Source organism: Callospermophilus lateralis, chromosome X (assembly GCF_048772815.1).
Source record: "Callospermophilus lateralis isolate mCalLat2 chromosome X, mCalLat2.hap1, whole genome shotgun sequence".
NCBI classification, from domain to species: domain Eukaryota; kingdom Metazoa; phylum Chordata; class Mammalia; order Rodentia; family Sciuridae; genus Callospermophilus; species Callospermophilus lateralis.
Genome location: NC_135325.1, coordinates 30,586,796 through 30,730,974, shown reverse-complemented (window position 1 = coordinate 30,730,974; position 144,179 = coordinate 30,586,796). Strand labels below are relative to the sequence as shown.

Sequence of the window (144,179 nt, the reverse complement as noted above, 5' to 3'; positions counted from 1 at the left end):
TTATGTATAATATGTCAAAATACATTCTACTGTCATCTAAGTAATAAGAACAAATAAAAAAAAGATTAAATAGGTATGTGATCCAACAATATACTTTCTAGATATTAAATATTGCTGGGTCATTTCTTTATGATAAATTTTTATGTTCACCCCAAAACCTTTTCATTAATGAACCTAGACTTTATTCATAATTGTTAACAACTAGAAGCAACTCAAATGTCCCACAATGAGTAAATATTTATACTAACTGAGGCACGTAAATATAATAGAACACTATTCAGTAATTAAAAAAAATACTACAATACTTGCAAAAAATCTGGAGCAATCTCAAGTGTAACATGGTGAATGGAGGAACCAAGACACAAATATTTACATAATTTATGATTCTATTTATATGACAATCTGCAAGAGACAAAAATATAGGAATGGTAAACATATTAGTAGTTGTCAAGGGCTAGGAATTGGGAGAGAGGCTGACTATGATAGGGTCCCAGGGATCTTTGGGGTCTTAGAACTCTTCTATGTTTCAATCATATAGTAGTAACTTTATGACTCTATGCATTTTTCAAAACTCACAGAACTGTACACTAAAAAATGAATTTGATGCATGTAAATTATACCTGTAAAAATGGGAAAAATATCACCAGATTCTAAGTAATGCTAAAAATTGAAAGAATACTTGAAACATTACTTCAAGTTCTTGCCTCTTGTCAAATTCACTTCATTCACACACAAGACAGCTCTGTCACATGACAGATGGTATGCCCAACATCAGAGAGATGCTGGGAAAGAAGGAAGTTTTTAGAAAATGTCTGCCTATCTTATTTGTTCACTTTAAAATGACCAGGCAAATGTAGACCAGGAGAAAGAATGCCCAGTAGAGAAAAAAATCATGAAAGATCAGACCAGTACCTGTTAAAAAGTGATGGGATATCGGGGAAGAATAGAGGTATTTTTGACTTGACAGAGGGGAGTGAAGGGAGGAGAGAGGGCATGAGGGTAGGAATGATAGCAGAACCAACTGGACATTATTACCCTGTGTGCATATATGATTACATGACCTGTGTAACTCTACATCATGTACAAACAGATGAATGAGGAGTTATACTCCATTTATGTATGATGTATCAAAATGCATTCTACTGTCATGTGTAACTCATTAGAACAAATAAAAAATATATTTTAAAAAAAGTGATGAGGAAGTAGATTAGGCATGACAAGGGAGGCTCAACATATCAGAGTCATCTGGCAAGATCCAGACTTTGGCTGCTAGGTATGTATTATGGTTTGGATATAAAGTGTTCCCAAAAAGCTCATGGGTTAGGCAATGCAGAAATGTTCAGAGGTGAAATGATTAAATCATGAGAGCTATAATCTAATCAATGGATTAATCCATTTGAATAGATCACTGGTGATAACTGTAGGCAGGTGAGATGTGACTGGAGGACACAGATCACTGGGTGGGGGTACACTCTTGAGGATTATATCTTGTCCCTGGATCCATACAGATTCTCTCTCTGCTTTCTTGGTGCCATGAGCTAAGCAGTTTTCTTCTGCCATGCCCTTCGACCATGATCTCACCTCAGGCCCAGAGTAGAGTCAGCTGACCAATGACTGAATATCTGAAATGGTGAGCCAAAATAAACTTTTCCTCCTCTTAGTTATTCTTGTCAGTTATTTTGGTCACAGCAATGAAAAGTTGACTAACACAAACTGTGTTAGTGTCAGAAAAAGATCACATAGATAGTGGAGAAGCAAGAAGATGATAGTCACAGGACTGGAAATTGTCCCTATGAAGATTGGCAGGACCTTGTTCATAACTTTCACTCCAATCACTGGTCTAGGTGAGGAGAAGGAACTCCAAGGAACAAGTTTTAAAAGACCTTTGCCTTTATTCTCATAAACAAAGAGATTTTCTTCCAGACAATGATGAAGAGCACAGTTGGCATGTGTCCCTCAAAGACAAGTTCAGGGCAGTGGGCAGAATAAACAGTTGCTGGGCAAATACTGTGTGGATTCCTTCTGTAAGCAAAAATAACCAACATGGGTTCAGCACCATAATGAAAATACAAATAACTGGGACAGAAGTGGACCTCAAATGGATCAGCAAACTTTCCTTTATTCTGCAGTGGAGTTAGTCAATCAGGCACGGGAAGAGCTCATTTTCTGGGTATGAAAATGGCTTGTGGGTTACAGAAGGAGTCTGAATTTTATAGTTTACAATGAGGGTGAATTAATCATTGGAAACTGCGGATATGCCAAATGGACAGTCAGGGAACTAGCTGTGCAGATTAAAACTTTAACTCAGGAAGGCGGTTGTAAAAAGTTTGAAACTCATTGTTACTGGGAGGAGATAGGAGCTCAGATCCTGAGGGATGAAAACTCATATTCTACCCACTGCTTTCCTACTTCCTCTGGGATTTATTGTTTCCCAATTTACTATGCATTTGTTCAGGACTAATTGGCAGTGGGTGAAGGTCAAAGTTTAGGGCCCAGCATTTCAGTATCTGCCTCCTCCCTTGAGGGCCCATTGTGGTTGGGAAGAGGTGAATGTTTGCTTTGGTGGAGATGCTAGGGATGAACCCAGGAAGGGATAAAAGTTTGCTTTCTTCCCTTGGGGCCCATTGTTACTGAGAAAGGATTTACTGGGAGAGGTTTAATGTTTGGCTAATTTCCCTTCCTCCTCCTGAGTCACACTGTCTTCCCTGGGAGCTGTCTTGTAGCAATATTATTTTTCATAACCTTTCACCTTCCATGTCCTCTGGGATGACTTTGTTATGATATTCCTTCCTCCCAAGCTGGAGAGTAATCAATATTCATATGGTTAAGACCGCTCCCTAGTCAGGGTCTCACCCTGACTTCCTTTATTTAATTTTTGGCAGTCCTGGGGAATCGAACCCAGGGCCTCGATCATGCTAGGCAAGCACTCTACCACTGAGCTATAACCTCAGCCCTCACTCTGACTTCTGAGTGAGGAGTATTTCTCATTTATCTCCCAGTAACACTAGATAATAGAATATTTTAAATATTTTGTTGTGTTCTTAGAGTAGCCTACTTCATGTGTGCACAGGAAGAATACAGGATGCTATATAAAAGACTTTAATGAAACTAAACCTGTCCACCCATCATAGCAAGTTTGGAGAATATGTGAACATCCCTTATTTGGCAGACTAAGAGGAAAATGGTCTTTAGTATAAAAATTTTTAAAGTCAAGAACTCTTAATTTTTAAAAATCCAAGAATCTGTTAGATTATATTTCAAGATTATGTTTCACAAAAGAAACATTATTTTTATTTGTTTTGTTTAATGTTAATTTTTTAACAAGAATCTCAAAATGTACAATCAGTTCTTATTGATTTTATGGAATATTACAATATAGATAATTAATAGTAACCCACAGATATTTTACTTTCTTTTTTCTTTTTCTTTTTCTTTTTTGGTACTGGGAATTGAACCCAGGGGCACCTTACCACTGAGCCATATCCCCAGCCCTTTTTTATTTTTATTATTATAGTTTTTTATTTTGAGATAGGTTCTTGCTAAGTGCTTAGGGCTTAGCCAAGTTGCTAAGGTTGGCCTCAAACTTGCAAACCTTCTACCTCAGCCTCCCAGGCTGCAGGGATTATAGCATGCACCACCATGTCTGGCTTATTTCTTAAATATTTCAACAGTTGTTGTATAATGAAATGTGCTATAGTAGGAAATATAAACTAAATTAGTAGGCATGTGTTGGTAGATTCTCTTTGTTTGCTTGATGCATTTACTTTGACATTTTTTTCAGGACAGTATAAGCCTATTTTCAAATATCTCTTTCAATGATAAAGTCCAAATTTCCTTCACATAAAGAATTTATCTCAGGCTGGGTGTGGTGGTGCATGCCTGTAATCCCAGCAACTAGGCTTGCTAAAACAGGAGGATTGCCAGTTCAAGGCCAGCCTCAGCAATTTAGCAAAACCCTATCTCAAAATAAAACACAAAAAAGGCTGGGGATGTGGTTCAGTGATTAAGTGCCTCTGGATTTAATCCCTAGTAAAAAAAAAAAAGCCATTATCTCTAGCCTCTACTTCCAGAAGGGTAGACTAGGAAAAGTCTATAAAGGCTCAAGAGAGCTAACTAGATCTACCTGCCCAGGATCTAGGGGAAGAAGGCAACCCATGAAACTGCTTTTCCCTTGGACTCTAATACTAATTCCAGTAAGTATGCTGAAGGGCAAGTGGCACTTTTCATAGCCTTGCCAAACTAAGGAACCTGTAGAGAAAATAGGGAATTTGGGGGCTTTACCCTAAAGGGCTATGTCATATAGCCAGAAATAGACTCTCCCAAGAGCTACTGAGCTATTGCTCAACCTGAAATCTCTTAATCATGGATCTTGGCTTAAGTAAATCCTAGTGTGCTAGTGCTACTTTGCATTCCAAACTGCTGGCATGCCCAGACACCATACTGAAGCAAACATAAATCTTCTATGGAGAAAGAGGACACCCATGCATCAAATTATTTCTGCAAACAATTTTACAAATATAATGTCTAACATTCAATGAAAAATAATGAGACACATAAGAAGGAAAGGTGCTATAAGTGAAAAACAAGGCAGAAATTACAGAAAATAGAAACCTGCAGACACTGGCTACAGCCCTTAGAATTATGAGATGCCAACTTTAAAATAAATAGCCTTCTTATGTCCAAGGAGATAAAAGAATTAAACATTTTGGCAGAAAACTGGCAACTCTTCAAAAGAACCAAATAAAAATTTCATAACTTGAAGATGACAATAACCAAAATTAAGAATGCAGTGGTTGGACTTAACAGTAGATTAGACAATATATAGGGAGAATCAGTGAGATTGAACACCGATCAGTAAACTAAAACCTACAGAATAATCTAGTTCATGGTGTGTTTTTAATGACACATGAGCTAATGGTTCTCACATTTTTAGAGTAAAAATAAAAGAGTATATGACAGAGACTATATTTGGTTTACAAAGTCTAAAATCTTTTACCATCTGGCACTTTGAGGAAAAAGTTTGTCTGAACCAGAAGACAAGTTAGCAGAACATGTAGTAGCATGTAAATAGAGAGGCCAAGAGGTCTGAGAAGGCAGCCCCAGCCAGGATTGTGCCCAATTTGTGAGACTGTTACTCTGGCCATCCAGCTGAGCTCTCTTAGGAGGGTCTTGACCATTCATTTTATTCATTCAGTCAGGTATTCCATACATAAGGTATTCAATACATGAATTCCTATCTCAGCATGTAAAAGCATAACTTACTTTATGGTTAGACCTGGGCTTAAATTCCTACTTAGCCTCCTTACATAGAGAAAAGAGAAATAACAATAGGACCTGGATGGCAGGTAGTCAAGAGAACCCAAAGAGATCATGCATATGTGGCACTCAGCACAGTGACTATACACAGCTAGGACTTGCTCATGTCAGGTACTACTGTTAACAAGAAGTGTGCTCAGGCTGTGTTATTTGGCCTTTTCATTGCTCTGATCAAAAATCTGATGAGAACAGTTTTGAGAAGGAAAAATTTATTTTGGCTCACGGTTTTAGGTTCATTCCATAATCAGCCAACTCCACAGCTTTGGGTCTGAGGTGAGGCAAAACATCATGCCAAAGGGCACAGAGGAGGAAAGCAGCTCAGGACATGGCAACAAGGAAGCAGAGAGAATAAGCTCTGCTCACCAGGGACAAATTATAAACCCCAAAGTCATGCCCCCAGAGACCTGCCACCTCCAGACACACCCTACCTGCCTACAGTTACCACCCAGTTAATCTGTTATCAGTGGATTCATGCACTAATTAGGTTAAAGTTCTCATAACCCAATCATTTCACCTTTAAACTTTCTTATATGGTCTCACACATGAGCTTTCAGGGGACAGCTCATATCTAAACCATAATAGTGACAATGCCCCAGGTTGGCTCTAAGTCCCAGAAGTATTTTGTGGCTATGGTGGAGATGAGGTGGAATGAAATACAGGTCAGGGATATAAAGGAGAGCAGGACCATCACAAGCCTGAGAGGTGAAGGCCCAGTACAAACTTTATATCATTCTTCTTTCCACAGATATTTGTTTACATGTTAAATATAGTTAAAAGTAAATAGCATCAGCAAAGCTTATGTGTAATGGCTAAAGACTAGAAACAACTGAAATCCCCAGCATTTGGAGAGTGGTCAAGTGGAATTAGTTATGATATGTTAGGTATAACAAATGTATTGTAAAACCATGTCAAGTATGTCAAGGCATAATTTTCAAAAAATTAAAATCAAAACTGATAAATATAGAATAAACATATATCAAAGATTTCTTTGATTTATTAGTAAGGGTATGAGAGAGCTGGTATGTCTGGTTCAAAAGTATTTAATGAACTAGATATTTATATTCATTAATAAAAAAAATGTTAGAGTAGGAGCTATGTAAGATATAAAACTGATTAATGAGTCATAGAGAAATAAAACCATAACCTTTGGGGTTATCTTTTCTACCAGACAGAAATAATCTACAAGTTAATATATAACTTCACAGTGTCTTGGCTCTAATCATATAATAAATAATCAAGTCAAACACAGATAACTTCTAGAGAATTCAATAATTCTGTTATACAACACTCCCAGTATGACATTGAGAGAACATGCCTTCCCTTTGCATTATTTCCAATGTTGTGCATGTTTTCTTAACAAATGCTACCAACAACATAAAATATGTTGCATGTCAAAGTATTGGTAAACATCCTATTAGAAAATTTATGTAATTACCAAAGGATTTAACGAAGAAGCATTTAATAAACAGATTACTTCAAAAGTGTGAATAGAGGGGCTGGGCCTATAGCTCAGTGATAGAGTGCTTGCCTAGCATGTGTGAGGCATTGGGTTCAATCCTCAGCACCACATATAAATAAAATAAGTGTATAGAAAAATACAACAGCATTATTTTTTTAAAGTGTAGGTAGGGTTAAAGAGACTCCAAAAGAGATTTTGAGTTCTTCAGAGACTAGTAATAGAGAAAAACCCATACCATCCCTAGGCCTGAAGGGACAAGAAGGGGCAGAAATGGAGCAAATGGATATCAAATTTCTCCCTCTTCTGCCCTCTAATCTTTGGTCAGTGCTTCCTATAGGTTCAACCCAACTGGATGCCAGAGGGAGAGAGGTCATTGATGTCATCCATAGAGAACAGCATCTCTGAGCATAGAGAAAAGCTAAGAGATAGGAACCCGGAGGCAAACAGAACAATCAGCACAGACAATATGGCAGGTGTTATTAGGAACTGAATTGTGTTCTACACAAAAATGTATATCCTAATGCTAGTAACATAGAATGTCACCTTATTGGGAGATAGGGTCTTTATAAAGGTAACAGATAAAATGAGTTCATTGGGGTGGACCATGACTCAATACAACTTGCATCATTATAAAAAGGGGAAATTTGGATAGAGAGATATACATGCACAGTGACAAAACAATGTGATGAGACATGAATAGGGAGATGACCATCTGCAAGTCAAGGAGACAAGCCTGGAATGGATCCCTCCTCCATCATCCCCAAAAGGAACCATCTCTACTAAATCCTTGATTTTAGACTTCCAGCCTCAGGAAAGACAACAAATTTCTTTTAGTTTAAGTTACACAGTTTGTAGCATTTTGTTCCTGTAACCCTAGCAAACTAACACAGGTATATAAAAAAATACACCAAAATACTGAGTGCTACCTCTGTGAGAGATATTATGGTTGATTTCTATTTTGCATTTCTCTTTATTTCTGAGTTTGTATACTTTCATAGCAGAACAAATGAACAACAGGTTTGTTAAAATGAACCTCAAAGTAATAGCAGGAAAAAGCCACTCTAGGGCAGCCTAAAGTGTGTATATGGTAGGGAGAGGCAAGCTCCTTGATACAATGGAGGGTCATTTGGCAGATTATTTGTATTCTAAGGGCATGTTTCTTTGCCTCAGACTGAATTACAGTCTTTCCAATCACTTCATGGTATCAGGCCTGGATTTTGTCTTCTCTCCAAAGATGCTGTCCCACTAGTAGGTCCCTTAGGGCTTGGTTCCCATCTTAACCCCCTAAAATTGAACAGGAAGTGAAAGTTTGGCACATGAGATTAATTTATTTAAGAGTGTGTTTTTGATTCTTACTAATTAGAAGAATGTAAAATAACACAAATTTGGTCCCCTCAGAAAATATTTACCACTTAGGGCGTAATAGTGCATGCCCAGGATCTCAGGAGGCTGAGGCAGGAGAATTGCAAGTTCAAAAGCCAGCCTCAGCAACTTACTAAGGCCCTAAGCAACTTAGTGAGATCCTGTCTCAAAATAAAAAAGATTAATACAAAAGGACTGGAGATGTATCTCAGTGATTAAGCACCCCTAGGTTCAATCCCTGGTAACCCCTGCAAAAAAAAAAAAAATACACACACATACACACACACACACACACACACACTCACATATATGTATTCCGACTATGTACATATAATAAAATATATATATATATTTTATTATATATATATTTTATATATATATATATATAATCTCCCAAATGAACAAACGGTATAAGGCTGTTGGGCAGTCCCAAGATGGCTATAGTTAGGCTCCCTGGCTGAGGCTTGGTGGGCTATGTTTTTAGTATGTAGTCAAGGTCACGAACACCTTTATTCAGCATATTTCTGAAGCTCATAAATATTTGCTTGTGAGCATGTGCCCATTTATGTAACTTGGAGGCCCTGTGCCTTCTTTGTCTGACCTACACATAGAAAAGGCCTATGGAAAAATTCAGGAGGCTGAGGGCTGGAGCTAGGGGCTGGCTAGCAACTATTGCTGTCTCCAAATAAATCATGTCTACTATCCCAACTGTGCTTCACGTTTTCTTTCAACTCCTGGGGCCCTGAAACTTGCTTCCTATATTGTCTGAGCCTCCATCTGAAAAAAAAGGTTTAAGGGATCTTATATAAAGTTAGGGTACTTGCTATGGCATGAATGTGTTGTCCCCAAAAGGCATGTTTTGGAAAGTTAATGCTCAGAGCAATAGTATTCAGGGATGGGCCTAATGAGAGGTGATCAGGCCATGTGGGCTCCACCCTCATGAATGTATTAGTGCCATTATTGCAGGAGTGGGTTCCTTATAAATGAATTCAGCTCCTCACTTTACTCTTCTGTCATGGGATAATGCAGAGAGAAGTTCCTTGCCAGATGCCAGCCACTCAATCTTGGATTTTCTACTCTCCAAAATTGGGAGCCAATAATAAATTTCCTTTCATTATAAATCACCCAGTCTATGGTATTGTTATAGCGGTACAAAATGGACTAAGACTGCCTGATCCACAGACTCCTGACTCACTTCTTAGAAAAATAACTGAAAACCCAACTGGGCTTTAGCCCACTCCTTTTATTTCTTAGAGTAAAATTTTTCAATCCCCTCCCCTCTTTTCATTTTTAAAAAAAATTTTTTTTTAGTTGTAGTTGGACACAATGTCTTTATTTCATTTATTTATTTTTATGTGGTGCTGAGGAGCAAACCCATGGCCTCGCCCGTGCTAGGCGAGCACTCTACCACTGAGCCACAACCCTAGCCCCACTCCCCTCTTTTTAAATTTTAATCTAAGGTATTTTTTGTCTTATTCAAATTCCAGCAGATCCTTTCAGACCATCTGTCTGTCCTCCACTGGCCTGTGTTCATTTTACTTCATTGCACTCTCTCTCTAAGACTGTGACTTCCTTAAAGGGAGAGGACATGCCTTGTCCCCACTTGTCTGACACTAGTAGATAATAACCAGATGCTTATTCTATCCTGAAATATGACTTGAGTAACCTTGGAAAATGGGGATAGGCAGGAAGATCAGAGTGTACCTCAGGAAATTGAGCAGTGACCCCCCCATTAGTAAGATAAAAGGAAATGAATTCTCCATCTTGTCAGCTAAAGGATCCCATGTGTTTCAACAAAAGGAGAAAAGAGTTGTAATGAAATACCTTTTGTTTTAGTCAAATTTTGTGCTGCTGAGACCAAAAGACCTGACAAGAACTATTAGAGAAAGAAAGGTTTATTTAGGGGCTCATGGTTTCAGAGGTTTTAGTCCATAGACAGCTGACTCCATTCTTTGGGGCCCGAGGTGAGGAAGAACATCATGGCAGAAGAGTGTGGTAAGAGGAAAGCAGCTCAGGACACTGAAACAGGAAGGAGAAGGAGAAGGAGAAGGAGAAGGAGAAGGAGAAGGAGAAGGAGAAGGAGAAGGAGGAGAGAGAGATTTCTTCTCACTAAGAACGAAATATATACTGCAAGGCATACCCCTGATAACACACCTCCTCTAGCCACACCCTACCTGCCTACTTTACCACCAGTTAATCCCTATCAGATTAATTTACTGATTAGGTGAAGACTCTAATAACTCAATCATTTCACCTCTAAACCCTCCTGCATTATAACACACATGAGATTTGGGGGGATATCTCACAGCTAAACCATAACACCTCTTGTCTATAAATAGTGCATTCTCTTATCCTTTTTTACTGCTTGAACCTGGTGTCCTCCCTTTCTTCAGCAACCAGAAGGGAAGAGGGGTTAAATAGAGGTCATTTTTTGCCACATGGTCTCTATGGTGATTATTTTTTTTTCTTTCCAGAGACTTAAGGTATTGTTTTCTTACTTCAGTGATTTTTCATTCTGTTTTTCATATTGAAGTCGTTCTGCTCTGCTTTCTTTTCCAAAGGGCTCCAGAACACTTGCCTCTTGGAGGGGGTACAAGGTGTTAGGGGCACTAAGTTCTAATAAAAAAAAAAAAAGAATCAGGGGCCAGGATTATGATTCAGTGGTAGAGTGCTTGCCTAGCATTTATGAGGCACTGGGTTTGATCCCTGGCACCACATAAAAATAAACAAGTAAAATAAAGGTATTGTATCCATCTACAACTAAAAAATGCTTTATAAAAAATCAGACTCTTATGCATATGTAAAATGAATACATGCTAAAAATTTTATCCAACTCTTTCATTAATGTGGGAACTGGAAGGAAATTAAGCCTGGTTTGCAGAGCAAAGAAGGAGCAATGTATATACAGGCAATTTCATAAAGAATGGTGGGAGGAGGGGCTGGGCAGATAGCTCAGTTGGTAGAGTGCTTGCCTCCCATGCACAAGGCCCTGGGTTCAATCCCCAGCACCACAAAATATAAATAAATAAATAAAGGAAGAATGTTAGAAAGAAATGGTTAGCTTAGATATAAAACTTTTCTACAGGAAAACAAACAATACCCCTGCAAAAAGTATGATTAAAAGTATAACTTTTATGTTTATCTTTTCTACGGGGCAGAAATTATTTGCATTGCTCCTGGAGAAAATTATTTTTCATGTAACTTCTGATTAACCTATATTGAAGTGAATGAAGAAGGTTCATTGCCCTAGATAACCCTTGAGTGAGCCCTCTTCTCCATCCAATATTGAAAGGATGTACACCTTTTTGCTTTATCTTCAAGTTTTATATAATTTTTTCTTAACCATGACTGGATGGCAGATGTATATCATCCTGAGAGGCTATAAGCTAAGACTTGTTAAAAGAAGATGCAAGGTTTGCACTAAGACTGGTTCTACCACACTTAAATCTTTAAGAACATCAGATAACCACGGAGTTCATCCAGTAGCAACTAAACGATGAAGAAAATGAAGACCCTTTAAAAAATTTAAACTCATTAATTAATGTGGGAACCAGAAGGAAATTAAGACTGGTTTGAAAAGCAAATAAGGAGTAAGGTAAAGAGGCAATTCCATAAAGGAATGTTAGGAGGAAATGGTTGGCTTAGATATAAAACTTAGTTTGACTGAACCATGGCCCTGTGAAAGAATGAGGGAATTATGATGAGTGCTAATGGAACAGAAGGATATAGTTGCATTGCAAACTTGGAGGATGTTGGAAGTTAATAAAGCATGTTTGCACACAATAATAAAATATTTTGTGTACGAGATAAAGATTTTATGGAACAAAATGAAATGAACAAATTGCTGAACTATCCAAATCAAGCAAAGTAACATTTCAAATCATTGGGAAAGCTGAAAATAGGTATAGTTTTTATATCTACTTATGCTATTTTCAAAAATCAGGTGTTTGGGAAACATCAAAGCAAGTTGTACTGTTCATTTCACATTAAAAAGCCCTTTAAGTTCTTTTGGAAGCTCTGTAATAATGAAGAATCTGTAATAAGCTCACAAAAGGCTCTTCTAATGAATTAGTCAATTTTAATGCTTTTCAGAATTCCTCATAAGAACATCGTTCTATGGTTTTTCCTGCAAAGCTTAGTTCTCTCCTCTCTTGACAACCTCTCTAAGATATTTTAGATTTCTTTTGAGAAAATTTCATTTATTAAAGACAGAGTTGTGTTAAATTAAAATCAATCAGCACAATAATTTTCTCTGCCTTAATGCATACTGGCTGCTGCAAAGATGATCATGTAGCCCAGCTTCTATTTTTTTTTTGTTATGAAAAATAGCCTGCATCATTAATGTGGTGATTTGGGCTGGGAGGTTCATTTATATCCTGCAGTTTAGGTGCCATTAAGGTGCATCATATCTTAAATCTTTTAAGACTAGAATAGTAACGAAATTATATATTTTGATTTCAAACCTCTATTACTTCTTTTCTCTTCCAATAAGCCCCTACTATCATAACCATTAGGACTTTAATAGATTTTATCTAGAAATTGACTTATTTGGCCAGCAAGATATAAATGAGCAAGAGACTTCTGCCTTTATCTATATCTATCTATCTATCTATCTATCTATCTATCCATCCTACAGTAGTTTAATGTATTTGTCCAAATGGCAATAGTCTATTTTCATCTCTTCTACAAATATTTCTCAAGCACTGAATTTGTGGCAGGCACAGTTCTAGGGATGGAGTGGTCAGCAAGAAAAATGTACTTACCACATCTAGTATAAAAAAATGGATAATAAATAAGTAAAAAAATTGAATATCCTGGGCTGGGGCTGTAGCTCAGCAGCAGAGCACTTGCCTAGCATGTTGAGACACTGGGTTCAATCCTCAGCACCACATAAAAATAAACAAATAAAATAAAGGCATTCTGTCCATCTACAACTACAAAAACATTTAAAAATTTGAATATCCTGTGTATAAAGCAATGCTTATGAATAAGTGGATAGAACATACATTTTTTCATAGATATATCTATCATATTAATACTGCCAACTGAAGAACGAGAGACAGGGATGGGCCCAAGGTTCCATCCCCAGCATTACAAAAAAAAGAAAAAGAAAAGAAAATTTTTAGACATACGCATTCTTGCTTGGGAACAAGTGATAGAAAGACCACAACTTGTGGTCTTATCTTCCAGCAACGATGTTGCTGTACAGAGGCCAAGCTTGAGGCCTGGAATAGGTTTATCTTTGTCCAAACCCAGAGTGATATGTGAACACCTTGCTCCTTAGGCTTTCTTTGCTGTGCTGTCTAATGTAGATTTATGATGTCATGAGCTTTGCCTACTCCCAATCAATACTCTACCTAGCAAGTCTACTCTCAAAATTACCTACCCCATGCCTCAAAACTCTGTTACTATCCTCTGCTCACTTCCCATTTTGAGACTCTATGAAGAATGTCAAAATGCTGTTCTTTCTCACTGCAGTGAATCAATTTAGCATTGCTCAATCTCCTTATGGTATTTATGGTGGTGGTAGTGGGCTGAATATCAGCCTCCAAAAGATATGGTTGAGTCCTGTGAATGTGACCTTATTTGGAAATATATGTATTTAAGTTAAGGATCTCAACATGAGATTATTCCAAATTTAGGGTGATCCCTGAATCTAACAACAGGTATCCTTAAAAAGAAAGGCAGAGAGAGATTAAAGATACAGAGGAAAAGCTGATAAGAAGACTCAGGCCCAGATTAGAGTAATGACTGTCCAATCCAAGGCACCCCAAGGATCATGGACAACCACAAGAAGTTAAGGGAGAGGCATGGAATATATTATCCTTGAGAGCCTCCAGAAAGAACCAACCTAGCTGATATTTTGATTCTGACTTCTGGCCTCCAGAACTGTGAGAGAATAAATGTCTATTGTTTTTAAGTCACCTGGTTGTGTTATTTTGTGACAGCAGCCCTAGGGAACTAACATAATGGTCTTCTAGGGAGTTGACAGATTCAAGTATATATTCAATAAGCATTTGCAAGAGAGACCAGAAGCTTGTGTTTGATGCATCTTTGGCATGATGAATGTGGTGATGATCATGCTGAGAAAGAAGATGAGGATGTTTGTGACTGTGAGGATAACCAAGAAACAGCCAGCTAAGCTGGCTGTAGTAGCATACACCTGTAATCCCAGTGACTTGGGAGGCTGAGGTAGGAGGTTCATGAGTTCAAAGCCAGCCTCAACAATTTAGTGAGGCCCTAAGCAACTCAGCAAGACCCTGCCACGAAATAAAATATTTTTAAAAGGGCTGGGGAAGTGACTCAGTTTTTAAGTGCCCCTGGGTCAATCAGAGTTGTGTTAAATTAAAATCAATCAGCACAATAATTTTCTCTGCCTTAATGCATACTGGCTACTGCAAAGATGATCATGTAGCCCAGCTTCTATTTTTTTATTATGAAAAATAGCCTGCATCATTAATGTGCAGTTACCAAAATTAAAAAAAAGAAAGAAAGAAAGAAAGAAAGAAAAAAGAAATAACTAGCTTTCCCTGTCATTATTATTTTTGTATGCATTTCTGCTCATTTCTTACAGGTAGCTAAGAACTTCTCATCTAAGGTAAGACAACAGCAAGGTGAACTCCAGACCAGTGCTTCTCAAATTTTAATACACAAAAGCATCTCCTGGGGATCTTGTTAAGAAGCAGATTTTGATTCAGTAGATCTTGATAATGTCTGAGATTCTGCAGGTCTAACAAGGTCCAAGATGGTACCAGTGCTGAAGATTCACAATTTAAGCCGGCCAATGGTGGCACATGGCTATAATCCCAACAGCAAGGGAGGCCAAGGCAGGAGGTTCACAAGTTCAAAGCCAGCTTTGGCAATTTAGCAAGGCCCTAAACAACTTAGTAAGACCCTGTCTCATAATAAAAATTTTTTAAAAAGGACTGGGGATGTAGTTCAATGATTAAGCATCCCTGGGTTTGATCTCTGGTACTAAACAAACAAACAAACCCACAATTTGAATGGCAAGAATCCAGATCAGGATTTTGCCAAATTTATGTGAAAAGGGCCAGGCAGTTTATATTTTAGGCTTTGAGGACATAATAGTTTCCTATTGTTGCTATAACAAATAGCTACAAACATAGTGGCTTAAAATAATAACAATTTCTAAGCTCACACTTTTTTGGTCAGAAATTAATCTCTTTAGGGCTCAGCTGGCTAGTGCATAAAAAAAAAAAAAAAAAAAGAAAAGAAAAAACTCAAGATGTTGGCAGGGCCATGTTCCTGGAGGCTCTGAGAAGAGAATCTGCTTCCAAGATAATTCAGCTTGCTGGCAGAATCCACTTAAATGTGGCTGGAAGCCCTCATTTCCTTGTTTGCTATCAGCTTCTTTCCTCTCCTTAAGGCAGCCTGTGTTCCTTGTCACATTGCCCCCTTCATCTTCAAACCAGCAACAGCATATCAAATCTTTCTCAGCCTTTGGATCTCTTTGACTTTCCCTTTTGTCATCCTGATGCTAGCTGAAGGAAGTTCTCTGCTTTTAATAGTTCATATGATTGGATTTGTTTTACATGGATAATCCAGGATACTTTTTCTATCTCAAGGTCTGTAATCTTAACTGTACCTGAAAAGTCCCTTTTGCCACCAAGCATTGTGGTGTACACCTGTAATCCCAGTGGTTTGGGAGGCTGAGGCAGGAGGATTGCTAGTTCAAAGTCGGACTCAGCAACTTAGCAAGACCCTGAGCAACTCAATGAGATCCTGTCTCTAAATAAGACCAATAAAAGGGTTGGTGATGTGGTTCCGTGGTTGAGTGTCCCTGGATAAACTCCCCAGTACCAAAAAAAAAAAAAATCCCTTTTGCCAAGTACAGTAAGGTATCACAGGTTCTGGGGATAAGGCTATGGGTGACCATTAATCTGCCTACCACTGAGGGCCACACTATCTCTGTTGCAACTATTCAGTGGGGGCCCTTGTAGTATGAAAGCAGTGCTAGAAAATATATAAACAAATGAGTGAAACTGTGTTCCAATAAAACTTTATTTATGGGCAGTGAAATTTGAATTTCACATAATTTTTACAAGTCACAAGATGATATTCTTCTTTTCATTTAAAAAAAAATAATTTAAAATGTAAAAATTATTCTTAACACTCAGGACAGTACAAAAACAGACAGTGGGCTAGATTTGGCTTCTAGGCTGCAATTTGAAGACCCTCTGTTTTAGATCTTAATCCTTTCTGTCTCCAACTACAAGTCTAAAAAGGGCATGAATGTTCTCTCCCATTTTTGTTGAATTGTGGATGCTTCTGAAATGACCAAACATTTGACCAAAACCCTTACCTATAGGAAGATTCCAGATCCTCAGGTGATATTTATAGGGAAAAGGGAAACAGAGAAATTTTCTCGGGAAACCTGTGTCTTTGTGAAAGCAAAAATCAGTTAGAAATGCAAATATACAATTCTTAAATTAGCTGCATTCTGTTGTGAGCTTTAATGACATCCTTAGGTAGGCAGGCAAAACCAATGATAGGGATAATCTGGTGTCATGTTTCAGAAGGCTAGTGGATAACCCAAAAAGATATTAGAGTTTTTTCTTTTGTTACCTCTGTACTTGGTCTACCTAAAGTATTGTTGTTTTCATTTATGCTCTTTTAAAATATTGGACCTTAGGGAAAGAACTTCTATGTTAACTAAATTGGTTATATGATTAGGTATGTAGCAAAACCCATTTGCTTGTAGGCATGAGGTACTAAAATTATTACACACCATAAAAATTACATAATAAAGTATATACCGTGGAGGATTTACAATGTATCAAAGGTGGAGTTGGAACTTAGAATAAAGATATCCCACTTTCTCAAATCTATCACCGGAAAAATCAATTTTTTTTTTGATTCATGTTATAGTCATTGAAAATCTGATAAACTGTATGTCTTTGCTCAGGTTCTCCAGAAAGGGATTCATACACAAGTGATTTATTAAGGAAGTACCCCTGGGAGAAACCACTAAGGGAACGAGAGAGGTAGGGCATGGAAAAGGCAGAAACAAACTAAGGGTGTAATTTTAAACAAAGTACCAGCTCAGCTGGATGCTGTGGAGAGTTCTGGAATGTAAATTACACCTCCAAAGTTTATTCGGAACAGAGGCAAGGAGCTAGATGTCACACTCTTGTACTAGTCAGTTATTGGCTAAAGCTACCCCCAGGGGAAGCAAACTCTCAGGGATTTCTTGCTCTCTAAGTAGGCAAAGTAGCTCTAAAGCCTATGGGCTCCATAGAGTAGGCCACTATAAGTAAAGCACACAGAAATTGGAGGGGGTGAGGGATCACAAAAAATATAAAAGAGAACCAATGGAATTTGCGTAAAGCATCAGCAGAAAAAAAAAATAGGTTGCTCTCTCTCTCTCTCTCTCCTGAAAATGTGAATGTCTTTTGATAACCTGTGACTCATGCTATCACATGTAAAAGAGAAAGACTCCTTAATTCTAGTTGCCTCTAGAATTCACAAATCCAGGTAGACAGGAAGAAAAACATATTCTTTTTAGTTTGGGTTTGTTTTACCATTTTCTTTTCATTCTGTGTATATATTTACTTATGTGAGTTGGTTATAGACAGTATTTATTTATTTATTTTTTTACTTATTTTTATGTGTTGCTGAGGATCCAAACCAGTGCCTCACACATGCTAGGTAAGTGTGCTACCACTGAGCCACAACTCCACCCCCACAGTACTTATTTTTAAATTTAGTTTTTGAATAGGTCATATATTCATATGATTCAAAAACCATAAAACACAATAGGATATGCAAGTAAAAAGCCTCTTGCTAATTCTTGTCCCCCATGTGACAAGATATTGATTGCCCTTACAACTCATCTTAGTGTATATGTGGACATACAAGAAAATGTGAAGCCAGAAGTAGTGTTATGCACCTGTTTTCTCAGCTACTCAGGAGACTGAGGCAGGAGGAGTACAAGTTTGAGGCCAGCCTGGGCAAGTTAGCAAGACCCTGTCTCAAAATAAAAAGGGCCGAGGATGTAGCTCATCGTAGGGCAGTCCTGTGCTTAATCCCCAGTACCACAAAAGCAAAACAAAACAATAATAAAACACATGTAGTTCTACCCTTTTATATCAAAGATATAATACTATAAAATCTGTCCTGCATATAAAAGCTGTTTCATTTTTTCCAGTTAATATATTTTAGAGCTCTTTCTAAGTCAGTACATAGAGAGTTCTCCTTCCTTCTTTCTAAATGTCTGCATGGTATTTCATTGGAGATATAGACATCTGGTATATATCTATATCTATCTATACATATCTATCTGTTATCTATCTATCTATCTATCTATCTATCTATCTATCTATCTATCTATATCTATATCTATATACCAGTTCCCTATGATGGACATTTACATTGTTTTTGATCTTTTGCAGTTATAAATACTGTGCATTGAGTAATCTTTTACTTATATCATTTTACACATGTGCAAGAGTATCAGTCCATTTTCTGTTGCTAGTAACACAATACCACTGTCTGGGTGAGTTATAAAGAAAAGAGGTTGTTTAGCTCATAGGTCTGGAAATTCAAGGTCAAGGGTTCCATCTGGCGATGGCCTTCTTGCTGGCAGGGACTGGCAGAGTTCTGAGGCAGCACAGAGTATCACATGGCAAGAGACATACCCAGGGTGTACATGTTATGTATGTGTCTTTCTAGTATCTCTCTCTTCTCATAAGACAACCAGTATGCACTCATGGGGCTCCACCCTTATCTAAGTCTAATCACCTCTCAAAGGCCCTACCTCTAAAAAGTAGTCAGAATAAATTTCCATCCTCTTAATACTTCACAATGTGGATTTAATTTCAATACATGAAGACTTGGTGGTGGGAACACTCAAACCGTAATTGAACCATAACAGCAAGTATATCTGCAGAATAAATTTTTTACATTTAATTGCTGATTTAAGGGTAAATGAATTTTTAAAAATTTGATAGCTATTGCTAAATTATCTTACAAAGAGGTTGTATACCAATTTGCATACCCATAGGTCAAACACAAAAAGGTCTCTTTGCAATTCTCACCAACAGAGCTTGTCATTTAAACTTTTATAGTTTTTTGTCAATCTCCTGGGTATTCAACATAGTCTTAATTTACATTTCTTTAATTTTCAGTGAAATTAGGCATCTTTTCATATTACATGTAGACTCTTAATATACTAAAAATTTTCCTATTGATTCAGAGTGATATCCTAACCTGCACTTAGAAAGCTGGAATGATCCCAGATATCTCAGACTTAGAAAGTACCTTAGAAGTCATCTAGTCCGGTTCTTGTCTTGTGCCTAAGTGACCTTCCTGACTCCCCCCAGAAAAAAGATGTACAGAGCTAGGAAGTTCACAACATTGAAGACATCTTTTTCTTGGCTCTTAAATTTAGATAGGTTTTATGTTGAACCAAAATATTCCTGTAATTACTGCATGACAGTAATTACAGTATGCTCTTGTTCTTTTGATCATGATGAATACACCATACAGAAATAATATTGGCTTGAAATATAGGTAGCATGGCGAACTTCTCTCTCCTTCAAAAAATAATTATTTGTCTGATAGAGTCCTTAAATAGCATTACATATAGTCTTTATCACCCTTAGAGAATTTAAAGTATAAATGCTATCTATGTGGTATTCCTGCTGAAAATGAATAACCCAAAGAATAACCTGGGGGAAACCTTAGCTAATACTAAATTCAAAGACATTCTACCAAATAACTGGCTTGAACTATTAAAAAATGTTGATGTCATGAAAACAAAAAAATGTTAGAGAGCTGTTCTAAATTAAAGGAGACCAAAGAGATACCTGATCAATTGCAAACTGATCTTGAATTGAATTTTGGATCAAAAGGGAGAAAGTGTCTTGAAGGTTATTATTGGGACAATTGCCAAAATTTGGATACAGATTTATATCAGATTAATAGCATTATATCAATATTAAATTCTATGATTTTAATAACTGAGCTGTGATCATGTAAGAGATTATGTTGGGTCTTAGAAGATGCATATTGAAGAGTTAACATGTAAAGGAGAATAATGTCTATAGTGTATTTTCAAATGGTTCAGAAAAAATAGAGAAAAAAAGAAAGACAATGATAACATAAATGTATGTTTCAATTTGAATGTGGTTTGTCCCCCAGGGATTCCTGTGTTGGAAGCTTGGTCCTCAGTGTGGCAATATTAGAGGTGGTGGGAGCTTTACGAGGTGGGGCCTCTGGGGAGGTGGCCAGGTCATGGAGACACTGCCTCCAGAAGGGTTTAATGCTGGTCTTGCATAATGAGCAATTATAAAATAGTAAGTCTGACCCCTGAAGCTCTTTGGCCTCCTATTTCACTATGTCATATATCCCTCTCATGTGCATTCTCACAGTGAGGCCATCCACCATGTTGTGATGCAGCCAAGGTGGGGTTAACTAGAGGCCAAACAGATAGGACAACCTGATCTTGGACTTTAAGCCTCCAAAACTATAAGCAACATAAATATGTTATCTTCATAAGCTACCCAGCATCAAGTGTTTTGTTATAACAACAAAAACCAGACATATATGTGGCAAAATGTTAATTATTGAATGTGGGTGAAGAATGTTTGGAATTTCATTCTACTATTTCTGCAACTGAGTATGTTTGAAATTATTTCAATATAAATTGAATATAAATTCTTTTGAAAGAGTGACTTAAACATAATATAATTTTAGAAGAGTGACTTAAATTTCCACCAACATGTAAGTAAGTAATCACTATGGGCACATTTACTGAAAAGGGACAGGTGGTGATAGATTAAATTCAGATTAGTTGGAAATCACATATAGTCTCTTAGAATCACTTTATATTTCTTCATAAGAGAATTGGTGAATTTGGGGATTTTGAAAACTGGCCTTTGTGATTTCTTCCTGAACATACTTATTTGGGTCATTTTAATCATTAAGATCATACTGTGCCTAAGAGTAGAGGAAAATGGTGATTGGTTCCAATCATCTGTGTTTAAAGATTTAGGTTTTTTTCCCAGATGAATTTATGAATATACTGCTGGGCAAAATCTTTTGGTCCCATGGTAAAGAGACTGTCCTTAGTTTCCAGCCCTGTCCTCTCTAACCAAGCCAATTCACACAAGAGGCAGCATAGCATTGCTGCAGTCTGGCTGGGCACAAAATAATGGAGCCGCCACGAGGCACTTGTAGTTTCAAACAGGAACTCCTTTATTGCCCGAACCCCACCAGCACTCCACGCACACTTCCCAGGAACTCTCCCAGCTCTCCACCGGGCTCCGCGCCCTCTCTCTCCCAGGACCCGCGAGAACTCAAGGGGAACTCCAAAGTGGCAGGCGCCCGAGGCAGCAGGAACCACCCTATTCCTGGAGCTGCCCTATTCCCAGAGCCACCCTATTGCCGGACAGCAAGGGTCTATATACAACTCAATACACAGCCTGTCCCAATCCAGCATCATCTAGTCACAGCAATTATAACTTAATTATCATCATCTTAATGGCTCCCTGGCGTCACCTCTTAACCACTCCTTCTGGTGCCATCCCTATTGGGCTGTGGCTCTCAGCAAGCATTTAAGGGAAGGCATTGCAGATTGAGGATTTAGAACATATTTATTTATGTACTGGAGATTGAACCTAGGGGCTCTCACCCACTAAGCCATATCCCTAGGGCCCCCCACTCTCTATATACATATATATACAGTGTCTTGCTAAGTTGCTTAGGGCCGAAGAAGTTGTTGAGGCTGGCTTTGAACTCAAACTCACAATCCTCCTGCTTCAGCCTCCTGAGCCACTGGGATTACAGCTGTGCACCACCACACCTGGCAGAACATATTTAAATTCTGGTTTCATTACTCACTAGCTATGTGACCCTGGGCAAATCACTTAAATTGTTTCTCCATCTATTCACCTGTAAAATGTCCATGATTATAATGTTGTTACTGCTGTTGGCTGGTGACGAGTCCTTGCTTCCCCAATGTTTTAGAATAACACCAGAGAAGCACACTGAGGCAAGGTCAGAGTAGAAATTAGAAGTTTATTAAACCACAGCAGAAAAGACTTCTTCCAGAGGAAGAAGGGGACCCAAGAGGTGGAATCCGTGGAAGTGCGGTTGTCTCCCCTTTTTATAGTTCTTTCAGTGATGGAATGTAGCTTGGAAGGCCCGAGGGGTGGGACACAGGTGGTCCAAAGAAGTAATCTGGGCAGGAAGGACTTCATTAACACTTCTTTGGGATGGGCTATCTCCAAATCTGTTGGGGCTGTTCATTAACATTCCTTTGGGATGGACTTTGGGCCTCAGGACTTCATTATCATTCCATGAGTTGTCTTGCTTTTCCCGGAATTCATTGTCAGCATGGCTTCCATTTTAGATTTCACTCGATATTAGACCCGATTTACCTAACTACACTGACTACCTAACTTTAAATCTGGCTTCATTCCCCCCTCTAATTTTGGGAACTCCTTACTGCTGTAAGGAAAGGGGGCGAAGATCCTTCTGGCTTCTTCAGGCTGAAAGGGGACGATGTGGGTCAAGCAGTTTGGAGTCCCCTTTTAAAATTGGGTCTATCGAGTGGTCCATGATAAAAGTCCGATTGAGAAATAATAGGCTGGAAGGCCATTTGAGTGATGGGTGGTCTATAAGAGAAACAAGAATTTATTAGTACTGGAACCATATTGATGCAGCAATAAATGCCACAGCACAGAAATATGCCAATGAGTATGATGGCAAAGACAAAGACTAACAATGTTTTCCACCAGGAAGTACCAAGAACCAGGAGCTAAGATATTGTTCCCATGACAAAGTTGCTGAGGACATGGCTTCTATCTGAGCATGTAAATCTTTAAGGATATTTGTCACATTGCCAGAATTGTCAGGGATGTAAACACAGCATTTAACTTTTAGGGTTACAGATGTCCTTCCCCTTAAGATACAGTTTAATAATTTAATGTCATCTGATCTTGCAAAATCTTTTTATTAGTATGACCTCTGTATCTAATAGAGACCTTTAATTTTGTTATTAGGGCTGGATAATCATACTAGTAAACACCAAGCCTATCTGTGTAGGTTAGAAATAAAGGCCTTAAACTAAAAACTACTCTGGCAGTTCCTTTTGATAGTTATCAGGCATTCCTACCTAAGAATCTCTTTTTCAGCCTCCAGTTTACTTATTCTTGGAAGTTACATTTAACTATTATTATTATTTAAAATGCCCAGGAATAACTGTGTTTTTGGCTTTAACTGTCTTTGCTAAGTGTTTAAGATGAAGCAGTCAAACTGACTTTTGTTTCTATGTATTGTTAACAGTCAGCTGAGTTTCCCTGGGAGTCTTGGGGAACTTTTACAGCAGCTTCTCAGTTCCGCTTAGTGCCATTTGCGCTAGGATGGGTCCAGGCCTTGCTTGACCATGTGGCTTCCCTTGGAAGCATTAGGGATGTCTCCCTTCTCTGATGACCCTCCTCTTCATAGCAAATGCACTGATGCACTGATTGGCTTTTTGTTCTCCAGTGGTCTCATTAATCTCCCTGATCGCAGGTTATGTGGCCCAGAGTTGCAAAGCTCTTTGGAGAAGTCCCTGTTCTCTGGATTCAGACTGACTCAGAGGGCAAGAGCCAAATATTGGTTTTCTTGGCCCTTTTAATTTAACTTTAATTTTAAAACTTAATCTTAAACATCCAGCAAATAAATTTCAATAGCCCTATATTAAGAGTACTGGGCTTTAATGACTATCTCTCTATCCTGTAGGTGATAACTCTCATTATCTTAAATTAACCCAAGTTGTGTTTTCTTAAAGCAGTACCTCTGCAAAACATTAACAGGCAATCTTTAGACCATTTATAAGAAAACTACAAAATAAAATTATCAAGAGTAAAAACATATTTAGTTCGCATAATAGCTACCTTGAATTTTGGCAGAGTTATACATTATAATCCCTGTTTTAGATCCTAGTAATATTGACAAAAAACAACTTTTGGACACAACTTTAAATGTACTGAAATCTGGCCTACTTGTAAGGCAGGGTTAAAATCTTAAGTACTATAGTTCTGAAACTGATCTTTGTTTTTTAAACATCATTTTACAAAGCCTACATAAATTGTTGCTCCAGTTTACATGAATATTAGCTAACACAATATAATATCACATCTAAAACATGAATTAAGGAAAAGCTGAAAGCTTTTAACCTTTTGTAGAAAAGTAGCAAAGTACTTTTGTGTTTTGCAATAAAACCTTTACACAGATTAGGCTCTCATTAACTTAAAAATAATAAAATTGTATCTTAGTATAAAAAGTAACAGAACTTTACATCTTATTGATAACAAGTCCAGTTATAGAACACAAATGATATAAATAAATCTCCAACATGTTTTTTTAAGCCTAAAATTACCATACAACTTTAGAACACCAGCTTGATATAATGCTCTTTTTTCTTACAGACTTTTATACCTGGAAGATATGAACACATTAATAGCACCACAATTACATTGATGTTTTATATTAACCAAGTTTAGCTTTTAAAGAAATAACATAGCACAGTTTCCTAAAACAGTACTTGTTTAACCAGCTGTTTAATTTCTTTAAGATTACTTGCTCAAAAACTTACACATATAACCAACTTACACAGACCTTCTTCATCACTTACTAAAAACCCTCTTATTTACTTAATCACATAGACTCTGTTATCCAGAAACACATTTTCCCCTCTATTAAATCCATACCTAGAACCTTTTAGTTTCTCTTTTCCATCTGTTAACCTCCTTTTCTGTTCACATTTTGAAATAATACTTGTAAATTTCTGAATTTAGGCAGATTATTTCATAGACATCAACATTTTATGAGTTTTTTTTATCACCTAGGAAAAACTTATAAGCTTAATTTTAAAGACATCTTTACTTTCATCTATTTACCAAATTTAAATTGAACAAATTGAACCATTTGAATCACATGAATCAAAGATATTTGGATCCATTTTTTAAAAATTTTTCATGAGTGCTCCTCATATATCTATCAATTGTCATTATCACTGCATGATATATGGACATACACACATACAGACGTAAAACACATAACACAAGTGTGCACACATACACAATAGTAAAGGCCTTGTAGCTTTTCTCAGGTGAAATCTACATTGCAATGTTTAAAAAAAGTCCACAGTTGATCAAAAATAGAACTTATCAGAAAAACATTAACTTGTCTGTAGGATCAAAATTATGAGCTCAAAAAAATACAGAATCTAAGAAAAAGCAAGAGTAAAAAGACACTTTTATTCTTTTTTTTTTCTTGGGCCTCAGATAGTCTCCTATTGAGCTCTCAGGCTTTTTCTATTGCATTTTAACTTAAATCCTGCCTGAGGTCTGGAAGGAGCAAGAAAAACTGGAATTCTGAGGAGAAGCCTCATGTCTAAGGCATTTTAACCATAAGTTAAATTTTTAGGTTTGGATGTTGGAAATTATGATACAAGTTTAAGATACAATTCTCAAAATTTTATACCTTTACATTTTCCTACACTAGAAAAACTTGCTCACACAAAACTGAAAATAGGATCTCTACCATCAGAAGAAATTTCTTTAGGATCATTAAGCCACTTTCTTTGTTCTGAAGCTCCTAAAGTAGTATTAAGTTACATTAAATCACCTGAAAAAAATTTCAAAAGAGAACCACACACTACCATGTATATCCCAAATTAAACTTTAAAAATTTCTAAGACTGCTGCTATTTAATGTCATTTCAATAAGCCAGACCAACGTCCCAATCCAACACTTTCCTTTCCTAAATCTTACACACTGAGAGGAACAGATACCAAATCTTAATTTACTATCCTTGCCCAAATTAATGCACTGGTACACCTAGTGAAATCTTCTCAGGCTACCCAGTTCAAAAATTGATGAAAAAAAATAAAACTAAATGATTGGGAGTTACTTGCCAACTTGGAAGTAGAGTTCTTTAATTTTCCATCCTAAGTATTTAAGTTTCTAGCATGAACTATCTGAAATCACAAACTAAACAATTACCTAAACCCAACTTTTAACTGTAAGATTGTGCAATGCTTCAAAAACCCATCCAGATACCAGATTATTACAATAAAAAATCATCTTTTAGACACACATTCAGCCTAGATCATCTCCAAGAATCAATCTATAATAACCTTTAAAACAGAACAGATAAGAGAAAAATCTCCCCAGGTTTCTAGCTCCCATTTAATTATGACTCCTATATCAGTGGCACCATAGATTTCCCCACAAGTGGACCAGATGTTTTCACATAGGGGCAACTATAGATGTAAAATCAAGGGTCTCAGTGTGGTGACTTTACTGCATTCAGTGTCCCCTTCTTTTTAAGTAGACAGAGATGGAGTAACCCTTACAGTGCAGGGAAGAAATGAGGAAGTTCCCCAAAGTGAAATGGTTTTGGCAGCTGCTGGGAGTCCCTCAGTCTCTCCTTTTACTTATAGGATTAGCTCCTTTGATTAGGTCCAAACTCAGGCAATCTGGCATATCTCCTAACTTTCCAGTAGTCAGTTTTTATCTGCCTTAGGTCTTGAAGGGAGAAGGGGGTGTGTACTTTGATTTGCCCAAATTTTCCTGGCATCTCCTGGAGAGGTAATACATTTGGTTTGCCTGTTGGGGCAGATGTAGAGAGGCCAGCAGATGGAGATTTTGTGGGTCCTCCTGATTTTTTCCTCAGTGAGTCCCCAAGATTTTTTCTCTTCATGGCAGGCATCATAGCTAAGTCTACTTTACACTGTTGGCATAATTTAGGATTTTCCCTTAGAGCAAAGAAAACCTGAACATACGGCACCTCACACCATTTTCCTTCCTTTTTGCAAAATTTATCAGGCTGTAAAATTGTATTAATTGCCAGGCTTCTCCATCAGAGAGTTTGTATTGAGGCCAGGCCAAGAAAATGAGGCTCTTTTGCTTGAGCGTCTGAGGGTCAAATCTATCCCAATTTTTCAATACGCAGGCTAGTGGTGCACCTGGCGTATTGGAGAGAAGCTCCCATCTGAGTGAGAAGAAAACAGGACTCAGGCACCCGTGCCGTGCTGGAGAAAACTGTTTTTATTAGGGACGTCTCCCTAAGCTTCCTAAACGGTTCAGAAAACCCGTCTTTCACCTTGCTTTGCCAAGGGTGTTTCTGGTCCCCTTTAGCAAAGTACTAGGGTCTCAGTTTGCCCTGTGCCAGAGACCCTGGGAGGATTCAGACTTAAGGGCATTACTGCTTATCCTCCCGGCCACTAAAAACCCATTGCAAAAGAGAATCATGCACTCTTTTGTTGCCTTTGCTCTGTAGACTAAAGGAATCGCCTAAGGGTTAAGGGATATCTACTGGTTGTAAGGCTTTCTATCAGAGAGATTACCGGAGGAGTTGATTCTAAAAATGCCTCTCTGGCAGCTTAAAGAGAACACAGCACATTTTAAACTTTGGGGCGGTAAAACAGACTAGTGAAAGTTACCTATGCACCTTAGGGAACCTGGGCAGATTTTACTAATTATCCCATGCCTTTCTTTCAGTCCTACAACCTGAATTGCTAACATTTCTGACCTGCAAATGAAGGGGAGCATCCAGGAGGGAATGGATGCAGGGTTGGTATTGTTGCATAGCCCACGGAAGCAAATGTGATTGGGGCTTTCCCTCAGTGCCATTCATCTACCGATCACCCTAGATACCCCTGAGGGCTGTAGGGAGGGGGCTCAAGAGAAAGGAACCTTAGGAATACGTCTGAGAGTAGCCCAGACCGGAATTCCGCAGTTGTTCCAAACTCCTTCCTCCATCTCCACGCATCCGAGGCAGATTGGGATTCGGGACACTGTGTACTCACACCAATTGCTCTCCGGGCCCAGACAGAAAAGTTGGAAGTGGCTTTGACAGAACCCAACATGCCTGTTCTGTATTGAACAGGTGATTGAGAGCTGCCTAGGCCGGGAAACCTCTCACCCGAGACTTGAAGAGTGGCAGCTGCACTAATTGCGTTTAAGTAGCCGTCGGGTGCCCACCTTACCCTCCAGAAAGAAAGAGAGAGAAAGATGCACCTCAAACAGACATGGGGTGTGTGGAGAGGCACTTACCTCGGTGTAAATGTAGAATCTCGGTCTGGGACCTCCAATATGTTACCGCTGTTGGCCGGTGACGAGTCCTTGCTTCCCCAATGTTGAAGAATAATACCAGAGAAGCACGCCGAGGCAAGGTCAGAGTAGAAATTAGAAGTTTATTAAAGGACAGTAGAAAAGACTTCTCCCGGAGGAAGAAGGGGACCCAAGAGGTGGAATCCGTGGAAGTGCGGTTGTCTCCCCTTTTTATAGTTCTTTCAGTGATGGAATGTAGCTTGGAAGGCCCAAGGGGTGGGACACAGGTGGGCCAAAGAAGTAATCTGGGCAGGAAGGACTTCATTAACACTTCTTTGGGATGGGCTATCTCCAAATCTGTTGGGGCTGTTCATTAACATTCCTTTGGGATGGACTTTGGGCCTCAGGACTTCATTATCATTCCATGAGTTGTCTTGCTTTTCCCGGAATTCATTGTCAGCATGGCTTCCATTTTAGATTTCACTCGATATTAGACCCGATTTACCTAACTACACTGACTACCTAACTTTAAATCTGGCTTCAATGTCACCCACTGTACAACTGTGAAGATTAAGTGAATAAACTTAGTATTTGACACATAGGTAGTATTAGTTAGTCCTCCCTATTGATAGGTTCTACATCTACAGCTCCAACCATATATGAATCAAAATATTTGAAGGGGAAATTCCATTTGTACTGAATATGCATAGACTTTTTTCATTTTAATTCCCACAACAATATAGTATGCAACCATTTACATAGCATTTACACTGTGTTGGGAGGTATAAGTTATCTAGGGAGGATTTGCAGTATATGGGAGGATGTACATAGGTTGTATGCCAATACTACACCATTTTTACATATGGAATCTGAGCATTGGAAAACTTTGGTATCTGCAGGGATAAATCCTTTGAGGATACAGAGGAATGGGGGTATTATGTAAGTGGTTGCTATTATTATTACTCTTAGTAATTCTTGGAACCCGCTGCTCTAAAGCAAAGTTGTAGTTACACTACCCTCAACATGGTCCTGCTGGAAGTATTTAAGTATTGGCTTATTTTGAGTCTTGCTTGCCAAAAACTCTAGCAGTGTTCATTCAGGCAACCCATGGGCCAATAAAAAGATGCTATTTGAATTTTACCAGATTACAGGAATCAACTCAATTAATAGACCTCATTGATTTCTAACTCTTAATTCATTTACACTAATATGTTCATCCTATGGACGGATAGTTCCCCTAGTTATATTCATGGTTTTAATTTTATTACAGGTTTCATTATTTTCTTAATGCCTTTCTTTGGCCCTACTTCCTTAGGCTGTATTTTTAGATTTTATAAGTTGAAAAACACAGCGTTGGATGATGCATGGCACTGAGGGCTTTCCAAAGAACTCAGAGAAGAAAAATGATGAGCCCTCATTAATCTGGATTCCATTGACTGAATTTGTGATACATAGGATAAATGTGAAGCCCTTGGTGTTATTATTGGAGAAAGGAGCTGTGCTTAAAATTTGTCAGGTTAGACTTAACATTATAGTTCTATATCTGAAATGAGGGGATGGGAAAGGATGCTAGAAAGGGCAGAAAAGTTCCAGATCTTTGAGGAAGACTTGGCCCAATTTCAAGCTTAGACATGCACACAGCAGGTAGAATTTGGAAATTAAAAAAAAAAATAAAATGTTCAGAATAAAGCAAAGTAACTAAGTTTAAAAACTAAGAATGACAGTGTTTATTACCCACTTGGCCTCACGGAGAACCAGCAGATTGGAAATTTGCAAACCAGTTCTGCCTCAGGCAGCTGGGCTTTCTTGGGCATGTTGTTTAACTTCTCAGGTCTTGTTTCCTTATCAATAAAATGGGGATAATTTTTACCCTGCAGAACTATTGAATGGACTTAGAGTAATCTGTGTAAAATCCATGGCACTGTTGGTGAGAAGCTAGAGCCTTATTCCAACAAGACTGTCACTACTCAAATTAGGTTTTGAAACTCATTTTATAAAGTACCTTTAGATTTATCCTGGAAAGAAAAGTTTCATTGCCCTAGAGTAGTATATCATTTTTGACATTAAAAAAATACTCTCCAGATTGATCTTTTGACTTATTTGTTAAACATGGGTGACTATTTCCAAATTTTTAATCACCATTAGAGAATAAGAATATATTGACATTTGGGACATTTTTAAAATCACACATCACAGTTATGGAGGCAAACATAACAATATGAGTTTCAAAAATGTTTGAACAATGATCTCATCAACATTGGCATTAAAGCAAGGCTTCATAAAGAGATTACCTGGAAAATGCTAGAACTTCTTGGAAGTGCACATTCTAATAGATTTGTTTAAAAAATACAGACATATTTTATAATCACGTTTCACTTAAAAAATAAACTCTCAGCTTATACTGGAAACATTGGATTTTCAGTTTAAAAAGATGATGTAATTTCCCTGATATCATGTTTGGTAAGAAACCAACTTTTATTTCCAAGCATAAAGAGGAACTTATAACAGCACAGTTATTTCCCTTTTATCATTTCTGCAGAAGAGAAATCAAACTTAAGATAGTTGTTAAGAAAATTCCAGAAATGCCTAGAATTAAAATATGTGACCCATGGAAAATATAGAGGAAAATACATGGCATAAAATAATAGCCACGACATGGCTATAAACTAGAGAACAAGACTGTCAGAAGGGGGAAAAAAAGCTAAAGCAAGAAGCTTTTTAAAAGTCTTACTTTGTTAGATGTTTATTTTAAAAATTTTCAGCAGTAAAACAAATAATTTGTCATAGCATATAATGTGTTTTATTAAATTTACCCAATGATATGTATAAAACACATACTGTTTCTATCATATAGGAACTTAACAGGAATATAAAAATATCCACTACTCATGAACAAAATATGCATGTATTGATATAAAAATTATACATTGGTATAAAAAGCAATTTTACACAGTACTATTTATTAAAAAAAAAAAACCCTTTTTTTAGTACTAGGGATTGAACTCAGGGGTGCTTAACCACTGAGCCACATCCCCAGTCCTTTTTATTTTCTTATTTTGAGACAAGGGTCCATTAAGTTACTTCAGAGTCTTACTAAGTTGCTGAGGCTGGATTTGAACTCACAATTCTCCTGTCTCAGCCTCCTGAGTTGCTGGGTTTATAGGAGTGCACCACCATGCCCAGCTATCCCCCAATTTTTTAAGCCCTCCATTTAGGGTCAGTGGTCCAAACTAGACTGGATTGTCCTAGTATTCAGGCCAATGTTCAGGTAGCAGATGCTCATTGAGCAATTCTACACTTGGAGTCATGCCCATAGCTCCTTTTATTAAGAGTGAATTTCTCTGTATCAGAGGATCATAATTTTATCCTAAAAGTAAGTTTTTTCAGAGGCAAATGTTTGAATTGGCTACAAATTAGGGATGGAGGAAAAGGCACCAAAATGCTGTTTATATGGCCCAATAAGGGGTTACTGTGATAGGGCCTTGGCCCCAAGTATGGCAAAAGTTTTTATGAATCCTTTTAAGATATGCCCAGCATCCCTATGCAGGTTTCCATCTCTGGATTTAGGATCTGTCCTACAAGTTCTGAGCCTAGTAAATAGAACAGTTCTGAGCAATGTAGACTATATCATAACAAATTTTGCAGAACAATGACTACCTCTTGTACATACTTCATACAATTGTACCTAATGCCCCTCAACAGGAAATTCTGTGCAGAGACATGATCATAAAGAATCAAGGGGCAAATGTATGTCCTAAAATTCCATCCACCTGACATTGGGATCAAAAGATCTCATGGAAATGAAAACTTGAACATCAAAACCTGTACCTTGCCAGATACTCACAAAAATTAAAATAAACTGGTATCATGAAACCCATTCATTGTCACCACTATTAATATCTCAATATGAACATCTAACTAGTAAAATATCCTTTACCTTCCATTAAAGGCACTAGTATCCTTACATAATGAAGATGAGGTGAAAAACCAGCCTCTACCTCAGAGCAAAGCCTGTCCAAGGAAGGGACATGACCTTTGTCCTTGGAAAAACCCACAGAGCACACCTAGGCACATTCCCACCCTGCTAAGTTGTTTATCTACAGGAGAGATCTGCAGCGCCAGGTGTCCCTGACTCAGTCAGGCTAGGCAGGGATCCATAGCAGCCCCCTAGCAGCCACCAATCAGCATGAGACAGGGAAATACCTGGGATGCCAGATGACCCTCCCAGTATTTTATGATGGTTGATAACAAGTTGGGAAACCATGTAGTTCAGCATGTACACCCCTCTTGGCTCAAACCAATCAGTTCAAATGAATACCCCTTTTGTACTGACCAATCACCCCTACCCAACTTGTTTCCGCCAGTGAATGTGCTAATCATGTTTCAGAGTTGTTATTTGATTTTCCCGCGGTGTGTGATGATTTGCTATGATGTATGTGAAGTCCCTGCCCTCTCCAAAAAATGTATAAAACTGCTGCAAACCCTGGGCTCGGGGCCTCTCAGCGTCACCAGTTGCTGTGTGTGTGCGCGGAGGACCGAGCTAGCTCGCAATAAACACCTCTTTGCTGCTTACATCCGTTTTGGGTCTCTGGTGGTCTTTGGGGGTCCCAAATTCGAGCATAACAGAGGCACAATTTTCCTTGTTTTTATCTTAATAAAAGAAAAGGATACTATGAAAGTATTACACAAAAATTAACATATTATCTCCCCACTTCCCTTAAAATTAGGGAAATAAACATTTCCTACATCAATATTACTCACAGAGTGTTGTCACAGTTTCAAAGACACAGATCAACTATAAAGCACCAATTAAAAAAACACTAAATAAATAAAAGGAAGGCCAATAGAGGAAGGGGAAGGGGGGGAGGGTAAAAGGAAGTACTGGGGCCTGAAGTGGAGCAAATTATATTCTATGTGTGTATAATTGTCTCAAAATGAACTCCACTATTATGTAAAACTATAATGCACTATTTAAAAAAGAGAGACAAAAAATGGAGGACTTTCTTATTAAAGTTATGCAAGGCCTTAATTTTGACAAAGGTTTTTGTTGGGGGCAGTTTGTGAAGGTCTGGGGCTATGACCATTTGAATGGGAAGAGTCTGGACAAACTGGGACCAAATTAAGCCCCCTTTTTCCTTTTTTTTTTTTTTTTTTTAGTTTTTGGTACTGGGGATTGAATTTAAAGGCGCTTAACCACTGAGCCACATCCCCAGCCCTATTTTGTATTTTATTTAGAGACAGGGTGTCACTCAGTTGCTTAGGGCCTGGCTGTTGCTGAGGGTGGCTTTGAATTCATGATCCTCCTCCCTCAGACTCCAGAGCCGCTGGGATTACAGGCAAGTGCCACTGCGCCCAGCTCCTGCTTTCCTCATATTACTGGTGTTGGTGCTCTAGCTCACGATCTTGCCCTCGCTCCCACTGGATTTATCCTGGATAGTGTAACAGTATCCACTACCTGGGAGTGGAAGACAGATTTACACTCAAAATACTTGGAGTCACTGCCTACGTAAGTTTAGGCATAGTTCCAAGGCACAAACACAGGGTACATGCCTACTTGCCCCCTGCGAGCCCTCTACACCATCCTCTGGGCATCTTTGTAGGAAATCTCACCCTGGGACTTCCTCCTTCCTTTAGCTTACGATTAGGTTTGGCCACCACCTGCTGCCATCAGAAGTAATATGGAGTGCCTTATTTCTCGCCCTGTGGCTTCCCATGGTGCAGGGCCTGCTGGGAAGACGTCTGCGGCCCGCACCGCTCTTCCTACACATGGAAGAGATTTTCTTGAGTTTCTTATTTATAGCTAACACTTTTTGCTTCCTGCTTGGGTTTTCTCCCTGTTGGCAAATTGTTCTCCATGGCTGTAAGGTCTGGCTGCAGAGCATTTGCAAAGCCCAAGTTCCCGTGGCCTTGCCTGATTCCTGGCTGCTGCCTGAGGATGAACTGAGCTTTGACCAGACTCCCTTCCTCAAGGCTTGATGAAGGGGGCCCTTGCTTTGGAAATCCAAGGTAAGTCTCTCCACAGGGAAAGCTGGAGGCAGCAATGGAGAAGCAGCGGGTGGAGGGACAGCCCACAGGCTGTTTTTCAGCGGCTCATTTTTCAGGGGCTGCGCATCTTTGTACTCTTGGGGCTGGAGTGCTTTGCCAGGATCCTCTTTTGGAGAGGCAGCTGAGATGGATTGCTTTCTTTAAGAGACCTCCCAGTCCTAGTGGTGGGACACGTGCATAATAATATTGGGAGGCTACCTTGGCAGGGGCAGATTTTTGCTTTTGAATTCCAAGGCAGCACTAAAGCCAGATTAACAGATAGGTAGTTAATGTAGTTAGGTAAATCAGGTCTAAGTAAGATAAAGAAAATGGAGACCATTGTTGAGAATGAGTCCAGGAAAACAGAGCACCACCTGGGGACATTGAAATGTTAATGTCCCCAAGGCCCAGAATGGGTCCTAAGGAACTGTTAATGAAACAGCTCCCAGCAAACTGGGAAGTGCTAATCAAAAGCCGCCCCAGGCCCTTCTTGCCCAGATTACTCCTCCAGCCCACCTATATCTTCTACCTTTTGGCCTTCCCACCTGCATTCTATCACTGCAAGATAAAGGGAAACAAAGGACATGAATGGGCAGACTAAAAGAAGAACTTAGGATAAAAAAGGGAAGACCTCCCCCATCCACGGCTATTGCCTTTTGGGTCCCCTTCTTCCTCTGGGAGAAGTCTTTCAATAAAGCCTTCTATTTTCCACTCAAAACAGCGGTAACAGCACCTGGCTAGCAGCTCTCTAGTGGGGGCAACCTCTTGCTCTTCAGTTGTTCTGCGTTTGATTCTTTTGAGGATTGCTTCGGTGGGGAGAATGCCCTATTGTGCAAAGAGGATATTTTGCCAGAGAGCAAACACAGTTATTTCAAATTCTTAAGGATCACACCATTGCCATTGTTAGATGTCCCCAGTGGCCCTGACACACTCGCTCCCATCCTACAGATGCCCTTATATGGGATCAGCTATCATTTGGGTCCTGGGTTTGTTGGACCTTTGAAGGGTGTGTTGTTTTCTGCATGAGGCTCAGAATGTACCATTTTCTTACTGGATGGAGAATAGGAAGCAGACCTTAGCCTGGTTGGAGATGTGTTGTGAGTGAGCTATGCCATTAACATAGATTAAAAACATTTGTGTCTTTCTACAATGTCAGGATTTATTGAATAACACGCTACACCACTTTTAGTGGAAGCAGTTCACAGAATACTTATTATTCACATGATAGTCAACAAGCCAAGCAAACACAAGTTCTTTTATTGCAATCTTAATTTCTAACATCTGTAACACTCGAGTCACACATAATAGGTCACAAAAAGACTAAGAAAGAGTTAAAGCTGGATCTGTGCCAAGAGCATAGGCGGAGATAGAGATGAATTCAGAGTTAACTGTAGGTGGTCAGATAAGGGTTTTAATGAACCAGTTCTGCAGAGTTGTCAAAGCAGAGGGCTCAAGCAGATGGAAGTTTCAGAGTGTCATCTTGGAGTGGGCTGTGCATGATTGTCACGGACAGGAGAAATCAGACTATGCTGAAGCTCGATGGGGACAGTAAATCAGAGGTTAGTCGCTGTGGTGATTTTCCTGGGCAAGGCTTCTGAAGATTGTTCATGTGACCAGGTAATGTCTTAAAGGATTCCTCCTTTTATGGGTCTTAGGTGAAGGGGTTGTATCTGGTGAGGTTGATAAGCTCCCAGGTCTGGTGTTCCTGATAATTTGGGATGCTCACATGCTCAGGTACTCCTTGATTTACTTTTATAAATTGGCACTTAGGAGTTATCCATCAATTTGTGCCTTATGGTTGTGGTGGGCAGATGGTGGTTTACTTACACAAATAAGGCTTAGAGTCAGTTTGCCTTGGTACATGTACTCAAAATGGAAAATGGAGTAACTCAGATTAGGGCACAGCCTGCTCTCCATAAGATGGTAAGGAACTTTTGGTGGCATCTAGTTCAGATCCAACACAAATGTCATTGCTATGGTCCCCTTGGCCCATTGCCCATCAGACAAAGGAAAAACATTAGGCTCTACATAGCCACAGCATGAAGTGGACTGGTGTGGTGATATGTATCATTTCCATTTTTAGATACCAAATCACACTGGTACTTAGGATTTACATATGCAATGACATCAAGGGAATTGTGGTACAGGTTGGAAGTATAACTCAGTGGAGAGAATTTGCCTAGCATACCCAAAGCTCTAGGTTCTATCCCCAGCACCACACACACACAAAATAGAATAAATCTTGGTATGGAGGGGGTTATGGTAAATTGCTCTTGAAGCCTGGTGTTCACAGTGGCCTTCTTTTTAGTTCAGCCATCTTAAGAGATCTGTAGATTTGGGGCAACCATTTGAGATAGTCAAGGTTGCCTTCAATGGGCTGTAAATGCTGGTGTTGGAATGACAATTGGATAAATACTGAACACTGGATTAGAGGAACTGGGAAGGGATCCTGAAGCCCCTTCACTCAGCTCATAAAACCCTGAGCTAGGCCAGCTGCCTGTCTTCAGTTGCTCTTCTGATGTCTTTTCTACATCCAGTGTGAGGTTACTTATTTGCATGTGGAGTTCTTACAGTTGATTCAACAAGCCAGCATCTCCTCTTCTCAGACAGTTCTTGCCAAGCTGGCTGCTGTGGCGCTGCAAGGGCTGCAAAAAGGGAAGGAAATCTGGTTCTACTGTGCAACTGGTGTCCCTTTATGCTGTACCATAAGCATTTCCTTCATGTCATTATGTGTTCGATTTTTAAAAGTTTTATTGAGATACAATTCTCATAACATACAATTTACTCATTTAAAATGTACAAGTCAATACTTTTTAGTATATTCACATTCACAATATATTTAGACTATAACCATTGCTACTGCAATTTTAGACTGTTTTCATCACTCCCAAAATAAGCCTTTCAGCAGTCACTCCCCATTCTACCCAACTCCCTCTGCCCCTCAGCCCTGGCAGCCACTAATCTACTCTCCGTCCCTGTAGATTTGCCTTTTCTGGACATTTCATATAAATGGAATCATATACTTTATTCCACATTCTACCCAACTCTCCCTGATCCTCAGTCCCTGGCAACCACTAATCTGCTTTCCAACTGTATAGAGTTACCTATTCTGGACATTTTATATAAATGGAATCATATGTTGTCTTTTATAACTGACTTCTTTTACTTAACGTGTTTTTAAGGTTTATCTCTGTATAGCATACATCAGTACTTCTTCCTTCTTATGGTTGAATAATATTCCATTGTATAGCTATATCATATCATTTTCTTTATTCATTCACCATTTGATGGACATTTGTGTGGTGTTTGCTTTCTAGCTACTGTGACTGTGAATAATTCTGTAGGAACATTCAAGTATAAGTTTTTATGTGGACATATGTTTTCATTTCTCTTAAGTATATACTTAGGATTGGAAGTGCCAGGTCATAGGGTAACACTATATTTAATATTTTAAGGAACTGCCAAATTGTTTTCCATAGCTACTGCACTATTTTACCACCAGTAATATATGAGGGTTCTGGTTTCTCCACATATGCTTAATTTTGTTTTTAAATCAAACTTTCAAGACTGCCTACTTAGTGGTCTAGACTAAGATAGAAAGAATTAGAGATATAGCAGCTGGGTGCGGTAGCACACACCTATAATCTCAGCTACTTGGGAGGTTGATGTGGGAGGAATGCAAGTTTGAGGTCAGCCTTAGCAACTTAGTGAGACTCTGTCTCAAAATATAAAAATAAAAAGGGCTGTGAATGTGGCTCAGTGGTAGAGTGTCTCTGGGTTCAACCCCCCAGTACTGAAGAGATAGAGAGAAAGAGAATGTTCAAATAGCAAATATATTCAAGTGTTTGGGGGCTGCTGACAGTGATGTGAGCCTATTGGATGAAGAGAAGTCAGGAAAAAAAAGCCAATGTAAAGTAAAATAACACTTTAAACATTATCATCATCAACAACTAAGATCTTATCACCACCTGTTCTTTTGTACTTATTGCAAAAGCAAGACCAACTGTGTGTCTCTGTACTGGGCAGCATGCATATTCATATTTAGAGACTTAAACTAAAGACAAACTAAATAATTGTAGATAATTATATTTGAGGAAGAAAATGAAAAACTATAATATTATTTCAATTTAGTGTATTATCCAACAATATTTCTATTTTTAAAAAATATTTATTTTTTAGTTGTAGTTGGACACAATACCTTTATTTTACTTATTTATTTTTATATGGTGCTGAGGATCGAACCCAGGGTCTCACACGTGTGAAGTGAGAGCTCTACCACTGAGCCACAACCCCAGCCCTCCAACTACATTTCTAACCTCATCTCTCCCATTCCCTCACTGAAAACGCTTTTATAGTCAGTTCTATGACTCTTTTGGCCCATTTACCCCTGATTCTTTGTCTTCTCCTGTCTCTGAATACACAGCCTTAACTGCTCAGATTATTCATTTTGGCATCTTGTGACATATACTGTTGTCTGTACTAATTATTTAACTTTTGATGCAAACATGTTTTGTGTTCCTTCATCACTGTCTGAATGCAGTCAGGGTAATAAACTTGTATTAAACTTTCCAATTCAACAAACACGGGGATTAGGATGTGAGAATTTCTTAAAGGCACTCAATTTATCTTTGTTGAGTGATTTAATTCTGGAGCATTACATATAAATTTCAGTGATGTCACAAGATGAGAAAGCACAAATTTTTCTTTTCAATTTCTGGACCCTGAAAATAAGTTACCCACCCCTGCCATTGCCTATTTAAAAAAATAATATACTGGCTTCAGAAATGCAATACATGCAAGTCATAAATAAATGTTGTCCATAAGCTTATATTTAATCAAACATCCATTCATCTTATTCATGACTTATTTCCCACTTGAGTGCATACCTATTTACATACACACACACACACACACACACCAAACAACCCCCCCAAAACTTGACCTGTTGTGTTGGGGATGTAGCTCAGTTGTAAAGCACTTGCCTACCATGTGTGAAGCCCTGGGTTCAGTCTCTAGCACTGCAATAAAAAACAAAATAATGGCTCGGGAAGTGCCTCAGTGGTAAAGTGCTTGCCTAGCATGTGTGAAACCCTGAGTTCAATCCTCAGCACTGCCAGAAAATAAAAAATAAAATTTGTCCTGTCAGTATTTGCCTGTGAGTATTCAAAACTTGGGCAGCAACAAACAACAGGAGTTGCTGTTTGCGCAGAAGCCGGGAGATCTATTACCGGGACTGGGAAGGTAATGATCATCCTCTCAAACCCACCGAGAGATTTTATTCACAGCTTTTTATGCTGCAGTTTATGAAATAAAATAGTACACTTTGGGCAGCATAGTATACTTTGGTTTTATATAGCATCTTTCATCCAAGGAGTTTAAAGAAATTTACAAACATTACTCATTCACCTTCATAAAGTTTTTTATTGAATTAGCAAGATAGTCTACCATACAAAAGTTAAAAGTAATAAAAAAAACCATATTTTATATAATGACTATTTAAAACATATCCAATTTTCATATTCTTGACTTACATGAAATTATTCATCTTCTCATTAGTTTTAACCTCCAGGAGCTAAGGCAACAATGAACTGCTGAAGTGTATAAATAAAAAAGAGCATTTCAGAGTTCATGTCGCATTTGTCTTCCCCCTGCCTGACTGACAGCTTTAATTCTGGAGAAGGAGAAACCTGTGATAAATTTCATACCTTTCCAGTCCTATCTGTATTTCACATTTTCTGACAACCCTCTTAAGCCTGAAACCAGGTCTGAGTTCTTGAGTGGACATCAATAGCTGACATCAGTAAAGACATATTCCTGGGGCTCTGCATAATGCTTTTGTGACCCAATTACTTTTTCTTTATCCTGATATTGCAAAACTGAAATTTGCTTAGGTAACATGTTTATATCTGTTGGGGATGGAGTAGAGAATATTTTACCAGCTGGGGTAAAATGTAATAAAGCTACTTGAGGATGCTGATTTATATGTAATTGCATTAGAGGGCCAACTCTAATTTCATTCCACTGCTAGGATTCTTAAGACATGGTATTAGGGTCCCAGTAATCTCCACTGGTATTTTCTTTAAGTGGGTACTAGCTATTCCAATGATTTTCTTAAATTAACATAAAAGACAATGCTCAAAATTAATATTAAAATAATAGCATTGTATTAGAATAGCTTGCAATAGCAATAATAAAAGGGATTGTCCCTAGGAAAGTAGAAGCCACCATGCCTTCTGCCCCAGACATTTCCCAGTCTGTCTTTTTGCTTGTGGTCTATTTTTTTTTTTTTGGAAAAATTCCTGAGTGAATGTTGGATTAAATGCTAAGTCTAGGCTTAAAATGCTAAAATTATTTTGTAATTATACATTCATGAGACTCTAGGTTCTTACAAATGCCAAGGCAAATGTCAAGATGAATGTCTTAGTTTGAGTGTCTATAACAAAGTGCCAGAGAATAGGTGGCTTAAATAACAGAAATTTATTTCTCACATTTCTGGAAGCTAGAAGTCTAAGATAAGGGGGCCAGCATGGTCAGGTTCAGAGAAAGCACTTTTCTGGGCTGCAAAATGCTGACTTCTCATTGTATCCTCAGAGCAGAAAGAGGGCAGGAAAGCACTCTGGACTTTCTTCTCTAAAGGCATTAATCCCATTTGTGGAGGCTCCACCCTCATGACCTCATCACCTCCCAAAAGCCCACCTGCTAAGACCATCACATTGTAGATTAAAATTTCAATGGATGAATTTTGGAGGGACACAAACATTCAGTCCATTGTAATGAAGATAGAGAAAAAATTGCCTTTAGCTTTATTTTTCTAGATGAATTATTTTAAAGGACCATTTAACAATGTTCAAGTCATGTAGTTGATATGTGATTTTTTTTGTCCTATTTAAAGTAGTTCCTGTTTATCCAGGTTCATTTTCTATCAGTTAGCTGTAATAAACAACTCATAAGTTTTAATTTGTGTGTCATTCTGAGTAGTGTGATGAAATCTTGCCCTATATTGTTCCATCTTGCCCAGGACATAGATCACCCTTCTGTACAGTATATCTGTGCTGCTATACCCACTTGTCAGTCAGTAGCTATTTTGTTTGCGGGAGGTACCAGGGATTGAACCTAGGGATGCTTAACCATTGAGCCACATCCCCAGCCCCTTTTATTTTTTATTTTGAGACAGGGTCTCACTGAATTGCTTATGGCCTTTGCTAAGTTACTGAGGCTAGCTTTGAACTTGCGGTCCTCCTGCCTCAGCCTCCTGAGCCACTGGGATTATAGGCAGAGCCACCATGCCAGGCAGTACCTATCTTGATTATCAAATCAATTGTGATATTGCATTGCTTGTGTTCATGTAACCCTTATTTTACTTAATAATGGCTCCTGAATGCAAGAATAATAATGCTGGCAATTAGCATGTGCCAAAGAGAAGCTGTGAAGTGCTTCCTTTAGGAGAATATGTTCTTGACTTAGCAAAAAATTACATACTGAGGTTGCTAAGGTTAAGAACAGATCTTCTAATCCATGAAGTTGTGAGGAAGGAAAAAAAGAAATATGTGCTAATTTTACTGTCAAACCTCCAAGTGAAAAAGCTACAGCCACAGTGTACATAAGTGGTTATTAGTTAAGATGGGAACGGCATTAAATTATACAGTTCAGTACTGCCCGTGGTTTCAGGCATCCACTGTGGACCTTGGAACATATTCTCTGCCAAAAACAAAATAGTTATTTTCATGAGAAACGAGACAAAAAGGTCTCACTTATCATTTGGCGTAGTATAAGTAAAAAAAGGTGGATTTGTTGGGTTTAAAATGTTTTGTTAAAGATCATTAAAAAACATGAAAAAACAGAATAACCAACACATATCCTTTATTACAAAAAGAGCATTAACATTGGCCTTGGTGACTTTATTCTTTAAAAATATAATGAAATAAAACATTCTTTAGTTAAAGCTTCATCTTCTCTACCCTACTTCCATTTGCAGATAAAACCAATATACTAAAGTTGGTATGCATCATTCTCATATGTATTTGAATCCACTGAAGATTTACTATTGTTAGATATTTGTCTACTCCTAAATTGATAGAAATGAAATTTATTTCTATTTTTTTCATGATTTCAGTATTGTAATAAACTCTTGTACATATTTACTTGGGCACATGTGGGAGAGTTTTGCCAGGGTAGATAGAAACATGTGGAATCTTGGATTGTTGAATAGGCACTCAATCAACTTCACTATATATGGTCAACTAGCTTTCCAAATTACTCACAAAGGCTATTATAGCTCCAAATCCTCACTGTCACTTAATCTTATTAGACATTATTATTATTGTGATAGTAGAGATATAACTCAGGGGTGCTCTACCAGTGCACTACCCAGTCTTTTTTATTTTTATTTTGTTATAAAATTTTTATAGTTGGTTTTATATAGACTATTTCATGGTAAAATGATATTTAAACTTACAACTTCTGGATTGTAAGAGCAGTCGATATTTGAGCATATTTTGTATTTTACTCATTTGGATTTCTTACTCTGTGAACTACCTATTCAAATATTTTGGTTATTGTTTTATTGTCATTTTTTTTTGGGGGGGGGTACTGGGGATTGAACTCAGGGACACTTGACCACTGAACACATCCCAGCTCTATTTTGTATTTTATTTAAAGACAGGGTCTCACTGAGTTGCTTAGTGCCTCGCCATTGATGAGGCTGGCTTTGAACTCGCTATCCTCCTGTCTCAGCCTCCTGAGCCACTGGGATTACAGGCATGTGCCACCATGCCCAGATGTTTTATTGTCATTTTTATTAGTACATTGTTGATCTTTGTATGTTGAGGTTACCTTTGTTAGTCATATGTGTTACAAAAATACTCGCCCAGTCTATATTTTGACTTTGTTCTTAAGCATTATCTCTTCTTTCCTGACTCTTGTTTAAAACCTTTTTTTGGGGGCTGGGGTTGTGGCTCAGCAGTAGAGCGCCTGCCTCACACGCGTGAGACTGTGGGTTCTATCCTCAGCACCACATAAAAATAAATAAACAAAATAAAGATATTGTGCCCATGTATAACAAAAAAGAATATTTAAAAAAATCTTTTTTTTTCTTGGTACTGGGGATTAAGCCCAGGGGTGCTTAACCACTGAGCCAATCCCCAGAACCCCCCTGTATTTTTTTTTTTTTTATTTTGAGAAAGGGTCTTGGTAAATTACTTAGGGCCTGACTAATTGCTGAGGCTGGTCTTGAACTTGTAGTTCTCCTGCCTCAGCTTACCAAGATGGTGGGATTATAGGAGTGTGCCACTGTGCCCAGCTAAAAAGTTTAAATGGAGAATTTCAAATGTATACCAGAGTAGAAAGAACTGCATAGTATACCCCTGTGTGTCCATCACCTAGCTTTAACAATTATTATGTCCAATCTTACTTGATTTATACCCAACCTATTCCCAGCCTTCTTCTCACTACTTGCCCCTCATTGATTCCTCCCCTTGCTTCCTGAATTATTTTGAATTAAGTTTCAGATTTCATACCATTTCATTCATAAAAATTTCAGTCTGTATATTTAAAAGAAAAATTTTTGAAAAAACATAATGTGGCTTGATTTGTCATTGTTTTTGTGTCTTTTTCATATGTAAGGTTGTTTTTTCTTCAATATGATCTAATACATCAAAACATTTCAGAATTTTACTTTTCACATTTAATCAATCAGAATTATTTCTTTTGTGATCTACCACCATTTAACGAATAGTTCATCTTTTCTAGACTTATTTATAATGTCACTTTTATAAAATAAAATATGAAAATATATATGTGCTTATTTCTGAGCTATTTTTTCCAAAGGCCTATGAATTTAGTTTGTATTAAAAATAATATTTCTGGGGGCTGGGGTTGTAGTTCAATGGTAGACCACTTGCCTCACATATGTGAGACACTGGGTGTGAGCCTCAGCACCACATAAAAAATAAATTAATAAACAAAGATGTTGTGTATCCATCTACAACTAAAATAATATTGAAAAAATAATACTTTTAATTACTGTAGTTTTATAATGGGTTTTAATACCTGAATGATAAATCTTCCTTGTCATCTTTAAGATTTCCTTAGCTGTACTTGGTCCTCTACTTTCTTTCTTTTTTTAAAAAATATTTTTATTAGTTGTTGGAGAACTTTTTTATTTTATTTATTTATTTTTATGTTCTGCTGAGGATCGAACCCAGTGCTTCACACATGCTAGGCAAGCGCTCTTTCACTGAGCCACAATCCCAGCTCCGGTCCTCTACTTTCTTAAGAGTTTTAAATTGAGGTTGTTGAGTTCCTGAAAGATCCTGGTGAAATTTTGATTGAAATTACATTGAATTTATAGTTCAATTTCAGGAGACTTTATATCTTTATGATGTTGAGAATTCACATATACAAATGTGGTATATCTTCCCATTTATTTGTCACTTTTTTATAACTTTCCATAAAATTGTATAATATTCTTTATGAATGTCTTACAAATTTTTTGTTAGATTTATATCAAAGAACCTTAGCTTTTATTGTTATTTTAAAATTTTCATTATTTTTTGATGCTGGTATAGAAGAAGGGATTGGTTTTGTCTTTGAATTTTACATCTAACAACCTTGTTGAACAATCTCATTACTTCTTTTTTTTTAAGAGAGAGAGGAGAGAGAGAGAGAGAGAGAGAGAGAGAGAGAGAGAGAGAAAGAGAGAGAGAGAGAGAATTTTTTTAATATTTATTTTTCAGTTTTCGGTGGATACAACATCCCCAGACCAATCTCATTACTTCTAATAGTTAATTCTATAGAAGAATTAACTAAAGAAAGTCCTATTTCTTAAATATTTTAATTATTTTTCTTAATTGGCAAGAATCATCGACATAATGATTTATCAAATAAAGTAGTGGTAGTGGGGATTCTTGTGCTTAAGTTGAGAGGAAATATTTATAACATTTCATTTAACAGTCAAGGTTCAGGTAGAGAAGTGGAACATCTAGAAGATAGATATTTGTTATGCATTTGTTATAGGGATTTGACTTTATACAATTGTACAAACTGATTAACCAGTTTCTGTAAGGCTTCATGCTGAAACTTGTCCACATGGAAGACAGTGGGGGAACATGGATAGAAAGTGAGGGAGATCAAGGACAAGATTGAACCCAGTAGTACAAGCTGGAGCCAAGGACAGACTGAAAATTGTGTTAGTTCTTGTTGCCTCTGACCTGGATGGCCAGGACTCTGTTATAGTCTTTAACACACATACCTTGATCAGGTGTCAAGAAAGCCCACCAGGTAAAGAATCACTACTAGCTGAGGTGCTTCCTGAGGACAAAGAGAATACAGACTAAGTAGTGAAAGAAGATAGTTATGAATACCAACTATGACCCTGTGACCAGTTGTAGAAATGAGGATACCCATAGATATGACTATTTCTTTCTTATTTTAATGTGAATAAGTTTATAAACATGAGCTGAATATTTTAGTTTTCTTTCTTTCTTGGTCTTAACTACTAGGAACGCAGATCCACCTCACCCAGCCCAATAACTATAATGACCCTTATTATTGGTATAATTGTGGTCTTTTTTTTCTCAATTATTTCCCCCATTATTGTTAACCAATGCATATATTTTGGGAGGGAAGAGACTGAGGCAGGAGAATCATGAGTTCAAAACCAGCCTCAGCAATGGCGAGGTGCAACTCAGTGAGACCCTGTCTCTAAATAAAATACAAAATAGGGCTGAGGATGTAGCTTAGTGGTCGAGTGCCCCTGAGTTCAATCCCTACTACCTCGCCCATCCCCCGCCAAAAAAGAAATTAAATAAACAATGATTCTAGTAGTAACCAGCTTTTTGATATCTCATTTATTTTCCCATTTATGTAATATAGATTTTTAGTGGTACTGTGTAATTTTTTCCTTTGGAAAATATTTTACATAATAACAGTGATAACAGTGGCTGAAGGAAGTTTGTACCCTGAAAGGGCTTTATCAGTAAAGGTTCAATCAGAGAAAACACAACCACCAGGAATGAATACATGTCTATATATTGATGTGTTACAAGGATTAAACTTTAGGAAATTGTTGGAGCTAGTAAAAGAGTTTCTGTAAGGTTGTTGTCTTTACATCTGATGCTGGCAATTCAAGAGCAAAGGGCATGCAGCCAGCAAAGGAAGAAGGAAGTCAAGTAGGAGAGAGCAAGGACAAGTTGGAGACCACAAGCGAGAACTGGAACCTGTGAGGATGAACTGAAACCCATGTTAGTTCTTGTTGCCTCTGACCTTGCTGGTTCTGTTGTAGTCACTGCCTCATACCAACAAGGTAAATCAGAAGTAATAACATGTTGGAGTTACAAAATGGCTGCTGTTTCTCTTTTGCTCTCCTCATCTCACACTAGAAGCTTTCTTATAGCCCACCCTAACTGGAAGCATGGGAAGGGGCATGTAGTCAGTCTCTTTATCCATGGGTCCCCATCTGGGTTCTGTATTGGCAAATTCAACCAACTATGCATAAAAAATGTAGTTGTTCCTAGGATAGTTGCATCTGTACTGAATATATACAGGTTTTTTCCCTTGTTGTTATCCCCTAAACAATACAGTATAATAATTATTAATATAACATTTATGTTGTATTAGCAGTTATAAATAATGTAGAGATGATTTAAAGTATATAGGAGGATATGCACAGGCTATATGCAAATACTGCAGCAGTTTATATAAGAGGCTTGAGCATCTACAGGTTTTGGTATTCACAGATGGTCTTGGAACCAATCAATCCTGGATACTGAGAGACTACTGTAGTGGGAAATTCACTTCAGCTTAGGTAAGTTGACAAATTACAAACCCACCACAAATGCTTTTTTTATTTTTAGTAAACTTTATTGGGGTATGATTTATAATAAAATGGACTTACTTTAAGTGTAAAATGTGATGAGTTCAACAGTTGATACCAATCATACCAAATAACTAGTAACCAGTAGCATAATCAAGATAGTACACTTTCATCTTCCATTCAGAGTTCCTCATACCTCTTTGTAGTTAATCTCCTCCCTCTTGCCCTCAGCTCTAGGCAACCATTGGTCTGTTTTATGTCAATATAGGTTAGACTTGACTGTTCTAGAACTTTATATACATGAAATCATACAGAATATGCTTTTTTATGTCTGGCTGTTTTCACTCAGTTCAATAATTTTGAGATTCACCTATCAGTAATTCATCCTTTTTATTATTTAGTAGTATCGATGGCATAGATGTTTTCACAATTGGCTTATCCATTTCTCTGTTAATGGACATTTAGGTTGTTTCCGCTATTTGGCTATTATGGATAGAGCTGCTATATACACTCATATATGAGGCATTTTATGCACGTAGTCTTTTCTTATATATATGCTTAGAAGTGGAATTCTTGATCTGTTAAAGTATTTTGCTCATTTAAAAATTTGATTTACTTTTCTTCTTATGATTCAGTTGTAAGAGTTTTTTTTTTGTGTTGTAGAGACAAGTCCTCTTCATGTATGTATGTATATATATGTGTATATATGTATGTGTGTGTATTATGTGCACATGTGAATATATATGTATATAAATTGTATATATGAATTGTGAATATCTTCTAGTCTGTGGCTTTTTAATTTTCTCAAAGATGTGTTTCAAATAACAGTTTTACATTTTGGTGAAGTCCAATTTGTCAGTATTTTCCTTTTATGATTAATGCTTTTCATGTTTAAGGAATCTTTCCCTACCTAGATGTGGTGGCCCACACCCATAATTCCAATGACTTGGGAGATTGAGGCAGGAGGATTGCAATAACAAGGACAGTCTTGGCAACTTAATGAGACCCTGTCTCAAAATTTAAAAAATAACATCAAATAAAAAGGCTTGGCCATGTCAATTAGTGGTAGAACACTCCTGGGTTCAATCCCCAGTACTATAAAACACACACACACACATACACACACACACACACACAAATCTTACCTCAAGGTACATGATATTCTATATTCTCTTCTCTCAAGTTTTATAGTTTACCTTTTTTGATACTGAGGATTGAACCCATGGTCACTTTACCACTGAGCCATATCCCCAACCCTTTTTATTTTGAGATAGTGTTTCACTAAATTGTATAGGGCCTTGCTAGGTTGTTGAGGCTGGCCTCAAACTTACAATCTTCTTGTCTGAGCCTCCGAGTCACTGGGATTACAGGCATGTGCCACCACATCCAGCTATAGTTTAATTTTTATATTTAGACCTATCAGTTACTTAAAGTTAGTTTTTACATACATGGTGAACACTGATATCTATTTAAAGAAATATAGATACACAGTTTTTCTATTACTTTGTTACTCTTTTCAAAGAGCAATTGACCATAAATGTGTAGGTCTATTTCTGGTTTCCCTGTTCTGTTCCATTGATCTATATGTGTGTCCTTAGGCAAGTATGACACAGTCTTGATGATTAGCTTTATCATAAGTAATATAAGATGTTAAAGTCTATCCTTTTGCAAAATTATTTTGGCTATCCTTGGTTCTTTTGAATTTCCATGTACATTTAGTAATCATTTATCAGTTTCTATTAAAGAGCCTACCAAGATTTTGATTGAAATTGCATTGAATTGATGGGTAAGTTTGGTGACAGTTTAAATTTTAACAATATTGGGGAGATCCAAGATGGTGGGCCAGAGGGAGACAGCATTCTGTGTTGCTCCATGACCTGGGACTCAAGTAGTGAGAATACTGCTTCTCTTCAAGCGATATTCCTGCTCCTGCGCAAGAATTGCAGTCACTGTGCCGGTGCAGGGCTCCAGGCCCCAGCTCAGAGTAGGTCTCCCAACTACTTGCCCACACAGGACTACTGGGTGACTGAGCAGGACCATTGGCAGCAGCACCCCCGCAGAACTTTTGGCCACCCTCCTGAGCAGAAATCATGGACAGTGCTCCCATGCAGGACACCCGGCAGCTTCCCACACAGAGGAATTCCAGCCACCACTCCCGTGTGGACCTCTAGCTACCAACCTGGGGCTCCCTCGTCGCCGCCACCTTGGAACTCTGCAGCAGCACAGATAGTCCCCTACATGCAGTCACATGTCTGCACCTGAGAACGTCACATAGGCTCTGAAGTCAGCCGACAGCCACATATTGCACGCCACAGAGCTCGTCTCTGAACTCATTGTCCAACACCATTGCTCAGCTCCCCCCACCCAACTTGATATCCTACCACTGAAAGTAGGTGCCTCCATCTTGGGCCACCGTCATCACCATCTTCAGTGGGGGCAACTCCCAGTTTGGAACTCTGGCTGGCCAGGTACCTAGTTCCTAATTCCCCCCTTTCCCCAGCATCTCCCCAGCAGCCACGGGGATAATAACTCTATATCCTCACCTCCTACCTCCTCAGCGTATCATCCTACTACTCACCCCTGGTTCTTTGTCCACCATCAGAAACTGTAAACCCTTTTACAAACTTACTGAGTATATTGTAGATGATAATTGAATTCACCATTTCAGTATACTATGACCAAACTGTAAATGTCTTAATAGCAAACATTTGTTTTGGGGGGTGTATATTGTTTATATTGGGATCTGTTAATGTTGCCCTTCACCTCAAAGGAGAGGTATTGGATCCCTACAGGGGCACTGTAAACCTATAGAGTAAAAATGGTAATGCCTTGGATCCACAGTTCTATAAGGGAAGAAACAGAAGCAATATGAAGAGACAAGGGAAGAAAGTGGCCAAACAAATCAAGATACCACATTATTAGAATCTATGACTAGCACAGCAGAAGAAATTACAGAGAAGAAATTATAGAATATTTTACATAATTTAAAATATTCTGCAAATTAAAGGATGATGTAAGGGAGCAAATACAGGGCTGGGACTCAGTGGTAGTGCATTTGCCTGGCATATGTGAGGCACTGGGTTTGACTCAGCACCACATATAAATAAATAAAGGGCTATCAACAAATAAAAAAAAATAAAAAAAGCAAATATAAGCAGCAAAAGATCATTTTGACAAAGAGCCACACAAACAAATACAGGAAGCAAAAAATTACTTCAAGAAAGAGATAGAGATTCTAAAAAAAAACAAAAAACAAAGCAAAACAGAAATCCTTGAAATGAAAGAAACAATAAACTAAATTAAAAATTCAATTGAAAGCATTATCAACAGATTAGACCACCTGGAGACAGGACCTTAGACAATGAAGACAAAATATATAATCTTGAAAAGAATGTAGACCACACAATGAAAATCATAAGAAACCATCAGCAGAATATTCAAGAAATATGGACTAGCATGAAAAGACCAAATTTAAGAGTTATGGGGTAGAGGAAGGCATAGAGTTCCAAACCAAAGGAATGAGCAATCTATTCAATGAAATAATATCAGAAAATTCTCCAAACATAAAGAATGAATTCGAAAACCAAATTCAGGAAGCTTACAGGACACCAAATGTACAAAATCACAACAAATCCACACCAAGGCACATTATAATGAAAAGTCCTAACATACAGAATAAGGAGAGAATATTAAAAGCCATGAGAGAAAGGAATCAGATTACATATAGGGGAAAACCAATTAGATTATGTACAGATTTTTCAACCCAGACGCTGAAAGCTAGAAGATCCTGGAACAACATATATTAAGCTCTGAAAGAGCCAACCAAGAATCTTGTATTCACCAAAATTAAGCTTTAGATTTGATGATGAAATGAAAACCTTTCAAGATAAACAAAAGTTAAAAGAATTTACAACTCAAAAGCTTGCACTACAGAACATCCTTGGCAAAATATTCCATGAAGAGGAATTGAAAACAACAATGAAAATCAGCAAAGGCAGGCATTACACTAAAGGAAAAACCAAGTCAAGTTAAATAACAAAAATAAACAAATATGGCTGGGAATACAAATCATGTCTCAATAATAACCCCGAATGTTAATGGCTTAAATTCACCAATCAAAAGACATAGACTGGCAGACTAGATTAAAAAAAAAAGACCCTAACCCTGAATGTTAATGGTTTAAATTCACCAATCAAAAGACATAGACTGGCAGACTGGATTAAAAAAAAAAAAAGACCCAACAATATGCTGCCTCCAAGATACCCATCTCATAGGGAAATACATCCATAGACTGAAGGTGAAAGGTTGGGGAGAATCATACCACTCACATGCTTTGCAGAAGCGAACAGGGGTTTTCATTCTCATATTAAATAAAGTGGAGTTCAAGCCAAAGTTAATCAAAAGGGATAAAGAAGGATATTTCATACTGCCTAAAGGAACCATTCATCAACAAGACATAACAATAATAAATTTGTATGCCAAAACAATTTTATTTAGTTTTTCAAAAAACCAACTTTTTGTTTTGTCAATTTTTTTCAATTGTTTCTTTTATTTCTATTTCATTGATTTCAGCTCATATTTAATTATTTCTTGCCTTCTGCTTTTGCTGCTGTTTTGTTCTTCTTTTTCTAGGGCTTTGAGATGTAGCGTGAGGTCATTTATTTGTTGACTTTTTCTTTTAAGGAATGCACTCCATACAATGAATTTTCCTCTTAGTCCTGCTTTCAGAGTGTCCCAGAGATTTCAATATGTTGTGTCTATGTTCTTATTTACCTCTAAGAATTTTTAATCTCCTCCTTGATATCTTCTGTAACCCATTGTTCATTCAGTAGAATATTGTTTAGTTTCCAGGTGATGGAGAAATTTTTATTTTTTATTTTGTCATTGATTTCCAATTTCATTCCATTATAGTCTGATAAAATGAATGGTCTCTACTTTTTTGTATTTGCTAAGAGTTGCTTTGTGGCATAGTGTATGGTCTGTTTTAGAGAAGGATCCATGTGCTGCTGAGAAGAAAGTGTATCTGCTTAATGCAGGTTGAAATATTCTATATATGTCAGTTAAGTCTAAGTTATTGATTGTATTATTGAGTTCTGTAGTTTCTGTATTCAACTTTTGTTTGGAAGATCTATCCAGTGGTGAGAGAGGTGTGTTAAAGTCACCCAACATTATTGTGTTGTGGTCAATTTGACTCTTGAAATTGAGAAGAGTTCGTTTGATGAACATAGCTGCACCATGGTTTGTGGCATATGTATTTATGATTGGTGTCTTGTTGGTGTATGGTTCCCTTGAGCAATATGTAATGCTCATCTTTATCCATTTTGATTTACATTGGCTTGAACTCTACTCTATTTGATATGTGGATGGAAACCCCTGCTTGTTTCCGCACTCCATGTGAGTGGTATGATTTTTCCCAACCTTTCACCTTTAGTCTGTGTATGTCTTTTCCTATCAGATGGGTCTCTTGGAGGCAGCATATTGTTGGGTCTTTTTTTTTTTTAATCCAGTCTGCTAGCCTATGTCTTTTGATTGGTGAGTTTAAGCCATTAACATTCAGGGTTATTATTGAGACATGATTTGTATTCCCAGCCATATTTTATTTTTGATATTTAACTTGACTTGATTTTCTTCTTTGATTAGTTTTTCCTTTAGGGTACTATCTCCCTCTGCTGATTTTCATTGTTGTTTTTCATTTCCTCTTCATTGAATATTTTGCCAAGGATGTTTTGTAGTGCCAATTCTCTAGCTATAAATTCTTTTAACTTTTGTTTATCATAGAAGGTTTTTGTTTTATCTTCAAATCTAAAGGTTAATTTAACTGGATACAAGATTCTTGGTTGGCACCCATTTTCTTTCGGAGCTCGATATATATTGTTCCAGGATCTTCTAGCTTTCAGGGTCTGGATTGAAAAATCTGCACATAATATAACTGGTTTCCCCCTATATGTAATCTGATACCTTTCTCTCGTGGCTTTTAAAATTCTCTCTTTATTCTGTATGTTGAGCATTTTTATTATAATGTGCCTTGGTGTGGGTCTGTTGTGATTTTGTACATTTGGCATCCTGTAGGCTTCTTGAATTTGGATTTCCATTTCATTCTTTATGTTTGGGAAGTTTTCTGATATTATTTCATTGAATAGATTGTTCATTACGTTGGTTTGGACCTCTATGCCTTCCTTTATCCCAGTAACTCTTAAATTTGGTCTTTTTATGCTATCCCATATTTCTTGAATGTTCAGCTCATGGTTTCTTACCATTATCGCTGTGTGGTCTGTGTTCTTTTCAAGATTATTTTATCTTCATTGTCTGACATCCTATCTTCCAAGTGGTCTACTCTGTTGGTGATGCTTTAATTTCAGCTTTTAATTTGGTTTATTGTTTCTCTCATTTCAAGGATTTCTATTTGTTTTTTTTTTTTAGAACCTCTATCTCCCGGTTGAGGTGATCTTTTGTTTCTTGGATTTGTATATGTAGCTCCTTGCTGAAGTGATCTTTCACTGCTTGTATTTGTTTTCTTATATCTTCCTTGAGTTCACAGAACATTTTAACCATGTACATCCTGAACTCTTTCTCTGTCATTTTTCTGCTGTGGCTGCCAATGATTCTAATGATGTGGTGTCTTGATTTGTTTGTGGTACTTTCTTCCCTTGTCTTTTCAGATTGCTTGTGTGTCTTCCTTTCCAGCTCAGTGGGTCTGGGGTGTTATTGTTTTTACCTATGCATTTGTAGTGCTCTTGTAGGGTTCTAAGATCCCTCCTTTGAGGGGAAGGACAATGTTAACAGATCCCAATATCAACAATATATCACCTATGATCAATTTGTTGTTATTAAGACATTTACAGTTTAGTTTCAATGTACAGAAATGTTGGATTCAATTATTATCTAATATATAATCAGTATTTTCATAAAAAGGTTTACAGTTTCTGATGGTGAAAAATTAACTAGGGGTGGGGCATAGGACAGTATGCTGAGGAGGTAGGATGTGAGGGTATAGACATATATCTTAGGAAGTATGAAGAGGAAATCTAGTGAAGAGGGTGAGTAGCAAGAGAATAGAAGTAATTTAGGGTAGACAAGTACGTGGGAAGACAGTAGAGTACATAAAACAAACACACATGTATTTAGAAAAATACAGGATATTAAAATAGTAAAATTTGGAGGGGAAAGAAAAATGAAATTATAAAAAGAAGAAAAAAAGGGGCATATACAATACCTCTATATTATTTAGATGACTCAGTCCTCAAAATCCTATTTTATGCAAAGTTTTTGGTTTCACATATGTTGGGGATGTGAGGGCCAGAGGATAGAGGAGTAGAAGAGAAAGAGAAAAAAATAAATACTCAAAAGAAGAAACCAGGGGGCTGGGGATGTGGCTCAAGTGGTAGCGCACTCGCCTAGCATGTATGAGGCACTGGGTTCGATTCTCAGCACCACATAAAAATAAAATAAAGATATTGTGTCCACCTAAAAACTAAAAAATAAATATTTTTTTTTTAAAAAAGAAGAAGAAAACAGGGTTGTTGCTAGTTTTAGAGATCTGTATCTTTTCTGTTTCTCTCCTCATCTAATAGGTGGGGTAATCTGTTTTAAGCTGGTGTCTTTGCCCTCTGGATGGTGTAGGTAACCAGGATGGGAAGACTGGTCCTGGTGTAGGGCGCCTGGAAGTGGGGAGTTCCACTCGCCAGTCCCTGCAGAGAGACTGCACCTCACTCTCTTTTTGGGGCCACTCATCTGACTTGAGTGCCTAGTATTGTCTCCCTCTCTTGCTTGGAGATTTCTCAGCTCCTGGTCTCTCTGTTAGGCTCCAAACTTTAATCCCATCCCCTCTCACTTAGCAGTTCCCACCTGCAGAACCTCTCACATCCAGGCTCACACCAGGTGGGCAGTGTCCTGGTCACATTGCACAGCTGCCCAACTGGGAGCTGTTTTTGTGTTGAGTGGTCACTGTGCTGAGTTATCGCCACTGGGGGTTAGGGGGAGTCGGATACCTGGTACCTGGCCAGATGGAGATCCTATTTGAGAGCTGCCCCCACCAGATATGGAGAGAAAGGTTATCCAAGATGGAGTTGGTTTGCTTCCAGCAGTGGGGTGTCTGGTGTGGTGTGGGAGCCGGGCGATGGCCTTGTGCTGTGGGTAGGTAGTAGCTAAAGTGACCTGCTTGGGAGCCGAGCGCAGTCTGGAGTTCTGCAGAGGTACTGATAGGTGATTCTGCTAAGCCGCTTGAGAGCTGTGCATGGGCTAGATCTGCAGGCTTTGGGTTTCGGGAGCCAGGAGTCAGGAGTCCTGCTTGAATGTTGAGGCTCTGAGCCCTGCACGGGTGTCACAGTGCTGGTGATTTCTGCAGAAATCAGCTGTATAGGGGTCTTCTTACACTCTCTGAGATGCAGTATTCTGACTAGGTAAGATCTGGGTCACGGATCGATACTAGTTGCTGTCTCCCTCTGGCCCACCATCTTGGAATCCCCTGCCCCAAACAATAGAGCATCTACGTTCATCAAACAAACTCTTCTCAAGTTCAAGAGTCAAACAGACCACAACACAATAATTCTGGGTGACTTTAACACACCTCTTTCACCACTAAACAAACAACAAAAAAACCTATAGAACTCGATAATACAATCAATAACTTAGACTTAAAAGACATATAGAATATCTCATCCATCAACGAGTGCATACACTTTCTTCTCAATGTACAGCAGCACATGGATCCTTCTCTAAAATAGACCATATATTATACCACAAAGCAACTCAGCAAATATAAAAAAGGAGAGATACTACCCTGCATTCTATCAGATCATAATGGAATGAAATTAGAAATCAATGATAAAATAAAAAATAAAAGCTACTCCAACACCTGGAGACTAAATAATATGCTTCTGAATGAACAATGTGTTGCAAAAGATATCAAGGAAGAGATTAAAAAATTCTTAGAGGTGAGTGAGAACACAGATACAATGTATCAAAATCTCTGGGACACTATGAAGGCAGTACTAAGAGGAATGTTCATTGCACGGAGTTCATTCTTTAAAAGAAGAAAAAGTCAACAAATAAATGACATAACATTACATCTCAAAGCTCTAGAAAAAGAAGAAGAAATCAACACCAAAGGCAGAAGACAGGAAATAATTAAAATCGGAGCTGAAATCAATGAAACTGAAACAAAAGAAACAATTGAAAAAACAAAAAGTTGGTTCTTTGAAAAAAAAATTTGGCAAACCCTTAGCCATGCTAATGAAGAGAAGGAGAGAGAAAACTCAGATTACTAACGTACATGATGAAAAAGGAAATATCACAACAGACACTACAGAAATACAGAAGATAATTAGAAATTATTTTGAAAACATTTACTCCAATAAAATTGAAAATATTGAAGGCATTGACAAATTTCTAGGGTCATATGATTTGCCCAAATTGAATCAGGATGATATATGCAATTTAAACAGGTCAATTTCAGGCAGTGAAATAGAAGACACTATCAGAAGCCTACCAACCAAGAGAAGCCCGGGACCGGATGAATACACAGCCAAGTTAATAAATGGGATGGATTCAAACTAAAAAGCTGCTTCTCAGCAAAAGAAAATCAGTGAGGTAAATAGAGAGCCTACAACTTGGGAGCAAATTTTTACCAAACGCACATCAGATAGAGCACTAATCTCTAGGGCATACAAAGAACCCAAAAAGCTTAACACCAAAAAAACAAATAACCCAGTCAATAAATGGGCCAAGGAACTGAACAGATGCTTCTCAGAACATGATATACGATAAGTTAACAAATATATGAAAAAATGTTTATCATCTCTAGCAATTAGAGAAATGCAAATCAAAGCTACTCTAAGGTTTCGTCTCACTGCAGTCAGAATGGTAGCTATTAAGAATACAAACAGCAATAATTGTTGATGAGGATTTGGGGGAAAAAAAGCACACTTGTACATTGCTGGTGGGACTGCAATTTGGTGCAGCCAATATAGATAGCAGTATGGAGATTCCTTGGAAAATTGGGAATGGAACTACCATTTGACCCAGCTATCCCACTCCTCAGTTTATACCCAAAGGACTTAAAAACACCATATTACAAGGACAGAGCAACATCAATGTTTATTGCAGCACAATTCATAATAGCTAAACTGTGGAACCAACCTAGATCTCCTTCAGTAGATGAATGGATAAACAAAATGTGGAATATATACACAATGGAATATTACTCAGCAATAAAAGAATAAAATCATGGCATTTGCAGGTAAATGGATGGAGTTGGAGAATATAATGCTAAATGAAGTTAGCTAATCCCCCAAAACCAAATGCTGAATGTTCTCTCAGATATAAGGAGGCTGATTCATAGTGGGGTTGGGAGGGGGAGCATGGGAGGATTAGAGGAACTTTAGATAGGGCAAAGGGATGGTAAGGGAAAGGAGGGGGCAGGGGGGTAGGAAAGACAGTGGAATGAGATGGATATCATTACCCTAAGTACATGTATGAAGATACAAATGGTGTGAATATACTTTGTATACAACCAGAGATATGCAAAATTGTGCTCAGTATGTGTAATGTGAACTATAATGCATTCTTCTGTCATATATAACAAATTAGAATAAAAAAATTAATAATATTAAATGTACCAAACCAGAATCATATTGTCTCACTCCATTTATTTATATCTTCTTTAATTTCTCACAATATTTTATCATTCTCAATGTAGAAGTTTTGCATAGTATGTTTTTTTGTTTTTTGTTGCTATTTGTAAGTTATAGGTTTTAGAATTTCAATTTCCAGTTGTTTATTGACAATTGGTATGGTTTGTGTTTGTATCTCTCCAGAATTCATTTTGAAACTTAATCTCCAATGCAATAGTGTTATGATGTGGTACCTTTAAGAAGTGATTAGGTTGTAAGGACTGCATGGGATGAATGCCCTTACAAAAAGTCTTGAGAGAATCTGTTTGTCCATTTTTGCCCTTTTCACCATGTGAAGGCATAGCAGCCTGGCACCATATTTGAAGCAGAGAACCCTCAAATGGTATCAGATCTGCCAGCACCTTGATTATGGGCTTGCTAGCCTCCAGAACTGTGAGAAACAAATTTCTGTTAGTTACAAATTCCCTGGTCTAAGGTATTTTGGTTATAGCTTTCCAGATGGACTAAGACAATAGTCAGTAGTTTCTGTCATTTCCTTTTTTTAGTTTCTTTTGGATTTACCTTGCTCTTCTTTTTCTAGTTTCTTATAGATGGAAACAGATTACTGATTTAAAATTTTTTCCAAAATAAGTATTTATACCTATAGATGTTTTCTAAGTATTTCTTTAACAGAATTTCATAAATTTGATATTTTATTTTTATTTATATTCATTTGGAATCTCCTTTTATTTATTGTTTGACCCATGGGTGTATTAAAATTTATTTAATGCTCAAATATTTGGGAAATTTTTAAGTTATGTTTCTATTACTGGTTTCTGATTTTATTCCATTGGGTCAGAGGACATACTCTGTTATGATTTCAATTCATTTGAATTTATTGAGACTTTAATTTATTGGCATAGTATATCATCTGTCATGGTTACTCTTCAGTGTACTTGGAAAACAATGTGTATTGTGCAGTTGTTGGGTAGAATTTTCTATAAATGTCAATTATGCCAAGTTGGTTGCTGGCATTTAAATCTTCTATATACTTACTGATTTTTGGTCTACTTTGTCTATTAGTTACTGAGAGAGTAGTGTTGAAATCTTTAATGATAACTGTAGGTTTGTCTATTTCTTCTTCAGGTTCTCTTAGGTTGGTCTTCAGGTTCTGAAACACATGAGTATTTTGAAACTCAACTGTTTTGTGCATACATATTTAGAATTATGTCTTCTTAATAAATTGACCCTTTTATCAATATGAAAGTTCCTTCATCTATGATAACATTTTGGATGACTTTGTTTTTAGGATCTGTTTGTAGTAAACTCTCAATCTCTAAAAAGGTCTTTATTTTCTTGATTAAATGATAACCATTGGTGTTTTAGTCCATCTTGTGCTGCTTTAACAGAATTCTTGAGAATGGATTAAGTTTCCAACACATGCTTTACAAGGGACACACACATTCAAATCAAAGCAGTTGGATATTAAATTCCAATCTGAATGCTATAGTTTCTCATCCCTGTAAAGATGTTATTCCATTATCTTTTGTCCTCTAATGTTGTTCTTGCAATATCTCTTTTCAATTTCATTTTTTTAAGGTGCTCTGTGATCTCTCTTTAATGGCTTTTAAGATCTTCTGTTTAGCTTTGGGATTTTGATGTTTCTTTGCAATGAATCCAGGTTTCAGCTTATTTTTATTTTCCTTCTTGGCATAGATTTATGACTTTAATCAATACAGAAAAAATTATCAGCCATTATGTCTCACAATATTGATTTTCCATCACTCTGTTATCCCCATAATTTTTCTAGTCTCTTCCTTGGGGTGTTTCTGCTAGAGATATATTTGACTATCTCATTCTATCCTTGATTTCTCATAAGCTTTTTTTCATATACTCCATAATTCATATATTCCATCTTTTTATCTTACTGTCTTCATTTTGGATAAATTCTTCAGATATATTCTCCAGTAATTCTCTTCAGCAATGTTAAATATGATTTAAAAGTCCTCTGAGTTTAGATTTCAATATTTATATCTTTAATTTCTAGGAGATCAGTTTGGTTCCAAATCTGCTTATTATTTTTTAGATAGTGACTTGTTTTTATGAATGACAGTGCTTTCTTTATGTATATAATCATTTGAAACATATTTATTTTATCCTTTCTACTATATTGTTCTATTATATGAAGAACTTTGGGGCTATATATTTGCAGTTTGTATGCCTCCTTTTACTCATAGTAGAATCTTTTCCTAGGTTTTATGATTTAGAGTTTAAGTTCAACATCACTGGAGTTTTACCTGTGCGTTCCTGAGCATGTCAAACATGGAATGTGGTCTTCCAATGTATTTTTACATTTGTTTCTGCCAGGCATCAGAGATAGGGAAGAATTTTTATGTCGACATTTTACTTTAAGGTTTCCTGGCATGTGTAGGTGGTATGGCATAGTACAAAGTTATTCATTTTTTCAAGGGAGGCACACTATTTTTTTTTCTGCCCAGAGGCCAGGAAGAGCAAAAGACATTTTTCATTGTCAGCTTGTACCAGCAGGTGTATTTTTTCTTTTACCACCCTTCACTGATGGTTCATCCCTTCAAGGCCCTGGATTTATGTAAAACATGACAATTCCAATTCTTTGCCTTATGTAAATTAAAGGAATTCATTGCACATCTAACCCATCATTCAATAAAGAGGGAGAGAGAAAAAAATTATAGACAAAGACACAAATGTACACTAACAAATCCTTGTTGAGAAAAGAAGCAAAAGGATTTTCATCAGGGGGAGAGAGTTAAGCAAAGAAATAAGAATTTGGATGGAAGAATCATATGATCAAAAAAACTGGTAAACATGTAAGTAAAGCTATATAAGAATTTGCTGCCCCATTTTTAATGATGATTAATTAAGGGGGCATTAAAATATAATGGAACCAAGTAAAATATTGGATAATAATCTCATGTCAAATGGAGAAGATAATATCAAGTAAGATTAGAACTTAGCAGAAAGTACAATCAAAACTGACTTATGCTATCCAGGAAATTTTATTTTCCAAGTAACAAGAAATCCAGAGATAGGTGGCACTTGGGTGAATTAAGTTAGTGGCTCCTCAGTGACATTGAGGACCCTATTGTCTTAATCTTCCCCCTGGCTGCCTCTGTTATGCCATATAATGTTAGAATTGAGCCCAGTGTCTGGATGGCTTCTGTTTCTAGATCCCTCTATTCCATCCATCTGGTATTTCCATTTCTGACCTGTAAGCACTTTCTTCTGTGCATGTATATGTATTTTTTCCCATAAATTGGACTCATGCTCTATATCCCATTTCATTACCTATTTTTTTAATAAATATTCATCACTAAAATATTTAGCATGAAGTATAAGAAAATCTTTTATTTCATTTTACTACATTTTCCATTTTAAAGAATCCATTAAAAACTTTGAAACTACAAATTAATATAATTTTTTCTCATCTGTTCACTCATGTAAAAGTGAGGGGGGGAAATGCCCCGATACAGACAATGGAAGGTGAAGAGAGTAAACAAATTGGTGAGTGCTCACACAAGTAGGGACAAAATAAAATAACAAAAATCTGTTTTCACTAAAATGGTTTCAATAGTTGTTTTCTTTACTGATAAGACTAAGATTCATACATTAGTGTTCTACTGTCTTTATTTTAATATTCCTTATTATTACATTTATTATCATTTTTAGAGTTATACAGTAATATCCAGTAAGTGTGACTTTCATTTAATAACCCTGAAACACTTTGTTTTTTAGCGGGTGTTTTTCATCAAGTATTGTGATTAAAGGCCTATCTAGGAAAGATGCTAGAAATTTCCTCTGTGGACCTGAGTTTCTTGGGAAAAGCTAGCAGCTGCTGCAGCTCTCTATTCCAGAGAAGTCACTTGGGTCACCAGATACAAAGAAGGAGCCCCATCTTTCTGAGTGTATTTCTACCATGAGAAAAGTGGTTAATTTAAGTATAAATCTTGATTTCTAGTAGTCAAAGGTGGAAGCAACACAAGTATGCATGGACAAATAAATGGACAAAAAAATACACACACACACAGACACACACACAATAAAATATTATTCTGTTTTAAAAAGGGAATTTTGCCACAGGCTGCAACTTGGAAGAGCCTTGAAGGCTAATGCTAAATGAGATAAACTAGTCACAAAAAGACAAAGACTATATGATTTCACTTACATGAAATACCTAGAATACTCACATTCATAGAGATAAAGTAATGATGGTTGCTAGAAGCTGAGAGTAGGCAGAGATGGGAAGTTGTTTAATGGGTACAGAGTTTCAGTTTTGTAAGTTGAGAGAGTTCTAGAGATCTGTTGTGCCACAATGTCAATACACATTACATCACTGAACTATAAATTTAGAAATGGTTATATGGTAAATTTCATGTTATATAAATTTTATCACAAATTGTTTTAAAAGAAGGGAGAAAGATTCTGGGCTTGGTGGCACATGCCTATAATCCCAGCAGCCCAGGAAGCTGAGGCAGGAGGATTATAAGTTCAAGGCCAGCCTCAGCAACTTAGTAAGGCCCTAAGCAACTTAGCAAGACCCCGTCTCAAAATAGAAGGGCTGAGGGTGTAACTCAGTGGTGAAATACCCCTGGGTTCAATCACCAGTACCAGAAAAATTAAAGTAGAGAAAGAGAAAAATATCTTGATTTCTATTTTTAATGGACAATATGTATACATGGCACTGAAATCAGAAGGTGTAAAGGGACATACAGGGTTTCACTGTGGGCCTTTTCTGCCCCCTAGAATTTTTTCCTATTTCTTAACCATCCAGACCATCTCCCCTTGGGCATCATATGTGTCCTTCCACAAATACCCCGTGACTCATTCTTTTGAATAGCTACATTATACATATGCACCATATTTTCACCATTTCTGCTAATGATTATTTTTTTGTTTGTAACTTGACTTTTTTTAAATCTCATCTTTTAATAAAAAAATAGTATACTCCATTAGTGTTTGCTTATGCCATATATTTGACTATTTTTAATAGGCAATATATTCATAGTAGTCAAAATTCAGGAAGTACAAAAGAAGAAGCATTAAAATGTTTATTACTGCTCTCTCCCAGGTCAACACATGATCTTCTGGGCCTGTCATTTGTGTGCTTCTTCACAGATCCATCCCTGTTCTTTATTCTGCACACTACTTCAGGAAACTACATTTCCCAGGATCCTTTGCCTGGTAGCTTCTGGCTGGCTACAGGCAGTAGGGAGGACTGGCACTGATAAAAACTAGAGGATGTAAGGAGGGCAGTCAAGTTATTTCTCTCTTCTCCTTTCCTGAGTAGAGTTTCCAGAAGTCACTACAACTTCCTGGCTCCAGCTCCACCTAGTCAGTGCCACCCAGTGTTTGTCCCTCTGCCTCTGGGCAGTCCCCACCATGGTTTTACTACTACTGAATTGACCTAGCTTCTGGGGTCTGGTAACACCACCTCTTCCCTGTATCCCTTCAACCCTAAGGCTGGCAGTCATTTCTTGTTATTAATAGCTTCATAGTTACCTCATAGTCTCCTGTTTGACATCTTAACTGTATCACCTGTGCAGTCAGTTTCCTATATTAAGTTCCCTCTGAATGAAATACCCAGACTGGTTTCTCCAGGTGAATCCTGACTGACACATCACCCCTAGAGACAAGCAATGTTAACAGTTCCTTGTGTGTGTCCTTCCAGAAATATTTTGGGCACATATAAGCAAATTCTATCTGTTCTCTCCCTCTTACCCTTTTTTCCACAAATGATAAAATATTATATGTACTATTCTGCATTTTGCTGTTTTCATTTAGCAATAGTCCTAGAGTTTTTTTTCCCCCATGTAAGATTTGGAAGATTTTTCTCATTTATTCCATCACATGGATATACTGCAATTAAATAAATTGTTGGAACCTGGCCATGCCCATTTGCTCTATGGCTGCTTTCACACCAGTCTCTTATTAATAGATATTTGGTTACTTAAGATTCCCTGCTATTACAAACAACCCTGCCATGAATTATTTTGAATAACACCATATCATGCATTTTGGCTAAAATTCTAAATCAGGAATTGCTGGGTCAGTGCGTATATGTTTTGAAAACCTTTTAAACATAAAACTTCAAAAATATATTCTTGGTAGGCATGGGAGCTGAATTTCAAGGGTCCTAGGGAAACAGGATATTGAATTTCATCTTTTGGTTTTTACATATGAAGACTGGTCAAAGTAATTTCTCATGAACAACACAATTTTCTGTTATTAAATATTCTTTAAAAATCAGTTTCTTTATTTTATATTTTTTATTTGCAAAGTATAATCATACATAATGGTGGGATCCATCGTTTCATATTTGTATGTGCACGTGATGTAACAATATAATTTGGTCAATACCACCCCCCCAATTAAGTATTTTTAAAAAAATCTGTCACGTATGCAACCAAGTGAAGACAAAAAAAGTACCTTGAATTGTTCAAAAAGTTCAGGTATTAGGTTAGTTGAGTGTAAGATGTCTGCCAGGGTCTCTTGATTGTGAATTGGCACAGTGATTATCCAAATGACCAATTTTCTTATTGAATGATTGAAAAAAATCACCTTTGAGCATACAAAACCTCCTGCAACTCTCTGCCTTGGGAAGAATGTGAGGTATCATAGAGGGAGTATGCCTGTGAAGGCTGCTTGAGGACAGGTTCTGAAAATCCTAACAGAATAAATTGGTTTAATGGTAAAAGCACCACACAGATTTGCACCTTGAAGTTTTATTGCTGAAAGCTTCACATTCTCATGCTTCTTTAATGAATTGCATGGACTGACCCAAGAATCGCCTATTAACTTCCAGTTAAACTGTGAGCCCTGGGGTCAAAGTAATTTCTGAAAATAAGTACGAGAAAGAATACCATTGCTGACTGTGGTGCCTAGTGCCACAGTTGGCAAACTTTCTGTTAAGGGCTGGTCAGTACATATTTTAGGTGTTGGGGCCATGCAGTCTGCTACTCAACTCTGCTGTTAGTACAAAAGTAGCCATAGACAATGTTTAAATGAATAAGCATGACTGTAATCTAATAAAAGTTCATCTACAAAAAGGGGAAGTGGTGGTATTTTGCCAGAGTCATAGCCTCCCCACCCATGCCCTATTGTAAAATTGGAGTCCTCACAGTGCACCATCACCTCAAGCTATGGAGTACTTGGTAGCCTTTAATGCTCTGGCTCTCCTTGTCCTGAGCCAAGTTCTCTCTCCCATGGGACAGCTGTGACATCTGAAATGACTGTTCTGTCCTTAGTTCATAGGTCATTTGGATGAGAGTAAGTGCATGGGGAATGCTGATATTATGTCCTTTGATTAATTTGGGGATCTGAAGAAAATATCATTGATGTCAGAGCATTAGAAGGTAAAAGAATAAGAGCAACAAAACCAGAGCAACAAAACCAGAGCAACAAAAGAGCAACAAAACCAGACCTCTGATGTCATTAGTCCCTGAGGTGGATTGTTTGCAAAGATGATCGCCAAATAGCCCTTCCATCCTTTTATGTGCCTGCTGCAGTTTCTATTTTCCTCTAGAACATGGGCTGACCTTGGGACTTGCTTTGGCTAATAGAATATGGCAGAAGTGATTTTATTTGAACTTCAAGCCTAGGCCTTAAGAGACTTGGAGTTTTAGCTTCTGCCTGCTTGGAAGCCAGCTGGACTAGACTTCTGAATGATGAGTACCACATGTAGAGAGAGGGAGGTCAGATGGAGAACTCAGGTGTCCTGCCACTTATGATATCCAGGCTGAAGTGCCCCACATGCTTGAGGCCATCTTAAATGTTCTAGCTGCAGTCAAGCTCTCAATTCAGTATAGCCATATAACTGACCCCAGATAGTATCATGTGAAACAGATATGTGTCACCTCAACCAATTTCTAGTCCTAGTACAGGACTGTGAACAAATGATGGTTGTTTTAAGCCACTAATTTTTGGTTTATAGTAACAATATAACAATAGTTCTCTTGACCCTATGACCCAGTATCAGGGAACCCTCATTGAAGAACATTTGACCTGACACTCTCCTGACACTTGACTTGACTTTCTACCCTTCACAGCATCCATATTTAGAATTCCCTTAATCTGACTTCCAAGACTCTCCACTGCTTGACTTTTACTTACCTTTCCGCCACAGTCTCTGTCTACTACAGAAGGCTTTCCTTCTAGAAAAACAGTATGACAGAGATATTAGTAGCAGTGCTTCTAGAGACAGATTGCCTGTCATTCGCTGTGTGACCTTGGTCAAGTTGCTTAACCTGTCTGTGCTTAGTTTCTTCTTAGGAAACATAAATAATACTCTCTGCTTCATGTGTGACGGTGGTGAATATTAATTTGTTAGTACATGTAAAGACTGTACAACAGTGCCTGGGACTGTGTCATATACAATTTTGATAGCCTTTTTCTTTCTTTTCTCTTTCCTTTTCTCTCAGCCTACCACAATCTGCCTCCCACTTCTATGTGGAACCCCCTGATGCATTAGCTCTCACTTGTCTAGGTGTTCCTTCTCTATTTTCTCATCTGGGAACTAATTTTTTAAATGTTTTCATTAGTGCATTATAGTTATATATAATAATGGGATTCATTTTGACATAAGCATACATGCATAGAATATAACTTGCTCCACTTCAATCCCCAGTGCTTCCTCTTTACCTCCACTCCTCCCTCCCCCTGTTCCCTTCTTCTCTACTGGTCTTCTTCTATTATAGTTTTTAAAATTATTACTTTATAGATATACATAAAGGTAAAATTTACTGTAGCATATTCATACATATACTCCCGAGGAGTAGGGGAGAGTTCACAAGAGATGTATACCTTAACTGTGTTATTTTAGCCCTTTGTAGAGTTGTTTTCATTAGACTGTGCTTAGCATTACCTTTGGTCTATACTGCAGGACACTATAAAGAATAGCCTCATGAACTATTGACTTCTCTATAAAGATGCCATCAAAGAGATTAATTTCCTTTCAGCATCCTCTGTATAGGGAGACCTTTCTCTCATGTTTCATTAGGAACTGAAAGGAAAGTGAGAAGGTGAGAAACGGGCAAGCAAGAAATGAAGGATGGAGAGTAGGCAGAGATCCACATGAAAGTTTATCTGTCAAAGCTGGCAAATAAGGGCCATCCCTCTCTAGAGAGGAGAGAGGCCCCAAGACATTCGGGTGGTCCACTTTTGTGGGGTAGGGGTAGGGGTTGTCCTTATGGCGCTATGGGATAGGCTCAGGGGTGCTTGCGTCAGAGCTAGGTGGGTGGGGAATAGCATGGGATTGGCTGAGGTTGATGGCACCATGGGGCTTTCCAGAGCAAAGGGGTCAGGGGGTCAGTGTCCTTCTGGGATTGGATTAGGGTCACTAATGGGGGTAGGGGGAGTTCAGGTAAGAGGAAGTATAGGAAAGCAAAACTTATAAGATGGTGGTTAACATTTAAGATGGGTGCTTGAATGTTAAATCAATACCCTATACTAACAGTAATTCTTCTATTCTTGTTTTTTTTTTTAATTGTATGACCATGTGAAACATGTAACAAAACATGTTTTATTCTTTGCATTTACCTGCCAAATTTGTGGCCCTCTAGCAAGTGGGCAGATTCTTACAGGGTATTTGGGAAGCTCTAACCTAACTCTTGGCCTCATCTATATTTGTCCTACTGTCATCAAACTTAATTTTTAGCACTTGTAATCCAACTCTAATCCTTTTGTTGGACTGAAGCAAGACAAAAATGAAAAATAAATTAGTCTGCTTAAGATAATTCCAAACCAATATTGTTTAAGCATATGCGGACAATGTAATTATACATTCTGCAATTGTAGAAATCGTGTAACTTATCTGTGCTTCTTCTTAGCCTTGAGCTATTGAACAGTGGTTGAACAAGAAAAATTTTAGCGAGAACTTATTTCTCGGGCTGAGGTTGTAGCTCAATGGTAGAGCACTTGCCTAGCATGCATGAGGCACTGGGTTTGATCCTCAGCACCACATAAAAAAAAATAAACAAAACAAAGGTATTGTATCCATCTACAACTAAAAATATTTTTTTAAAAAACTTATTTCTCTTATCAAATAACATTGTGCCCATTGATCTCCCTCTTCTCTTCTCTCACTACTATTCTTCCTTACCTCAGGTAAGTGTTATTCTGCTCTCTACTTCTTTTTTTTTAATAGTTTTTAGTCATAGGTGGCCACAATACCTTTATTTTATTTTTATGTGGTATTGAGGATCAAACCCAGTACCTCGCACATGCTAAGGGAGTGCTCTACCACTGAGCCACAACCCGAGCCCATTTTTTGGTTTCTTTAGCTTATTAATTTCCAATCTTATTCATCTGTTGAAGGGCACCTATGTTGGTTCCATACCTTAGATATTGTGAATTATGCTGCTATAAATAAACATTGATGTGGCTGCATCATTGTAGTATGCTGATTTTAGATCCTTTGGATATATACCAAGGAGTGGGATAATTGAATCAAATGGTGGTTCCATTCCTAATTTTTTGAGGAATCTCCATACCAAAGCAGAGATCTTATCTAGCTGTATTCTACTGTATCCCCAGCACCTAGTTTATAGCATGTATTTTATTTGTTGAATATATTTAATATGGCATCTGTTTGTTCATGCATAAAATAATAAATTTAATGCACCCATGAGCTTTCCTAGCACACAGTAGGTGTTCAGTGAGTGTAGCTCTGGTGGTTATAGTGGATTTGATGAGAATGTGTCTTCTGAGCCTGAAAACAAGAACTAGTGGGTATCTTCTTTCACTTTTTTGCTCAAATGTTTTGTATTTTTTCGTTTAAATTTCTTTCATTTTTATTGATACATAATATTTGTACATAATTGTGAGTTACAATGTGATGTTTTGATTTATGTATACATAGGGCAGTGATCAACTTTGGGTAATTAGCATATTCATAGCATCAACTATCCCTAGATGACATGATTCTAGATTTAGAAGATTAAAAAAAAAAAACAAAAACAGGAAACACCTCCATCAGAAAACTTGTGGAGCTCATAAATGAATTCAGCAAAGTATCAGGATATAAAATTAATACCCATAAATTAATTGCATTCCTATACATCAGTGATGAATCAACTGAAAGACGAATTAGGGAAACTACCCCATTCACAATAGCCTCAAAAATAAAATATTTGTGAAGCAATCTAATAAAAGGTGAAAGATCTCTACAATGAAAACTACAGAACACTAAAGAAATGAGTTGAAGAAGACCTTAGAAGATGGAAAGGTCTTCCATGTTCTTGGACAGGCAGAATTAATATTGGCCATATTACCAAAAGCGCTATCAGATTTAATGCAATTCCTATTAAAATTCCAATGACGTTCTTCATAGAAATAGACAAAGTAGTCATTAAATTCATTTGGAAAAATAAGAGACCCAGAATAGCCAAAGCAATCCTTAGCAAGAAGAGTGAAGCAGGAGGCATCACACTACCTGATCTTAAATTATACTACAGAGTGATAGTAAAAAAAAAAAAAAAAAAAAAGATGGCATGATACTGACACCAAGACAGATATGAAGACTAATGTTACAGAAGAGAAGACACAGAGACAAACCCACATAAATACAGTTATCTCATACTAGACAATGGCACCAAAACACATTGGAGAAAAGATAGCCTCTTCAACCAATGGCACTAGGAAAACTGGAAATCCATATGTAGCAAAATGAAATTAAACCCCTCTCACCATGCACAAAACTCAAAGTGGGTCAAGGACCTAAGCATTAGAATAGAGATCTTGTGCCTAATAGAAGAAAAAATAGGCCCAAATCTACATCATGTTGGCTTAGGAACTGACTTCCTTAACAAGACTCCTAAAGTGCAAGAACTAAAATCAAGAATCAACAAATAAGATGGTATCAAACTAAAAAGCTTCTTCACAGCAAAGTAAACAATCAAGAATGTGACAAGAGAGCCTACAGAATGGGAGAAAATCTTAACCACGTGCACCTCAGATAGAATATTAATCTACAGGATATATAAAGAACTCAAAAACTTAACAACAAAAAACCAAGTAACCGAGTCAATAAGTGGGCAAAGGAATTAAATAGGCACTTCACAGAAGAAATATGATCGGTCAGCAAATATACGAAAAAATGTACAACATCTCTAGCATTTAGAGAAATGCAAATTAAAACTTCACTGAGAGTTCATCTCACTCCAGTCAGAATGGCAATTATCAAAAATACAAGTAACAATAGTGTTGGCAAGGATGTGGGGAGAAAGGTACATTCGTACATTGCTGGTGGAACTGCAAATTGGTACAACCACTCTGGAAAGCAGTATGGAGATTCCTCAGAAAAGTTGAAATGGAACCACCATTTGACCCAGCTATCCCACTCCTCGGTTTATACCCAAAGACTTAAAATCAGCATACTATAGTGATGCTGCCACATCAATGTTTATTGCATCTCAATTCACATTAACTAAACTGTGGAACCAACCTAGAGGCCCTTCAACAGATGAATGGATCAAGAAAATGTGATATATACACAATAGAATATTACTCTGCTGTAAAGAAGAATGAAATTATGGCATTTCCTGGTAAATGAATGGAACTGGAGACTATTGTGCTAAGTGAAATAAGCCATTCCCAATAAACTAAAGGCCAATTGTTCTCTCTGATATGTGGATGCTAACTCACAATAAGTGGTGGGTGAGTAGGGAAGGATAGAAGGACTTTGGATTAGACAAAGGGGAATGAAGGGAGAGGAGGTGGAATAGGAAAGATAGGAATAGGAAAGATAATAAAATGAACCAGACATTACTTTCCTATGCTCATATATGAATACATGACCAATTTAAGTCCATATCAAGTACAACCAGAAGAATGGGAAATTGTACTCTATGTATATATAATATGTCAAAATACATTCTACTGTCATATGTAAGTAAAAAGAAAAAGAAAAAACATGCAGCAGGAAAAGGGAAAAGAAAAATAACTAGTTATAATCATCTCACTCTAAATTATAATTTTCAGAAATAGAAATGTAGAAATCAGTTCTTAACTCTCTGAAAATTGTGGACATAGAAGTAATGCTGTTACTAGCATTTTAATGATTCTGTGTATGTCAGCCAGGGTCCCAGCAGGAAACAGAAGTCATACTCTAATTAAGATAATTTGAGATGGGGATGTAATCCAGTAGTAAAGTGTGTGCTTAGCATGAACAAATCCCTGGGTTCATTCCCAGCACCAATAATAATAATAATTTGAGGAGGGTTTAATAATCCTGACTGCTTACAAATGTGGGGCTGGGAGTAGGGAGGGAGACAAAAGGTAGGCTGCATTTCTGTGAGCCTCTTAATACTTGAGAGCCTTGACCACCGGTAGGTCCAGTGGGATGAGGGAGAAAGAGAAAGAACTTAAAGTGAGAGGCCTTGACAAGAACAGGATCTTCTGTAACCCAACGTAACCCTGCGAGAAGTGTTCCAGGAGAATAAATGCCAGAACTTTACTCTCCTTCCTCCCTCTGATCTTTTGGTGCTGATTATTGGCTAAACCCTGCTGGAAGCCTGAGAGCAATGGGGACTAATTCAGTCAGCCTCCTGGGTAGAAAGCAGGGGAGAAGGGTGGAGAAAGATACCTGGCATATTGCAAAAACCTTTTTCATGGGATTTCCATTTATTGCCTTTGAGGTTTTAAATGTTAATCCATAAACTACAGATTTGTCATTTTCTTGGTGGGAAGTCAATTTCATCTGATACCTTTGTATCGACCTGCCGTGATTTCCAATTTGTATAGTTAGTTAACCAACTTGTGTAGAATTTAAGAGAAGAAAAAGAAAATTGTTGTAATATCTGCTTTGGAAAGATATCATCAGGGTGCATCTGCTGCAGAAATGTTGGACTAGTCACCATCTTTTTCCTTTAATTTTTAAAAAACTGTAACCAAGACATAAGGTTTGTTATTATGTGTTTGTGTTGGCAGAAATTCAAATGTGAAAATTCTTTTCTAAGCAGTTTTTTGAACTATTTGGATATTTGCTTCATACTTTTTTGTCATCATGTCCTCAACTGATTAAACTTCATTTTAAAGAGTCTGTCTGTAGTGTGCCTTAATTTGCAGACTTGCCACGCGTCTTTGAAAGATCATGCCTATGCAACAACAAAAAGGACCTATCAATTCATTGAAATCAATTAATGGGAACAATCACCACTTATGTGACATCCTGTGGGTGAAACAGTTCTTGGGTTGACCATGATTTTATTTTTCTCACAGTGGATTTGGCACTATTGGGCTTGGCTAAGTCTCCTTATAGCCCACCCTTGAGCGCTTCTGTCTTCTTCTCCATCCCTTCTGTTATATTCCTTATACATTGTGAGTTCCAACCCTTGCCCCAAACTATATGTTCTAGAAACACAGAATCTTGGAGTTGAAAGTGCCATTAGTAGCTACCTTGTTCATTCTCCCTCCCACTGAGCATCCCCTTGTATGATATCTCTGACAGATGGCCACCCAGCCTGTGTTTGAGCATCATCTAGGAACAAGAGACCCTCTGCTTGGCAAAGCAGCTTATTCCAACATGGGCCAGCTCATGCTGCTTACCAGATCATTTTTTTCCATTGGGCTAAAACTCCAGTTTTCATACATTAGGGTGAGATAGCAAAGGGCAGTGGTTAAGATCATGGTTCTGAGACAGACTGCTTCTGTTCTTGTTCTACCTTAGCTCCTCACCATCCATGCACCCTTGCACAAGTTATTTAACCTTCTAAGCCAGTTTGTTTCTCTGTAAAATTGTGATAATAGTACAGTGGCGGCTTTGAGTTGTATCACCTTAGCCAAGTTGGGACTGAGACACCCAGAATTTTCTTCCTTGTTTGGTTCTGGGTTAGGGCTGGCCACAGAAGAAATAGGCAATAGTAAGGCAGGAAGGAGGGTTTAGGGCAGTAGTGTTTGCAGTCCCCCTACATCATCATAGATCATCTGGTTTGTATTATTCATGGGGGGCAGCAACTGGGCCTTTAGCTCCTCCAGCTCTAGCTGGCTCTTCTTCAGCATCTCCAAATCCTGGACTAACTTTGTGTGAATGTTCCATGGTGAAGAGTGCCAGCTCTTCTGCAGATCACCTGCATCTTCAAAGTTGGAGGCTTAGAGAAAGTGAGACACCAATGAAGGTTCCAGTGTGATACCAGTGTGGCAGTATGCGTTCCTATGAGAGATAGATGTAGGTTTCAGCTCCTTGCTCTTCCCTATATCTGTCTTCCCTTCACAACTGCTGGAAAGGCTGACTTCAAATCCAACACCAGAAGCATAACTATATGTGTGTGGGTGTGTGTATAAAATCAAATCCAGTTGGGGGTGTAGCTTAGTGGTATACTTAGCATGCACGAGGCTCTGGGTTCCATCTCCAGTGTGGTAAAAACAACAAAACAACTACACAACTCCCAGTATTTTGTAAGGTCTTATCCTTAGAATAAATCTCTTATATTACTCACAATAGTTCTGCTTCTCTGATCAAACTTGAATAATACTACTATATTGTGAGAAGTAAACCAAATAATGGATACAAAGCACTCAGCATAGGGTTTGGAACATAGTAGCTTCTGAGTCTGTAAATCTATATTATTCTCCAGCTTTTTGGAACTATTGACTCCATTCTCCAGGAAATTGACAGAATGCTTTTGGTTCCTTTTCCACCTACCAGTGAATCTACATATTTAAATTCATATTTTTGAAGACTTTTTATATATAGAATGATCTGTCAAGTGAAACTTCATGACAGATACTGGACTAAGTGATTTAAATACATTATCTCATTTAATCTTCACAAAAACTCTAGGAATTTTACAGATGAGGCTATTGGAGCTCATCCTATGGTGATATGTAAGAGACGTCTATTTAAGTTTGTTAAAGTCTAGGGATCCTCTTGGACAATCTATCACTAGTTGGGTTTTATTTTAATATGCAATTTCTAGGCTTACACATTTAGTTTTGCTTCAAGTGTTAAATACAGTTTATGAATATTATTAGTATGCTATTTATAAATCTTGTAATTGCTATATAAAATAAGGGCAATTACTTTCATTTGTTCTTTGATTAGTAGTCAACACAATTCAAACAGATTAAATTCACTTTCAACAATTAATCCCATTTATAAACTTCTTTAATTCCCCTTTTAAACTACACTTATAAATTTAATATATTGGAAATTTTCAAACCTTTCAAATGCTTGACAAGTCATAAGTATAATCCTGACAAACAAAATTCTACTAGTTAGTTAAATGACTTTGGCGAACATGATAAATTAAGCCTGTGATTTTGTTGAATTTTGAGTTCTCAGAAACATTTCAATATTGTTAATACACTTAGTAAATTCTGTTATACTTTTCTGTCTGAACTTATAAGTCAAAATCAATTGCTTAAGCATAATCTGACAGAGTTCCTAAAATGCTAAATTCTCTTAGGCATTACAAAGAGATGATGATGATAATGATGATGATTTTTGCAGTGCTGGGAATCCATAGACAAGCACTATACCACTGAGTTACATCTGGAGCCCCAAAAAGATTATTTTTAATTTACACAAAAGCACTATTACTATGGTTATTTACTCCATTATATTGTTATAAATTCTCCCCAGGGTTGAAAAGTAACTTACTCACATTAGGATTTACCACATCAGGTGAAGTGAGCTGAAGTCAGAAAGCAGCTTTTACCCTCAGGGTGGGTTTGCTTATTGGTCAGAGACTCAAGACCAAGATTTAAAATTTAAGAGCTTCATATTCCTGAATGATTCTTTCTCAGTCACAGAGGATGCAAGAAACCCCTCTACCTTAGGAGACCCTAAGGCACCTTTCAGGTACAGTTTTAGCCACCTGATTTGAATAACCAGTAATCTGTAAACCCACTCAGGTGTTAGCTAAACTCCCTTTACCCCTAAGTAGGTTCTGAATTCCTTAATATTCTATTTAGTTATGTATTTTCTTCTATTTTTAGCTGGCTGCAACTCATACTCATGAGCTGGTAATGATGGATTTGAACCAGAGTCTCTAGAACCCAGAGCTTGAACTGTGATATACCATTATATGCTGTTTTATGAATTCTCTTAAATTTTTGTTTTAAGTTAAACATTTCCTTCCAGCTCTCATTTTATATATTTGCAAGTGTCTCACTACAGTGATTTCCCTCCTCAGAACTTACTTCAGTTGTCAGTATTCTTCCTAAAGCACAGTGACCAGTATTGAGGTATCAGGATATTGCTAAGTGCAATAAGGTTTGCCCTTTGGTGAGTGTAAAATGAATAAGCACAACCAGGAGATTAAAAAAATGAAAAACGGTGCGGCCAATTTGGAAAGCAGTATGGAGATTTCTTGGAAAGCTCGGAATGGAACCACCATTTGATCCAGCTATTCCACTACTCGGTCTATTCCCTAAAGACCTAAAAAGAGCACACTATAGGGACACTGCTACATCCATGTTCATAGCAGCACAATTCACAATAGCAAGACTGTGGAACCAACCTAGATGCCCTTCAATAGACGAATGGATAAAAAAAATGTGGCATTTATACACAATGGAGTATTACTCTGCATTAAGAAATGACAAAATCATAGAATTTGGAGGGAAATGGATGGCATTAGAGCAGATTATGCTAAGTGAAGCTAGCCAATCCCTTAAAAACAAATGCCAAATGTCTTCTTTGATATAAGGAGAGTTACTAAGAACAGAGTAGGGAAGAAGAGCATGAGAAGAAGATTAACATTAAACAGGGATGAGAGGTGGGAGGGAAAGGGAGAGAGAAGGGAAATTGCATGTAAATGGAAGGAGACCCTCAGGGGTATACAAAATTACATACAAGAGGAAGTGAAGGGAAAGGAGGGAAAATATAAGGGGGAGAAATGAAGTACAGTAGAGGGGGTAGAGAGAGAAGAGGGGAGGGGAGGGGGGAGGGGGGATAGCGGAGGATGGGAAAGGCAGCATAATACAACAGACTCCAGAATGGCAATATGTAAATCAATGTGCAACTGATGTGATTCTGCAATCTGTATATGGGGTAAAAATGGGAGTTCATATCCCACTTGAATCAAAGTGTGAATTATGATATATCAAAAACTATGTAATGTTTTGAACAACCTACAATAAAAATTAATTAAAAAAAAAAATGAAAAACGATTTATTATTTGCAGCAAGATAATTTTCAAACAGTGAGGATAATTTTCAAAACAGTTCTTCCTGAACAAAGAAAGCTAGGGACTTTTGTTGGGAAAACATACATATTTATAGAGGAAGAAGCATCATCGCATGTAGAGGTGGGCACATTGTTGGGCATGCTCAGTTCAAGATCATCCTTCATACATAACATGTTCAAATATGGCTGGACAGAGGATGTAGCTCAGTGGTAGAACACTTGCCTGGTGTGTGCAAGGCCCTGGACTCCATCCCAGCACCAAAAGAAAAGAAGAAAAACTCCGTACCTTGGATGAAGAATTTAGCGTTATAACAAAACGATGATGTGCAAAGTTTACCTTAGGTTGCCTAGAAAAGAGTTGGATGCTTAGATTGGTTTAAACCCAGTTCCTAGGGATCCCAAACCAGGGCCTGCCACATACTAGACAAGTACTCTGCCACTGAGTTACACCCTGAGCCATGTAAATCTTTGTTCACAGCTCATGCCAATATATTTCATGTGAAATATTTTTATTTCATTCTATTATTATCATTTTGTGTGTTTCCTGGGGATCAAACCCAGGGCTTTGCAAACACTTTGCAAATACTCTGTCACTGAGGTACACCCCCAGCCCATCATATGAAATATTTTTAAAAAAATATATTTCAGTTATACATGGACACGATACCTTTATTTTGTTTACTCATTTTTATGTGGTGCTGAAGATGGAACCCGGTGCCTCACATGTGCAAGGCAAGCACTCTACCACTGAGCCATAACCTCAACCCATATGAAATATTTTCAATCTCCAGATTTCCCCAGCATATTTGATGTTTGAACTAGAGAATCCAGGTAAAGTTTAATGAAAACGTGAAACAAGTATCAGTAGGAGTGAAATTGAATTCTTAAAAAATTAATTCTTAAAAAATTAATTTCTTTTCTATTATTTGTTTTGAATATTACTTGGAATTATATTGCACATTTAATCAGCCAAATTGGCATTAAATGGCATTTGGGTAGAAGTTTCTCAGTGGGGGTAAGGGAGGGAGTTGAATTAGTGGCATGCAAGGTAAAACAGTTCTTGTGTGAAGCTCCCTCTGGAATTATAGGACTTTTACCATCCATAGCCTTTCAGATACTAAATGCCATTAGCAACCCCTAGTCACTGTGACAACCCAAGGTATTTCCATCTATTTCCATGGATACATCTATTTCCAAGTATTGTAAGTGTCCCCTAGGTGGGCCCACCTGTTGAGAAAGATTGGGCAGTATATAAACCTGATTACCATTTTTAACTCTGCCACCAGCTGTAAGACTCAATCTCCCAATGCTTGAATTTCTGTCTAGTAAAATTATGGGGAGTCCAAATACTCAAATTACAGGACCATATATAATTTATTTGACTCTGGGTAGCAGCCCACTTGAACTTTTTTACACATACATGTTTTGTGTAATTTAGTAGAGTTTTTATTTAATTGTTGGTACTCATAAACCAATAAATCACCTGCTATTACCACTGCTGTCCCTAGCTTCCTGTTAGATGGGGGTGTCACTTAAAAGTTGTTAATGAGGACTGGGGATATAGCTCAGTTGGTAGAGTGCTTGCTTTGCATGCACAAGGCACTGAGTTCGATCCTCAACACCACATAAAAAAATAAATAAAGGTTTATTTTTAAAAAGTTATTAATGAGCTGTGGTGTGTGGGAAACCATCTGTGAATTACATGAGGGTCTTCTCTTGTTATGGTAGCCAGGGAGATTTAGGTTTGGCATTGCGAACTATCTATGGCTCTTCCAGGGCAATAGATTGCCCAATACATGTGACCTTTATCTCTGATCTGCTAGAAGAGCCCTCATTACTTTGAGGGATATAAGCTCCGGAAATGGGCATAACCCGTGGGGAACTGAACAGTCCATCTTTACCCTTTTTTGGTGAAGAACATTCTATGGAAGGCGTTTGATGTTTCCGGATATAAAGCAGGTGTGGGCTCCATTTTGCCAGAGTCTAGAAGCTCCATCCATCTGATCAGCTGGCCTGTCCACCCCTACTTTTGAAACTACTTTCTGTGTCCTGTGTTTTTTTTTGTTGTTGTTCTATTTTTCCTAGCTTTTATTTCTCAGCCAGCCCATTGCACCAAGGGGAACCCCATTTCCACTTCTCATGTGGGATGCAAGCAAGAGTGTTAGGCATACCTATGATCCCTGGTACTTGAGAGGCTGAGGCAGGAGGATTACATGTTTGAGACCAATCTGTGAAATTCAGCAAGACCCTGTCTCAAAATTAAAAAAAAAAAAAAGGTGGGGGAATGTGCTAGGGATGTAGCTCAGTGGTAGAATGCTTGCCTAATATGTGCAAGGTCTTGCATTCAATTCCAATACCACACATACACATCAAAAATTATTAGTTATTAATGAAATTGAATATGGGTTATTATAGCATTATGAGTTGATTATCAGTAATTAAAAGTTCTATCATGAAATTGGGATATTATGAAAGGTGAATAACAAAAAGGAAAATAAATGTCAATGAAGCTACCACCCAAACTTGTCATTTTTCATAAGGTATCCATGGAACATCCAGACATACAAATTTTTTATTCTCATTTTTTTATTATGCTGTACTTTAAACATAGGCCTCATACCTACCAACTAGTTTGAACAATGTAACTTTTTGCCATATTTGCTTCGTTTCTATGCTATTTTGTTTTTTTTTAAAATTTTTTTATTGAATGTTTCTTTTTTTAATTTTTAAATTCTGATTTGTTATATATGACAGCAGAATGCATTATAATTTATATTACTCATATAGAGCACAGTTTTTCATATCTCTGGTAGTGCACAAGGTAAAGTCACACCATTCGTGACTTCATACCTGTGCTTAGGGTAATGATGTTTATCTCATCCCACTGTCTTTTCTACTCCCATGCCCCCTCCCTTCCCCTCCCTCCCCATTTCCCCTTTGCCCTATCTAGAGTTCATCTACTCCTCCCACCCCCCCCCCCCCCGCATCTATGCTATTTTAAAATCTGGTTATCATGATGTGTATTTCCCTCCTAAAACCAAAATACTATAGATTGGGTTTATAAACCATAGGGATTTATTTCTTTTAGTTCTGGAAGCTGGCAAGTCCAAGATCAAGGTGGCAGTTTATTCAATGAGGGTCTACTTCCTGGTCCATAGAGAGCTTTTTGTTGTGCCCTCATGTGACACCAAGGGGCCTTTTATCCCTTACAGCATGGAGTCTTCATCATCTTCATCACCTAGTCATCTTGGAAAGGCCCTACCTCCTAATACCATCACCTTGGGGTTTAGGATTTCAACATACAAATTTTGGGGGAGACATAAGCATTCAAAGCATAACATTCTTTAAATAAATAAATTTCCCTGACATATTTACAATAATACTATAAACTTAGGAAAATGAGTAACAATTCTTTACCATCATCTAATACCTGTTTCCTTTATAAGCATTCCCAATTGCTTAAAAATTGCCTTTTATAGCTGTTTTTTAGAGTAAGAATTCAAAGGTCATTCGCTTTTGTAATTATGTCTAGTCTTTTCAAACTTAGACTTTCTGTCTTAATTCATGGCATTGATTTTTGAAAGAGAATAATGAAATATTTTGTAGAATGTCTCATATTCTGACTTTACATGATTATTTCCTTGTTGCCATATTTAAAATTGTTTCTCTTCCAGAAATTCAATCTGTAAAGGAGAAGTTAGAGCTAAACACTTGATTAGATTTAGATTAAACATTCTTCAAAAATGCTTTATGTTGTATGTTTCATTTATTACATCAGGAAGTTCTTTGGGGTACTAGTGATTGAACCAAGGGACACTCTACCACTGAACAATATTATATTCCCAGCTCTTGTTTCTTGTTTTAATTAAATTATCCAGACTGGCCTCAAATTGATCCTCCTGCCTGAGCCTGGAATTACAAGTGTACACCACTGAGCCTGGTAGGAAACTCATTTTTTAATGTGTCCATTATTATACTAACTTTTATTTCACTGAATGAGGATGGTTTCTGCTTCCAGAAGGACAACTTTTGAAAAGAGTAAACTAAGAACCTTTAAATATAAAATGAACATGTGTCCTCACTTTTAATTAACTTGCTAATTAATGAGGGAATTGGTAAAATGTTATAGCTGGTTTAAAGGAAAACCCAAAGTGCAGACACAAAAACAGATTGACTGCTGAAATGAATTTGCTTAAATTGGTCAGTATCCATAGGACAATTATCAAATGCATCTCTACCAGACAATTTCTATTTCTATGAGCAAAATTCACGTGTATTTTTTAAAATATTTATTTTTTAGTTTTAGGTGGACACAATATCTTTATTTTTTATTTTTATGTGGTGTTGAGGATCTAACCCAGCGCCTCGCGCATACCAGGCGAGCACACTACCTCTTGAGCCACATCCCCAGCCAAAATTCACATCTATTATTCTCAATATTGTTACACCTTAAAGCTTTGTAATGTAGTTCAAAGACCATGAAAGGCCCAGAGACCCAATGGCATCAAATAACCTGAACAGCACCAACTTTTTTAAAAAAATTATTTTCTAGTTGTAGTTGGGAGCAATATTTTATTTTTATGTGATGCTGAAGATTGAACCCAGGGCCTCGAACGTGCTAGGTGAGTGCTCTACGCTGAGCCACAAGCCCAACCCCAAACAGCACCAACTTTTTAATTGACAAATGGTAAAAAAAAATAAAGAATCAACAAGTTAATGATGAATTAGGAGAGATAGGCATGTTGGCAGGCACCTGCAGAGTTGGGTAGCAGAAGTGGTAGGATCACTTGAGCTCAGGAGTTTAAAGGCCAGCCTGGGCAACATAGGCAGATCCCATCTTAAAAAAAAAAAAAAAAAAAAAAAAAAAAAAAAAAGGAATGCTCTTCCTTGTGTATTGAGTGTATAATTTGCTTTAATAAATCCTGGGAACTTTCAATTTAGTTAGTTTTCCTTGAGTTAGTGTCTTTTATAAGTACATCCATCTGATTTGGGGACTATAAATGTAATGACAATTGATCAGGGTCTTGAAATTATTTACCTTTATCCTACAGATTGCGATAGTACATTCTCTTTCACTGATATTAGTTCAAAATTAAAAACATTTCCTTTTGTTCACATCCAGTGTGTCTGCCCCTTCCAGCAACTCTTTAGATTCTATCCATGTTTCAAGTGCTTTTAAGTATTATAATTTAATTTAAATCAATGAAATTAAAGTTGAAACAATAAAATATGAATCACCCATCCAAAAAAAAAGAATGGAATCTTTGGTCCAAGTCAGAGTCTTGCAGTTTCCTTATATAATCTAGATCTCTCTGCTGTAAAGTTGACAGGTTCCTTCTGGTGAGTTATTTGTGAAGTAATACTTGAGACCATGGGAATATCTAGTTTTTCATGATGGAATGTTGATGTAGTAGTTTTTTTTAAGCCTCTATTGATGATTTTTGTCTGAATCAGTTCTTTTACTGAGGGTAGCTAAATGAAGATTGTTTCAGTTTTATCATATCTTCTCCATTTATTTACAAGCATTCTTAAGAAGAACTGTCCTTTACAGCCGAGATTGTTTTATTACCTTGGAAATACAATTCCTACTTAAAAGGGAAAAAAGGTACTTAGATCTGCCCATAAGCAATCAATTATCAGAATTAGGAGAATGCATAGAAATCGCCTCTATTGTTGGAAAATAAGGTTTTGTGTTGTTTATGGTCTTTGGGAGGGTATATTATTTTTTTTATTATTTCATGTGTTTTTCTTATTATTTTTTTTTGTGCTCAAGTTGTTGCAAATTTAATCAGCAGTAGCTTCTTCAATCTAGTTCCTTTGTCCTTTCAACATGTCTTAATTTTTGAGCATCTCCTCACTTACAAAAAAATGGTACAAAAAAATGTACCAGACTGAACAAGAAAAAAAGAAGACATAAAATGCTATAATTAAAGAAGGTTTGTTGCTTCAGCTCTTACAGTCATTAAAAGGTTAGTAAGGAGATACTATGAATAGCTTTATGCCAATATATGTGTTAACACAAGTGAAATGGAAAGATTCAACTTTATTGATCTTTTCAAAGAACTAGATTTGTGTTTTATTGATTCTCTCTGTTTTTCTTTTATTGATATTTCTAGTTAAATATAAAGGCATACTATTTTTTTCTTGTATATCTTTTACTGAAAATCTTGATTCCTTGTAATATTAACATAACTATTTATTGCTGGGACTATAGCTGAGTGGTAGACCATATGCTTATCATATACAAAAAACCCTGAGTTCAGTTCTCACCAAATATTATAATTATTTATTAGCCCCATATTACTATGTATATATATAAAATGGTTTTCAAATAATGATACAGATAGTATTACAGAATGAAGTTAAAAGTTTGTTTGTACTTCTTTTTGTATTAGAATATGTACCAGTAAAGTTATCCAGATTTCAGTATTATAATTTTACATGAAGTAATTATTTTCTCTGTGTAATAATATTACTTAATATAAAATAAGGTTAATTTGTTCAAATTTGTTTTCAGTTTTAAGTCTTTTAAAATATTTAAGTTAATTTTGAATGTTCATGTTTCAAAAGCCAAAGCTATATTATTTATTTTTATATTTTCCATTTTAAAATACATATTTAACCTATGCAAAGTTTACAACATTTTATTTTAGTGTTAATGTACCTAGACATAATGTATATGGTATACTATTATAGCATTAAGGATAGGGCAGGGTGTTATGTCTGGATGTGAGGTACCCCCCAAAAGTTCATGTGTGATACAATGCAAGAAGGTTTAGTGGAGAAATGATTGGGTTGTGAGAGCCTTAACCCAATCAGTGAATTAATTCCCTGATGGGATTTGCTGAGTGGTAACTGAAGGTGAGAAGGGTGTGGTTGGAAGAGGTATGTCCCTGGGAGGTGTGCCTTTGGGGTATGTATTTTGTATCTGGAAAGGAGAGCCTGTCTCTCTGCTTCCTGATCATCAGGTGGGCTGCTTCTCCCTGCCACACTCTTCTGCCATGATATTCAAGTTTACCTGGAACGCCGAGGAATGGAGCCTACTGACTGAGACCTCTGAAACTGTGACCCCCAAATAAACTTTTCCTCCTCTACAATTGTTCTTGCCAGGTCTTTTAGTCATAGCAGTGAAAAAGCTGACTAAAACACAAGGACAAACAAATACTTGTAGTTTCTTACATTTTATGTAAAGCAATACAATATGAACTGTATGTAGACTGGAAATTAGGAATGTATATTACTTAAAAATACAAATGTGAATGGATAAGTTAAAATAGAATTTTATTGTATTTTTTCCATATTTTATGGGTGCATTACAGTTGTATATAATGGTGTGATTCATTGTTAGATACTTGTGCACACACACAATATAACAATATAATTTGTTCAGTATCACTCCAGAGCATTTTATTTTTCCCTCCACTACTCCCTTTCCTTAGTTTCTTTCCTCTAATCTAGTTGTTTATCTTCAATTTTCATGAGACCCCCCCTTTTCTTTTTCTTTTTCCTCTCTAGCTTCTGTATGAGAGAAAACATATAACCCTTGACTCTATGAGTTGGGCTTATTTTGCTTAAAAATGCTCTCAAGTTCAATCCATTTTCCTGCAAATAACATAATTTCATTCTTTTTATGGGTGAACAAAACTCCATTGTGTGTATACCATATTTTCTGTATCCATTCATTCATTGATGGACACCTAGGCTGGTTCCATAGTTTGGCTATTGTAAACTGTGCTGCTATAAACATGGGTATGCATGTATCACTATAGTTTGTTGACTTTAATTTTTTAGGATAAATACTGAGGAGTGGTATAGTTGAGTCATATGGTGGTTCCATTCTTAGGAATTTGAGGAACTGCTATACTGATTTCCATAGTGGTTATACTAGTTTACAACCCACCAATAAAAGTGTTCCTTTTTATCCACATTCTCTTTAGTATTTATTATTGTTTGTAATCTTTTCATTTCTTTTTTTATTTTGGTACTGGGGATTGAACCCATGGGTTCTTAACCACTGAGCCACATCCCAGCCCTTTTTATATTTTATTTGAGACAGGGTCTCACTGATTTGCTTAGGGCCTTGCTGAGTTGCTGAGGCTAACCTTGAATTCATGATCCTCCTGCCTCAGCCTCCCAAATTGCTAGGATTACAGCCATGCATCAGCACACCCAGTTATTGTTTGCATTCTTGATGGCTGCCATTCTAACTAGAGATGAATCTCAGTGTAGTTTTAATATGCATTTCCTAAATTGCTAATGATATTGAAATTTTTTTTATATGTTTGTTGGCCATTTGTATTCCTTCATTTAAGAGGTGTTTGTTTAGTTCATTTGCCCATTTATTGGGTTTTTTCTTTTTGGTGTTGAGTTTTTTGGGTTCTTTATATATTTTAAATATTGTCAGAAGAGTAGCTGGCAAAGATTTTCTCCTATTTTGTAGGTTCTCTCCTCACATTCCTAATTGTTTACTTTGCTGTACAGAAGCTTTTGGTTTGATGCCATCCCATTTATTAACACTTGGTATTATTCCCTGAGCTTATTCTTCTACATATGGATAACCAATTTTCCCAGCACCATTTGCTAAAAAAGCTGTGTCTTTTCTACAACATGTTTCTTGCTATGTTTGATGAGGATCAGATGAGTGTATCTGTGGAGGTTTGTCTCTGTGTTTTCTATTCTATACCATTGGTCTATGTTTCTGTTCTTATGTCAGTACCATGCAATTTTTGTTACTATAGCTCTACAGTATAATTTGAAGTCAAGTATTGTGATGCTTCCAGCATTGCTTTTTGGCTTAAAATTGCTTTGGCTATTCTGGGTCTTTTATTCTCTAGAATGAAATTTAGGACTTTTTTTCTAGTTCTGTGAAAAATTTCATTGATATTTTGATGGGGATTACATTGAATCTGTATATTGCTTTTGGGAGGATGGCCAATTTAACAATATAAATTCTACCTATCCATGAACATGGAAGGTCTCTATCTTCTTGTATCTTCTTCAGTTTCTTTTACACTGTTCTAGAGTTTTCATTGTAGAGGTCTTTTACCACCTTGGTTACATTTATTCCTAGATAGTTTATTTTTGCAGCTATTGTGAATGGGACTGTTTTCCTGATTTCTTTCGTGACATATTTATTATTGGCATATAGGAAAGTTATTAATTTTTGTAGATTTTGTGAGCTGCAACTTTGCTGAATTTGTTTATTAGCTCTAGTGGTCTTTTGGTGGAGCTTTTTGAATCTTCTAGGTATAGGATCATAACATCTGCAAACAGTGATAATTTGTTTTCTTTCTTGTTTTTATCATTTTTATTTCTTTCTCTTGTCTGATTTCTCTGGCTAGAAATTCTAGTACTGTATTGAATATGAATAGTGAGAGTGTATATTCTTATCCCATTCCAGATTTTAAAGGAAATACTTTTAGTTTTTCCCCATTCACTATGATGTTGGCTTTGGTTACTTTATTATGTTGAGTAAGTTCCTCCTATCCCTAGTTTCTTCAGTATTTTTATCATGAACAAGTGCTGGATTTTGTCAAAACTTTCTCTACATTTATTGAGATGACTATGATTTTTGTTCTTAATTCGGTTTATATAGTGAGTTACATTTATTGATTTGAATATGTTAAACCATCCTTCCAGTCCTGGAATGAAACCAACTTGGTTTCATTATGTATAATCTTCTTGGTCATTATGTATAATCTTCTTAATATGTTGTTTGCTGAATTTGACTTGCTAATGTTTTATTAAATATTTTTGCATCTAAGTTCATCTGATTTGGGTCTGTAGTTTTCTTTCCTGGATGTATCCTTATCTGGTTTTTGTATAAGTGTAATCCTGGACTCATATAATGAATTTGGAAGTGTTTCATCCCTTTCTATTCCATGGAATAATTTGGGGACCATTGGTATCAGTTCTTTTTGAAAGGTCTAATTGAATTCAGCTGAGAATCCATCTGATCCTGGATTTTTCTTGTTGGAAGGCTTTTTATTACTGCTTCTGTCTCATTGCTAGTTATTGATCTGTTTAGGTTTTCTATGTCCTCTTGATTCAATTTGACAAGTTATATATTTCTAGAAATGGTTTGATTTCTTCTAGGTTTTATAATGTATTTGAGTCTAAGTTTTCAAAATAGGCTCTAATAATCCTCTGGATTTCTGTATTATCTGTGGTGATTTCTCTTTTTTCATCTCTAATTTTATTAATTTGGTTCTTCTCTCTTTTGATTAAGGGCTATACATGTTATTTATCTTTTCAAAGAACTTGTATCTTTTAATTCTTTCTATTTTTGTTGATTTTGGCTCTGATCTTAATTATTTCCTTTGTACTAGTTTTGGAATTGGTTCTTGTTTTTCAGAGAACTTGAGATACATAATTAGGTTTATTACTTGAGATTTTTCTGATTTTCTTATGTAGGCATTCATAATTATAAACTTACATTTTAGAACTGCCTTCATAGTGTCCCTGGAGTTCTTGTATGTTGTATCCCTATTCTTGTTTTAAGAATTTTTAAATTTCTCCACAACTTCTTTATTACCCATTTATTTTTCAGTCTCCATGTGTTTATATGGTTTCTATGGGGGGTGATTTTTAATTTCATTCCATTATTACAAGGAATAATATCAGTTCTTTGATTTGTTTTCTGAATTTGCTAAAAGTTACTTTGTGGTCTAAAATGTGGTCTGTTTTGGAGAAGGTTCCATGAGCTGCTAAGAAGAAAGTGTATTCAGCTGTTGGTAGATGTTATCTTTTATAGTAAAAGTCTGTTAAGTCCATTGGATTTATAATAATTTTTTAGGTCCCAAGAGCCTTTACTGAGTGCTTGCTTCAGCAGCACATATACTAAAATTGGAATGATACAGAGAAGATTAGCATGACCCCTGCACAAGGATGACAAGCAGATTTGTGAATTGTTCTATATTTTTAAACTAAAAAGCTTCTTCACAGCAAAGAAAACAATTGAGAATGTGAAGAGAGAAAAAATCTGCCACCAGCACCTCAGATAGAGCATTAGTCTACAGGATGTATAAAGAACTCAACACACTTAATGCCAAAAAACCCCCCAAAAACCCAATTAATAAATGGGCAAAGGAATGAACAGGCACTTTGCAGAAGAAGAAATACCATCAGTCAACAAATATATGAAAAAATGTTCAAAATCCTTAGCAATTAGAGAAATGCAAATTAAAACTATACTGAGATTTCATCTTACTCCAGTCAGAATGGCAATTATCAAGAATACAAGTAACAATAAATGTTGGCAAGAATGAGGGGAGGAAACTGGTGGGACTGCAAATTGGTGCAGCCAATATGGAAATCAGTACAGAGATTCCTTGGAAAACTCACCTAGGTGTCCTGGGTGGGGGGCTCCTATACCGCTGCAGCCAGGGTAGCAGAGACTCTCCCCTCCAGGTGAGAGACCCCTCCCAACTAGGTGTAGGGGGGAGTTCCTATACCACTGCAACCAGGGTATAGGGGACTCGCCCCTCCAGGTGGGAGACCCATTCCACTGGGTGTCTGGGGGGGCTCTTATACCACTGCAGCCAGGCTAGAGTGTGTCTATTTTATGTAAGTATGTGCACAAACATTTGGGGCATAATTATTTATTATTGTTATATCTTTCTATTGGATCATTCCCTTTACCAGAATGAAGTGACTTTCTTTGTCTCTTGATTAATTTCAGCTTGAAGTCTGCTTTGTTAGATATGATAGTAGCTACTCTTACTTGTTTTCAGGCTCCTTTTGCATGGGGTATTAATTTCCATCTTTTTACTTTCAGCCTGTTGTTGTTCTTCCCTATAAGTTGAGTGTCTTTCAAATAATATATGGTTGAGTCTTGTTTTTTTTATCCATTCTGCCAACCTATATCTTTTTCATTCCAAAACTATATTTTAAAAAGTATATTCAGAAGTCTCTTTTGTATCCCTGTCTTTTCCCTTTGTCTCCCACACTCAAGAGTTCACCATTTTGATAAGTTTCTGGCTTATTTTAGGGATACTGTTTGAAAGTACACACATATGTAAATACATGCATATGTGTATATGCATTCTTATTTTTTCTCCTTGCTCACACAAAATATACTACAAACACTGTTCAGGCCACAGTAGCACACGTCTATAATCCCAGCTACTCAGAAGATTGAGCTAGGAGGATCATGAATTCAAGTCTAGCCTGAGCAACATAGCAAGAACCTGTCTCGAAAGACAATTTTAAAAAAGACAGAAACAAATTTTAAACAATGTTCTATATTTTGCTCTGTAGACTTAGTGATATGTTCTAGAAATTAATCTGCATCAGTGTATGGGGACTGTAGTAGGTCTAATTTTTTCCCCCCAAAGATACATCCATCTAGTACCTGAGAATGTGGCATTATTTGGAATAAAGGTTTTTGTAGATGTAGTTAAGATAAGAATCTTGAGATGAGATCATTCTGGATTGAGGTGAGCACAAAATCTAAACAGGAGTGTCTTTATAAAAGAAAAGAGGAGGGGCTGGGGTTGTGGCTCAGTGATAGAGTGCTCACCTAGCACTTGTGAGGCACTGTGTTTGATCCTTAGCACCACATAAAAATAAATAAAATAAAGGTATTGTGTCTATCTTCAACTAAAAAAATTAAAAAGAAAAATAAAAGATATATGAGACAAAGGAAGACCATGTGAAGATAAAGGTAGAGATTAAAATGGCACAGTTACATGCTAAAGAATATCAAGGATTATACCAGATGCAAGGAGGGAAGTATAAAACAATTTCCCCTTCAAAGCCCCAAGGAGCCATCCCACTGGGCATGGTGGTGGTCTTCTGTAATCCCAGCTCTGTAGGCTAAGACAGGAGGATCACAAGTTTAAGGCCAGCCTTAGCAATTTAGCCAGGCCCCCAGCAACTTAGTGAGATCCTATCTCAAAATAAAAAATAAAAAAGGCTGGGAATGTAGCTCAGTGTTTGAGCACCTAGGTTCAATCCCTGGTACTTTTGAAAAAAAAGGAGCTATCCATTCCTGCTGATATGTTGATTTTGGACTTCTGACTTCCAGAACTCTGAGATAATAACTTTCTTCTTTTTTTAATATTTTGTTTTAATTGTAGTTGGACACAATACCTTTATTTCATTTGTATGTGGTGCTGAGGATCGAACCCAATGCCCCATGTGCTAGGTGAGCACTCTACTGCTGAGCCACAACCCCAGCCCCATAACTTTCTTTTTTCAGCCATAAAGTTGGTAGTAATTTGGTACAGCAGCCATGTAAACTAATACAGAGATTCTCATACTTTTTTTTAATGACAATATAATATCCCTTGTGGTTTATTCAGTCTATTCTCATTGATAGATATGTGGATTGCTCCCAAATTATTGTTTGTATAAATAATTCTCAGTAAATAACCTTATGTTTATTATTTCAAATCTGTTCTGATATAATTTACATTTGATTCTTAGAAGTGGAATTGCTGAATCAAAATGTAAAAGCATTTGCCTTTTTGCTAGATAATGCCAAATTCCCCTCTGTAGGGGCTGAAACATTTTGCACTCCTACCAGCAATGAATAAGTGTGCCTATGTTCCCACAGTCTCACTAACAGTGCATTTTGAAACTTGAATTTTTGCCAGATAAACAAGAAATAGTATCTCAGTGCAGTTGTGATTTGCATTTCCTTTATTATGAGTGAAGTTGAGCATTTTTTCATGTATTTTAAATTCATTGCTTTTCTTTTCTATGAACCCTCTGATCATGTTTCTTAGGTATTTTTGTGTTCTTTCCTTCTCGATTGTTAAGAACTTTTGCATGTAACTATAATTTGCATACTTTTATTTGTTATATTTCTTTTGACTATGCGGGTTTTTTTTTTTTTTTACTTATGAAATTTTCCCCTCAGTTTTTAACAAAGGATGGTTGATGTTTCCTAGCCTAAGGAGCTTTCCTTGCCTATATCCTTTTCCCAGTCTGTGTTGAGCTATATCCTACTTTGAATCATTGCTTGCCAATGTCTGACTCCTTCTTTCTATCAGCACTTCTTGATTAGAACCAGTGTAGCTGCTATAACTTCTCTCACTCCTTTTACATTTTATGTTTTAGATTGATTTCCTCAAAAAGCAGAGGCAGAGGTAGAGGGCATATATGTTGTTACTGCACTGGGCACATGAAGTAGAGAAGGACAGAGAACCAATACAATGGTGTGTTAGCAAACTGGCTGCCTCTTAGTGCAGATTGATTGCTCAGTCTGTGAGAGTGTGTCCCAAAGAAGCTCTGTCAACCCTGCTTCAGGACTTCCCTGGCTGGTGGAGGCAGGAAGAAGTTGCGGGTGGAGAGTTAGGTCAACAAAGAAAGGGGAATGGATTTATCTGTTAGCTCCTGTCTCTCGGATGGAGGTTTGACCCTCAAATATTTGCTAATTAACCAGTCCTCAAATCCAAACTCTTTTTTTTGTATTTTAATGATTCCATATATATATTTTATAAGATATATCATAATTACATTTATATTTTGTTTACATTGCAAACATTAATAGTTTTCTCAATTGGACTTGCATTGTTTACTGCTTTATAGATATGTAAAATAGGCATATTGATCTTTTTTATTGATTCTTTTTAGTTATGCATAACATTAGGATTCATTTTGACATCGTTATAAAAACATGGAATATAATTTGCTCTAATTCAGTTCCCCCGTACTTCCCCTTTCCCTCCCCACCCCTCCCCCATTCCCTTCCATCTGCCCTACTGATCTTTCTGCTATTTGCTTATAGTTTTTTAAATTAGTGTCTTGTGGATATATATGATGGTAAGATTCACTGTGTTATATTCACATATGTTCATAGGAAAGTTAGATCAGATTCATTCCACTGTTCTTCCAAACTCTTAGTAAAGTTAACTCCCAGAATAACAGTTTTCTTATAGGGCTTTGGTGAGTTTATTCAAAAAAGAGTACAAAGGACCATTCTTTCATAAGACATTGGTCCATATTTCTATTACCAGACTTTTCAACTCAGGATTTTCTCAATATGAGTAAAAGGTAAAGAAACAATCGACGCACCCCTTGTGTAGACCTATGGTTAGAGAAGATTGCTAGAGGAGGATTCAGTACTTTGCCTTCAGAGAAAGACAGGGAGCATGAGCCAAGTCTCCCTATAGATTTATCAGTAGGCCTACTTTGGGTATGGAAATTTCCACCATTAGGGTTGGTCCTTTGGGTAAGGCAGTGTTTAACTGAAATCCCCATTCAGCAATATATGATGTCATTAAAACTTCGTAGTGGATTATTTATAAATTTTCAGAGAAGGTCTCAAGGGAAATGTAAGAGATGCTTTTTGATGAAGTGAGAAGACCTTTCAAAGACACATGAGAGAGGCCAGGGATAGAAGGGTCATTACCAGGGTTCCCTGGGGCCTCACAAAGGCCCTGAAGAGAGTGATGCTGACAGAGGAAAGGGACAACAGAAAAGGAAAGGAAGATAAGTGTCTGTGTCACATTGGTTGGTCATATCTGCCTGTTCTTTCCAGAGATGACTCCAGTGTCATTTCTCTGAGAAGTTGCTATACTCCAAAATCACTATTGGGAGTAAGAACATGGTCACAGAAATCCTAGCCAGGAGTTTTATATGCTACAGCAGTGGCTAGGGCATAGTATCTAGCAAAGATGCACTTGGAGTTTGGTCCAGAAATCCTTCTGTGAATCAAAAGTGAATTACATGTGAATGGATTTGAAGTAACATATGCATAAGGTTTTTTATTCAACATTATTTGTACAAGCAAATTTGGAAGCAATCCACACGTCAGTAGGGAATTGATTGAATAAATCATTGTATAACCACACAAGGACAATAAATCTGTCCTCAGCAGTAGCTATCCCAATGACATAGATCTGTATATTCTTTTTTTTTTTTGTACCAAGGATTGAACCTAGGGGCACTCAACCACTGAGCCACATCCCCAGCCCTTTTTTATATTTTATTTTGAGACAGGATCTCACTAAGTTGCTTAGGGCCTTGCTAAGTTGCTGGTTTTGAACTTGTAATCCTTTTGCCTGAGCCTCCAGAGCCACTGGGATTATAGGCATACCTGGATTTTTTGTTGATTTTGCTTTTGTTTGAGATGGGGGTTGTTGAGAGCCACAGCCGAAGGGGCTCCAGCAAACTTTCAGACTGCCAGCTGATGATTGGCTCACAGCGGCCCCAGCAACACCTAGCTGATTGGCTCCTCTGTGGAGATGCTCATTGAGCTGTTTCCCTGCCCTTTCAGACTACCAGCTGATGATTGGCTCACAGCAGCCCCAGCAACATCTAGCAACATCTAGCTGATTGGCTCCTCTGCGGTGATGCTCATTGGGCTGTTTCCCTGCCCTTTCAGACCACGGAGCTGCTCATTGGGGGACTTTTTTGGCTCCGCCCATGCGACCCAGCCAATCGGCCTCAAGAGCAGGAGGATTGTGGGAGGTTGTTGGGTGTGTGTGGCTTGTGGGAAGCTGGTGGTGGCAGTTGGGCTCTGAGGGGTTTTTTCCTGAGGAGCTGTTTTGTTTATCTTGTGTGGTTCTAAAAATAAAGTTAGTTTCTTTTGACAAGTGGCTCCTGAATTGTGCCCAGCCAGACTGCGGCATTTGGTGGCTCGCACGGGGAGCGACTGAGGGTAAGTAAACCGCTCGCCCCTGAGGGCAGGGTGAGAGGATGGGGAGCCATTTTAAGATTCCTCTTTTGTTTTGCTTCATTTTTGTTTTAAGTTGCCTGTCCCTGGAGATGAGTGAGACGGGAGAAAAACCGCTCACTTCTGAGGAAAAACTATTTACGTCTGAGGAACAGATAGGGAGAAAGGACGGATGCACATGTAAGGAGGATAGAAAGGCTATAATGAATTTTTGTTGTTCCATTTTTATTTCATTCTGTCTCGGTTTTGTTTGGTGTTATCTTGTTGGGTTGTATTATAGTAGAAATACGGGATCAGAAATTAGTAAAAAACAAACTGAAAGAGTGTTAAGTAAATTGTTAGAGGAAGAAGGCATCCCAGTAAAATCAAGAGCAGTCAGGGCATACGTTGATACAATGCAAAAATGTAGCCCATGGCTTTTTAAGGAGGAGTTGTTAAATATATCACAATGGAACCATCATGGTGAAGATTTAAAAAGAATAGAAAAAAACAACCCAGGAACTCTGCCAGCTGGCACATTGGCATTGTGGGCATTGGTATCTGGTTTTCTTAGTCCAAAACCTTCAATTCAGACAAAGGTAGAGGAAGGAGAAGACATATTGATTCAAGTAAATGAGGAGGTCTCTCAAGTTAGTCAGAAAGAGGAAAAGATTCAAGTAAAAGAGAAGGTCTTTCGAGCTAATCAGACAGAGAAAGAAAGTTTAGAGCAGAAAAAGCCATCAGGGGGAAAGTTACAAAAGGAGACTGCTACTAAAACCTTTCTATCACCAGAGGGCTTAAGTGTCCAACCAACAGCACCACCTCTACAGGAGACTGCTACTAACACCTTTCTATCACCAGAGGACGTAAGTGTCCAACTGACAAGGCCACCTTCATATGCTGAGAGGCCCCCAACCCCCGCAGTGGATAGTTCAGATCCTGCGACAGGATCTCAAGTATTAACATGCCCTGTATTTGAGGTAGGAGGGCAGCGAATTTACCATACTTTAAATTTCAAAACAGTGAAGCAGCTAAAAGAGGCTGTAATAACCTATGGTCCTCAAGCACCCTTCACTGTAAGCTTGGTCGAATCCATTACCAACTTGAACATGACGCCAGCAGATTGGGCTAATATGTGTAAAGCTGTGCTAAATGGAGGACAATACCTGTTATGGAAGGTTGCCAATGAGGAATTTTGCAAGGAGACGGCTAGGCGAAATGCAGCAGCTGGTTATCCTCAGAGAAATCTAGATATGTTGTTAGGAAAGGGACCTTATGAGGATCAGCAGCAACAAATTGCATATGATCCTGGTGTATATTTACAAATTGCTGTAGATGCAGTTAAGGCATGGAAGACTTTACAAGGACATGGAGGTTTACAAGGTCAATTATCTAAGATAATACAAGGAACTAATGAATCTTATGCTGAATTTGTAGATAGGCTTATTCAAACAGCTACCAGAGTTTTTGGGAATACAGAACAAGCAATGCCATTAATAAAACAACTGGCTTATGACCAAGCGAATCGTTGGTGCAGAGATATCATTAGACCATGGAAACATGAAGATTTAAACACATATATTAAATTATGTAGAGACATTAATGAACAAGAGCAAGTCATGGCAGCTGCAGTAAAACAGGCTTTAGATGCCAGAGACATTAATGAACAAGGGAAAATTGTGGCAGCTGCAGTAAAACAGGCTTTAGATGCCAGAGACATTAATGAACAAGGGCAAATTGTGGCAGCTGCAGTAAAACAGGCTTTAGATTCCAGGCCAAGAACATGCTACAATTGTGAACAAACAGGACATTTTAAAAGGAATTGCCCCATAGGAGGAGGGTTTAACAAAACTAGGTATCAAAGGAGTAGAATACCGGGTATTTGCCCACGATGCCGTAGAGGGAGACATTGGGCTAATGAATGCCGTTCTCAAACCACCATAGAGGGTACTCCATTATCAAAAAATGAACAAGGACCAAGTGTTTATCCACGATATCGTGGAGAAAGGCATTGGGCTCCATTGCCAAAAAATGGACAGGGGGGCCCAATGCTCCGGGGCCCAAAACCACAAATATACGGAGCACTGGAGGAACCCAGCAAACCCATCAGGGTAGTGCCCAGGACACATTGTCCATCAGATCCCTCATCAGACAAACCAGAGGGAGCGCAGGGTTGGACATCTGCGCCTCCGCCAGATCAGTACTAACTCCAGAGATGGGAGTTCAAATCATTCCCACAGGGGTGAAAGGACCTCTTCCCAAAGGAACAGTAGGCTTATTATTGGGACGCAGCTCTTCTACTCTAAAAGGACTTATGATAAGTCCTGGGGTAATTGATCCCGATTATGAAGGTGAAATAAAAATTATAGCCAGTTCTCCAAATGGTATATCAGTAATTTCACCAGGAGATAGAATAGCACAGTTACTAATAATACCAAGCCTACATGATAAATTTTCCAGTCGTGCTACAGAAAGAGGTTCCAAGGGATTAGGCTCCACAGGTGTAGATTGGGCTATGCTGTCTTTAAATTTAGATTCTCGCCCCATGCTAAAACTAAATATTCAAGGACATGAATTTAATGGGCTACTGGATACAGGTGCAGACCTTAGCATCATCTCTCGTCAAGAATGGCCAAAACATTGGCCATTACAACAAGCCACTCAAACGCTTCGAGGCCTAGGAGTGGCGACTAATCCCCATAGAAGTGCAATGGTATTAGATTGGAAGGATCCTGAAGGATGTGAAGGAACTATACAGCCATATGTATTGGATCATCTTCCTATAAATTTATGGGGACGAGATGTCCTAGATCAATTAGGTTTGACATTAACAAATAACATCAACCAAAACGCACCCACTATTATGACTAGACAAGGTTTTAGGAAAGGAAAAAGATTAGGAAAACAAGAACAAGGTATAGCAGCACCAATACAAATAGATCAAGGAACAGACAGACATGGGTTGGATTTTCAGAAAGGGCCACTGAGACAATAAAAATTACTTGGAAATCAGAAAGACCAGTATGGGTTCCTCAGTGGCCCCTGACTAAAGAAAAGATACTAGCAGCCCATGATCTGGTCAAACAACAATTAGCAGAAGGACATATACAACCTTCTGTATCTCCCCATAATACTCCCATTTTTGTCATCAAAAAGAAATCTGGTAAATGGAGATTATTGCAAGATTTAAGAGCCATTAATAATGAGATGGTTATTATGGGACCTGCTCAATCGGGGATTCCTCAATTGTCTGCTTTGCCAAAAACTTGGTATGTTTTAGTTATAGATATTAAAGATTGTTTTTTTTCAATTCCAATTCATCCTGAGGATAGTCCACGTTTTGCATTTACTATCCCTGCACTGAATCATGAAGGTCCTGATCAGAGATATGAATGGAAAGTACTCCCTCAAGGGATGGCTAACAGCCCAACTATGTGTCAAATTTATGTTAACAAAGTAATCCAGCCACTTAGAAATCAAAATCCTGAACTACAAATATTTCACTATATGGATGATGTATTATTAGCACACAAAGCAAAAAACACATTGCTAGACTGTTATGCCACACTTACAAACTTATTAAAAAATTATAATCTAGAGATAGCAATAGATAAAGTACAATTAAATTTTCCAATTAATTATTTAGGAGTTCTATTATCCTCAACCATGGTCCGCCCACCAAAAATTCAAATACGAGTAGATCAACTCAAATCACTTAATGACTTTCAAAAGTTATTAGGAGACATAAATTGGATAAGGCCTTATCTAGGTATACCAACAGGAGAGTTGGGACCTTTATTTGATATCCTAAAAGGTCCATCAGATCCAAATTCACCCCGAATGTTAACGCCTGAAGCAAGAAAGGCATTAAAAATCATTGAAACATATATGGAAAATATGCATTTGGATAGAATTGATATAAGTTTGCCTTTATTATTTATTGTACTACCAACAAAAAATATTCCTACAGGAGTATTTTGGCAAGAAGGCCCATTATTATGGATACATTTATCTTATTCTCCTAACACTATTCTTACTAGGTATCCTGAGGCTGTAGGACAATTAATACTCAAAGGAATAAAAGCAGCAAAGGGAGTGTTTGGAATTTCTCCCAATAAAATTATTACTCCATATACTATGAATCAAATTGATGAGTTAGCTAATGAGTTAAATACTTGGGCAATAATCATGTGCAAATCTAATGTTTCATTTGATAACCACTTACCATCTAATCCTTTATTGTCTTTTTGGTCATCGCATCCTGTAATTTTTCCAAAAATGACAAGAAAAACACCTATCGGGAATGCTCCAAATATATTCACTGATGGATCAAATAATGGTACAGCAGCAATAGTTACACCTGATCAAACTTTTACATTTTTAGTACCCAAACAATCAGCTCAAAAGGTAGAGCTTAAGGCAGTATTACAGGCTTTTGTGATGTTTAAAAATTCTGTATTCAATTTATTTTCCGATAGTCAGTATATAGTTAATGCTATAGTATCCCTTGAAGATGCTGGTAGGATTTCCCCTTCCTCTACTATTTTCTTTTTGCTTTCCACTATACAAAGTCTAATCTGGGACAGAAAAGATCCATTCTTTATAGGACATATCAGGGCACATACAGGATTGCCTGGAGCCCTTAGTTTGGGCAATGATTTAGCAGATAAAACTACACATGACATACATATTTTCTCTACACTAGAAGAAGCTATAAATTTTCATAAAAAGTTCCATGTCAATGCTAATACTTTACAAAAGCGTTTTAAAATAACTAAGGAACAAGCTAGACAAATAATAAAACAATGTCAAAATTGTGTGACCTTTTTACCACAAGTTAATCTTGGAGTCAATCCTAAAGGATTGATACCTAACCATATTTGGCAGATGGACGTCACACATTTGCCAGAATTTGGAAAATTAAAATATTTGCATGTTACAGTTGATACTTCTTCTGGATTTTTGATGGGCTCCCTTCATGTCGGAGAAAAAACTAAAGATGTTATAGCTCATTGTTTACAAAATTTTGCCACTGTGGGTGTTCCAAAACAGTTTAAAACAGATAATGCCCCTGGTTATACTTCTACCTCTTTTAAACAATTTTGCTCATCATTTGGCATTACTCATATAACAGGAATCCCATACAATCCACAGGGACAAGGCATAGTTGAAAGAGCTCATCAAACTATTAAAATGTACTTATTAAAGCAAAAAGAAGGAATTGGGAAGGGGTATATATTCCCCAAAGATAAACTTAAAATAACCCTTTTTACTCTAAACTTTTTAAATTTGGATTCATCAGGGCTTAGTGCTGCGGAAAGGCATATGTGTCCAAAAAATGTATATAAGCCCAAGGTACTTTGGAAGGATATTCTAACAGGACAATGGAAAGGTCCTGACCCAGTAATTGTCTGGAGTCGGGGGTCTGTTTGTGTGTTTCCACAGGGAGAACAGCAGCCGATTTGGATTCCAGAGAGATTAACTAAGGTCCTGACCCAGTGATTGCCTGGAGTCGGGGGTCTGTTTATGTGTTTCCACAGGGAGAACAGCAGCTGATTTGGATTCCAGACAGATTAACTAAAGCGATTTCTACAGACCAAAAAGAAGATGTGATATCCAGAACTCCAGTTTGGTTATTCTTACATCTGCGACAGAACCAGAATGCTTTTTTCAATATCTATTTTATTATTGCCCTTTCCCATATTTTTTTTTTGAGCTCATACAGACCTAGGTTAATGTTTTGCTGATCAGTTCTATTTTTTGACTATAGAGTTTTTAAACATTGCAATGGAGATTTCACCTGTAAAAAGTTATAAGGCCTTTACTATTATGTTATGTGTCGTATGTATTATGTGTGCACACTTGTGTTTTGTGTTTGAATGTACGTATGTCCTTATGTCATATATGATGAGCGCTCATGAAAAAATGGATCCAAATAATTTTTTTTTATTCACGTGATTTAAATGGTTTAATTTAAATTGGGTAAACAGCTGTTGAAGATTGTTTTATAATGTGAACAAAAAAGGAGGTTAACAGATCTGTTTGTTTACTTTCACCTTTCCTTTTCATTATATTTAATAATTCTCTTAAAGACAATGTAAATTGTTAAGAAAATTGTTTTCTTTTAGTGTCTTCTGGAATGTTATATAATGTTATATAATTTTTCTTTAGCCATTATTGTCAGAATTCCTATCTTCATCTCAGTGCATGAAGACAAAGATAAAACCAATCTACAGCTTCTGCAATAGCCATCACTGAACTGCTTGCAGAACTTGCCTGGACTATGTATCACTTATATGCATTGTGAACTCACCTGTATGCATTGTGAACTATCTGTTGGTGCAGCAACTTCTGGTAGTGTTGGGGTATTTATGCTGATGGTGTCATCGGTGGTACAATTTTTCCAAAAGGAGCAGTCAGCTGGCTTGGTGTATCTTCCTCCCTTCTGTTTGTCATGATCGTTCAGCTAAAATTTGGGGGCCAACAGAGGTGAGGCAAAGAACCTCACCCCCCCGCTGGTACGAAGACCTCTACACAGGTGTGGCTGTATACTGGACTGGTAGTCAATGACGGGTAAGATCCAATTACTATGGTACCAACCTAAGACAGGAGGCTGATGCCTTGAGGTCAGCTCATCCAATAACGGGTAAGGACCATATGTACTATTGGACAACCTAAGGCAGACACGGTCCCTAAGCCACATGCTTCTTGTTTAAACAGAGAGGGGGAGATGTTGAGAGCCACAGCCGAAGGGGCTCCAGCAAACTTTCAGACTGCCAGCTGATGATTGGCTCACAGCGGCCCCAGCAACACCTAGCTGATTGGCTCCTCTGTGGAGATGCTCATTGAGCTGTTTCCCTGCCCTTTCAGACTACCAGCTGATGATTGGCTCACAGCAGCCCCAGCAACATCTAGCAACATCTAGCTGATTGGCTCCTCTGCGGTGATGCTCATTGGGCTGTTTCCCTGCCCTTTCAGACCACGGAGCTGCTCATTGGGGGACTTTTTTGGCTCCGCCCATGCGACCCAGCCAATCGGCCTCAAGAGCAGGAGGATTGTGGGAGGTTGTTGGGTGTGTGTGGCTTGTGGGAAGCTGGTGGTGGCAGTTGGGCTCTGAGGGGTTTTTTCCTGAGGAGCTGTTTTGTTTATCTTGTGTGGTTCTAAAAATAAAGTTAGTTTCTTTTGACAAGTGGCTCCTGAATTGTGCCCAGCCAGACTGCGGCAGGGGGTCTTGCTGTGTTACTGAACCTGGCCTCAGAACTCCTGGACTCAAGTGATCCTCCTGCCTCAGCCTCTACAGTAGCTAGTACTACAGGTACACCTGTTCTGCACATTCGTAAACAAATTCCTTTGGAAACATTTAATTTCTCTAAATTAGGTCAACAAGCAGGCATCCTATTTGGAGCTTTAGAAGTTTTAACCTTTTCAACACACAAATGACTGAAAACTGCACAAATGGAAAACTCCTTCTTGCTCCAGCCTCTACCTTTACTCCATAACCTTCTGGGCTTTTAACACAACCAGAAGGACCTTAGCCTTGGCATTTCAAAGGCTCAAGACAAGAGTTAATAGGAAAGATATTTCTTAGCAGTGATTATAACTTTAACATCACAATCTGATACACTGAGGAAGGAAAATCATGGGTTAGAATATAATACTCAGAAACCTGTAAGAACTGAAAACATGTAAAAATTGAGGATATTAGAAAGTTCATCTTTAGAACTTAAAAAATTTTGGTCTGTACTGTAGAGCAGCTATTTCAGGATCTGAGAGCATAATATATATATTCCCAAGACGACCTTAAAATGTCTTTAAAACAGCAGATGCATCAATTCTTAATAAAGGGTAAAGAATAAATGTTTTAAAAGGGGAGAACTACAAAAAGAATTAGAGAAATTGCTGGGGATGTGGCTCAGTGGTAGAGCACTTATGTAGCATGTGAAAGGACCTGGGTTCCATCCCTGGCACCAGAAAAGTAAACAAATAAATTAAAGAACTTCCATTTGAAAAATCCTCAAAGCAATGGCCCTCTATTTTCAGAAAAATAACTTCTTGTGCATTATAAGAAAAAGCTGATTATTGTGTACTTAAAAGAAGGCTTTACTTTGGGAAAATTATACATTTGTACAATTTGTAAGTTGTATCAAAGATAAAACCAGTTATTAAATCAAAGGACAGTAAACACTTCTCAATATTAGGACATAATTCTTATTTTTCACTACATGGAAAGGTGTTACATTCTGGATCTTAAATGTCCCCTCATGGCTGTATGTTAAAGGCTGGTACCCAGCTGATGACACTGTTGAGAAGTGGTAGAACCATTAATATTTGAGGCCTACCCCATATTTATGTAAAATTGTAATACACTAATAAAACCAAAAAATGGTTGTACCTAGTTGGGGGAAGTTGGGTCATTGGAACTGTGCCCTTGAAGGGGACATAGGGACCCTCCTTTCTTTCTCCTTGCTTCCTGGCTACCATGAGATGACCAGGTTTCTCTGCCACATGCTTCTACCATAATGTACCATTTCACCACAGTCTCAAAAGCATTGGTGCCCAGCAACCATGAACTAAAGCCTCTGAAACCATGAGACAAAATAAATTTTTCCTCTTTTAAGTTGTTTATTTCAGGTATTTTGTCATAGCAAAGCAAAGCTGACTAAAACAAAAGGAAATTATTTGCAGGTCTGACTGCTCTACTAGTCTAAATTATAATTTGATCAGGTTATAGAGCTGTTATGCTCAGAACATGAAAGTACCCATAGTCTTTCCAGGCACAGATTATACATTGTCTAGCTGTATAAAATTTCTGCTTTGTCTTGTTTTGCTTTTAGATGTTAAACTTCATGTTGGAAATTAATGGAATAAAATAGATATTTGGCATGGCCAGGACTTCATTTATTGTTTTTTTTTCATATTGTACTTGGATATGTAATTAACGTTTCTTGAGAGGTGCCCTTTTATGAACTCTTAAAAGAATAAAAACACTCCCACATATGGCTATGCTAACATATGGCCTCCCTAATGACAGTACAAACCCACTCATTTTAAATAAATTTTAGCATAAGATATGAACAAATGATACATTAGTGTTGAATGTTCCTTCATACATCCCAATGAAAAATGAAGATTTATATGTATCTGGCTGGATGGGCACTCAGAAAATGGTGCAGAAGTAAGAAAACATAATCTGACAATGATGTATGCTATTCAGAAGTTGACAAATGTTGTCATAAATTATAATCATGGAACTTTGGGATGCTATTTGGAAAGGTTTGAGATTTTTTATTAAAGAAGAATGAACATAAACACACAGGCTGGCATTCAATAATTATTAATCTCCTTTCTAAAACTCCATGTTTTGATGAAGAAAGCCCATATATGATCCTTAATACTGAGTAAATAGTTATAGTTTACTGACTCACCTGCAATTAAATATACTTTTTGTAATCTGAAGAATGGAGGTAAGAATAAGTAGTTTTCTGATTGCACCAAATTGCTGAGCACCCTCGAAAAGTGGACTTTTAGTTTTCTGAAAGCTCATCCTACTGTTATTTCAAAACAGGGGCTTTGTGCTTTCTATTTAAAAATGGAAGCATCTAGCCATCTCCCTTGACCACCCCTACCCACCTCCACACTCCAAAACACAGAGCCCATGCATAGTTCTTACTTTCCAAGGCAGAGTTTCTATAAAAGGTGGGAACCAAGGTGCAAGATCCTCAGTTCCTTTCCCTGGCACTGGAACGAAGTGATGACCCCCTAAGAAGTCCTTTAATGAGAATCTAGGAGTCAGCAATAATCCTTGAAGTCCTTTCTTGTCCCCACTCCTAGTAGTACCAGCCTCTTCTCCCAACCCTTTTCTCTACAAGGATCCTCATCACAACTGGAATATGATTTGTTGTTCCAATTCATTCCTTGCCTATTTTCCTCTTCCAACTTCTATGGAATGGGACACTCAATTCAGAGATTCCTTCTATAACAAAAAGATCATTCCTTTTTCTTAACCACTCTACAATTCTGAATAGATTTCAAAGTTGATTGTTTTATTTCCAACCTTAAGTTTGTAAACAGTCTTAATGCCTTGTATAGTAAATGTTAACACATATCTTAAGAGAGTGGAAACTCCACTGTTTTATGGACATGTTGCCTCTTCCATGACATCAGAAGCCCTAGGTCTTGTGGGAAAGTGGCTGGGTCTGATGAAGACATCTTTACTCACTTCAATCTCATGTCTACCGAGGTCCAAAGCTAACATCCTCATTGGCTGTTGGACTTTCTTCATTGTCCCCCATCTGTCATCTTTGAGGCCATCTTCTAATTTCTCAGTATTGGTTCCCACTTTTCTGCCCAGCTTAGGTTGACTTCACTGCCTAAAAGACCTTGGTACCTCCTCACATCTCTGCTGGCCCAGATCTTCCTCATTTTTCTAATGCCACATCCTCCCCAAGCTTTCATTACTTTTTCTAGGCAGAAGTAAACTCCTATCTTAGTGGGTCTTTAATATTTGGATGGTACCCATCTCATGACAAACTGTGGCCCTTACCACAGTTGTTTGCACTTATTTTATTTGTCCCCCCAAACTCACCTGAACTTAAAGTCTGTGAAGGCAGAGGTTGTGAGTTTCCTTATTAAAACAGACTGTTAAACTTGAATTCCATGTGAATAACAAATACTATTTTTAGCATAAATATGTTCCACATATTGCACTGGACATATCATACTAAATTTATTTTTTCATTGTTTAGCTGAAATTCAAGTTGAATAGTGTCATATATATTTATTTGCTAAATCTGGCAACTCTAGGCCTTAGTCATCTCTGACCTTTTGTGGTCATTATCTGTGTTTGTCTCAGGAAAGGCTGGAGTTCTTACTCCAGAACAATAAAATGAGGACCATGGAGGCCAACCTTAATGGGCTCAACGATTCTGAGTTAGTTCCACAGGCCCTGAGAGTAGGCACGCAGCCCACAAGCTCAGGATCCAGCCAAGGCTGGTACTTGGCATCAGAAATTCTATTGATAATCATAACTCTGGAGTCTGCAGTAATGTTCTGGCTACTAATCCATGTCTTTTGTTGTCTGATCCCAGTGGATTCAAGCCATAGTGTGTTTTCTTCATAGAATTTTGTTCTAAGTATAATCTTACGGTTTAAAACAAAGAGGAACTTATGCAAGATCAGGGGAAATGCATTTTTTAAACTTTATGTGTTGATTTTTGATGTTTTGATCATGAGTTCCCATTGGATTTCCCCTCTAGCTGAGAAGATGTTTTATAAATTATTTTATGGATATTCATTCTTCCCATATCTACTGCTTATGTGTGGTCAATTTCAGTGAACATTGAAAGTAAGCATGGCACACATGAATATACCTTCATAAGCTTCCTGAAGCTGCTGTTTTAGATTACCACAAACCTGATGGCTTCAACAATATAAATCTATTCTCTCACAGTTCTGGAGACTGGAAATCTGAAATCTGGCCAGGTCATGCCCTCTTGATGGGGAGTGATTCAGAGACTCTGTTCCTTGCCTCTTCCCATTTCTGGTGGCTGCATCATTGCAATGTCTGCCTTGTCTTCACATTGTCTTCATATCACCTTCTTCTGTGTATCTGCATTGTTTCCTATTAAATCTTGCTCTTGAGGACACTTGTAATGGCATGTAAACCTTACTCTGATAATCCAGGATTATTACCTAATCTCAACATCCTTAATTTAATCACATCTACAAAGATTATTTCTCCAAATTAGATAACATTTACAAATTCTAGGGATTAGCACTTGATATCTTTCAGTGACCATTAATGAATCTACTGTAATAACTTATGAATTAGTCTCTTTATCTCACAGAGCAAAAACTACTGAGAAAAGACAAGTTACAGAGACCTTTAAGATGAAAGGAGGAAAATGAGTTAGAAACGTTCACTAAGGGAAAGAGTAAAAAGAAGGAATTCTTTGTAGTCAATGGGGAGAGGCCAATATAAACTGAAAGAGCTTAAACTCCTATTAGAGTGGAACATTTCTATTTTTATACCACTGCTCACACATTCTATATCAGCAAGTTTATTAGATCTTTTTTAAAATCACAATTCAGGGTACTTAAAGATTTTAAATTATCTTATTCATTTTTATCCTATTACTGTATTTGAAAATGAATGTTGCTTTTTGAAACTTTCATATTTTGCCTTTATCCAGGGTGAGTCATTTTAGGAAGATAAATCTTTATGTCATGCTGACTAAAAAATAAGAATAAAAATGTGTTCTTTCCCCCCTTAAAAGAAGGAAATTTTTAGTACTTTTAAAGTCAGTAAAAAAAATCTTTCTTTGGTTTTGCTTTGGACACCCTCAGGTCTCAGACCAGCACTTCAGAGTTGGTTCCTGGCCCTTGGATAAGCCATATAACCCTTGAGACTTAGTGTCTTAATTCTCAGAATGAGAGGGCCTGATTTATTTATTTTTTTTATTTTGCATTGTGGTTGAAAAAAACCCACATAACCTAAAACTTACCATCTTAACCATTTCTAAGTTTACTATTCAGTAAATGTATTGCACAACTGATCTCAAGATCTTCTTTCCTCTTACCAAACTGAAACTCTATATCCATTTAAGCACCTTTCCATTTTCCCTCATCATCCTGGCAACAATCTGTTTTCTGTAAGAACTTGACTACTATAGATGTTTTCTGGAAGTGGAATCATATAGTATATGTCATTTTTTGGGGGGGGGCGGGTGTTACCGGAGATTGAACTCAGGGGCACTCGACCACTGAGCCACATCCCCAGCCCTATTTTGTATTTTATTTAGAGACAGGGTCTCACTGAGTTGCTTAGTCCCTCATTTTTGCAATACTCCTGCTTCAGCCTCCCAAGCTGCTGGGTTTACAGGCATGTGCCACTGTGCCTGGCCAGTGTATGTCTTTTTGTGTCTGGCTTATTTCACTTTACATCATGTCCTCAAGGTCATCTGTATTGTAGCATGTGCCAGAATTTCCTTCCTTTTATAAGAATGAACAGTATTCCATTGTACATATGTACTACATTTTTCTTTCTCCATTCATTTGTCAGTGGACATTTGGAATGCTTCTATCTCTTAACTATTATAAATAATGCTGCAGTGAACCTGGGTAGGTGAATACTTCTTTGAGATTCTGCTTTCAGTCCCTCAGTACCCCTGGGGAACTGGTTTCAGGACCACCACAGATACCAAAATCTGCAGAAACTCAAGTCCCTCTTATAAAAACAGAATACTGTTTGAATAGAATCTGTGTACATTCTCTCATGTACTTTAAATAATTTTTAGATTACTTGTAATATCTCATACAAGGTAAATACAATATAGAGGCAGGGGATGTAGCTCAGTGGTAGAGTGTGTGCTTAGCATGCACAAGGCCCTGGGTTCAATGCCCAGCATCAGAAAATTTTTAAAAATGCAAACGCTTTGTAAGTAGTTGCTATACTGAATTGTTTATAGAATTATAAGAAAAAAAGGTCTGCACAGATACATTTTTTTCAAATATATTCAATCCAAGGTTTGTTAAATCCCTGGATACAGAATCTGTGAATAAGGAAGGCTAACTGAATGCCTATAAATTGGATTCCTGGATCATATGGTAGTCCTATTTTAAATTTTTTGAGGAACCCCCATGCTGTTTTCCTTAGTAGCTGCAAAATTTTACATTTTCCACTGGCAACAGGATTCTAATTTCTCTACATCCTCACCAACACCTGTCATCTTTTGTTCTTTTAATAATGGCCAGGCTAACACTTGTGAGGTGATATGTCCTTATAGTTCTAAGAGGGCCTAACTTAAAATCAAATATTTTGTGGAGTTACTGAGTTATAGAAAAAATTTACCATCCTAATCATTTATTGTTTTGGGGTAGTTTTTATTTGTTTAGTTTAAGGTTTTTTGTTTGATGGTTGGTTGGTATTGGAGATGGAATCCAGGGCCTCAAGCATGTTAGGCAAGCACTCTCCCATTGCTCTAGACTGCCAGATCCCTAATCATTTTTAAGCACCCAGTACAGTAGCATAAATTGTATTCACATTGTTTTAAAACAGATCTCTAGAACATTTTCATCTAGTAAAACTGAAACTCTACACTTATTAAACAACTCCCCATTTCTCCCCCATTCTTTCTCCCCACAGACCCAGAAACTACCAATCTAGTTTTAGTTTTAAAAGAGCCTGATTTTATTTATTTATTTATTTGGTAGTGGGAATTGAACGCAGGGGTGCTTTGCCACTGAGGTATATCTCTAGTCCTTTGTTTTTGTAGTGGGGATTGAATGCAGGGGTTCTTTACCACTGAGGTATATCTCTAGTTCTTTGTATTTTTTTCTTTTGAGAAAGGTTTTACTAAGTTGCTGAAGCTCACTTTGGACTTCTGCCTTAGCCTCCTGAGTTGCTGGGATTGCAGATGGGCACCACTATGCCCAGCGAGAGCCTGGTTTCTTTAAAAGAAATTATTATTTTTTGAAAAAATTTTGAAATCTGGATTCAGTGACATGTCTGTAGTCCCAGCATTTGGGAGGTTGAAGTGGGAGGATCATTTGAGCCCAAGAGTTTGAGACCAGCCTGGGCAATATAGCAAGACCATATCTCAAACAAAACAAAACAAAATTTTGATAATGTATGCAAAAACTTAGCACAAAGTCTAGAATACAGCAAGTGCTTAATAAATGATGATTATTAATAATGTATTTGTCTTTAATGGCCCATGAATTGTGCTGGAGGCTGGAGAGTCATCAACAAAAAGACTTGAGTCTCTTGCTTTGGAGGAGCTAGGACAGATGTCTGCATAGAGTGTATTGAAACTCTGAAACCAGAAAAGAGAAATCCAAATATTTTGAAAATGAAACAAAGTAGTTACATTAAAAAATAAAATTGATTAAATTCAAAACCAATATATTTAAGGGTGAAATGTGAGCTGTTATTAAGCCAATTTAAGAAAAAAAGAAAGGTGAAAAAGACTCTTAATATACATGATTGCAAGTTAAAACAGCAGAGTTAAATGTTTACCCACATAGCAAGATTCATCCTGAATATAATGTATAGGGCAAATCAGAGGTTAATGTCTGTAGCTCAAATAACAGTTAACAAATTCATTTATTTTGTTAGATTTAAATTATTATCATTAAGGTTAATAAATTCCTGGTTCTAAGTAAAATATCTTTATCTGAAAAAGGAACTACCATACAACATAATAGCAAATTGTAATACAATAATGTACTGTAAGATAATATTTTTAAAGCTAATAATAAATAAGCAAATAGATCACTTGCTACATTCAACACATTAGTTATCTTTGAAATCTTATTTTTTTTTATTGGTTGTTCAAAACATTACAAAGCTCATGACATATCATCTTTCATACATTTGATTCAAGTGGGTTATGAACTCCCATTTTTACCCCAAATACAAGTTGCAGAATCACATCGGTTACACATCCACATTTTTACATAATGCCATATTAGTGACTGTTGTATTCTGCTACCTTTCCTATCCCCTACTATCCCCCCTCCCCTTCCCTCCCATCTTCCCTCTCTACCCCATCTGCTGTTATTCAATTCTCTCCCTTGTTTTTTTTTTTCTTTTTCTCCTTTCCCCTCACAAAGTCTTATATGTAATTTTGTGTAACAATGAGGGTCTCCTTCCATTTCCATACAGTTTCCCTTCTCGCTCCCTTTCCCTCCCACCACTCGTCTCTGTTTAATATTAGTCTTTTCCTCATGCTCTTCCTCCCTGCTCTGTTCTTAGTTGCTCTCCTTATATCAAAGAAGACATTTGGCATTTGTTTTTTAAGGATTGGCTAGCTTCACTTAGCATTATCTGCTCTAATGCCATCCATTTCCCTGCAAATTCCATGATTTTGTCCTTTTTTAGTGCTACGTAATACTCCATTGTGTATAAATGCCACATTTTTTTATCCATTCATCTATTGAAGGGCATCTAGGTTGATTCCAGAGTCTAGCTATTGTGAATTGTGCTTCTATGATCATTGATGTGGCAGTATCCCTATAGTATGCTCTTTTAAGGTCCTCAGGGAATAGTCCGAGTAGGGCGATAGCTGGGTCAAATTGTGGTTCCATTCCCAGCTTTCCCAGGAATCTCCATACTGCTTTCCATATTGGCTTCACCAATTTGCAGTCCCACCAGCAATGTACAAGTGTACCCTTTTCCCCACATCCTCGCCAGCACTTATTGTTGCTTGACTTCATAATGGCTGCCAATCTTACTGGAGTGAGATGGTATCTTAGGGTGGTTTTGATTTGCATTTCTCTGACTGCTAGAGATGGTGAGCATTTTTTCATGTACTTATTGATTGATTGTATGTCCTCCTCTGAGAAGTGTCTGTTCAGGTCCTTGACCCATTTGTTGATTGGGTTATTTGTTATCTTATTTTTTAATTTTTTGAGTTCTTTGTATATTCTGGATATTAGGGCTCTATCTGAAGTGTGAGGAGTAAAAATTTGTTCCCAGGATGTAGGTTCCCTATTTACCTCTCTTATTGTTTCTCTTGCTGAGAAAAAACTTTTTAGTTTAAGTAAGTCCCATTTGTTTATTCTTGTATTTAACTCTTGGGCTATGGGCGTCCTATTAAGGAATTTGGAGCCCGACCCCACAATATGTAGATCGGAGCCAACTTTTTCTTCTATCAAGCACAGAGTCTCTGATTTGATACTAAGCTCTTTGATCTATTTTGAGTTAACTTTTGTGCATGGCGAGAGAAAGGGGTTCAGCTTCATTTTGTTACATATGGATTTCCAGTTTTCCCAGCACCATTTGTTGAAGATGCTATCCTTCCTCCATTGCATGTTTTTAGCCCCTTTATCAAATATAAGAAAGTTGTGATTTTGTGGATTGGTCTCTGTGTCCTCTATTCTGTACCAGTACCAGTACCATGCTGTTTTTGTTACTATTGCTCTGTGTAGTACAGTTTGAAATCTGGTATCGCTATACCTCCAGATTCACACTTCCTGCTTAGAATTGCTTTTGCTGTTCTGGGTCTTTTGTTTTTCCATATGAATTTCATGATAGCTGTATCTATTTCTACAAAATGCCTTTGGGATTTTGATTGGCATTGCATTGAACCTGTAGAGAACTTTGGGTAATATCGCCATTTTGATGATGTGGGTTCTGCCTATCCATGAACAGGGTACATTTTTCCATCTTCTAAGATCTTCTTCTATCTCTCTCTTTAGTGTTCTGTAGTTTTCATTGTATAAATTTTTCACCTCTTTTGTTAGGTTGATTCCCAAGTATTTTATTTTTTTTTGAGGATATTGTGAATGGAGTGGTTGTCCTCATTTCCATTTCAGAAGTTTTGTTGCTGATATACAGGAATGCCTTTGATTTATGCGTGTTGATTTTATATCCTGCCACTTTGCTGAATTCATTTATTAGTTCTAGTAGTTTCTTTGTAGACCCTTTTGGGTCTTCTAGGTATAGGATCATGTTGTCCGCAAATAGTGATATTTTAAGTTCTTCTTTTCCAATTTTTATGCCTTTAATTTCTTTTGTCTGTCTAATTGCTCTGGCTAGTATTTCAAGGACTAAATTGAATAGAAGTGGTGGGAGAGGGCATCCCTGTCTTGTTCCAGATTTTAGAGGGAATGCCTTCAGTTTTTCTCCATTTAGAATGATGCTAGCCTGAGGCTAAGCATATATAGCTTTTACAATGTTGAGGTAAGTTCCTTTATCCCTAGTTTTTCTAGTGTTTTGAACATAAAGGGATGCTGTACTTTGTCGAATGCTTTTTCTGCATCTATCGAGACGATCATATGGTTCTTATCTTTAAGTCTATTGATGTGGTGAATAACATTTATTGATTTCCGTATATTGAACCAGCCTTGCATCCCAGGGATGAATCCTACTTGATCATGGTGCACAATTTTTTTGATATGCTTTTGTATTCGATTCGCCAGGATTTTATTGAGAATTTTTGCATCTATGTTCATTAGAGATATTGGTCTGTAGTTTTCTTTCTTTGAAGTATCTTTGTCTGGTTTCGGGATCAGGGTGATGTTGGCCTCATAGAATGAATTTGGAAGAGCTCCTTCTTTTTCTATTTCTTGAAATAGCTTGAAAAGTATTGGTTTTAATTCTTCTTGAAGGTTTTGTAAAACTCCGCTGTTTACCCATCCGGTCCAGGGCTTTTCTTGGTTGGTAGTCTTTTGATGGCTTCTTCTATTTCTTCCTTTGTTATTGGTCTGTTTAAATTGTGTGTGTCTTCCTGACTCAATCTGGGCAGATCATATGACTTAAGAAATTTATTGATATCTTCACTATCTTCTATTTTATTAGAATATAGGGTTTCAAAATACTTTCTAATTATCTTCTGTATTTCTGTAGTGTCTGTTGTGATATTGCCTTTTTCATCCTGTATGTTAGTAATTTGAGTTTTTCCTCTTCTTCTCTTTGTTAGCATGGCTAAGGGTCTGTCGATCTTATTTATTTTTTCAAAGAACCAACTTTTAGTTTTATCGATTTTTTTCAATGTTTTTTTTTGTTTCAATTCCGTTGATTTCCACTCTGATTTTAATTATTTCTTGTCTTCTGCTATATTTGCTGTTGTTTTGCTCTTCCTTTTCTAGGGTTTTGAGATGAAGTGTGAGTTCATTTATTTGTTGGTTTTTTCTTTTTTGAGGAATGAACTCCAGGAAATGAATTTCCCTCTTAAAACTGCTTTCATTGTGTCCCATAGATTCCGGAATGTTGTGTCTGTATTGTCGTTTATCTCTAAGAATTTTTTGATTTCCTCCTTTATGTCTTCTGTAACCCATTGATCATTCAGTAACATATTGTTTATTTTCCATGTGATGTAGGATTTTTCCTTCCTTCTTTTATCATTGATTTCCAGTTTCATTCCATTATGTTCAGATATGGTGCATGGTATTATCTCCACACCTTTATATTTACTTAGGGTTGCCCTATGGCATAATATATGGTCTATCTTTGAGTAAGATCCATGTGCTGCTGAGAAGAACATGTATCCACTTGATGATGGTTGATATATTCTGTATATGTCGGTTAAGTCTAGGTTATTGATTGTGTCATTGAGTTCTATAGTTTCTTTATTCAGCTTTTGTTTGGAGGATCTGTCTAATGGCGAGAGCGGTGTGTTGAAGTCACCCATAATTATTGTGTGTGGTGTATTTGACACTTGAACTTGAGGAGAGTTTGTTTTATGAACGTTGCCGCACCTTTGTTTGTTGCATACAAATTGATAATTGTTATGTCTTGTTGGTGGATGGTTCCTTTTAACAGTATATAGTGTCCTTCTTTATCCCTTTTGATTAACTTAGGTTTGAAGGTGATTTTATTCGATATGAGTATGGCCACTCCCGCTTGCTTCCGAGGGCCATGTGAATGGTATGATTTTTCCCAACCTTTCACCTTCAGCCTGTGTATGTCTTTTCCTATCATATGAGTCTCCTGAAGGCAGCATATTGTTGGATTTGTTTTTTTAATCCAGGTTACTAGCCTATGTCTCTTGATTGGTGAGTTTAGGCCATCAACATTTAAGGTTACAATTGAAATATGATTTGTACTTCCAGTCATGTTTATGTATTTATTTATTTTAGTTTGGCTAGTTTTTACTTTTTGGTTATTTTCCTCCCCCTTTACTGAGATACCTCCCGCTGTTGGTTTTGGGCACTATTTTTCAATTCCTCTTCTTGTAGTATTTTGCTCAAAATGCTTTGCAGTGCTGGTTTTCTGGCTGCGAATTCTTTTAGCTTTTTTTTATCATGAAAGATTTTAATTTCATTGTCAAATCTGAAGCTTAATTTTGTTGGATACAGTATTCTTGGTTGGAATCTATTATTTGTCAGCGTTTGAAATACATTGTTCCAGGATCTTCTCGCTTTCAAGGTCTGTGATGAAAAATCAGTCGTTAACCTAATTGGTTTACCCCTGAATGTAATCTGCCTCCTTTCTCTCATAGCTTTTAATATTCTCTCCTTGTTCTGTATGTTGGCTATCTTCATAATTATATGTCTTGGAGTTGGTCTATTACGGTTTTGAATGTTTTGGGTCCTGTAGGCTTTCAGGATTTGGCAATCCATTCCATCTTTCATCTCTGGGAAGTTTTCTAGAATTATTTCATTTAATATGTTGTCCATTCCTTTGGTTTGAATCTCTATGCCTTCTTCTATCCCGATGACTCTCAAATTTGGTTTTTTTATGACATCCCATATCTCTTGAATAGATTGCTCGTGGGATTTAAGCATCTTTTCTGTGTTGACTATATTCTTTTCAAGTTGATAAACTTTGTCTTCATTATCTGATGTTCTGACTTCTACTTGATCTAGTCTATTTGTAATATTCTCGTTTGAGTTTTTAATTTGGTTTATAGTTTCCTGCATTTCTAGAATTACCGTTTGATTTTTTTAAGATCTCTATCTCCTGGTAAAGTTCGTTCTTTGCCATTTGAATTTGTTTGTTTAATTCATTTTCAAAATATACTTTTATTGCTTGGACTTGCTGTCTCATGTCTTCTCTAATATTCCTTTCCATCTGAGTTAGGTATGCCTTGATTTCTTTCCCTGTCCATGTTTCTGATGCTTCTAGGTGCTCCTGTAGATTTAAGTTGTCCTGCATTGTTTGTACTCCTTTTTTCCCTTGTTTTTTCATGATGTTCACGTTACTTTCCAGTTCTGTTTGACTGCTGTGTTTTTGCTTTCTCCTATACATTTGTTTTGGCTTTGTATATCTCTGTGGTCTCTCCTTTGTGGTGGGAGATTATGTCTAGAGATGTTGGGCTTTATTGTACTTTAAAGCTGATTCATTCAATTTATAAAGGGCTTCCGGATTCTGTATGCATATAGTGATTTGTTGTTTTTTCTTAGGACTTTATGTTTAGGTTAGGTGCTATGAAGGTATAAGGGTTAGTATGTCTTGGCTACTTTAGAAGGTTGCTCTACTGAAGGGGGATACTAACCGTTGATTGGATCAGGGTGTTGGTAGTAGCTAGGTATTTAGGAGCCCTATAGACAGCCTCGAAACATTCACCTATTTGCATTTAAACAATTACACGTAATGGAGGACGTAATGCTTGGGATGAAAGTTGGGGGGAAGGGAAAGGAAGGTGCTCTTAAAAAGAAAGAAGGAGAGGGAGATAGATAGAATAGAGGAGAATGGAAAGAACAATAAAACTTGAAACGGGAATGAAAGAAGGAAAAGGGGAGAGAAAAAATAAAATAAAATAAAATAAGAAATAAAATTAGGTCTTAGAGATCCATTTTCTTCTCTTCCCATAGGCAGAGCTGTGCCCTCCGAGCTGAGTTTTGCCCTCTATGTGTCGACAGAAATCCCTGTAAGGCGGCTCCTGGAAGTCTCTCAATCCTGTTAGTCCAGAGCCGTTTCACTTCTCCGGCCCCTCCTCCCCTTCCTCCTGCCAGCCAGCCAGGTCCTGCTCACCGGAGGCGGTTCCCTAAGGATCTGGTTACACTTTCAGCCCCACCGCGTGCCCTATTTCCTGAACGACTGAGCACTCTCTCTGTCATTCATCTAAGCCCCAGTGCTGTGGAGCTGTGGTCTGGGAGTCAATAGTTTAATTTTTCCGGGCCCCTTTGGTGGGCACGCCCTCGGAAGCTGGCGGCTAAGACCTTGGGTGTCGCCACTGGTGGTAATGGGAGTTGGGGGTCGAGAATCCCCTCTGCTTCCCTCAGCCCCTACAATCATGACCCCACCGCTGGTGGTAGGAGGAGTTGGAGGTCAGGAGTGCCCTGTGTTTCCCTCCGCCCTTACCGTCACGCCCTCTCCCTTGGCCCTCTCCCTTGGCGGTTGGGGGAGTTGGGGGTGGGGAGTCTTCTCTGCTTCCCTCCGTCCCTACAGTCATGCCAACGTCACTGGCGGTAGGGGGATTTGGGGGTCAGGAGTCCCTTGGCCCTTAGGGTCACGCCCACGGAGAGATTTTTGAAGTTTTCCGGTTGTTTGTATCTGGTGTGGGTGGGAGTCACACACCTGCTAAAGTAGATTCCGCTGGGAAGGAATTTCATTGGCCGAACTCTGGTGACTTCCCCTCTCTGCTATGGCGGGCTCCTGGCTCTTTGCCGGAGTGTCCGAAGGGAGGGGTTGAACTGGCTTGTCTCTGGTCTGACTCAATCTCTGGTTTTAGTTCCCAGTTCACTATTTCATAAAGGCTTGGTTAGAGTCCCTTCACATCGCCTCCTGAGCCGGGCAGGCGGGGCCATTCAATGAGCCGGGTAGGCGGGGGCAGTTGCAGAGCCGGGAGGGCGGGTGGGGCCGTTTGCAGAGCCGGGCGGGTGGGGGCTGTTCGCCCGAGCGGGGCCACCGAGGGCCATTCACAGAGCCGGGCCAGTGGGGGTGGTTTGCAGAGCCAGGCAGGCAGTGGCCGTTCGAACGTTCGCTGCAACAGGCAGGCGGTGGCCGTTCGGCGGCAGCTGGCGGGACTGGACCTCTGCGCCGTGTGGCCGAGATTCACTCGTCTGGGACAAACTGTCACCTCCAATAAATTTACTAATTGCCAGCAGGTCTCCTTTCAGCAGAATTTTGCTAGAAGTTTCTCAGCAGGTAGAATCTAGGTGTATTAATGGGTCTCTCTGATCCCGTTAATGTGGAGGTACTGAAAGTGCTGCCTCCTCGCTGCCGCCATGTTCCTCCTCGCCAGCCGCCATGTTCTGAAATCTTAAAATATTGAGCCGATATTACTTTTTAAATTAGAAAACATTAATAAAGTTACTGAAAATAACAAATTCAATTCCTATGGATAAAGAGACACTATTTTTAATATAAAATGCTTATGGGAAATTTTCTTTGCAAATTAACAAATATTCTAGCAAGACTGATCAAACAACTAAATGAGTTAAAGGAAATTTGGAACAAAAAGCAATTATTACTAAACTACTAAAGAACTTTAGAAGTGATAAAATAACAATGAAGTTGTCTTAATAAAATAAAGAACATATAAAATGGGTAAGTAAAATATATATGTGTGTGTATATATACATATATGTATGTGTATGTTTGTGATCTCCAAAGTTCATTCAAGAAGAAGTAGAAAATGTGAGCAGACTACTAAGTATGAATAGAAATTTAATTGGTAACATCACCAAAGTCCCAGGTTAAGATAATTTTGTAAGTGAGTTTTGTAAAATCCCCAAGTTTCACTTATGCAAGCAGTATCAGAGAATGGAAAAAGAGAGACCTACTTCTTTGATTATATGAGGTACAAGAAAAATTATAGGCTAAACTTACATCTAATTATGCATTCCAAAATTCCTAAATAAAATAATAGCAACTTAAATGCAATCCTGAATAAAGAAGTAATATAATATGACTAGGTAGGGTTTATTCCAGGAATTCAAGGGTTGTTTAAAATCAGAAAATTCTATGAACTGAATTTATCACATTAACAGATTAGAAGAATCATATGGTCATGTTAGTAGTAAGACATGATTAAAATTCAACACTGATTCAGGTTTAAAACTTACAGCAAAGTATAGGAATATAAGGAAATGGCCTTAACTGGGAAATGGAGTCCAAAAAGACCCTAGAGCAAACTTCCAGTTTGATAGTGAAATTCAAGAAGCATTAACTTTTTAAACAAGACAGATATGCCCATTATAACCACATCTATTACAAATTGTATTAGTTGTCCTAGATAATGAAACAAGAAAGAAAAAGTAATTAGGAAGCATAGATTGCCAGGGAAGAGACATGGTCCTGTTATTTGTAGATAACATGATTTGTCTACATAGGAAATCTAAAGAAATTTAAAGGATTAATTTAGTAGGGTTGCTGAATACAAAAATCTATAAAACAAAAATAATCTTTTTTAAAAAATATTTTTAGTTGTAGATGGACACAATACCTTTATTTTATTCATTTAGTTTTTAAATTTTTTTTAGTTATAGTTGGACACAATACCTTTATTTTATTTGTTTATTTTTATGTGGAGCTGAATCTAGCCCCTTGCATGTGCTAGACGAGTGCTTTGCTGTTGAGCCGCAACCCCAGCCCCATAGTTTTTTTTTTTTTTGTTTTGTTTTTTTTAACATGGTGCTGGGGAGCAAACCCAGTCAGTGCCTCATGTGTGCTAGGCAAGCACTCTACCACTGAGCTACAACCTCGGCCCCCAAAATTATATTCATAAACTCAATAATCAGTTATAAAATACTGTTGTATAAAATATAGTATTTATAATAGCAAAAATTATAAGAAAAAATACAAAAATTATTTAAAGGAAAAACACAGTATCTCCACTTATGATATCCAAGAATTATGTAAATCCATTTTTAAAAGACAGTTGTGCTACAATTATAAACATTTTTAAAACCAGCTCTAAAAATGGGCTGTGCTTTACAACCAATGGTTTTTTACATCTTTGCCCCCAGGGTAGATGATGTGGCTGTCATTGCCTGAGTCTGGGTATGACTTTTGGTCATAATTGTTCATATTCTTGTCACTTCAATTGAGTTACATTCATTTTTGGACTGTCTGTTTAATGGCTGTTGAAAATATCTTAAAATGATAATACCATGATTTAGCACTAAAATGAAAAGAGCACAGAAACAGAGCAGCAGGCATAAAATTGATAGCAAGGAAGCAAATCCCTGTTATTAGAACAGTGACTGAAATTGCATATTTTCTTGCAAAGAATAATCATGAGCTTCATAGAGCCTAAGCCAGGAGATACCCACAGTTAGGTGAAGCTGAATTAATTTTTATACTGTGGCTAAGAAGAACATTTCGGAGATAGCAGTGGTTGGGCTGTTTTTATAATAAATGCTGTGTTACCAATGTCCTTGATGGCACAGAGGCTATTATTGTTTGGAAAAGCAGGGATATTGAAGTTTCGCAGTGATTCAAAGAAGTCAGACTCAAAATGTCAAGAAGTTTTAGGGGTATCTTAACCAATTTACTTCAATTATGTTTTCATTTATTATGGACACACAAGAAAAATATATGATAAAAGTGTGCAACTAAATAATTTTAAAGGAGTCTTCAAATAAATATAAAATAAAAAATGTGGGCTGAGGTTGTGGCTCAGTGGTACAGCGCTTGTCTCACACACGTGAGGCCCTGGGTTTGAGCCTCAGCACCACATAAATTAATAAATATTAAAAAAAGAAAGTGATAAAGTGCTATGTCACAATTTAATGGGCATCAATTTTTCTTTCATGGTAGCACATGTAGTAATGATGTGCCTTATGATTTTTGGCATCAAAGAATACATGAAATCTACAAGGGGAATGCAATTCCAAACAAAAACTAAACATAGTTTTCTTGGAATTTGACAACCAAATTCTAAACTGAGATGAAAGGTTAGAAGTTATAAGATGGAAGATATCAGGTATAACTCACAGAGGACTTTGCAGGTCAGGGGAAGGAATTTAGACTTCTTTCTCAAGTGTGGTGGGAACTGATTGATGCCTTTGAGCAAGCTAGTCCTAATCTTACTCACAATGGTAAAATCAGCCTTTCTACCACATGAAGAAATTCTGTAGAGCAGTCAAGAATCTCCTAAAGCAGAACAAGGAGGTGAGATCTGCTCTGTCATTAAGACTTACTGCAGAACTACAATGAAATAAACCACTGTGTAATAGTTCACAGATTATCTAATAGATTGAGAGAATATAATGAAAAATTCAGAAACAGACCCAGACAATTATGGAAATTTGATATGTAGCAGACATGGCATTATAAATCAACAGGGAAAGGCGGCCTCATACTAGAGCAACTGAGGCAAAAGGAGAAACAATTTGATCCTTAAATTAAAACGGATTCCAGGTGAATTGAAAGGTTAAGTATGAGAAGAAAACTTATTAAACTTTTGAAAGAAAATATCAGGTTTCTTCAGCAAGACATAAAAAATAAAAATCACCAAATAAATGATCAATAAATTTGATTGAATTAAAAAATTTAAAAGGGGTGGAGGTGTAACTGGTATAGTACATGTTCAGCATGTCCAAGGCCCTGAGTTCAATCCCTGACACCAAAAAATACCCAATAATAATTAAAAATTCAGATCTATACAAAATAGAAACCATAAGCAAAATGGAAAAAACAAGTCAGAGACTAAGAAAAATATATTCACAATCTATATAATTGACTGAAGATTTTTACACAGATACATAAAGACTTCCTATAAACCCCATGGGCAAAAAACCAAAAAGGGGTAATAGGCCTTTCACAGATGAGGAAACCTGGATGACCAGTAAACATGTGAAAGGATATGAAAAGATGCTCAATATGTAAAATAAAATATCATTTTCATACCCCATATGGTTGACAAAAGTCGACCAATGCAACAATACCAAGTACAATTATGATAAAATGGGAATTATTCACTGCTAGTAAAAATGTAAATGAATATGGTCAGTTTGGCAATTTCTAGTGAAGTTGAATAAGTACATCTCTTTGACCTCATACATTTCTTTCATCAATAGAACACCAAAGAAGTTTTCATTCATACACAGGAAATGTGGAAAAGGACATACATATTTTTTTCTTTTTCTTTTATTTTTTGGGGCAGTGGTGGCAGTAATGATAGTAATAGCTAAACATCTTTAACTTTAACTATAGCAAGTCTACCCAACTCTAAAGTGAACAGCTTTGCTTCACCATACCCTACCACCATGTTGTATAGCAGTAGGGTCAACTGATCATGAACTGAAATCTCCAAAACTGTGAACCAAATTAAGGCTTTTCTCTTTATAAGTGGATAATGTCAGGTATTTGACACAGTAACAACAACAAAAAAACTAACAACCTTCAATATTGTGTTTAATATTAAATATTATATTTAATACTAGAACTTTACTTTTACACTTCTATTTCTCCTGTCAGGACTTTGTGCTATCATTGTCATAAATTTTATCTTGTAAACCCCATAGCATATTGTTTTTATTTTTGCCTTAAACAGTCAATTATCTTTCAAGGGTATATAAGTAATAATTTTAAAGTCTTTCATATTTACCACTGTGATAGGCAGAGTCTTAAAAGTGGAAGAGGGGAGCCACGTATGGTAGTATGTGCCTGTAATCCCATCTACTTGGGAGGCTGAGGCAGAAGGATCAAAATTTCTAAGGCCAGCCTGGGCACCTTAGCAGGACTCTATTTCAGAATTTAAAAAAAAATTTAAAAATGGCTGGAATGTAGCTCAGGGGTAGAGCACCCCTGAGTTCAATCTCAGTATTGAAAAAATAAATGTGGAAGAGGGGACTATAATAGTGAGTCACAGGGAAAGAATTCTCAGAGACAGGAGGTCATGTGTAAGAACCAGAAAACCCTAAGAGATGGTGAGCAAGGAAATGGATTCTTCCCTAGTACCTCCAGAAAACAACAGTGTCCTGCCAGTATCTTGATTTTAGATTAGTGAGACTGTGTCAGACTTTCAATCTACAGAAGTATAAAATAATAAATTTGTGTTGTTTTAATCATCTACATTTATAGTTATTTTTTAATAGCAGCAATAGCAAACTAATATGTGTCCATCATTTTATATATATATATATATATAAAATTTATCATTCTTCATTCCTTTGAACACATCCATATTTTCATCTGGTATCATTTTCCTTCTGCCTGGAGGACTTCAACATTTCTTGTAGTGCAGATTTGCTGGTAATAAATTCTTTCAGGTTTTGTATGTCAAAAAAGAGTCTTTTATTTTGCCTGAGTTTTGAAAGATGTTTTCACTAGATATGGAATTCCAGTACTTTAAAGATATTCCTGATATATACATGTGTGGAAATGTCACATTGAAACTCATTAACTTATACAATTAATATGAGTGAGTAATTATAATAAAAAGGTATTTCTCTGCTGTCTTCTATCTAATATATCTCCCCTCACCTGCAGATAAATAGGAGAAAATATTTGTGATCTTGAGTTAGAGCAAGTTTTTTTTTTTTCAGTACTAGGGCTTGAACCCAGAGGCATTTTACCACTGAGCTATATCTCTAGCCCTTTTTTATTTTTAATTTTGAGGCTATGTCTTGCTAGGTTGCTGAGGCTGGCTTTGAAGTTCACAATCCTTCTATCTTGGCCTCCTGAGTTGCTGGGATTACAGGTGTTCAGAAATCTGGCTATGGCAATATTTTTTTATACTACATCTAATACACAGTCATACCCCCTCATTGATGTGTTATTAATCAGAATTAAAAATTTTCTGTTCTTCAAAAGACACTGTTGAGGGGTTAGGGTTGTGACTCAGTGGTAGAGTGCTTGCCTAGCATGTGTGAGGCCCCTGGGTTCGATCCTCAGCACCACATAAAAATACATAAATAAGATAAAGGTATTGTGTCCAACTACAACTAAAAAAATAAATATTTTTTAAAAGATACTGTTAAAAAAATGAAAAGACAAGCCATAGACTCAGATAAAATATTTGGAAACCACATATCTTATAAGGACAGTATATGAAGAACTCTCAAACTCAGTAGTAAGGAAATAAACCACCCAATGTAAGAATAAGCAAAAGGCTTGAACATATATATACTTAACCCCCCTCAAAAAATTCTGGTGGCAAATAAGTTTTTCAAAAGATGATAAGCATCATTAGTTATTAGGAAAATGCGAACTAAACCACAATGGGTTTTCAATGTATACATAATATCTAAAATGTAAAAAAAAAAAAAGTGACCATTTAAGTACCAACAAGGTTGTGCAGCAATGTGAATTCTCATATACTGCTGGTAGGAATGCTGAATTGTACAACCACTGTTGAATTACAACAGTTTGGCAGTGTTTTACCATGTGATCCAGTAACACAATTCTCAAATATTTGCCCAAGAGAGATGAAAGCTTATATTCACACAAAGACTTGTATGTAGCAGCTTTGTCATAGACAAAAGCTGGAACAACCAAAATATTCATGAATATGTGAATGAATAAATTGTAGTATATCCATTCAGTGGAATACTAGTAAGCAATAAAAACTAGAAGCAATAGCATGAATGAACTTCATAATAATTATACTGAATGAAAGAAAGTAGAAAGTACATGCTATATAATTACATAAATTCCAGGAAATGTAAATGAATTTGTATCAAAGTAAGCAAATCAGTGGAACCTGGGGCAAGGAAGAAGGATGTGTTAGTCAGGATTCTCCAGAAAAATAGAACCAATGAGATACATATATAGATATATAAAACAGAATTTATTATGAAAACTGGCTCATGTGATTATGGAGGCCTACAAGACCCACAGTATTGCAGATCTGCAAGATAGAGACCCAGAAAAATTAATTCAGCATTGAACCCTGGCCTGAGAAGCAGGGGATGCAATTATGTAACTCTCAGTTTAAGACCAAAGGCTTGAGAGTTTGGGAGGCCACTGGGAAAAGACTCAAAGTTTGAAGGCCTGAGAACCAGATACTCTGATGTTTAAGGGCAGAAGAAGATACATGTCCTAGACCCAGAAGAGAGTGAATTTACCTTTCCTATGTCTTTTTGTTCTATTCAGGCCCTCAATGAATTGTAAGATGTCCACCCATATTGGTGAAAATGAATCTTCCTTATTTGGTCCACTGATTCAAATGCCAATTTCTCCATAAGCACCCTCACAGACACACCCAGAAATAGTGCTTTAATAGCTCCCGGTATCCCTTAACCTAAAAACTGACCATCAGGCTGGGGACATAGCTCATTGTTAGAGGGCTTGCCTAGCATGCCTGAGTCTCTGGGTTTGATCTCCAGCACTGCAAAAATCCAACAAACAAAACAAAAGTGTAACCATTAAAAGTCTACCTCTTGGGCTGGGGCTGGGGCTCAGTGGTAGTGCACTTGCCTGGCATGTGTGAGGCACTGGGTTCGATTCTCAGCACCACGTAAAATAAATAAAAGACTATCAACAACTAAAAAAAAATTAAAAATTAATAAAAAGTCTACCTCTTGTCAACTTAGTTCTAATATGCATCTCATTAAATCAAATAAAGATAATAATGAGGACATAATTCCACAAGCATGATACAACTATCCCAGATATACCCAGAATGAATTAATCCCTTTGACTATGTTCAACCAAAATTAGAAGGTACCTTCTAGGAGGAATGGGCCCTCATCATACACAGGTTGCCAATGTCTTGATCTTAGACTTCTCAGCCTTCAGAACTATGAGAAATAAAATTGTGTTGTTTCTAAGCTGCCTAATTTACAATATTTTTATTATTGCAGCCCAACGGACTAAGACAGAGACTACATAGAGACACAAGGAAACTTGCAGAAATGTCAAATAGGCTTGTCCTAATAATGGTGATGGTTTCATGGGTGCACATGCTAAAACTTACTTTATATACTTCAAATATGTGCATCCTATTATATGTCAATTATGTCCCAATAAGACTGTTTCTAACAAAACCCAAACAGTGTTACTATTTAAGATCCCCAGTCTGACAAAAATAAATACCAGGCATTGGTGAGACTTTGGAAAAAATGAAATTTCACAACTGGGAATAGGAATATAAAATGGTAAAAATACTTTCCAGGACAATTTGACAACATATAGTAAAATTAAAACATAATACCTGCTGTAGTTTGGATCTGGAATGTCCCACAAAGGCCCATGTATTAAAGTCTTGTTCTCTAGTATGGTGCTCTATTGGGAGGTGGTGGGAACTTTAAGGGGTGGGGCATAATGGGAGGTCTTAGGTCACTGGGAGTGTGCCCTTGAAAGGGGTTATAGGATCCTGGTCTCTTTCACTTTCTTTATTCCATCCCCCCTTTTTTTTTTCAGGACTAGGGATTGAACCCAAGATCATTCTTCTACTGAGATATTCCAAGCCCTTTTTATTTTGAAATAGGGTCACACTGAGTTGCCTAAGCTGGTCTGGAACTTGTGATCCTCCTGCCTCAACCTCCCAAGTAGCTGGGATTACAGGCATGCACTGCCATGCCTGGCACTTCCTCTCTTTTGTCCTGGCCACCATAAGATGAAGACCTTTGCTCCATTTGTGCTTCCCACCGTGGTGTGTTGACTTGTGAAAGGTCCAAAAGCAATGCATCTACCAACCATGGACTAAAACCTCCAACACTGTGAACCAAAATAAACCTTTCTTATAAATTGGTTATCTCAGTCATATTATTATAGTAATGGAAAGCTGACTAACACAATACCCTACAATTAAAAATTCTACTTCTATGACTATAACCTACAGGAACTCTTCACACAAACACCATGATATGCAGTGACATGTTGATAAAGATATAACCACTAGGTCTCCGGGGAGATAGAAAACCCTATTTTCTAACATTTGCCAATCTCGATGGCATAAAGACTCCCACTGTGGTTAGTTTCTAGCCACTGGTGTCATCAAATGTAGAGTTAAGAAGAGATACAATAATTCCCCCTTATCCATAGAGGATATTTTCTAAAACCCTCAGTGGATGCCTGAAACCACAGATAGTACCAGGCCTTATATATTCTGGTTTTGTCCTATGTGTACATACCTATGATAAAACTTAGTTTGTAAATTTTACATGGTAAGATATTAACAATAACTTACTACAGATCTTAGCAAACTGAGCATATGATTTTCTTTCCTTATTAAGTCAAGAACTTTTACCTTTTTACTTAAAAGAAGCAGTTTATGGCTCCTCTTTGGCATATCTGAAATGCCAGCATCACTACTCCTGCACTATGGGACCATTATTAAATGAAAAAAGGCGACTTGAATATAAGGAGCACAAGGAAACTTGCAGGAATGACAAATAGGCTTACCCTTAGATAAAAGCCACACCCATAGCCACAACAGTTTTTCTTATAACCACCGTGGCTACATACAGTGGGAATATGCAGGACAAAGGGATGGTTCATGTCCTGGGCAGGATAGAGTGAGACAGCATGAGATTTCATCATGCTACTCAGAATGGTGCATAATTTAAAACTTATGAATTGTTTATTCATGGAATTTTTCATTTAATATTGTTGGACCACAATTGACCCCAGGTAATTAAAACCTGGAAAGTAAAACTGAATCAGGAAGGACTGCTTACACCTACTAAATGTCCTTCAGTAAAGGAGTAGATAAACAAATACTGTATACTTGTTCAATGGAGCATCTGAATGTTTCTCAAAATAGTATACTGAGAGAAAAATGCCAGTTGTACAATATGTATAGTGTGATAGCATTTATGTAAATCTAAAAACTCATAAAAATAACATTCAGTATGTATTGGTAAATATGTAGGAAAGCTATTTAAACATGGGAGCAAAGACATATACCAAATTCATAATAGTACTTGGTCTTGGGATGGGAAGAAATAGTATAAGACTGGTGTGTTATTTATTGCTACATAACATCATTACCACAAAACCAAGTGACTTAAAACCATATACATTTATTATCTCATAGTTTCTGTGGGTCAGGTACCTGGGCAAATGTTGGGATTTCCTTGATTAGGTTTGAAGTTCTGGGAATCATTTATTCTCTGAGGCTCTTGTTTCCACCCTGAAGGTCCTTGTTTGCATCCTCTGAGTCATCCTTCCTTTTTCAGGAAAGGTAGCATGTGTTTTCAGCTGAGTAGTTTTATCAGCACACTTCTTGCCAGTAGAATTTTGGGCATCCAACAGGCTCTCTTCATTCTGTACTCTCTGTCCCTTTTAGTCTAAGTTGGCAGTGTTTCTGCTGAAACAATTTTCTCAAGAAGGTTTTGAGTTTCTGGTTGATTTGAATGGGGTTCATTCCCTTAGATAAAAGCTGCAACCACAGATTTTAGCTTCGCCTTCTGTGATCCCTTGTATATCTTGGGATCCTGCTCAGATAACTGAGGGACAACACCTTTAGGTTTCCTAGAGGCCCTCTGGTTTAATTTAGAGGATCTGTGAGGCACACCCTTAATGTCTTGAAAGAACCCCTTGTATGATACTCTAGTCCTTTGTTGTTTCTGAGGTTTTAGCAAAAGATATTACAGGAAGACCCTCAACTTTTTCTCTAAACCACATTTTAAATTTTAAAAACTTTTGCCATGTGCATAGGTTGAATTTCCCTGATTCCTTTTTGTTTAGCAGTTTTTCCCTCAATGTATCTTTCTCCTCTTACATTTTACTTTAAGCAGCAGGTAAACAGGTGGTCCCTTTAACATTTACCTTGGAAATCTCCTTGGCTATGTAATCATGTGCTGCTTAACAACAAGGGTATGTTCGGAGAAATACATTGTTAGGCATATGTGGACTTCATAGAGTATTCTTGCACAAACCTATATGGTAAGCTCACTATACTCAGGCTATACAGTACAGTCTGTTGCTTGTAGGCTATCAAACCAATATAGCAAATTACTGTAGTGAATACTGTACTCAATTATAACACAATGGTAAGTATTTCTGTATCTAAACCTAGAAAAGGTACAGTACAAATATGATATAAAAGACAAAGATGGTATCACTATGAATGAAATTAGCAGGACTGGACATAGCTCATTGAAGGAGGGCTGAGTGAATGTATAGGCCCAGGACCTGACTGTACACTATTGTAGACTGTACACTGAGGCAGCACTAGATTTATTGATTTATTATGTATTTTAATTTCTTTAATTTTTAAATTGATTTTTTAAAAAAATAAATGACAGCAGAATGCTGGTGGACTGCAAATTGGTGCAGCCAATATGGAAAGTAGAATGGAGATTCCTTGGAAAACTGGGAATGGAACTACCATTTAACCCTCTCCTTGGTCTACTCAAAGGACTTAAAAATAGCATACTCCAGGGACATGGCCACATAAATGTTTATATATTTCTTTTTTAACTTTTTTTAAAATTTTATTTTTTAGTTGTAGCTGGACACAATACATTGATTTTTATTTACTTATTTGTATGTGGTGCTGAGGATCGAACCCAGGGCTTTTTCTAGGCAAGCACTCTACCACTGAGTCACAACCCAGCCCTATAGATTTATTTATTTATTTATTTTAAGAGAGTGAGAAACAGAGAGAGAGAGAGAGAAGGAGTGAGAGAGAATTTTTTTTTTTTAGTATTTATTTTTTTTAGTTTTCGGCGGGCACAACATCTTTGTTTGTATGTGGTGCTGAGGATCGAACCCGGGCCGCACGCATGCCAGGCGAGCGCGCTACCACTTGAGCCATATCCCCAGCCCCCCTATAGATTTATTTTTAATAATTTTTCTTTGATAACAGATTAGCCCTATTTTACTGTAACATCTTTACATTATGGACTTTTAAATTTCTTAACTCTTAATAATTTAGCTTAAAGTTAGCTTAAATTTTACAGCTATCCAGAAATATTTTTGTCTTTATATCCAGACTCTATAGCCTTTTTTATATTATTTTTTTTATTTCTTAAACTTTTTAAATTTTAAAGCAAAGACACACACACACACATTAGCTTAGGCCTTCTCAGGATTAGGATCATGAATATCACTATCTTCCACCTCCACATCTTGTTCCACTGGAGGTTCTTCAGGGTCATAACACCCATGGAACTGTCATTTCATATTGTCATTTTCTATGATAATAACACTTTCTTCTGGAATATCTCCTGAAAGATCTGCCTGAGATCCGTTTTTTTTTTTTTTTTTTTTTTGGATGGCACTGGAAATTGAACCCAGGATGCTCTATCACTGAGTTTCATCCCTAGCCCTTTTTTTATTTTGAGACAGGATCTTGCTAAGTTGCTGAGGCTACACTTGTGATCCTCCTATCTCAGTCTCCTAAGTAGCTGAGATTATAGGCATGTACCACTGTGCCTGCTGCCTGAGACTTCTCTATTCAGAAGTACATCCATGGTGTTTTACTTCTCTTTTTTTTTACCATCATAGATTTGCTTGTAAGCAGATAATGCATCATGAGTGTTCCTCTCTATTAATGAAAGCCTTTTAAAGTTGGAGTCCATGTTTTCAAAGTTATGTTTTCTTAAACTGGGGATTGAATCCAAGGCCTTGTACATGCTTGGCAAGTGCTCTACCACTGAGCTACATTCCCAGTCTTTTAAAAAATTTTATTTTAAGACAGGATCTCACTGACTGGCCTTTAACTTGTGATCCTCCTGCCTCAGCCTCCCAAGGATCTGGGATTACAGGTGTGTGCAACCATGCCTGGCCCATGTTTTCAAGCTTTGTAAGGAGCTTCTTAGGTCTGCAGTAGCTTGCGCTGAACCCTTCAGTGTGAATTTTCTTGGTTGGTCTCCTTTTTCTTCTGCAGTTTCCTTTCTCTTGCCTCTTCTTCAGCTATGTTCTTGTTTCAGTTCCAGCACCTCCTCATTAGCCAATTTCCCAGAAACCACATGTAGGATCTTCTCAATGTAAACTTTTTTTATTTTTCTCTGTTATGGGGATCCAACTCAGGACTTTGCCTGTGCTAGGCAAGTGCTCTACCATTGATCTCTATGTGCAGCTTACCTTCTAGATCTTTGCAATCTCTTCATTCTTGGCAAATTATTTGAAGTAATAGACATACCTCCTGTCTTTGTCCACATTCCATTCATACATTCCTTGCTGGTATCACTCCAAGCCCAACCAAGGTGCTTGATACAGTCATAGATGTAATCCTTCCAGAATTCCATCAGTGTCTTCTCAGTATGGTCCTCAGTTTCAGCAATAGCTTGGCCAAAGATCCTCCTCAGAGAGTAGACTTTGAAAGCTTCTATAGTTCCTTTATGCATTGGTTAGAACAAAAAGGTGGTGTTTGAAAGGAGAAACACTACATTTTGGGTGAAGACCACCAATAAAAGGAGGCATTTTGGAAGAGGTCCAGAGTCCTCCATGACCTGATTGTCCCTATAGTACACTGTGTGCTTATTTTTTTTTAATTAATTTTAATTGTTGGTTGCTCAAAACATTACATAGTTCTTGATATATCATATTTCACACTTTGATTCAAATGGGATATGAACTCCCATTTTTACCCTGTATACAGATTGCAGAATCACATCAGTTGCACATCCATTGATTTACATATTGCCATTCTGGTGTCTGTTGTATTCTGCTGCCTTTCCTATCCTCTACTATCCCCCCTCCCCCTCCCCTCCCCTCTTCTCTCTCTACCCCCTCTACTATAATTCATTTCTCCCCCTTATATTTTTCCCCCTTTCCCCTCACTTCCTCTTGTATGTAATTTTGTATACCCCTGAGGGTCTCCTTCCATTTCCATGCAATTTCCCTTCTCTCTCCCTTTCCCTCCCACCTCTCATCCCTGTTTAATGTTAATCTTCTTCTCATGCTCTTCGTCCCTACTCTGTTCTTAGTTACTCTCCTTATATCAAAGAAGACATTTGGCATTTGTTTTTAAGGGATTGGCTAGCTTCACTTAACATAATCTGCTCTAATGCCATCCATTTCCCTCCAAATTCTATGATTTTGTCATTTTTTAATGCAGAGTAATACTCCATTGTGTATAAATGCCACATTTTTTTATCCATTCGTCTATTGAAGGGCATCTAGGTTGGTTCCACAGTCTTGCTATTGTGAATTTTGCTGCTATGAACATGGATGTAGCAGTGTCCCTATAGTGTGCTCTTTTTAGGTCTTTAGGGAATAGACCAAGAAGGGGAATAGCTGGGTCAAATGGTGGTTCCATTCCGAGCTTTCCAAGAAATCTCCATACTGCTTTCCAAATTGGCCGCACCAATTTGCAGTCCCACCAGCAATGTACAAGTGAACCCTTTTCCCCACATCCTCGCCAGCACTTGTTGTTGTTTGACTTCATAATGGCTGCCAATCTTACTGGAGTGAGATGGTATCTTAGGGTAGTTTTGATTTGCATTTCTCTGACTGCTAGAAATGGTGAGCATTTTTTCATGTACTTGTTGATTGATTGTATGTCCTCCTCTGAGAAATGTCTGTTCAGGTCCTTGGCCCATTTGTTGATTGGGTTATTTGTTATCTTATTGTCTAATTTTTTTAGTTCTTTGTATATTCTGGATATTAGGGGTCTGTCTGAAGTGTGAGGAGTAAAGATTTGTTCCCAGGACGTAGGCTCCCTATTTACCTCTCTTATTGTTTCTTTTGCTGAGAAAAAACTTTTTAGTTTGAGTAAGTCCCATTTGTTGATTCTAGTTATTAACACTTGTGCTATGGGTGTCCTATTGAGGAATTTGGAGCCCGACCCCACAGTATGTAGATCATAGCCAACTTTTTCTTCTATCAGACACCATGTCTCTGATTTGATATCAAGTTCCTTGATCCACTTTGAGTTAACTTTTGTGCATGGCGAGAGAAAGGGATTCAGTTTCATTTTGTTGCATATGGATTTCCAGTTTTCCCAACACCATTTGTTGAAGATGCTATCCTTCCTCCATTGCATGCTTTTAGCCCCTTTATCAAATATAAGATAGTTGTAATTTTGTGGATTGGTTTCTGTGTCCTCTATTCTGTACCATTGGTCCACCCACCTGTTTTGGTACCAGTACCATGCTGTTTTTGTTACTATTGCTCTGTAGTATAGTTTGAAGTCTGGTATACCTATACCGCCTGATTCACACTTCCTGCTTAGCATTGTTTTTGCTATTCTGGGTCTTTTATTTTTCCATATGAATTTCATAATTGCTTTCTCTATTTCTACAAGAAATGCCGTTGGGATTTTGATTGGCATTGCATTAAACCTATAGAGAACTTTTGGTAATATCGCCATTTTGATGATGTTAGTTCTACCTATCCATGAACAGGGTATGTTTTTCCATCTTCTAAGATCTTCTTCTATTTCTCTCTTTAGGGTTCTGTAGTTTTCATTGTATAAGTCTTTCACCTCTTTTGTTAGGTTGATTCCCAACTATTTTATTTTTTTTTGAGGATATTGTGAATGGGGTGGTTGTCCTCATTTCCATTTCAGAGGATTTGTCGCTGATATACAGGAATGCCTTTGATTTATGCATGTTGATTTTATATCCTGCCACTTTGCTGAATTCATTTATTAGCTCTAATAGTTTCTTTGTAGACCCTTTTGGGTCTGCTAGGTATAGAATCATGTCATCTGCAAATAGTGATAATTTGAGTTCTTCTTTTCCAATTTTTATGCCTTTAATTTCTTTCGTCTGTCTAATTGCTCTGGCCAGTGATTCGAGAACTATGTTGAAAAGAAGTGGTGAGAGAGGGCATCCCTGTCTTGTTCCAGATTTTAGAGGGAATGCCTTCAGTTTTTCTCCATTCAGAATGATGCTGGCCTGAGGCTTAGCATAGATTGCTTTTACAATATTGAGGTATGTTCCTGTTATCCCTAGTTTTTCTAGAGTTTTGAACATAAAGGGATGCTGTACTTTGTCGAATGCTTTTCCCGCATCTATCTAGATGATCATATGGTTCTTATTTTTAAGCCTATTGATGTGGTGAATAACATTTATTGATTTCCGTATATTGAACCAGCCTTGCATCCCAGGGATAAATCCTACCTGATCATGGTGCACAATTTTTTTGATATGTTTTTGTATCCGGTTTGCCAGAAGTTTATTGAGGATTTTTGCATCTAGGTTCATTAGAGATATTGGTCTGTAGTTTTCTTTCTTTGAAGTGTCTTTGTCTGGTTTAGGAATCAGGGTGATGTTGGCCTCATAGAATGAATTTGGAAGTTCTCCCTCTTTTTCTATTTCCTGAAATAGCTTGAAAAGTATTGGTATTAGTTCCTCTTTAAAGGTTTTGTAAAACTCTCCAGCACCACAAATTTAAATAAAGAAAAAGAAAAAGATGGTGGAAAAGGACATCATGGGTTTCTACCTTTGTAATATTTAATCACTTCATTTCCATGTCACTCACTCAACATGCATGTCTTCTCCCCCCACCTCTCTTATTTTTCGGTATAGGTGATTGAGCCCTGGGATGTTCTACCACTGAGGTATACCTCCATCCCTTGTTTTGTTTATTTTTTTAATTTTATTTTGAGACAGTCTCGCTAAGTTGCCCAGGCTCGCCTCAAACGTGCCATCTTCCCTGCCTCATCCTCCCAAGTAGCTGGAATTTCAGATATGTGCCCCCTTGCCTGGCTTCAACTGTCCTCTGGCATCAGTAGCAGTGGATTTTGTACACTTACAAGCACCATAATAAACAACAACAACAACAAAATCCATGAGATTAAATCAAGCACAAGAGAAAATGATGCAAAAAGACATGGTAAACATGAGGTGTATGAGTCTACTGCCAGTGTAAACCAGCACACTAATTTACCACAAACATTTCTCATAAGTAGAAAAGGGGTACCTAAAATAATGATAAAAGTATAGTGTAGTAAAAATATAAACCAGTAACAGTTGTTTATTATCATTATTAATTATTGTTTATGGTACATCATTGCATATGCTAGTTTTATACAACTGGTGGCATAGATTTGTTTATACTAGTATCACCACAGACACAAATACCATTTGTACTGTGACATTAGGACAGCAATGACATCACAAGGCAGTAGGAATTGTTCAGCTCCATTATAATCTTATAGGACCATAAGCATATACATGGCCAGTCATTGACCAAAATGTTAAATACAGCACAAGACTGTATCCAAGTCTGTCACTTACAAGATATCTTTCACAGGGTAGGAGGAAGGAGACTAACCCATCTGCCACTCTATAACAAGGATTCCCCCTTCCTCCAATTTCCAATAAAAAGCACCTCACTTCCCTTAGATCAGTCACAAGCAGCATCCTCAACGTCTAGATTTCTAACTAACAATCTGTTCAAGATGACTTAAGCTTTCTCTGTCATGCTCCTTAAAATTCTTCTAGGCTCAAGCTGGGCGCAGTGGCATGCCTATAATCCCAGGTACTCAGGAAGCTGAGGCAGGAGGATCACAAGTTTGAGATCAGCCTGGGCAACTTTGCAAGACTGTCTCAAAATAAAGTAAAAAGGGCCAGGTGCAGTGGCACATACCTGTAATCCCAGCAGCTCAGGAGGCTGAGAAAGGAGGATTGTACATTTAAGATCAGCCTCAGCAACTTAGGGAGGCCCTAAGCAACTCAGTGAGACCTTGTCTCAAAATTTAAAAAAACAAACAAAAAACAACAACAACAACAAAAAAACAATAAAGGGCTGGAAATGTAGTTCAGTTGTAAAGCAAACCTGAGTTAAATCTCTAGTACTAGGAAGGAAGGAAGGAGGAAGGAAGAAGGAAGGAAGGGAGGGAGGGACGGACGGAGGGACAGAGGGACGGAGGGAGGAAGAGCTGGGGATGTAGCTTAATGGTAGAGTGCTTGCTAGCATGTTCAATCCTGAGCTTGAGTTCAATCCCCAGTCTACAAAGAAATAAATATATACATATATACACACCTGAGCTTTTATTTGTTAATCTACTATTTAGAAAGTAACCTTTTAAACAGTAGAAGGTTTAGTTTAATTTTTCTGACATAGCTTTTTAATACTTCAGACTCTAATCCCCTCAGGGCCGGAGCCATCTCTATTTTTTTTCATTACTATATTATTAAATTTGTAACTTGTCAGTAGGTGACCCCATAAAGCAACCTTTATTTTAGATGGGTTTTTATAGTTCCTTCCAGCCTCTTGACTCCCAAATCTTGCAGATGCTCTGTGGGTTGTGGTTCTAGCTAAATATACATATACACATATATTGGCATCAAGCATAGAATCAGTTTTATATGAATTTTGTTGTATTTGAATTTTAATTTCATTTTTCCTTTGGATAAAAATGCACTTCTTTATCTGAGTAAGCAAAGTGTTACTATTGCCTTCTTAGGAGACAAATACAACATTAATTTGTTTACAATGAAACAGTGACAAAATGGATCTTTATATTTTCTATTTATTATATCTGTTGTCACTATGCAGTCTGCATTTATTGAAAACACCAAACATCTTGTTGCATTAAAAGCAAAATAGCATGATATGCAATGTCAGTTCTGATTTGAAATTCTATTGTTTTTCAATTTTATCTCATTAGCATGTTAATAAAATTTTCTAGAGAAAATAGAAATAATTTTTATCTATGCAAGTTTGAAATATTTCTTACATAAATTGGATTAGACATAGAAATATATAAAATATCATACCACATTATAAATTAGTAGAATAGAGAAGAATATTTTATAGAATATATAAATAGAATATTTTATAGAATATAGTAGAATTAGTAGAATATTTTACTGCCTAAAAAGGGAAATGATTATTAAATAAATTAATATTTCTCTTATGAAAGAAGAAATCTGGTGATTGGACCAGCTACTAGCTTAAGTGGACATCTACTTAACTAAATCTAGTATTTTATACTATACTAAAGGAAGCAAGAACCTGTATAATGTTTCTTATAGGGAAGGCTACTGTTCATATTTGCTCACAATGTAGAAATCATTCCCCACAGAAGTGATTGTAACATTATGATCACTGACCTATTTTACAAACATGGAATCCCTTAACACATAAATATTGAGGGACATACATACATATGAGTGGGACACACCCTTCCCTAAAGAATTTTATAATCTAGCATGGAGGTTTGGTTAGCTTTCCCTTCCTGTGACAAAATGCCTGAGAGAATCCATTTAGGAAAGATGTAGCACATGCCTGTAATCCCAGCAACTCAGGAGGCTGATATAGAAGGACTGCAAGTTCAAGGCCTACCTGGGAAACTTAGCAAGACCCTATTTCAAGAAAGGGGAGGTGGGGGTGGGCTGAGGATGTAGCTCAGTAGAGCATCCTTGAATTCAATCCCTAGTACCACAAAAAAAAAAAAAAAAAGAAAGAAAGAAAGAAAAAGAAAAATGGCTGGGGATGTTTCTCAGTGGCAAAGTGCCCCTGGGTTCAATCCCCACTACTGAAAAAAAAAAAAGTGGCTCATGATTCAGAGGGTTCCGTTTATGTCACTTGACACCATTGCCTTTGGGCCTGTGGCAGCAGCACAGAACATTATGGTGGGAACACGTTTGGGGAGGAAGCCTATTCACTACATAGTGGCCAGAAAGCAAAGAAAGAGATAGAATGGGGCTGAGTTCCCAATATCCTCTTCAAGGGCACTCCCCCAGTGATCTAACTATCTCTCACTAGGCCCTACCTCTTAAAGGTTCCACCACCTCTCAATAGAGCCATAGGTTGGCAATCAAGCCTTTAGCACATGGGCCTTTGGGGACATTTCAGAACCATACAGTAGCAGAGATGTTGTGCATAAATAATGGCAAAATAATGTTGACAGTTGTAGTAGTGGTAAAAGCAAGCAGAGTGTTGTAAAAGTTCCAAAGTCATGATAGACATCATGTATTTACTGAGTATTATTTATGTGCTTTGTAAAAGTTATGAATTGGATGCTTAGTATCTGCTGGGCATTGTGCTTAGCACAGCACTTATAAACTGGAAAGGTCCTTTGATTGGCATAACAATGCTATCAGACAGTCAGGGTTCTCTCCATTCTATGGAAGGAAAAAGTGAGGCTCAGAAAAGTTTCAGGAACATACTCAAGCTCATATAACTAGTGAATTAATGAACTAGGTTGTACCCACATCTGTCTGAATGCAGAGTTTATGCTCTCTGAAGTGGCCTTGGTTCTTGTCAGTATGTCACTAACTCTATTTTGGTTATTTATTGTTGAGAAGCAAATCACCCCAAAATTTAGTGGATCAAGGCAGGGATGATCAATATTTCTCAGTGGGTTGGCTGTCCAGTCCTATTGGTGTGACCTGGCTCCCTCATACTGCTGCAGTCATCTGGAGACTGGACTTCCCTTGATAGTAAAAGATTCTCTCTTCTACAGCGGCATCTCTCCCACCTCACTGCAACCATTCACCCCAAGTAGTTATATCTTAATTTTAGGTAAGTCAATCAGGTATTTATATTATTATGACTATGTACATACTGTTGACCACTGTTATGGTTTAGATCTGGAATGTCCCCCAAAGTCTATGTGTTGAAGGCTTAGGCACAGTGCAACAATATTCAGAGGTGGGGATTTTAGGAAATGGTTGGATCATGAGGGCTTTGACCTCATCAGTGGGTTACTCCATTGATAGATTCATAGCTGAATGAACTATTGGGAGGTGGTGGAAACTCTAGAAGGTGGGACCTAGTTGAAGGGAGTGAGTCCTTTGGAGTATACCCTTGGGACAATATCTTATCTTCAGCACCTTTTGCTCTTTCTGTTTTCTGGCTGCCATGAGGTTGGCAGCTTAATTTAGCCATGCCCATCTTCCATAATGTAGTACCTTACCACAGGCCTAGCAACCATAGAGCCAGCCAACCATGGACTGTTGTTTATGTCAGGTATTTTGTTATAGCAATGAAAGCTGACTAACACAACCACCAAGCCATGTCATTTATATATTCCTGATATGCAGAAAAATTTGCAATTTGGAAATATAGGTACCTCATCTGCATACTGTGTTACTCAAAAGATTGGGAGTTTAAGAGTTTTTGGGCTGATCATTTCTTTGGCACATTGCATATCTGGCCCTCAGTAAGTAGTTGTAGAATGATTAAACACAGCCTGACACTCAAGTGACAAGTTCAGTCTGTTCAAGATCCTGATTATTGGAGGTATACTATGTGAAGTCAAGACATTTGAAGCCATTGAAATAGTTTGTACTGACATCAGTGTGTCAAAGAATTTCTTTTGCATCTCATTCCTCATTTCCCAAACTCTGGGCATCTTTCCTCTCTCTAGGGAACATATTTTAGTGTGGAAAAGCAGACTTCTTTCTATATACAGTAATCCCCCACATCTGTGGTTTTATTTTCCTCCATTTCAGTTACCCATGGTCTGAAAATCAGTATCACCCAAAGTAGATGATCCTCCTTCTGATATATGGTCCGAAGGTCAATAGCAGCTTTATGCTATATCACAATGCCTATGTCATTTATCTCACTTCATCTCATCATTTTGTCATCTCACATCATCACAAGAAGATGTGTGTGTGTGTGTGTGTGTGTGTGAGAGAGAGAGACCATATTTTGAGAGAGACCACATTCATATAACTTTTGTTATACTATATTGTTATAATTGCTCTATTTTATAATTATTATTAATTTCTTACTGTGCCTAATTTATAAGTTAAACTTTATCATAGATATGTTTGCACAGGAAAAAAATATATAAGGCTTGGTTCTATTCATGGTTTCAGACATCCACTTGGGAGTCTTAGAACATATCCCCCATGGATCAGGGGGGACTACTGCACTTCTTATTTCTTCACACATGATGCTGAGAAAGCACCTGATTTAATTATTTGCAGAGTTAACACTTGCAACAATCAATCAAAGTCAGGATGTTGGTTAGTTCCCTGTGGATTGTTTTCTGGGAATATAGCAGGGTATGGATTGGCATCAAGTTGAATCTGCTCTGTAAATAAAGGTAGTTGTACCTAAAGACTAATCCTCATATTGCCCCAGGAACACCTCTCACTTGGCCAGGCTACATCATAGCTCCTAAAATAACTACTAGTGAACAAAACATCTCTTCTTCTATAGCGTGATTTCTCAGTTATAATCAGAACAAGCTGTCATCCAGCTCTTACTCTTCATATATGTGTGACATGTTTGCTAAGTGCTGAGTCGTACACCTCACTATAAAGCAAAATATCAACGGAGCACATATTATTTTTGCCAATAGCTAATTCTGCTTTTTCTTTGAACATGATATATATCATCAATTTTGAATTTGCTGTTACAAGCTTCCAGAAGTAATGTGATTTATAAGTGTGTTTCCCATAAGAACAATTTTGAATCATACCACTTTAGGTTGGTCTCTTCTCTATCTTTAGGTATAAATTTTTAATTTGCATAATAAGAAGCATTGTTTTCTGCTTGTTTTGACTAAACACAGTATACTAGAGAGGTCACACTGTTTGATTTGAAATGACAGAGTTTCAGTGCCTTTGTTCTACTATTTAAAATGTTATATAACAGACCATGTCCTGGGGAGTTTTAAATAGATCACAGATCTAATAAAAATCTGATTTTTAGATATTATTCATTATACTTACAATGGAAGTAAGTATACTTCTTTTTTAGCTACTTGTCAGAAATCATAAGAAGATTCACTTGTCCTAGCATTTACAGATTCATAGTAAAAGTGAGACTAGAGCCCTTTTGATTATATTTATGACATTATTTTAAGTTGGAGCTTGTATATCCCTTTTGTCATCACTGCTTTTCAATAAACCACTTGTGAATCATTGACCCATTTCTGTGAATTGTGTATTCAACTTAATAGCATAACAATAACTATGGAAAAAAATGCAAATTCAACAGATGTACTCAATAGCTTGGAAACAATGTGAGATAATATTAGCTGAACCCAGCAACATTGTTAACAATGTAAACTGGTTATGCAGGATGAATATGTAAGTTCAGAACACGAGGGGAAGCATGCCTAATGGGGGGATGGGTAGACCCATACCACTGTGCTAAGGTTTGGGTATGGTTTGTGTATGCCCTCCCAAAGGTTCAGGTACTAGAAGGTAAGTCTCCAGTGGGCAGATGTTGAGAGGTGGTGGAACTGTCAAGAGATAAGGCTGAGATAAGGTCAAGAGAGATAATCTTTTCTAATCCTTAAAAGAGATTAATAAAGTTTGCTTCTTTAAGAGCAAGTTGTTATAAAAAGAGCAAGCCTACACAATGCATATATGTATTGAAACATCACATGATACCTCACAAATATGTAAACTTTCTATGTCAATAAAAAATTAAAGATCTTTAAAAAGAAAGACAAAACAAGTCTGGCCCCTGAATCTCTCTGGTTTCCTGTCTTGTCACATGACCTCTCCTGCTCGCACATGTTCCCACCATGATGTTGTCAGCCAGGTAATGATGCAGCTAGAAGACCCTCACAAAAGGTCAAACAGATGCTAACACCATGCTCTTGATCTTCAGAACAGTGAGCTAAATAAACCTCTTTTCTCTTCTTCCTTCCTGTCTTCCTTTCTCCCTCTTACTTTGTTTCTTTCTTTCATGCCGGGGATTGAACCCAGGGCCTTATGTATGCTAAGCAAGTGCTCTACTACTAAGCTACAACCATAGCCTCTAATCTCTTTTCTTTATATACTACCCAGTATATCATCCTTAAAGAAAAGGGGAACACCATGTCCCTGAATGCCTCCTTTCTGTTCCTAATTATATAGCCAAGTTAAGGGAACAATGAGAATAAGCCTAAGCTGCAAAGTGCAGATACATATTATCTTGAAGGATACTGGTTTTCTCTTTTGCACACTGGGAAACGAGCACAAGTTACTGTTATCTGTAGAAAGCTACTTTCTTGCATGTACACCAAGACTTGGGATCCTGGTCATACAGGCAAACCAATGCTAATGATGTCACTGCTTCTGCAGCCTAACATAGAACCCCTTTCTGAGTGGGGACAGGTGTGAAACTGAGGGCAGTGTGAAAAGGATGGTGTCACTCATCCTGCCAACTGCCACTGGACAGAACACCATGAAGGAGAGGAGGTGCTGCTTAGCCAAGCACCATGATGATGGAGGGGCTGTCTTTCAGCCTGTTGTCCTTGAACTCTTGGAGCAGTCACTGATCTCTCATAAGCGTTCCCCAATTAATCGTGTCTTCCATGGTGTCCTCAAGCACTTTCTTTCATTTTTCCACCACCTACCCCCACTGCCCTGGCCTAATTGGGCTGTGGGCATGACACCCAGCCTTAGCGTATTTTCTTATACTAACAGAAAAAGGACTAAGACACTGGTTAGTAAGAGAATGAACATGTTATGGGCATATTAAAATAGCCTAAACTCTTTAGATAAACTGCTGCTTTTGTTAAGGTCTAGATTTTCCCTCTCCTTCACCTAATAGCTTTTCATCACAACATTAACGACTGTCAAGCCAACAAGGGACTTTATATATTGCTGAGAAATTAACTCGTTTGAAGGATCTGCTTTGGGATCCTCCGTGAGTACCCCTTCTTTCTTCCCCAGCTACACTAAGCAGGTAATGCTCATTAAAAGATCGCAGAGGACTGGTGATGTAACTCAGTGGTAGAATGCTTGCCTGGTGTGCATAAGGCCTTGGGTTTAATTTCCAGCACTGGAAAAAAACAATTTAAAAAGAAAGAAAAAGGAGAGATTCTAAATGCAATGGCTCATGCCTGTAATTCCAGTGATTCAGGAGGCTGAGGCAGGAGAATCACAAGTTCAAGGCCAGCCTGGCCAATATAAAGAGGCCTTAAGCAACTTAGCGAGACCATACTCAAAATTAAAAAATTAAAAAGTGCTGGGGATGTAGCTCAGTGGTAAAGTGCCCCTGGAGGCAATCCCTAGTACCAAAATAAGAGAGAAAAGGAGAGAAATCACAGGAGCTATGAAAATAATAATCTTATACTTCAGATCTAATGAAAATGAATGAACAAAATTTGTTCCATTGCTTTTTTTCTCTGAAGCCACCTTACCATCTATAGATATGCTGCCTCCTACCCGTTGCCCTGGTTGGGGTGGGTTAGGATGGTTCTCTTTGAGGGAAAGGAGGAAATTAGTAGGCAGCAATGTCAAAGGATTATGGAGCTGAGCTATAGAAGCAAGGCTTCAAGAAGGTACTCATACCTCTGTCTCCCTATTTGCCAGTTGGAAATGATAGCAGAAACATAGAGAACTCAGCTCCATCTCCTCATTTGACAGATGAAGAACCCAAGTTTCAGACTTTTCTTGTCACTTGAGGGTTCATCTGTGTTTAATCATTCTACAACTACTTATTGAATGCAAGGCAATGTTCCAGATGGATGGTCAGGCCGAAAGCTCTCTTCAATTCCTGGTCTTTGAATAACACAGTATGCAGATGAGATACCTACATTTCCAAAGTGGCCAGTGTAAATTCCTTTTTTTCCCCATATTGTAAAGCTAATAATATAATTCTTCTACATATCAAGAATGCACAAAGCCAGGCACAATGATGCACACCTGTAATCCCAGCTACTCGGGAAGCTGAGGCAGGAGGATTGTGAATTCAAAGCCAGCCTCAGCAAAAGTGAGACCCTAAGCAACTCAGTGAGACCCTGTCTCTAAATAAAACACAAAATAGGGCTAAGGATGTGGCTCAGTGGTTGAGCACCCCTGAGTTCAATTCCTGGCACCAAATAAAAGGAAAAGAAAAAGAATACACAAGATATTGCTTGTTGGTCAATGGCATTTGACCTCTTCTGCTATAGAGGGAAATTTCTATCATAGGCCCTGAAACTACAAAATCAGGAATATTTGGAAAGCCAAGTGAATGTGCCTGTAATGCCAGCTATTGGGGAAGTTGAGGCAAGAGGATTGCCAGTTTGAGTCTTGGCAACTTAACTAGCCCATCTCAAAATAAAATGTAGCCAAGCATGATGGTGCATGCCTATAATCCCAGTGACTTGGAAGACTGAGACAAGAGGATTGCAAATTCAAGACCAGCCTCAGCAACTTACCAAGGCCATAAGAAACCTAGTGAGAAATGAAAATAAAAGAGCTGGGGATGTAGCTCAGTGGTAGAGTACCCCTGGGTTCAATTCCCAATACATACCCCCCAAATGTAAAAAAGGGCTGGGGGCATGGCTCAGTGATATAGGTCCCCTGGATTCAATTACAAGCACTACAGAGATAAATAAGTAAACAAACAGATAAAAGAATGTTTGGAGATATCATGGTAAATACTAATAATCAGAAGAACTAAAAGTTGTCTCTTCTAGAAAAATGGGTTTGTGCAATTGGAGGGCTGCTGTTCTTTGAAGCAGTTCTTTTATTGCTTGAAATTATAGGCATGTGTAACTTAAAAAAATAAAAATGTCACTGTAGGGGGCTTGGGCTGTGGCTCAGTGGTAGTGCACTTGCCTGGCATGTGTGAGGCACTTAGTCTGCCCAGTCGAGGTAACAAGGGCATAAACAACAAGACAAATTGGAGAAGGGCTCAATTCTCAGCACTGTATATAAATAAATAAAATAAAGGTCTATCAACAACTAAAAAAAAAAATTTAAATGTCACTGTAGAAAATTTGGAAAATAGAGAAAATCATAAGTGAGATAAAAATCCCATAGAATTGATCTAGCCAGTCACAAATGGCTTTATAAAACCAGCAAAATAGCAACTTTTTCCTTTGTTTTCAATAATAAAAAGAATGACCAATATTTAAAATATTTTCTATGGAAAAAGTATTCATTTTCCCCATTCCTTCTTTTTTTAAAAGTACTGGGCATTGAACCCAGGGTCACTTAATCACTGAGCCCTTTTTAATTTTATTTTGAGGCAAGGTCTCACTAAGTTGCCAAGGCTGCCTTTGAACTTGTAATCCTCCTGCCTCACTCCCCAGTCGCTGGGATTACAGGCATGCACCACCATGCCCGGCTTCCCTGTTTCTTCTTTAAGAAAAAGAATTACAAAGTTGCCCTGCCCCCATACACCAAAGTAGACTATCTGTTCAAAACAAGCTGCTAAATAATCTCTTATATTACAGTAAAAGATAATTATACTAAGTTGGATTCTTTTAATGCTTGCAAGGATTTTAAAAATTCATCAAATGGTAGAATAATTATGAGTGTGAGAAGATAGAAGCGAACCCTAGTTACTAACTGCACCTTGTAGAACTGAGAGAGAAGTATTTTCTCCAAGATGACTTTTCAATTGTGAGAATAAACCCTGCCTAGCTCACCTCCCTCCTCACACTCTCCTACCTCTCTCCTGCCTATTTGTGGAATGTTTGGATCTCTTTTTGAGTGAGACAAAAACCATAAGATTATCTGAGTCTTTCAGCAAACTTCCTGCTTAATATTTAGTCTGCCCAGTCGAGGTGACAAGGGCATAAACAACAAGACAAATTGGGGAAGGGTTCAAACCAGTGGAAGGAAATTGGCTGCCTACTCTGGGTATGGCATCATCTCATTTAGCTCATGGCTCTATCTGGGCCTGTGGCCCAAGCTGTCTTTGGAGCTTTCCTTTCACTGGCTGCTGAGGTCATATTTAGCAATTATAAAGAAGAGCTAATTTAAAAAAATTGAACTGAAACTCTTGTGACTAGGAATGTAATTGAAAAGTACCAGCATTAAATGTTCTTCATCTTCCCCCCATAAAAACCCAGGGTCATGATCAAACATTTACCAGAGCTGGAAGAGCAGAGCCTACAGGCACAAAGGAGTGGAAGAATGCTTAATCTGGAAACTCCTAATGGGTCATCACATGGTGGTTTTAAGGAACAGTAAATTGCTGTTAAGACTGCTCTATTTTATTTGTTTTGTTTTAGGTGGTTTGATGTTCTGGATGTTTCTCTATTGATGTAGGGTCTCAAAATGTTTATAAGAGATGAACTCTCAAAGTACCATAAAAGAACAGACCCACTTCCACCCATCCAAGAACTGTCAGAATGTACTAGATCTTTTGGAGTGAGAAATGTTATTTTGAAATCTGCTTATGGGCAGGAAGGCTTACATCAGGGAATGGGGCTGTTGGCAGCCTTCCCATCTCCTGCCATACCCAGGGCTGACTGCACTGGCCACGTGCTTGCTTTTTCGTCCCCTGGGGAAGTGTGTTGAGTTACAGAAAAGCTAGCCAGAAAAGACAAAGCCACAGAAGGAGTTTTTTTCTGGATCCATCTACAAGCTTTGGATAGCCTCTGATCAACTGGGTGCTGCAGCAAATTCTGCCTGTGACTTTAAGGATTTGTATCTGATTGTGGGTTATTTCCTTAACTCGTGAACAATTTTCTCCTCCGTGTATTCTTTAATAGGAGCATGTTTACTGATCTGAGATGAGAGCTGCTTTCTTTTTCCTTTTGTTAAATAATTGGATGACATTATTACTAATCTTGTCTTCTTCCTTCTGTGCCTTTCTTTGAAAAATGAATCGTTTTTCTCATGCTGTGGGGTTTTCTGGTGACAATACAAAACTATGTCTTCTGGGTCTCTCTTTTTTCTTTTTGGTCCTGGGCCATTAGAGCCCTACACTTTTTTGGAAGGAGGTGTGAGGCTGTGTGTTTTAATTTCTCTGGCAATGCTATGTATTCCTGACAGTACCAGGAAAATTTAGCTTTATTTTTCATTTCATTTCTTTCCTTGGGCAACTGATTTTCTTCAACCTCCTCCTATCATGGTTATTTTTATTTTGTACTCCAGGATACTGTGCCTGGAAAAATAGCAAGATAACAAACAGTATTGGCAATGCTATGTGCTATTTACGAGAATCATTATTTTAATATGAACATTTGAGGTAAAAATTATCAATAAAATTTGACATTCCTGTCTCTCACATATAGGAAAAACTTAATACATTGCTACTATATTGTTGAATGAATGAATTAAGTAGCTAAATTATTCTGTAGTCAGTTTGAACTTATAGAAAGAGTACATGAACTATATAATGGATGATTTACTATTCATTTCTACTTATCTCCTCTATACTTCCCCATATATGATATAGGTTTCTACCTTTATTAATAGGTCATTTTCATAGTTAATAAAAATTTCACAAGATTTGGATTTTTTCTTAGGTAGTACATTTAATATTATAAAAAATTAAGACAATATAAAAAGGTATACATAATGAGAAATCTTAATTCCCCATCTCTATCTACACTGCACTTTTCCTACCCTCAACCAGTTTTATTCATGTCTTATAGATTCTTCCATTCTTCCATTTTTTCTATATATAGATACAAGCTACAAGCAAATATATATTTGTTATGATTAAAGGTTGTTACACAAAAGTAACATACTGGGCAGGGTCTTGAACAAATTTGAATGCCAATGTTTAGAGATTTTGTCATTATTTACAATAGCCCAAATGTAAAAAGAAACCAGATGTCCATCAACAGATGACAAAGTGTGGTCTATCCACATAATGGAATATTATTTAGTCATAAAAGAGAATGAAGTTCTGGTGTATGCTACAGAGATATGAACCTGGAAAACAGTACACTAGGTAAAACAAGCCAGAAACAAAATATTTGTCTAAAATATAAAATTTCACGTTAATTTTTTGTG

General features: G+C 37.4%; 1 non-coding gene and 1 pseudogene across 1 annotated transcript; one reads left to right on the top strand and one right to left on the bottom strand.

Moving 5' to 3' along the window:
* Positions 1-34,964: 34,964 nt before the first annotated feature.
* LOC143639391 (dapper homolog 1-like) lies at positions 34,965-114,250 on the bottom strand (annotated as a pseudogene).
* On the top strand, positions 86,624-86,730 carry LOC143639613 (U6 spliceosomal RNA). The gene has a single exon (XR_013154756.1). It is a non-coding gene; the product is annotated as a U6 spliceosomal RNA (small nuclear RNA).
* Positions 114,251-144,179: the final 29,929 nt, after the last annotated feature.